This window comes from Lissotriton helveticus, chromosome 9, assembly GCF_964261635.1.
Source record: "Lissotriton helveticus chromosome 9, aLisHel1.1, whole genome shotgun sequence".
Taxonomy (NCBI): Eukaryota; Metazoa; Chordata; class Amphibia; order Caudata; family Salamandridae; genus Lissotriton; species Lissotriton helveticus.
In genome coordinates this window covers 209,672,473-209,816,651 of record NC_136070.1, presented here as the reverse complement: position 1 = coordinate 209,816,651, position 144,179 = coordinate 209,672,473, and positions in this window count along the sequence as shown.

The following is a 144,179-nucleotide window of genomic DNA, read 5'->3' as shown; positions in this document are numbered from 1 at the left end:
AATGGTACATCAAACCTAAGAGGTCAGGAAGGATCTACTATGCCCCCTTATGGTCATTTCCCCCTTCGCTTTGACCTCCTCTTGTCTCTCAATCCTACCGAGAGACAAGATGGCGGCCGCTACGGACTGTTTGGAATGTTGACAGACGCCGGAGAACCAATCAGCTTCGCAAAGCTCCGTAGCGCGAAAAGTACGCGAAGCGGAGCGCTGTTGCAGATATATATCTTTTTTTGAACGTTAATTTCTCAAAATCCACTGGAGCACATATATTGAGATCTAGCAAAGGCACATCGGGCTACCAGTCCCTACAATTTTGCCAACTTTCGTGCAAATCCATTCAGCTGTTCGATTATTATTATTTTTATTTTTTTTTGCCCCGCGGGGCCCTTTTAAAACCTCCACATCAAACCTAGGGGGTGAGCGACAATGTACTATGCCCCCTTATGGTCATTTGCCCCTTCGCTTCGGCCTCCTCTTGTCTCTCGATCCTACCGAGAGACAAGATGGCGGCCGCTACGGACTGTTTGGAATGTTGACAGACGCCGGAGAACCAATCAGCTTCGCTTCACAAAGCTCCGTTGCGCGACAAGTACGCGTCCTGGGCCGCTGCCCGGTCCGCTGTTACAGATATATATCTTTTTTTAAACGTTAATTTCTCAAAATCCACTGGAGCACATATACTGAGACCTACAAAAGGCACATCGGGCTACCAGTCCCTACAATTTTGCCAAGTTTCGTGCAAATCCATTCAGCCGTTCGGGCTAAAAGTGAGGCCAACCGCCCTATGGAAATTAACATGGGAAAAACGCGTTTTGGGACCCCCCTTTTTTCTCGGCCCCCCCTTGACGAACCCCCCCAAAATTTTCAGGGGCTGCTCAGAAACAAAATGTGCCATTTTCCTGAAAATTTCAGCCAATTCCGTCCACAAACGCCAAACTTATTAGACATAGAATTTTCAAAAAACCCATAGAGAAAAAATCCTAACTATATATACCTACTGGCGACCGCCAGTAGGTAATATATATATATATATATATATATATATATATATATATATATATATATATATATATATATATATATATATATATATATATATATATATATATATATATATATATATATATATATTACCTACTGGCGGTCGCCAGTAGGTATATATAGTTAGGATTTTTTCCCTATGGGATTTTTGAAAATTCTATGCCTAATAACTTTGGCGTTTGTGGACGGAATTGGCTGAAATTTTCAGGAAAATGGCACATTTTGTTTCTGAGCAGCCCCTGGAAATTTGGGGAGGGTTCGTCAAGGGGGGGCCGAGAAAAAAGGGGGGTCCCAAAACGTGTTTTTAACATTGAGTTTTCCATAGGGCGGTTGGCCTCACTTTTAGCCCGAACGGCTGAATGGATTTGCACGAAACTTGGCAAAATTGTAGGGACTGGTAGCCCGATGTGCCTTTGCTAGGTCTCAATATATGTGCTTCAGTGGATTTTGAGAAATTAACGTTTAAAAAAAGATATATATCTGTAAGCGCGCTCCGGGCAGCGCCCCGGTTCGCGTACCTAACGCGTAACGGAACTTCGCGAAGCGAAGCTGATTGGCTCTCTGGTGTCTGTCAACATTCTAAACAGTCCGGAGCGGCCGCCATCTTGTCTCTCGGTAGGATCGAGAGACAAGATGCGGTGAAAAACGAAGGGGGAAATGAAGGAAAGGGGGCAAGGTAGACCCCTCCTGACCCCCTAGGATTGATGAGGGGGATATTAAAGTGCCCCGCGGGGCAAAAAAAAATTGTTGCGATTTTTCGCCATAGAGGCGCGTCCCGGTACGCGAACCGGGCAGCTAACTGGCAGCGTAACGGGAGTCCGCCATCTTGTGTTTTTGGAGCGTCCGGTTCGCGTACCGGGTAGCGTCCCGGTAAGCGTAACAAGAGAAACAGTAAAAAAAAAATTCATGGAATAGATTATCAAGAAAACTTTGAAAATTGTAGGGACTGTTTGTTTGATGTGCCTTTGCAAGGCCTCAAGATATGTGCACGTGTGGATTTTGTCTAATTAAGGTTAAAAAAAATACATATATCTGTAAGCGTGCTCCGGCGCGCTTACGTTACGGGTTTTGTTTGCGCTGCAGAGCCGATATCTCACGGTTATGCGACGCGTCATGAGGCCTCTCACGTGGCTACGTGATACGTCACGTAATAAAGAATATATTTTACAGATACAGATATTAGCTTTTGAAAAACCATTGAAATTCACTGAAAAAACCATAGGTTATAGACCATATATAGTTAGGAATTAGCATTTACAAAACCTTGAAAATTCACTGAAAAAACCATAGGTTATAGACCATATATAGTTAGGAATTAGCATTTACAAAACCTTATTTTACTCACACAAAACCATTGAAATTCCATATATAGTTAGTTGCACTAACTATATATTTCGCGCACCCGCAATCCACTGCTGATGATGTCACATATCACATCATTCATGACATGGTCAGTGACATCACTGATGACATCACTGATGACATCTCAAATGACATCACTGATGACATCATCCAGTGACTGTGTGTTTCTGTAAAGTTTAAATATGTTTTACATATTGAAGAATGAGTGGATGTATAAGTGTCTGGATGAAGGATTTAGTAGGTGCGTGACTGACTTATGAGTGAGTGAATAAATGTGTCGTACTAAATGCATGGGTTAGTGACTAAACTGTCTGAATGTGTGCATCAGTATGTCTGTTGTGGTGTAAACTGCTGCATGTGTTGATCATTAGCTATACGAGAGGCTATATGTGTTATTGATTGGTTGCCCAAGTATTTGTATGGGAGATTGAGTGTGTGTGGGGGTGGCTGGGAGGTGTGTGACTCTGTGCATAGATGTGTGAGCAGTTGATTCACTAGGTGTATGAGTTCAAAAGTGCATGTGGAAACAGCTACATGGGCGGTTGACTGTGTGCATGAGTGTATTGATGAGTGAATGGATATCTCAATGCTACATGTCATAGTAAGTACATATGTAAAACACAGTACATGTGAGAGTTGGCATATATAAATAACTGTGCATGAGAGCCAGTGAATGTGTGAGTGGCTGTATGGATCATTGTGAACTTGTATCAGGGATTGTATAAGAGAGTAAATATGTGTTAGTATATGTTTGAATAAGTAAGGTGTGTATAACTGTATAGTTGAGGAAATGGAGGTGAGATTGATTCTTTGCATGACTGACTAGGTGTGTGAGTAACTCCATGGATGAGTGACAGTGTGTGAGTGTCTGTATACACTGAGTGTATCTAAGGTTATATTAGAGTCTGAAGAGGTTCATCGTATTAGCACATGAATGATGTCATCAGTGATGTGATCAATGATGTCAAATGAGATGTGATCAGTGATGTCATTTGAGATGTCATCAGTGATGTCATCAGTGATGTCATTTGAGATGTCATCAGTGATGTCATCAGTGATGTCATTTGAGATGTCATCAGTGATGTCATCAGTGATGTCACTGACCATGTCATGAATGATGTGATATGTGACATCATCAGCAGTGGATTGCGGGTGCGCGAAATATATAGTTAGTGCAACTAACTATATATGGAATTTCAATGGTTTTGTGTGAGTAAAATAAGGTTTTGTAAATGCTAATTCCTAACTATATATGGTCTATAACCTATGGTTTTTTCAGTGAATTTTCAAGGTTTTGTAAATGCTAATTCCTAACTATATATGGTCTATAACCTATGGTTTTTTCAGTGAATATATATATATATATATATATATATATATATTCACTGAAAAAACCATAGGTTATAGACCATATATAGTTAGGAATTAGCATTTACAAAACCTTGAAAATTCACTGAAAAAACCATAGGTTATAGACCATATATAGTTAGGAATTAGCATTTAAAAAACCTTATTTTACTCACACAAAACCATTGAAATTCCATATATAGTTAGTTGCACTAACTATATATTGCGCACCCGCAATCCACTGCTGATGATGTCACATATTACATCATTCATGACATGGTCAGTGACATCACTGATGACATCACTGATGACATCTCAAATGACATCACTGATGACATCACTGATGACAACATCCAGTGACTGTATGTTTCTGTAAAGTTAAAATATGTCTTAGATATTGAAGAATGAGTGGATGTATAAGTGTCTGGACGAAGGATTTAGTAGGTGCATGACTGAATGTATGAGTGAGTGATTAAATGTGTCTCACTGAGTGCATGGGTTAGTGACTAAACTGTCTTAATTTGTGCATCATTATGTCTGTTGTTCTGTAAACTGCTGCATGTGTTGATCAGTAGCTATATGAGTAACTATATGGGTTATTGATTGATTGCCCAAGTATTTGCATGGGAGACTGAGTGTGTGTGTGGCTGGATGGGAGGTGTGTGACTCTGTACAGATCAATGTGTACTTGTATCAATGATTGTATAAGAGAGTAAGTATGTGTTAGTATATGGTTGAAAACGTAAGGTGCTCTATGTTTAACTGTATAGAGTAGAAAATGGAAGTGTGATTGATTCTTTACAGGACTGACTAGGTGTGTGAGTAACTCCATGGATGAGTGGCAGAGTGTGAGTGTCTGTATAGGTGTATGAGTGCATATGATTGTGTTGTAAACATGAGTGATTGTATGTATGAATGATTGTATGGGTGAATGAGTGAATGTGTGTGTAGACGTAGGAATCAGTGAGTACGTATGTAGTAACTAGTATTGGTGTGTCAATGGTTTCAAAAATTATACTCTGTTTTTAACACTGGGTGAAACAGAGGTTATATTAAAATGTGAGGAGATGCATTGTATTGTCACATGAATGATATCATCAGTGATGTGATCATTGATGTCAAGTGAGATGTCATCAGTGATGTCATTTGAGATGTCATCAGTGATGTCATCAGTGATGTCACTGACCATGTCATGAATGATGTAATATGTGACATCATCAGCAGTGGATTGCGGGTGCGCAATATATAGTTAGTGCAACTAACTATATATGGAATTTCAATGGTTTTGTGTGAGTAAAATAAGGTTTTTTAAATGCTAATTCCTAACTATATATGGTCTATAACCTATGGTTTTTTCAGTGAATTTTCAAGGTTTTGTAAATGCTAATTCCTAACTATATATGGTCTATAACCTATGGTTTTTTCAGTGAATTTCAATGGTTTTTTAATAGCAAATATCATAAGCTGTCGAATGTCAAGTACGTGGTAAGAATTTTTTTTTTCGTGTTTATGCACACTGATCTGCTTTGATTGCTGCCCCCCACCCCTCATTTCTATTAGGAGTACTCTCTCTTTGCAGATAGTGAAGGGTAGTTAATGCAGCCCTTTCCCCCTTTGTAATCCGTCGTGCCTGCTTCTCTCTCCATTTGATTGATTGTTCTCTTTGGTTCATTCTCTATTTACAAACAAGCACAGAGTCGCAATACTCTGTTTAGTCTTTGCAGATAGCGAAAAATCGTGTAAAAAAACAAAAGGAATCGAGCAAAATCAGTAGGCCACTAATGGGATCTCTTTTGACCTCGCTAAAATAGAAACATTAGGAACAACCTGTTGAAAATAGCAATGCGTATGTATATAAGCGGCGTTCATTTGTGTTCACAGTACCCCTTGTTGATTGTTTCAATCGAGCATTGAATTGTTCGAAGTTAATTCTCTTAACGATCTTCTCTACCTGCAAACGAGGAAGAATAGGAATATTCTATCTCCCTTTGCAGATAGTGAAGGGTAGGTAACGCAAGCCTTTAACACGTCGTACCTATTTCATTCCTCATTGATTGATTGATTGTCCGAACATTGACTGTTTGGGAATTAGTTCTTTTTGGAGGTATTCCCTGTTTGCAAATAAACGTAGGAAAATCTTTGCAAGTAGTGAAAGGGTACGTAATGCGGACCGTTCTCCCCCGTTGTAATCTGTCATGCCTATCTACTCCCCACTGATTGATGCACCTTTTTCACCCGGACCATTTACTAGAGATACGTCATCTGGCCCGACCAGAGAGCACCCCTAGTGAAAAGGACATATGCAATAATAACGAAGTGATCACTGTATCCTGTTAACAGAAACTTTACCATGAAACAACCTGGAAAGAAAAAAATAGGAAAACGAAAATCAGTAGGCCACTGATGAACATGAACTTTTATTAAACAACGAACAAAGAAACGATAACATAACGTAATGATAAAACCTATTAATGTCCTAGAAACAAGAAAACGTTAAAATATGCCAGTGGTGAGAGACCAGAAAAACAGTAAGAGAAACCAAATCACCCCTCGCTGTCCCACCGCCTGCCACGCCAAAAAAATCGATAGACTAGGGAAAATGCAAGTCAGTAGAACATCCACCCCCACTCTGGAAACTTCCAAGGTGGGGCAGGGTTCCGGCTACGCCCAGCCGGGAGCAGCCCATATAAGGCAGGTTCTGCTGCCACGCCTCGGCCAGGAGATCCTAACGTAGGGTGTAGCCGCAGGAGAGGCCGAGACCAGCGGGACCCGGCCAGGGGATTGCCTTTACAACGCTGAACAGTTGCAGGGGGGGGAATGTCTCCTCGACCCTCCCCTCTCTCTCCCAGTCCGGCCGCGGTGGCCCTTGAGAGTTGCAGGTAGTCCCGCCACATGCTCTTCCGGTCCGACCACCAACGGTCGGGGGGCCGAGGCCGACGGGATCCGGCTGCAGCCGATAAACCAAGAAACCCGTTCATGGGGCCAGAGCCAGGGGCGTCCGGCCGACATCCACCGGAAGCCCGGCCCGAAGACGGACGGGACACTTCTTTCTTTTATAATGGCTGCGACAACACTGGAGGGGGATGTCTTGCACATGCCTCCGACCCCCCCTCGTCCTCATCGCCTGGTCCGGCCATAACAAATCTCAAGCGAGACGCCGTGGGGTGCACTGGGAGGGAGAGACGGTGCGAACAGGCCTCTCCCGCCTCCCCAGGTGGAGGCTTCCCAGCTGCACCCTCAGCGCTCCAGGCGGTGGCATCCTAACAACTCCAGTGCTGCACAGTTTCGGAACGACCTAGATAACGGTTCTTCCACTGTGGCCATGCTGCAACGTCTCGCCCGGCAGGGTGGAGCCCGTCCGCTCATGTGACCCCGCGATCGCCGGTAGCTGCCGAAATCTCAAAATGGCGGTCGACCTGGCAAGAGCGGGCCCAACATAAAGAAATGGCCCGGTCACTGGTTGACTCCACCACCGTAGTCCTCCACGACCTTGAAGATTCTAGAGGAGCCGCGGGAGTCTCCGACCCCCGATGGGGAATGACTGCCATGATCGCCCGTGGAGTGACGAAACTGTATCCGCGGGACGTCGGCGCTCCCATGCTGGCGCCAGCCTCACTTTGAATTACTACAATCCTGCAGACCTCACTTCCGGTGAAAGCACAGTGTGACCCGGTAGGAAAAATTATTGCACCCCCTCCCCTTTTTGACTGATAGTTCAAACCACCGATCCTTTCCTTTGCCCTTTTAACGGAACTTTGGACTGCCTCCCCCTCTTTTACATTTTCTAGAGAAAACAAAACATTAACCACTACATTAGCATAGCAGTTGACACCAGAACTGTTTTCAAATTGAAAACCAACAACATCTTCAACAGAATCCTTTTTGTTTCTGCTGTGACCCTGCTACAGCACAGGCATTGTCCCCAGCAGTAATTCTGCAATGCCGGTAAGAATAGCTGTGGTGCCTACTGGACTCACTCACCCCCGCGGCGCCCCACGCCGTTATTTGCTGGGCGGCAACTTGCTAGACATCACTTTCGTGCCATCTAGATTTCAGCGCGTTCTGCTGCCTTGGAACTATTCGCACAACAGACCGCTACTGACAAGAATATTTCATTATTAGTGCTGTCAATTTCAATAAATCTATTGGATAATTAAAAAGAAATTGCCACGGTCTCTTCGTTGTTTAAATGTTTTTACTGTTTTTGTTTTGTTGTATATATTTATATGTTATTAAAGTTTTATATTCCTACTACTTTGTTGGAGTGCTATATATTTTTAATGTGACACATAATTGTAAAAACTTTGATGTACAAAGAGTCATTCCTGGAATCTTCCGCTTCAGGCTCGGTCCTCTCCCCAATCACAATACAGGATGGTTTTCAGATAGTAGGAACGCGTGTGCTGTGACGGATCACATCGGGTGTGGGCCTTGATCTACTATAACTCCTTTGAAGAGGGGTGATTCTTTACAGCTGGGGCCATAAACTACATCTGCAGGGCTAGCTGATAGCCTAGGACCGGCCTGGACATTCGGACACAGAGGAAGAGGAGTGTCAGAGGGTGCGGTAGTGAATAGGGCGAAAGGGAGGTGTCGGGCGGGCACAGAGTGTGATTCTCAGGGAAGAGCAGCGCAGATGGGGGAAGGTTTATTGCCCATGCATAAGACAGAGAGCGGTGGTGACCAGTGCCTGGGGGAGATGCTTACGAGGGTGAGGAGCCATGCTACGAATCGACAGCGTGCAGAGAGTGGGTCTGGTCAAGACATCTAAAATGGCTGCCGTGCACGACAAAAGTGTGGCATTTCAAAAAAGGCAAGATGGCGCAGACAATGTTTTTCAACACTTCCTCATTTCCTTCGAATCGAACGTTAACAGACGTTGGGGCATATTACCAAAGTTAAGCGATATTTATCGCTAACGATGCTTACCAACCAATTTTTTACCACTAAGCATCGTCAGAAATTATCGAAGATAAACCTTACTATTATCAAGGTTTATCGCAAATGCGATAATAAACGGCCGCAATGCATGAATATCGCTAAAAACTCAGCGATATTCATGCATTACCGAGCTAATACTCTTAGCCATGTTATCCACCTCCCATTGGATAACATGGCTAAGAACTGCTCAGGGCAGGTGTTACTTTTTGGAGATATTCGCGCTTAGCGCGAATATCTCCAAAAGTTGGTAATAGGAGATAGATATCTTGCATGTTGTAATGCAAGTTATTGTGGTATATGGAACTCATACCATAATCTCTCAGGAAAGCAGAAACTGATCCTTTTGGGACCGCCTAAAAAGGCCTACGGGGTGAGGAGTACTCTACTTTGCCCCCTTTTCACGTTCCGAACTATTTTATTTTACTCTCTTCTGTAATTACACAAAATACCAGCGATAAGATGCATCGGAGACACACAGTGAGAGAAAGGAGGCCGGAGATGAAGAAGACATGTCAAATACACATTGGAGATAATATAGTGGCAGAAGGGAAGTAAATATGAGTAAACTTACCATGTAACATAAAAATGTTGCACTCTATACTATAAGTCTCATTTTATACTACAATCACTTCGCTACAACCTCATAAATTAAAAATAAAAATAAATAATGTCTCAAACAATTTTTGATTTCTAAATATAAATTTATTCTTCAGAATTTTCTAAATTTGAAACAACTACTAACATGTCCTCATCAGTAATTTCCTCTTCAATCATCTCATCTGGAATCTCCTCATTAAAAGTCTGCAATGATGATTCTTGTAACTCTATGGTCTCCAAACACTCGATAAATTCGCCATCAAGAGATTGATCAAAAAAATCATTCAAGTCATCTCCTCCTTCTGACAATATTTCATTATTGGTGCTGTCAATTTCAATCAATGTAGTGGAATCATTCAAGTCATCTCCTCGTGACAATATTTCATTATTGGTGCTCTCAATTTCAATCAATGTAGTGGAATCATTCAAGTCATCTCCTCCTTGTGACAATATTTCATTATTGGTGCTGTCCATTTCAATCAATCTAATGGAATCATACAAGCCATCTCCTCCTTGTGACAATATTTCATTATTGGTGCTCTCAATTTCAATCAATGTAGTGGAATCATTCAAGTCATCTCCTTGTGACAATATTTCATTCTTGGTGCTGTCCATTTCAATCAATCTAATGGAATCATACAAGTCATGTCCTCCTTGTGACAATATTTCATTATTGGTGCTCTCAATTTCAATCAATGTAGTGGACAATTCAAAAGAAATTGCCACGGTCTCTTCATTGTGAGCCATTTTATTTTGAAATTGCTTGCTGTAAATTGCAGAAAAAAATAATCACTTTCATTTATCGTTTTTAGTAATACATAATATAAAACTAACTTCATCAAGTATTTAGTATAACAGAAGGACAGCAAATAAATAACAGAAAACATTTTTCAAATTATCTTCAAGTGTACAACATAGTTCCCCTTACAAATTAACAACTCACCTTTTTAAAAGTAGCAGAAGTGTTAGTACTGTGTAAATCAAACACCAGAAATTCACCACCAAAAATTCCTCACAAATGTACCTCAGACAGTAGTATCACAAAATGGCTGTGGTTTCCTCTCATTTGACATATATACATAACCAATTAACTTTCATCACACACAAATACAAAACCAAAGTAACATTTTAATTGGTTCTAAATTTCAACACTTTCAAATGTGTTTTCCCCATGCAATTTTCCATAGGACATTTACATACGTCTACAGCCTGAATGGCTGAACGGAATTACACCAAACTTGGCAAAATGGTACATCAAACCTAAGAGGTCAGGAAGGATCTACTATGCCCCCTTATGGTCATTTCCCCCTTCGCTTTGGCCTCCTCTTGTCTCTCAATCCTACCGAGGGACAAGATGGCGGCCGCTACGGACTGTTTGGAATGTTGACAGACGCCGGAGAACCAATCAGCTTCGCAAAGCTCCGTAACGCGAAAAGTACGCGAAGCGGAGCGCTGTTACAGATATATATCTTTTTTTCAACGTTAATTTCTCAAAATCCACTGGAGCACATATATTGAGACCTAGCAAAGGCACATCGGGCTACCAGTCCCTAATATTTTGCCAAGTTTCGTGCAAATCCATTCAGCCGTTCGATTATTATTATTTTGGTTTTTTTTTGCCCCGCGGGGCCCTTTTAAAACCTCCACATCAAACCTAGGGGGTCAGCGAGGATCTACTATGCCCCCTTATAGTTATTTCCCCCTTTGTTTTGACCTCCTCTTGTCTCTCGATCCTACCGAGAGACAAGATGGCGGCCGCTACGGACTGTTTGGAATGTTGACAGACGCCGGAGAACCAATCAGCTTCGCTTCACAAAGCTCCGTTGCGCGAAAAGTCCGCGAACCAGAGCGCTAACCGGTCCGCTGTTACAGATATATATCTTTTTTAAAACGTTAATTTCTCAAAATCCACTGGAGCACATATATTGAGACCTACAAAAGGCACATCGGGCTACCAGTCCCTACAATTTTGCCAAGTTTCGTGCAAATCCATTCAGCCGTTCGGGCTAAAAGTGAGGCCAACCGCCCTATGGAAAACTCAATGTTAAAAACACGTTTTGGGACCCCCCTTTTTTCTCGGCCCCCACTGGACGAACCCCCCCCCCAAATTTTCAAGGGCTGCTCAGAAACAAAATGTGCCATTTTCCTGAAAATTTCAGCCGATTCCGTCCACAAACGCCAAAGTTATTAGACATAGAATTTTCAAAAAACCCATAGAGAAAAAATCCTAACTATATATACCTACTGGCGACCGCCAGTAGGTAATATATATATAATTTAAAAAATGATAATCCGCAGGGTATTGTTAATTTATCGGGTACGATAAATATCCTTCAAATAGCAAGTCACTCATATTAGGACTTTTATTGTCCAATGCAAAGATAACTAAATGTACCTTTGTCATGTAACTTTTTAGAAATGTAACTTAAACATATGAATAATTATTCCTAGAATGCTGTGATGTCCCGGTTGGCATTTTGTCATGGTAAAAATATAATTTCTGAACAGTATAGAAATAACAGGCAGGAAAATGTATTAGTTCCAACATTATTTAATGAAGCTCGAATGTGCATTATGGTTTATAATACTTCGAAGAAGCAATTAAAAGAAGATTTACATTACAAAACATTTGCATCCATGTACCGACTTCTTAATCATTTACTTCATCACTTCTCTCAAGGCAAAAAGATCAAAACAATAGTTTTTCTTTCAGAGTACCGGGGAGTTTGTTTCAGAAAAACTCATTGTCTAATGTAAACCTAAGCACTGGGATCTCAGAGCACAAACAAGGCCACTGCCAGACCGGTGCAGACTGTCTTCATAACACTGTCTGTTCCACTGCTGAAGACGAAGTTGTGCCCTGTAAAGTAGAATTTAACCACAGCTGTGTTCTCTGTCTTTAAATCACGTTACCTACTTGCAGTTGTTGGATAACTCAAATGGAGTAAACGGACTAGGGGGCATATTACCAACCAATAGAGATAATTTTTGTCTCTAACTTGTTTAGAGACAAAAATTAACGCCGCAAATCGGCGATTTTTATCGCAGATAAACTTTGCTATTAGCAAGGTTTATCGCAAATGCGATAAAAAACGGCCGCAATGCATGAATATCGCTGAAAAGTCAGCGATATTCATGCATTATCGAGCAAATGCTCTTAGCCATGTCATCCACCTCCCATTGGATAACATGGCTAAGAACTGCTCCTGGGCAAGTGTTAGCTTTTGGAGATATTCGCGCTTAGCGCGAATATCTCCAAAAGTTGGTAATAGGAGATAGCGATGTTAGCGACTGTTTTCAGTCGCTAACATCTTGGCACGCCCACTTTGCATGTCATTAGTGATAAATATCACTGACATGCAAAGCGGGGCCCAAGATGGTCACTATCTCCTATTAGCTGTCGCTAACTGGTGTTAGCGACAGCTTGGTAATAGGGAGATAATTTTATCTCCGCTTTCTTGGGTTTTAAAGCCAAAAAAGCAGAGATAAAGCCCCTTGATAATATGCCCCTAAGAAACCTAGGGAACTATGGAGCGCAGCATACAATGTATGATGCTAATTTCAGCAAACTTAAAATTCTTGCGTAAAGAAACTCGTTGTTCTTCAGGACTCCGGCTGATGTTTGGGGCAGACTGGAGGGCTGACGACAGGTGGATCGAGGAAGCAATGTGGGCGGAGACCTTCACTGCATACTGCAGACACAAAAATCCCAGAGCAAGAATTGAGCCACCTGAGACACCGGATCATTTGGACTAGGAATCTTCCCAGCGGCGGGAAGCACAATTCCCCAGTTTTCTTTGCCAACGCCCTATCCCCAATAAGTGGGAAATGTAGTAACTTCGGTTGGATTATGCGTGAATACGTTTGTAAATTAATGTTTTTTGTAAATGGGCGACAGACGCCTTCAGTATTGGGGCAATGGGGAATTTCGAACCCGCATCATGAGGTAGTGACGTGAGGGGTGTTGACGGGAATGCAGGCATGCAGCACTAGCAGGCATAAATACATAAAAGGAGGACAGATCCAACATAGAGGGTAGAAGCGGTGCCTGGTTCAAAGAAGCACAAGTAAGGTGCAGCACAACAGGCCTAGCACTTAGGCCTGAATACTGTGGAAAGCCAAAGGGCAGGTCCACAAGATTAAAAGAGGCATCGTACAAAAGTTCCTTTACAGACAAGACACATAACTGATTTTATTACAAGAATTGCATTTAATTGGAAACAAACGTTCCTTCTTGCGTTGTGGTATTTATAAAGTATTGGTCCACTCGGGATTCGCCTGAGGCTATCGTGGTATGGGAATACTAGTGCGCATATGAATATCACTGACCACAACACAAAGATGGACGACAAAAATCCCAGAGCAGGAATTGAGACACCTGAGAAACCGAATCATTTGGACAAGGAAGGTACCATGGTCCTGGGTATGTGCAGTATGAATCTTCCCAGCGGCGGGAAGCAAAAGTCCCCAGTTTTCGATGCCAACACACCATATTCCCAATAAGTGGGAACTGTAGTAACTTCTGTTGGATTCTGCGTGAATACGATTGTAAGTTAATGTTTTTTGTAAATGGGCGACAGACGACTTCAGTGTTGGGGCATTGGGGAGTTCGAACTCGCATCATGAGGTAGTGAGGTGAGGGGTGTTGCCGGCATTGCCGGCATGTAGCATTAAAAGGCTGCTGCACGGCCATACAGGAGGACTGGAATGTAGCTGGGATAGTGGTGATGACATGCTGGGTTCGTCCGGTCTTCAAATAGATGCTCCAGAAAGAAGGGGGAGGTGGATCTTGCAGGAATCTAAATTTGACCTTGGAACCAGACGCAGACAGCGTTCTGAAAACGAACCTGCATGAGAAGGCAGACACTAGACTGAGGGAAAGGGTACTCTAGGTTTTTGAGATCTTTGGAGAGAGGCACAGACCAATGTGAGACAATACTCCTTTATGCCAATGTTGAGGCTTAAGTACTTCCTAGTCCCACAGAATTGGGGAAGTGCAGATACTATAATACAAGTTTTCTACAGAGAGTAATGTCCGATCACTCACTGCTTTGCACCAGACTGCACACTGCGAAGGGGCAGTAGACGTTAGATCCTTGTGATATCAAATATTGGGATACCAGGCAATATTTAAGGGAGACAACAGAGACTTACTTTGCCGAGAATGTAGGATTGTAGAATTGGTACAGTCAGGGGTGATTGTCTGGGAAGCATACCCAACAGTCACTAGGGGCTTTCAATTGCCTCCAGCTCCAGCTGCACTCCGGTCCAGGGGGACTACGGCGCCCAGCCTGCCTGCCTGTCACCGTGGTGCTCGTCCGCCCTTGTCATCAGAAAGCAACAGGAGGTGCTTTAAATCCAGCCGGGGGCTCCCGCAGTGCAGGACCCGCTTTCACTTGCCTCCAGATCCAGCTGCAATCCGGTCCAGGGGGACTACAGTGCCTAGCCTGCCTGCCTGTCACCGTGGCGCTCGGCCGCCCTTGTCATCAGAAAGTGCCAGGAGGCGATTTAAATCATCTGAGCCCGGATGAGTCTGGGCTGGGCCATGCCTCTTGTTTCTGGGGGGAGGGCAAGGTACAGCTAACCCATAAGTAGGTGGAGATAACTAAATCTTTAGTCCTGAAATTAGCACCCCCTATTACCAACTAAGCCACCCCAGCCCCAAACCAAGAGACTTGTCCTAACAGGCTTAACCCAAAAAATCTCAATGTAGAAGACCCCCCTGGGAAAAAAAAACATCTTCCCAGAAACCTGCTACAAGAAACCACCTGCAGGTGGCCTCCCAAGGAACACCTTAGAGAGCACTCCAAAGCCGCACCCGGCTGTGGCAATAGGACCAGCCCCCTGTCAACCAGGTTCTAGCTCTGGGAATAGAGAACAGCTAGTAACCTCAGAAAAAGCCATAGCAGAAGAGATTGCCTTTCCACGCATCAATATCCCCCGGCCTCATCTCCATACATCATTATACTATCAGGGATACCAGAAGTGAGAAAGGGATGTAGGGAGTCTCACTATGAACTTAAAACCAAATGTATTTTTTGGCTGGCTAAACATAGGCAATTTTCATACAAAGACGCTAATTAAATCATTCTCACTCGTAGGGTGGGTTGGATGGGTTGGATGGGTTGGAGACCAAAAGATGTCACCGGGTACTGCGTAGTAATAAACTTTAGAGACTCTCGGAATGTGCAATCCCTCTTAGAGTGTGGTTACCCAAGGGAGAATGGGGCTATAGCCTCCCTCCCTCTGGGATATTATTATCCCCCAGGGTTAAACCCTCACATTATGAGAAGGACTGGTAATAAAAGGGCTGTGAGGACCGAGGATAGACTAGCCCTCAGCCAGAACGGGGCCCAAATTGTTCACCTCTGTACAACATTCCTGTTGCAAACAGATTTAGCCCTCTAGACTCAATCGATTGACTAACCTTCACTGGGCCCCTAGTTCAAAGCTCCAGCTGCGAAGTAGAGAATAAAGTTAATAAATTGCACCTGTATGCCTTACTACACCATGGAGGACCTAGGAAGCACAAGGAAGAAAAAGAGAGAGGATGTGAGGGGAAAGTGAATGACCTGTTATGCACAACCTTGTTACCAACATGTCCGGGCCACCCAATCCCCGACCATCCCTAATACGACTTGAAGTCAAACAATCCTACCACTCCCCCATCGCAAAGAATCCCTTGGCAAGCACAAGTATTAGCGACTAGGGCCATGACCAAGGGGTGCTGGCAAGATGGGGACAAATAACCCACAATGGGCGCACTCAAGTCCCAGAAAGTCACCCTCTACGTATGTAGCAAATAAGATGGACAGAGCTGGTCTGCAACTACTATCCTGGAACATAGCAGGACTCATCTCAAAACTGGGTATACCAGATTGGGGGGCATTTGTTGACCAACACCGGCTATGCATGTTCCAAGAAACTTGGGCCAGGGTGGCAACACATAGACAGGGATATGCATCTTATAGCATTCCAGCTGATAGGGGGGATAGGGGCAGGCCCTTTAGGGGGCTAACTATCTGGGTTGGCGTGCACCTTGGTTGTGAGGTCAAACAGATAGAAACATCATCTCATGACATTCTTTGTATTTTTCTAACTTTCACCCCAAAAACCAGAATTTCCCTGATTAATGTCTATTAACTCCCGATCTTTTATGGCCAAACCTCCAACACCCTCGATATACTGACCACCTTTCTCTTAACAATACCGGACAATTATTGGATTATCTTAGGAGGGGATTTCAATTGCCAATTGAACTACTGAATGGTTTTCCCAAAAGTATCTCAAGTGAGGATTCAGTTTGGGCCATTCCAGAGCCCACCATTCCTCCCATATGGGCCTGGACCCCGTTGAATTTACAGATGCATGCACTTACATTAATCATTCATAAAGGGCATGCAACGACCATTTAACATTGGATAGCCCAGGGAAGTATACATATAATAGACCAGGGCAGGTATCAATCATAGATTACACTCTAGTGGACATTAAATTGTGGCAAAAGGTCTTAGATTTTAAGATCATTCCTCGCCACAAGAGTGACCATAATGCCCTTGAAGTAGATATATCCCCTCCATATGATAGAAGCCCTCCAGGTGGAATGTTACAACCCGCCCCTAGTCTTATTCAAGCCCATGGAGGCAGGAGAATACGATAGGGGGAACTCTAGCAATCACAGACCAAGCTTGCCTCTTTATATCAGAAAATCATCCCCCTACTCACTGTAGCACATCTGCATTCTGGAACAACTGATACCCCAATCTCCCAGACCATAGTATTTGACAACCATCAGGACATGCTATCCACTCTGGCTTCCTCTTTTGTTACAAGTAGAAAGACTAGGTTGATCAGCATTGCACATCATCGTAGGTATAATGAACACTGTAGAACAGCTAAGCTAGAGCTTCTAGCTGCCATCATGGCAAATAATAGACCACAAATTAAGGAAACCAGGGCCACTTACAAAGTAGCCATAGCCAGAGCCAAAAGCAGCTCGGAGTATGAAAAATGGATTAATCTAAGAATCGCGCAGGAACACCACGATAAGTGGTCATTCTGGAATCTGATTAACACCGGAACGACCGAGGGCAAATTAGCGATATTACCGAACATAGGGGAGCAAGTTTAAGTGCCCACTACAAGTCCCTATATAAAATGACAGAGAAAGACATTGATCTGGGGGCAATGACTCCCTACCATCTAAATCCACTCCAAAGAGATACCCCCGTGTTCAACCTTAAGGAGATCACGGAAGCTCTGGGCAAGATTCTCCCAGCAAAAACACCAGGGTTAGATAAGATCCCTGGTGACCTTCTTCGCTCTTATCCCTCCGTTGGGCCCCTTATTTGTGGACTCTGTTTGACGCCATCCTTCAGGGTAAGGCAATCCCTCCAACCTGGGCTGGGGCAGAAATCATACCAATCTATAAAAAGGCCTCCCCGTTGAGCCCTGCAAATTACCGCCCTATTAGCTTAATCAACGTAAGACAGACAATCTATGCATGTGCACTTCTGGCCTGATTACAGGACTGGATAGAAGAACACAATATTCTCACACCTCTCTAACCTGGGTTTAGGGCCAAGATCCCTACTATCAACCACATTTTTAGACAACAGCTCCTGTATGGAAAACTGTGACCATAGAGGGTGGCAGCCTCTATATCATTTTTGTGGACCTAAAATCCGCTTTTTATTTAGTACCGAGGGGTAAATTGTGGTGAATATTAATGGAATTAGGGGCTCCAGACTACTTTTGCCGTGAGATGAAACATCTCCACCAAGGCAACTATGCTCAAATAAGGTATGGCAAAAACGGAGAGCTCTCATCCCCCCTTTCGGTTGAGAAAGGCGTTCGCCAATGCTGCGCCCTGGCCCCAACTCTCTTTTCCCTTTTTATAAATGGTTTAATAGAGTTAAGACATTGATGCCCCCAGGCTAGCGAACTGTAAGATACCTGCACTGATGTTCACGAATGACACCCTCCTACTCTCTAAGTCCCCCATGGGTATACAAAGGGCCATTGACAAATTTAGCGCCTTCTGCAATAAATGGGGGTTTGGAGATCAATCTACAGAATACCAAATATATTGTGTTCAATGCAAAAAAATGCACTCGTCTAAACTCCTGTTTCAATGGGAAGGCTCTAGAGAGGGTGTCAACTTTTGAATACCTCGGGGTTATATTAACCGAGAAAATAGACTGGGGGGCTCTAATAAAAAAAGCCAATCTAAAGTTGGCTCAGGCCTCAGGGGGTATTTTAAAGATATATAACAAATGTTCCCATAAAGTAATAGGCCCTGTGGTTGAACTTTATATGGTCCAGGCTAGGGGAGCCACTGTGTACGGGGCAGAACTATGGGGTCACTGTACCATCACCTCTCTATCATTAACAGAGAATTCCTTAACTAGGAAGATTTTATGAATTCCTGCCAGGTCCCCTCTAACCCCTCTTAGGTTGGATTTGGGGATTAGTCCCATAGCAGATGAAACAGCTTTAAGACCTCTCTTATTCTAGCGACGTCTATGGAGCACCCCAGAGCTTGCCCCTTATAGGGACGAGCTGAGAGAGGTCAAGAGCATGCATGGTGCGGGAAAACTGTCTTGGCTGGTGCACATAAGGAACTCATGTCAGACCTTGGGGAGGGCAAATCTGTGGGCTTCAGCTGAGGACGCTAGTATTGTGACTCCCATAAAGGTTCTCATTGAGAATTATAGAGAGCTAAAACTGATCCAGTTATGGAGGAATTCCCCAGGACATCTAACGCAAATGTTCATGGAAACAAAATTAGAATATCGGCTAGAACCATCATTGGATGATATCCAACCACTCCTTGTAAAGAAGCTATACATCCAGTTCAGACAAGGGACACTTCTGCTTCGATCGTTCACCACCAAGTGGCAGGGCGATTGCAGTCAGGACTGCCCCGTATGTCCGAACGTGGAGAAGACTGAAGTGCATGTATTCTTACTATGCCCTGCTTATAGGAGACCAAGGTCCCGCTGGCTGGTCCAGCTGTGTAGGAACATGTGCCTCAGACATTGCTCTGAGACCTTTAGACTACTAAAGTATGACACCCAAATGCCTATTGTGTTTTTCATTTCATGCTTTCTGTACTTTATGTGGCACATTCGCAGCGCTATTACAAAAAAGGAGTTCACAAGGTTAGAGGCTATTCTATGTCTAATGCCAGCTACAAACATCTTTGAGAATAGGTGTGTTCTTCTCTTCTTCAACTCTGACATTTGTTGCTGTAATTTTTATCCTTTTTCTGTATATAGACAGTTTTTAGAAGTTTATTTTAATATGTTTTACATATTTCAAAGTATGCTGCTAGAAATTGTATATATTGTAGTATTCCTTTTATGTGCTTTTATGGCCATAGTGGCCGAAATAAAGATATTTTGACTGACTGACTGACTAGGGGTTAACTTATATTCATTATGGCTGGTAAACATAGAGACACACTGAAAACCTTAAAATAGATGGAAACTCACCTAACCCAGAAGGAAAGTGAGTATGCACTTAGTGGACCTGACACACCGAATACCCATAGTCAAGGAACAATATGGACAGATACTAAATGATGAAGCCAAGACACTCTATCATGCTAAACAGCATAAGTTATATGAGGTGGGCAAGAAGGCTAGTATATTGCTGGAGTGGCTGGCCGAGAGCGATGAGGGCCAAAGATGGGTTCACAGAATAATAACCCCCATTGAAGAAGTGCTCAAGTCTGCATCAAATACTGTACAAACCTTTGCAAAGCATTTGGATTGAATATATATATCCCAGAAATGGGTGTATAGAGGCAGAGGTGTGGGAATTTATTAGGGATATCTTTACCCCCAGTCTAAAAAGGGAGTTAGGCAGAGGTTAGCTGATCAGTTGGAAAGGATGGAACTAGAAAAGGCCCTAGGAAAAATTAAGTTGGGAAAAACACCAGGTCACAAAGAACTCCCACCCACATTTATTAGTAGCTAGAGTGGAATACTCAGTGGGCCACTCCTTCAAATGTTTGAAGATGCCTGGAAGCATGAATGTTTTCCACATCATATCAGGATGGAAAATATCTCCCTTATTCATAAAACAGGAAATTGACAGAGGACTGTGCCTCTTATAGATCCATTTCGTTACTTAAAATAGAAGCCAAAATATTGGGAAATACGCTGCTCAATTGTTTCCTATGGGTCATCCAAAAATTGATCGCAGCAGATCAATCTGACTTAATGCCTCACAGATCCACCCAACATAGTCTTAGACGCCTATATGGGGTCATAGCTAAAAGAGACGTGGTATAAAAACCCTTAATTATCTAATCTCTTGAAGCCGAGAAGGCATTCAACTCTCTTGAATGGCCCACCTTGATGGTAGTTTTGTGGAAAATTAGCCTCAGCCCGGAATTTCAAGAGTGGATTCAAGGGGAAACAACCTTTACAACGCAGTCATTACATCACATTACCTTTACATAGCAGTCATTACGTCGCCACATCCTTTACATAGGATGTCATTACAATGCAGCCATTACATCGCATGTCATTACATCGCACATCATTACAACGCATACCAATACAACGCATAGTACCCTTACACTATCCAACACATATCCTACTGTTGCACTCATTGGAGTTAGAATAGTTTTTTTAACCCCTAGACTATCCAACACTTACCCTACTGTTGCACTCACTGGAGTTAGAATAGTAATTTTTACCCCTACACTATCCAACACTTACCCTACTGTTGCACTTACTGGTGTTAGAATAGTAATTATTACCCCTATACTATCCAACGCTTACCTTAAATGCGATGTAATGGTATGCATTGTAATGGTATGCATTGTAAAGGTATAATGCGATGTAATGGAATGCGTTGTAAATGTAGTTTCTGAAAATGCGATGTAATGACATGCAATATAAAGTAATGCATTGTAAAGGATGTTGCGATATAAAAACTGCATTCTAAAGGCATGCTTTGTAAATGTATGCATTATAACATCATACATTCGGAATTAAGCACTATATCCCCACATAAAGGCCTGAGTAAGAATAAATGGCACACTATCACTAGAGTTTGGGCTGGTTCGCGGAAGAAGACAGGGGTGCCCATTGGCTTCCCTTCTTTTTGCTCTCATAGTAGAACCCCTTGGGTGTGGGAGACAAAGGGCACCCTTCTTCATGACATTTGAGGGACCCGGGATGAGAGAATGACATCTCCCTATATACACATAATATTCTTTTATATCTGTCAGACCCCTTGAGTCTATTCCTAGAGTCCTGGAAATGCAGAGGATATTCATACAATACTCAGGTGCAAATAATAATTTGCAAAAATCAATAGACTATCCAATTTCTGCATGGGTACCTTCATCAAGTTTGCTATGCCCATTGCTATTGACCATTGTAGGATTCAAATATTTGCGAACTTTCATTACTGAGAACCGTAAAGAATGTATGCACCACAATCTAGGGAGGATCCTTGCTAAATACAAGGCAGACGTGCTAGTGCTATCAGTGATGGGGAAATCAGCATTGTAACATTGCCAAAATGTTTACATATAAAGCAAAACACTCCATAAAAAGACAGCTTGTAGTGTAGTGAAGACAGTAACACAGTCATTACTCTAGAATGGAGACCCCCAAGGATCGCACTTTCTGCCCTCATGAGAAAGCTGTACATGGGGGCATAGCATTCCTGGACATAAAACTATATTATTGGGCAGCACAATTGCAGGCGGTGAAAGACATGGAGCATGGAGAGAATAATGTAGTTTGGGAACTTTAACAATCACTCCTACCTCAACAGTGACTGTGACTGTCATTAAGACCTGGAAAAGGATGGTGAGAGCCAATGGAATGGGAGGATAAATTCTCGTGGGGAACACTTCTCTGGGAATACGACCTCCTAGCCAACCTGGAGACATTCAAGGGGTTTCACTTATGGGATCACCTGGGCATATCTAAAGTGGGTGATATCTGGGGACTCCAGGACATCGTGAAATTTGATGAACTCCAGCATCAATACTAATTGGCAGATTCCCTTTACTATAAATATTTACTGATCCATCATTCTCTGATCAAATATACCACATTATTGCCGAATCTACTTTAGCGAATCACCATTGTAAGACAGTGTGCTGGTGACTCCTTTACACGGATATTTTAATGTCCCAGGTCTATAAAACACTGCTTAGTAACTAGAAGGTCTCCATTGAAGGACTTAGACATACATGGGAGCAGGATTTCCTGGATGATAACTATTAAGGAGAGGCCTGTAAATACCCGATGGAGGTCACAATATGATCTCGCTTTTGCTTGCTATTGTTAGAAATACTCCTTGAAGCTAAGACATCTGCACCAGATGTGTAGGAGGAGTAGGTTAGAAACATAAATGACAAAGAGCGTGTCATCACAGAGGCACGTTGATGCACACACTGTGGGAATTCCTGCAGTCAACACAAACCTGGGCAGGGGATATATTGGACTATAGAGAGAGCTATTGACACAGAATGAGACCAATATTCAAACGCTGCCAAGACACACAATGCTACCTTGCAATATTGCATTTGTTATGGCCTAAAGAGATGGGATCAGGTTATAGGAAAGCACCCATGATGTCACAATGGGTCCAGACAATGAATGGTGTATGTTGCCTAAGGTAGCCCAAAGAAATTCAATAAGATTTGTGGTCTGTGGTAGGAAACTCAAGAACATGATGAAGCCAAATGTCCCACGACCTGTACCGCAAGGAGAAATGCTGAGTTGGTGCGAAGGTACTTCAGCCCAAATTGGCCCCAGAAGAGAGTTGCGGGTGTGCTCGGTGGGTAAATGGGTGGACGTACTGCTCAACCAGTTAGAGGCAGCTGCATATGTATTGCAAAACCTCACATTTGTTTTGTGTATAACCCTTTTTAAGCTTTGGTGGTTGTATTGTCACATATTATATCCATGCAAATGTTAGTATGCTTGTTTCCGGAAAGCAATACAAATTTGTAAAAAAAAATATATATATATATATATATGCCATTCGGGGATTAGCCAATTTCATAGGTCAAAAAATTGCCCTGAGGCCTGGACAGCAGATTAAAAAAAACAGCGATACCATTGAGCAAAAAATTGGATTAACCACTTTTTTTTGTAGATTAAAGTGAAAGTTTATTGAAGAATTAAAGTTGTTGTAAAAAACGTACAGAAAGTTATTTATCAATTCATGAAGGCATGAAAGAATACTTGAAAATACTGTTAACATATAGAAATCATCAAGGCAATAAAAGTGTAACATATAAGATGATATAAAAGCAGTCATAGGTTCATAAATATTGCGAATAGCAGTATATATCCAAAATACACCGTTAAAGGGGTGCAATAGGGATTGACAAAATAATCAGAATTTTATACAAGTAAGCAGTAGGACGTCAGGGAGGCTTGGTAACTTCTTGTACTAAGGGCTGTGGGGAGGAAGCATTTTTTGCTGCTGTATTCAAAACGTGTGTGAGGGGGACCAGAGGTGTAGTCTTGTGGTACCTAGAGAGATGGGGTGGACTAGATCTGTATCTAAGCTGTGATTATGGCATACTGCATACCACCATGCTAGATAGGACAATTTGGAAGTGTGTTTCCAAAGTTTTGAGATATGTTGGAACGCTACAGCCAGTAACAGATCTTTCAGTTTTAGTTCAGCGTGACTTTTCCCCCATTCCGGTTATAGGCTACGCAGAAAAATGTTTGTAAGGGATAAGGGCGCTGCGGTATGAAAGATAAGGATAATCTGGTGCCAGACATGTTCCCAAAATGTAAAGACATGTGTCCATGTAAATAGCATGTGTTTAACATTGACTTCACTTTGGGATCATGTCCAGCATGTTTTAGGATTTGTGTTAAGTATCTTATGGAGGTAAATTGGAGTAAAAAATAACCGATTATATAGAAATAAAAGTGTTTGTGTTGTACTGGCGGCTCTAGAGGATTTCCTAAGTTTTAACCACATTCTGGAGCATATTATCAAGGGGGTTTATCTCCGCTTTTTTGGCTTTAAAAGCCAAGAAAGCGGAGATAAAATTATCTCCCTATTACCTAGCTGTCGCTAACACCAGTTAGAGACAGCTAGTAGGAGATAGCGACCATCTTGGGCCCCACTTTGCATGTCAGTGATATTTATCACTAATGACATGCAAAGTGGGCGTGCCAAGATGTTAGCGACTGGAAACAGTCGCTAACATCGCTATCTCCTATTACCAACTTTTGGAGATATTCACGCTAAGCGCGAATATCTCCAAAAGCTAACACCTGCCCTGAGCAGTTCTTAGCCATGTTATCCAATGGGAGGTGGATAACATGACTAAGAGCATTAGCTCGGTAATGCATGAATATCGCTGACTTTTCAGCGATATTCATGCATTGCGGCTGTTTTTTTATCGCTTTTGCGATAAACCTTGGTAATACCAAGGTTTATCTGCGATAAAAATCGCCCCAGCTCAGCGGTAAATTTTTTACTCTAACCAAGCAATAGCGATAATTATCGCTATTGCTTGGTAATATTCCCCTCTGTTCCTTAGAGTAACAGGCCAGTTTATGTTCAGATCGGATTCCCATGAAAGTTCTATTTTGGTCATATGTCTGTCCTTAGGAGGTTCCATTAGACAAGAATAAATGTGTGAAGCTTTGGGGTTTATGAGCAAGAGACGGTGCCAAGCAAAGAGGGATTTGGATTGTGAAGAGGGTGAGGTTGTATGTTTGGCACATGCCTCATTTAGTATATTCTGCAAGGTCAGAAATTTAGATTTAAAGGGAAAGGTTAAATGATATAGAGTCTGTATTTGTAAGAATTGAATGGGTAAGCCCTGGTCGAAAAAATTGGTGGACCCCAAGTAGACCTTTGTTCCTCCAACTCTTCCATTAGATAGGTTTCCCTTTGATAAGGATCTGTTTATTATGCCAAATTGTGGATTTGAGAAAAGATTCTGAATTGTGTGTAACTAAATGAGGGGCATTAGATAATAATTTACATGATTGCTTAAATATGGGAGTAGAGTGTTTTTGTGGTTTTTAGGTAAAGGAAAGATATTCCTGGAATGAGAAAGAGGTTAAAAAAGAAAGTTCAAGTTCTACTCAAAGAGGCCTATTTTCCGCTTGAGTAGTAATCCACTTTGTTGATTGTCTTAGTTGGAAGGCTTTATGATAATTAGAGAAGTGAGAGCAGTTAACTCCTTCGGATTTTGGTCTTGTTAGTTTCTGTAGCACCATTCTTGATTTTTTACCATTCCATAAAAGGAGGTGAGAATGGAGTGGGTTTGTTTAAAAGAATTGGATGGAATGGATAATGGTATGTTTGAGAAGAGGTAAAGAACTATGGGTGTCAGCATCATCTTGATAGTGTCCAAATGACCCCACCAAGATTGATGTAGAGGATGCCATCTTGTAATTAGTGATTTAAGTTTGGCCAAACATTTATCTATGTTTAGAGAGATGGTTGTTTTAACAGAGGAAGAGAACCATAAGCCAAGATATTTTATATGTTTAGAATTGCAGGTGAAATTAGAAACCTTAAATTCATCTTTGAATGTATATTTGGTTAAGGGTAGTATCTCGCATTTCGCTCTATTTAATATATAGTCTGACACTAGACCGTAATCTTCTACTTCGCCTAAAAAGGCTGTGAGTGAGGATTGTGGTAGGGAAAGAAAAACTAAGACATCATCAGCATACGCTGCTAATTTAATTTGTTGAGGACTTGAGACAAAGCCTGTGATAGATTGATTTTGATGAATTTTTGACAGAAATGGTTCTAAAGCTAAATTAAAAAGAAAAGGAGATAGGAGACAACCTTGACAAACTCATCGTTTGAGAATCAATTAAGGAGAAATTAGACCATTAGCTGAAATTGCTGCTTTGGCTTCTGAGTAAAGTAAGGCAATTAAGGAGGTGATTTTTGGTCCAAACCCGAACCATTTAAGAGTGTGGAATATAAATGGCCAGTAAACCCGATTGAGAGCTATTTCTGTGTCTAACGCGATTACTGCATACGCTGCTAATTTAATTTGTTGAGGACTTGAGACAAAGCCTGTGATAGATTGATTTTGATGAATTTTTGACAGAAATGGTTCTAAAGCTAAATTAAAAAGAAAAGGAGATAAGAGACAACCTTGACAAACTCATCGTTTGAGAATAAATTAAGGAGAAATTAGACCATTAGCTGAAATTGCTGCTTTGGCTTCTGAGTAAAGTAAGGCAATTAAGGAGGTGATTTTTGGTCCAAACCCGAACCACTTAAGAGTGTGGAATATAAATGGCCAGTAAACCCGATTGAGAGCTATTTCTGTGTCTAACGCAATTACTGCTAGTGATTCAGAGTAGTGTGATGATTTGGAGATAATATAAAAAAATAAACGTGTATGATCTGTGATATTGCGGCCTTTGACAAAACCTGATTGTTCCTTACTGATTAATAAGGGAAGATGTGGTTCTAGTCTTTAAGCTAAAGCTTTGGAGAATATTTTATAATCCAGTTTTCGGTATGAGAGGCTTCAGAGAAAGAACCAATAGATTTACAGGATGTGATAAAGGAAGAAACAAGAGTATACAAGTGTGGGAGTAGTAAATGAGCAAAGTGAAATAGAATTCCACTGTGAAACCATCAGGGCCAGGGGCTTTATCTTTTTTAAGGGTTTTTAAAGCATTAAATAATTCTGTTTGTGTGAGGTCAGACTCCAGTGATGTTAAATCCATTTGGCGACTGATGTGTTTTTGAATTGTGGAAAAGTACTGGGAGAGATCTGTATCTGAAGGTGTGTTTTCTGGTGTATACAGAGACTTAAAGAATTTCAGGGTCTTTGAGTTTTGGTAATTGATTATCATCTATAATGAAGTCAATATGAAATTTTTGTTGTTTAATCTTTTAGAAGTTGGCTTGGAATTTGCCTGCTTTGTTTTGGCCCCCATAGTACTTTGCATAGTATTTTAGTAAGTTTAAGGAAACTTGTTTAGTAGTTGCTTCATTGAATGTTACTTTTGCGAGAATGTTTTGACTTGTAAGAATAAAAAAAATGCTCGAGCTTTTTGATTTTATCAAGAAGGGTATTGTGAGTTATGCGGAAAGCTTTGCGTTTGTTCGATACAAATCTAATAATGAAGTCTCTAGCAGTGGCTTTGAAAGTATCCCATACAGTATGAAAGGAGAGGTCTTCCATTAAATTGAAAGAGAAGAAGTCTTGCGAGAAGGAAACAAAAGATGAGTTAAATTTGGGGTCAAGAAGTAAGGAGTTATTAGATGAAATTTTTTTATTGATGTCGAATGGTTCAAAAGATCTAATTGAACCGAAAACAGGGGCATGATCTGAGAAATGTATAGGTCCTATATCAGCAGAGTGTAAGGATTTGTATATGTTTCGTGAGATAAAAATGTGGTCTATTCAGGATTGTGTTTGGTGTGGATGGGATAAAAGGGAGTGTTCTCTTGTGGATGGATTGCAAAGGCGCCATGAGTCTAATACATTTCTCTGTATAATAGTTTGTATGAAAGCTTTGTGTGCTGAATTTGAATTGAAGAGGGCACTGGAATTCCTGTCGATAAACGGATCCATCACTTGATTACAGTCACCTGCAAGGTTAAAGTTGTCTGACGGATATTTGAGTAATAGTTGAGAAATGTGTGTCCAGAAATGTGTGTCACCATTAGTAGGGGCATACATGTTAAGTAAGGATACTGAGGTCTTTCCAAACAAGAAATTTGTGAAAACCCATTTACCTTCAGTGTCAACCTCCTGGGAAACAAGCTGGGCTTTCAATGTTTTACGGCAGAGAGTTATAACCCTGTTTCTTTTACCATCTCCTGGCGAAAAAAAAACCTCACCAACTCAATTTCTTTTGAGTTTTAATGACTCGTTTTCAGTAAGGTGAGTTTCTTGCAAGAATGCAATATTAGCGTCTAACTTTGATGAGTGGAATAGGACTCTCTGTCTTTTAATAGGGGAGTTCAAGCCTCTGACATTCCATAAGATCATTTTTAAGAACATATGTCAATTACGAATAATAAAGACATAAGTGAACTACTAAAACTATGTACATTGTAAACAGTATATTTTCAAAAAAATCACCAATAATCATAATATAAAGGATTAGAAAAAAATGTATATTAAGTAGGAAGATATTGATTGTGAAGACCAATTTAAGAAGAGAGGAATGATAGAATTAAAGAAGAGAGAGAGATAGAAGACACAATATAGGAAGGAGTAATACATATGAGAGAGTTGGATGAGAGAATAGTGGACATATAAATGAGATACAAAAGGACACAAGGAAGGAAGGAAACATTATGCAAAGTAGGTTCTGGGAACCGGAAAGATAGAGAAATAAAAATGATGTGAATACAAAAAGGAAAAATAAGAATAAAGAGACCATACCTACACAGAATTTAAAACAATGAGTGTGGTGTGGAGGGGGTGAGGACACATGGAACGATGGGACGTCCAGACTTCATGAAGTGAGGCGGGGAAGACTCCAGGACGAAATAACATGTAAGATGTACACATCAGACATACTAAAACTGAGCCTGTAAAAAGAAGAAATAATTGGGATTATCAGGTTTTACTACTGGATATTGCAGTAAAAGAAAACATAATGTAAACTTGTAACCGGAAAACTGGAGATATAAATAAAAACATGTTATCCAAAGCGACTCTGTGTAACTGTATCTATATATTTAAATGTAGAGAGAAGAGAAAAGAAAAAAAACATTAGTGATTAAAGCTTTATATAATTAAGTCATATAACAACTTTTCATTTGAAGTGTTTGCTTGTGGTGTCCATTCGGTGTGAAGAGTGAATATCGAAAAAACCTCTTAACTTGGTTGGATCCTCGTAAACTGTGGTATTATTGTTGAAGGTAACTCTGAAAATGCATGGATGAAACAAACCAAATTGAGAGCCAATGGAGCAAAGCGCTGGTCTCATTGCAAGGAATTCTCTGCGCCGGTCTGCTGTGGGTTCTGAGTAGTCTTGTGAGAAGAAGATTTGATGACCTGAGAAGGATATCCATTTCATAAGCCTAGCTGCTTTTAAAAGTTTGAGGAGGTCAGTGTATTCCAAGAAGTGCAGTATGAATCCTCTCGGTTTCCTTGTGCTAGAAGAAGCCGAGTGCATCGGACCAAGTCAATGTGCACGTTGAATATTGAGGGTGGTGCCCTCAGGTAGATGAAGCAGTGTTGGTAAGATCTTTTGGAAAAAATAAATTGAGTGTGGCCCTTCTAAACCCTCCACTATGCCATAAATACAACGTTTTTTCCTCCTATTCCTATTTTTTAGGTTTTCAACCTGTTTTTGTAGAGCTATGACTTGAGAATGAAGAGTCTCTGTTTTAGGATATGATGAGTTCAGCGTCTCAACACTATGTTCAACTTTAATAACTCTTGTAGTTTTTCCCAACCATCTGTTAAGAATTGTATTTTGGTATTTGTCTCCTCAACAAATGGTCTTAAGGCCCGAATTTCCTCTAAAAGAAGGTCAATGGAGACCAATGAGGTCTGCTTTTGCGGAGAAGGAGGATCTTTTTTCAATCTTTTAGAGGTTACTTTAGTAGTTGCCGAAGAGGCAGTAGCTGGAGGTGGAGACGCCATTTTACATGATAAGGTCAGAGGTACTTCATTTGGAGAAATGAAGCGTCTTGATTAGACCAGAGAGGTGTGTTGTAGTCAGCACCAACAGAAATAATTTTTTAATTCTGAACTTCCTTGATTATTAAAATTCAATAGCACCACTGTTAATGCTATAATAATGACAATTTAAAGAAAGAGGCATAAGTTGAATAGTACAGAAATTGTGAAATACACTTAACAGTTAAGTACATATATTTGAAAAGCATGCAAGTGACTCAGTAATTAAAGGCATTCTTTGAATGAAGTTATGAAATAGAGGTCACTTTAAATATGACATGAGCAATAAAACAGAAAGGACATGAAGAACGCTCATTAAATCATAGCCATAAGGGGTGTTGATATAGTAAGTTGAGATTCTGTATAATGCTGTTGTATATAAAGCAAAATACCTTAGTCTCAGTTAATGGAATTTAATGTGGACTCCATATTCTGGCTTGTATTGTGAGTATTTGCCTTTAACCTCGCGTAGGGCACGAAAGCTGTCTCCAGTAGTCAGGGTGAGGCTAAGAACCCGCAAAAATTCAATTGAGGTGCTTGCAATGACTTTTTTTACTTCAAAATTAGCAAGCGGTATTGCCGTCTATGGGGAAACTGGGGGCCGTCAAGAAAACTAGCTGCGCATTACATGCGTGCGTACCTCAGATCACGGCATCCACAAAATGGCAGCTGGCACCTCTGTCTGGTCGCGGAGGAAGAGGGCTCCATACCAACGAGTCTTGACTGAGAGAGTCTCCGAAAATCACTTTTGCGGTTGCAGTAATGTTTCCGACATCCGCTCTCATATAGTGGGGAGCGTATGCCGGGTGTTATCTCCGAAGAATCCCTTTGTCATTCCGCCGTTACTCGCCCGGTCAGGGAAGTGCCGCCATCATCTGTGGGCAACGGCCACGCCCCCAGGGATTGACCACTTTAAATAAGGCACTTTCACATAGTGAGTAACATGATTTTATTTATCAACTTCTACACTCGACAGACACGCTGATTGAAAATCATTTAACAAGTTTCAAATTAGAATTCTGAAATGCTCTGTGCTGATTTATGCTTACCTGAATAGTCATAAGCTTTTTGCCTTCTTGGTGACTATAATGAAACTATGTCAGCTTTGTATTGCTTATGATGCTGATATGATTTTGGTGTTGTAATACAATCGCCTTATCCAGTTATGCTCTTTTCTGCTTATTTTTCTCTTTTGAAAGGAGGTTTCAAACGGAGTTTAGTGAAGGCAGATTCATCACTTGGGTTTTAAATACTGGGGTTTATATTTCCAGAGGACGAATGCCAAAGGAGTTCTACTGGTCAAATAAAAACAGCAACTAAAAGCAGTAGCAATGGTGGACACCAATAACCACTATATGTACTCAATAGAATCCATCTGTACCTCTTGAACTGGAATTTACTCCGTGGATAGAATCTGCACTCTGGAATAGATAACATAAACCCACAAAATAAATGGTTCCATTCAATGTGCAGCTTATTTTCTTATACTTATATACCATAGCTCAAGCCAAACAAAATGCAATGTTTGGTAACATTTAATGTGCATTTATAAATAAATGATTCAGTATCTCCTAGGTACTGTTGCCCAAAGAGAGTCGTGGTGAGCTTCATTATTTGGGAGCCAGATGAACTACACTGCAAACCACTACAAACACTCAATTTATAAACCTTACCAAGACCGACTGAATCATACATGGAACAGTCATATCCCAATTTTACTGTTTAGGACCGCAATACAACCACCTTGAAGGAGATAAAAACACACACCACAACATAAAAACGTGCGAAGAACTCATTTGCAATGAAGGAAGCAGGGATAAGTACGGCCAAGCCCGCGACACACACGGCAGGTGGGAATAAGCACAAGAAAAGCCTGAAAAATGACACACTCCAAACAGAAAACAACAGATAAGTACAATGGAGGCAACCCGAGCCAGCATACAACCCCGCAAGTCCCATTGGCAACAAAACATTGCACATGGCAGGCCATCCTGGACAAGGTGAATGCAGCCTGAGAGCGGAGGTGGACAATGGAAGAAAACCAGAACATTAGGAATGATGCGAAATGCACAAACAATCAGAAACACAACAACAACAAGAAGGCAGCAATACCACAACAGCGCCACACCAGGAGCTGGATGACATGGAGGAAATTGTGTCAACCACATCAGTCTTGAGACAGTGGCAGGACTTGGGTACCGGAAACTGCCCAAAACAACAGACACAACTGCAACAGGGAGAGGAACCAGTATGGACCGGGGGGATGGAGGGAGATGTGCACAATGGCACACATGCACAATTAAGCACAGCACAACTGCAGACAAACCATGCCCAAGAGTAACAACACCAGCCATGAGTACACGTGACACAACCCAGCAACATCACACCACTGAACATGCACAGAAGTGAAAACCACACTGCTTGAAAGGAAGAAAGGTGAGCCAAATCACAGCTGAAGGACATCTCACACACAATGCAGCTCACACACATAGGAAGCAGAGCACCCCAACGTCGAACACAATGTGGCACAAACACCAACATTTGCACAACCGAACACAGGACACAAGTGCACCCGCCTAATGCCCGTAAACAGCCATACAGATCTGGCTAAGCACGAAACAGGGAAATGACAATATACAAGTACAAACCCACATTCCTGATGGGGTAGCAATGCACGTATGGCAGGGAGCCAGAGAGTCTGTGACACGCACATTGGCACACAAATCAAGACACAACCCAGTTAGAGACAAGTGAAAGAGCAGAAAACTTAATCAACAAGTGCGTGTCAGTATGGCCAAGAGAAGTGCCACGATATGCAGACCAATGCAGCAGCATGTCTGAATGAGGAACATAGGAAAGCACCCATTGCCACCTCGAGGGAGTCCATCACCAACACAAGTCAGTGCCAACCCGCGTCAGTTGCCCGCGAATGGATCATGAGTCCAGGCTAATGCAGCCATGTCCACTGTTGACTTAGGACATGTGACAATATCCCCAACATGCAACCAAGCATCGGGACACATGCGATGGGTCACCTACAGATGTGGTGCAGGTACCTTGTCACTCGTCCAAGAAGGCGAGCGCAGCTGCGTAGGCCAACATCTCCAATGAGCGATCATCGTCCACCACATCTGACATGTCGACGTAATCCATCAGCTGACCTGGACAGATGTGCTGACTCCAACCAATGGCTCCAATGTGCACCAAAGCCCAATCGGGTAGTAGCTCAATGTGTTCACTGCACACGAGGACTCGTGCAAACTCCCTGGTCCAATGTCCAACCTGCATGCCAAACATCCATGCATGCCATAAATGGGCATCACGGTGACACTCCTGGTTGTGGGCCAACAGGGGGCGCACACACACGTTGTAATCCAGGTCAACTACCGTTACTTTGGAGAGGCAGACATCCATGGACCACTTGAATATGCACAAGCAACAATGCAACACAGGCTGAACGCAGGTGGCGTCCGAAAGGCGGAAGTTCAGCCGGTAAATGATCTGCAAGATGGGCAATGTGCCCCAGTACATGCAGCAGACGTGCACGTTACAGGTCCAGGTGACTGGATCAGAGCATGTGTCCGGGATGGTCTGCCATTGCATCAGTGGCTCTGCTAGAAGCGGCACTGGCTTGCCCTGTGCCAGTCCTGTGGATGTAATGGCACTGCTCGGTGCAATGAGCAGTGTCTGTGTGCAACGTGTGCAGGACTGGGGTGGGGTGTGAGTATGTGCGAAGGCCATTTTACGCATGGCAACTACGACCAAGGACTACTGAATGTGGGATGTGTACACGTTGGACTCACTCCGGGCAGTGTGCGTCCACTGGCCACTGGGTTGTGGGCATGGCAAGGGCGAATTCCCAATGGAGTTGTATTGTCGTGTCTGGTCGGTTGGCATGTAGTGTGTCATGTTGGATATAGTTGTGCTGTGTGCCCATTGGCCATTGGCAGTGTCGTGAGTTGCATGGCTGTGGACAGCATGTGCGTTTCAGGTGGGTCCGCTGTCTTTGTGTACGCTGCCTCTGTGGTGTTCTGGGTGGAGGGCGCGACTGGTCCTGGGGGTGGTCGCGGGTCTGGGGTGGCTGCGGTGGGTGTTGTGGCCCTCATGGGTATCCGCGGTGCATGGTCATTGTCTCCATGGCATCTGTGGGTCTTTAGGTGTGGCTCTTGGATGGACTCCCTTTTATGCAGCAGGTAGTCATCCTGCTGCATAGGCAGGTGTTAGTTCCCTGCTGCTATCGTGGCTTATTGCCTGTTTTTGTTTCTCATCGCAGATCTGGCAGTTTGTTGTGAAAGTGGTGGTGTGATTTTTTTGTGTGTTTTTGCACGGGAACACTTACTCTGCATCTCATTAGAGTTAGTTGGTGGTGTCCACCATGGAGATAAATTTTGGAGCAGCGAAGATAACAGATCAAAATTCTGTGGTACGATCTTAAAAATATATCTCTTCTTTCCAGTCCTGATATGTGGTCTCCCCAATGGAGAACGTGGCTTTCCTAATTCCAAGATTTTGAAACAACATCATCTTTTCTGTGTGCGGTTCAGTCTGGCCAACCTCTAAACCTTGTCAATTCTCTGATGCCTGCAGCTTTCACCTTAAATCTCAACTAATTTCAGCAACTAAAAGCTTGAGACAACAATATAAAGAAGTATTTAAAAATAATAATATATGTGACAAATTAAATTTGCATAGGTAGGTACATTTTTGATAGGTTAAAAATACATCTTATTTTCAAAGTCCATAAAGAACATTCAAATTTCAAGTATTCTTTCGAAAGCATTTGTCAATTAATCCCTACATAATTTATTTCACTTGACAATATAAACATTGCTTTAAAATGACTGATGGCAAGATAAAGAAGATCATTTATAGTCCATATATAACCCAACCTAGATTTCAAATTGATTGCTAGCTGTTTTTTTTAACTAACACTTTATTCAGAAACATATCAGTTCTCCGCTTTTTACCCACTATTTTGTTTTTTAAAAGCAGCTAAATAAACAATTGATTTGCATATAGCAAGAGAAGAAGCCAGCACATTACATTTTTAACTCAACACTCATCATATACAATGTCCTCAGCACGTATATTACTGAATACTGTATGATGTTAGCTATCCTGGATCACATCAAATATTTACAGTCGTGATTTAGATTTCTATTTGCCTATTGTTGAGAGTTTTTACAGGGCTGAGTGTTAACCGTAGTCCATGGTGAAAGGCCAAGGGAATTATAATAAGAGTCCCCCAGGAATTCCTAAGTCTTTAAGCTGCATTGAGTCACACACATACATCCTATCACAAAAGTACAATGGTATATGTATAATGTTTAATGTAGTATTTGCACACGAATACAAAATACCATGCTTCTATTCAGTTTAAACATTTTCTTAATTTCTACATTTCCTATACAGTATAATACATATGGATATTTAAAATGTTTTAAGAAAAGAAAACTTTCATCAAACCTTATGTCTGTTCTGAGGAGGTGTTAACTTGTGATGTCAAACCATGTCTCCAAATATAAGTAGATAAGGCATTGCATCGAAATCTATGGTTGGATGTATGGGAATGCCCATACACCACCCACAGGATGCCCCCTTAATGCAAAGCAGAGTAAAGTCAGGCATAATGCTACTTTGGAAAAAAGGGGGTTGTGTTGGAAAATAAAGCAAAGTACATTGCACTGGTTTGTGCCACTTTTGGGGACACTACACAGCACAATGTGTGGATAAATCTTGCTCTGGGTGACAAGGATAAATACTTCAGCCTTTTAACCTTTGCAAGTTATGGAAAGGAGACTTCTGAACCTCTAACATACTATCCGAGGTAGAGATGTTTCTCTAAAAGATTTAACTAGCAAAATAAAACACCCCAGGATGATCATTAGTAAAGTTTACTTCCCGCTTTAGTATTTTTTAAGTGAAGATATTTATGACATGAAAAATTCATAAGTTCTGAGAGGTATGAAGAAGGGAAAGAAAAAAAAGGAAAGGAGGTATAGGAAAATAAAGGATAAGAGAGATTATTACAGAAAAAGGCAAATGTTCTGGTCAAGGTCAGAGCAACCACCAGTACAGTTTCCCAAACATGTGAAATGGAGGCTCAGGTTCACCTATCCTAATAGGCTGGACAACACAGACAATTCCTCTGGGACCCAATGCAAGTGGGGGTGGTGCAAGAAGTAAAATAATAAAAGTTATGACAGGGTAATGTTTTGAAAGTTGTCTTAAAAACACCCAAAATGTATTGCTTTAGGATTTTGAGTTTTAAAGTAAACAGTTTGAATAATAACTGAAAAATGTGGCATTAATACATTTCCTCAAGGGGTATAAAGCATCTATTGCAATTATTCAAGAGACCCATCTTTTAGCAAATAGATATAAATTCCTAGAATCTTAGAGATGAGTAGAAGCAGCTCACTGCTCAATGTGTGAGAAAGAGATAGTATTATCAGCAAAAAATAGTGAATTAAGGAAAAGAGGATTCAGCAAAATAAGGCCTTCGGGTGGTTGGTGGCAATTATAATGGTGGAAAGAGAGAATTTCATAATTATTAGCTGATGCAGACCTATAGATGAGCCGATATAAATAGAAAAGCTAATGGTGGAAATGGCTACCTTTCTGGCTCTTAATATTCAGAAACGTAACTTGAATCTATCTTTGGCATTGTTAGATAGACACTCAAAGAAAGATCAGGGATGACATCCCTGTCAAAGGAGACCTACATTGAACCATAGACATTTTAGCCAAAGGCTGTGGGTTAATAGTAGGCTTGGGCAGCAAATTCCGCTCCCCTCACGGAATTTGGGTAATTTCTCGTTCCGCGGAGAACGCAAAATTGCCCAATATTCTGCGTTCCGCGACTTTGCGAAATTTTTTGCTTGTTCGCGGCTCAAAATGCGTGTTCGCGAGAAATTTCCCCCCCAGCACGTAAACAACAATAGCGAACAGGAAAAAAAAATTGCAAACAAGCAATCCTGCATGCTTGCCGAATTTCTTTGTGTTCGCGGAGATTTTTTACAGTTTTGTGGAGATTTGCGTAAGGCGATTCCACGAATTCCGCCCACCCCTAGTTAATAGATATCTGGCACTTTAATATCCTGATGAGGGGTGTGGTACACAAGTATTTGTAAAAATTATAACGGAGCCACTGGGATAGTATCCCAAAATTTGGGTTGTGTAGAGCCTAGTATTCCACCATCAATCTTATAAATCATCACCTGATTCATTTGATAATTTAAGGGACCCTTTCCAAGAAGAAATGTACTTTCCAACTCCAAAATGAGGTCTAATTTATCATTGTTTGCCATAACTAGACTAGTGAACAATTTTAATATAACAATTAGCAAATTGTTAGAAAATAATGAGGGACTTTCACTGTGGGTACCATGGAGTATTCTTTTACACAATTTCTTAGATGTACTTTAATTACTCAGGTTGTAAATTAGAGAATGAACAGTGTGAACTAGAAAAAATAGAATGTGAATAGAATCAGGCATATATTCCAGTCACTAAAGATGCATCCAAGGGAAGATATTTTGAGGTAAATAAATACTGAGAAAAGTTTAAGGGGCAGATGTATGACCCTAAATTGTGGTTGCAAACGGGCAATTGGCCTGTTTGCTACCGCAATTAAAGGCATGGCATGTACAAATCTAATTTTGCGAATTGGTAAACTTTACCAATTTGCAAAATGAGGTTTGTGACTCGCTATTAGGAAGGGGCATGCCAAGGGTGTTCCTTCCTAATAGCGACTTGCATTTGTATGTATGAATTTGCAAAACAATCGCAATTTACCACCTACTTAAAATAGGTGGTAAACCATTCGCAAACAGGAAGGGGTCCCCAGGGGACCCATTCCCCTTTCTGAATCAGTCCGAAAATCTTTTTAAGGGCAGGCAGGGGTCCCCGGGACCACTGCCTGACCTTAAAAAATGAAACTGAAACGTTTCATTTTTCTTTTTTTTAAATGCAACCAGTTTTTCTATAAGGAAAACAGGCAGCATTTAAAAAAAAATGCTTTATTTAAAAGCCGTCACAGACATGGTGGTCTGCTGAACCAAGCAAGCCACCATCCCTGGGAGTGCTAGCCATTCCTAATGGGGTCGCAAAGTGCCCCTGCCTCATGAATATTAATGAGGCATGCATTTTGCGATCCCATTGGGAATTGCAAACAGTGTCTGAGACACTGTAGTACATCCTAATTTGTGAGTCGCAAAGTGTCATTTTCAAATGCGATGCAATTTGCGGGTCGTAAATTGGTAGGTCGTACATCTTGCCCTAAATTTATTAAGGCAGAAATAGAGCTGGTGAAAATGAATATGGTATTCCAGGATTCATATAAAGGATAATAAAATAGTTGAGCAACTTGCCTGAACATTTTTAAGTGGTAATAATCAAAATACTAAAAAAAGAATCAATAATGAATAGACCATTGCAACGAAAAAGGATTCTTGACATTTTATAGGATCTTTCAATTAATTTCTATTTCTTCCACCTTTATCTAAGGAAGACATTAGACCCACCATAAAAACACTTCCTTCCTCTAAGGACCCTGGGACAGATAGTTTTCCTACCACCTGTATCTAAGGAAGACGTTAGACCAAACATAAAACACTTCCTTCCTCTAAGGACCATGGGATCGATGGCTTACCTATTCTGATTCACACAACAATGTAGATAGAGCTGTCTCCTAAATGTGTCAAGGGATGAAATCATAGCACCATTTCAACAAGGTAAAATAATGTCTTTCTTTTAAACCTGTTGTAAGTCCCAAAATATGGGATGTACGATGTTACAACGCGATCAAAATGATCGCGGTACATCACAATGCATCTTTTACAACGCAAGTGCTGTACTTAGGAATAGTAAGATTTACTATTCCAACTCCAGCCTACGTACAGTAGGGAAGGTGTTGGAATAGTAAATCTACTATTCCTTAGTCTAGAGTGCCCTCCAGCGCAAGTCGTGGTAACGACTTGCGTTGTAAAAGATGCGTCGTAATGGCACTGCGGTGTTTTGACCGCGTTGTAAAGGTTGTTTACCAAAATATGTGGTTCACATAGCCAGTTACGTTATTAAACACAGATTATACAATACCTATGAAAATTATTTAATTGAGGGTATATACTATTAATACAGCCAGTCTAACTTTATCAGTGGTCAATTCTACACTTGTAACACACATTACCAATTACAAGCCATTGACTACTGCCACGCTACGGGTGGCAGTAGTCAATACTGCCTGCGGGTCGATGAGTGTCAATGTCCCCTACTGATGACGTTACCAGCATGTTTCCCAGTATCCGGCGGGGAAACAATCGTGTTGGCACTTTTATTTGTGACAGATGGCCTCGGTGACACTGAGCGAAGCAGAGAAGGTTTATATTGCCCATGGAATTCAGGTAAATGTGGTCAGCTATAGCGAATGGGAGAGGCAGCCCGCCTGAACCGGACCTCTGTGTCGAACCCGCATTCCCCGACCTCAAAAGCATGCAAATGCAGCTTAAATTCCCCAATGTTGCCGAATTCTGGAATCGGAACGCTTATAGAATTCGAGGATTTACAGACAGCATCTAAAAACTATCTATTGCCTCTGAATTAAATCCTAACTTTATTGGAGCTTCTACGGGTAAGATGGCAACCACCAGCTACGAACAGCGGAACAAATGAAACACCCTGGGCATCCCGAAGTGCTCCTGACATGAAGCGGACCCAGCGCGATGGCCGGACAGTGTTTATACAGTCACTCGGCAAGAGGGTTCGGGTGCTGCGCCCCCCCCCGACAGGAATCAGACACAAGACACAAGACTGTGTTTGGTGCTGGGCGCAGCGGCGAACTCTGACTCTCTGTGCTGCAGAGGCTTTTAAAGATGGTGAGAGACCAGCGGGCCGCTTCATCCGGTGGGGGCTGCTGAGTGCACAAAACGGCTGTGACTGCCCTACGCCTGTGTATCCTCCCAGCTGTAAGATCCAGGCACACTTTGGGTGATTACGATCGCGCACTCCCACCAGGACCGATTGTGGGTTTGAAAACAGCGTTTCAGCTGGGCTGTTCTGAGCGTGCTGATAAGAGCCCTTCTTATCCAGTAGAAATCGTGACAGTCCCCTGCCAACAGAGGTTTACCGCGACTCCAGGACTAAGAGGATCTTGATTTGGGCTTAAGCCCCGCTGCAGAAAGTATAACTTTTTGGGGTTTGCGGCAGGGATTTATTGAAATGTCTGGTTTAATGAAGACAGTTTGCATAATTGTACTGTGTTGGTCATTTGGCACATCGTTACAGCATTTTCATTGTCCTGACTTTTTGTTCAATTTCTAGACACAATCAAAATGGCTGAGTTCTAAGCAATCCTCTCCAATAATACCCACCGACTGGCACCTATTTTTCTGCTTCTTCTTTCCACTATTACAAATAGAAGAGGTATGGACGCATGACTAAGTGGGTTTGGAAACCGAAAGAGGAATGATCTTTCAATCTATGGGAGCCACCTTGGATAGGGCAACCCATTTTGTGCTTCCTCTTCCACTATTAGTAATAGAAGAGGTACACACGCATATCAAAATGGTTTTTGGAAATAGAAAGTGGAATGATCTATGGTCAGTCCATAGCGGCCATCGTGGATAGGGCAACATTCATCATTATTTCCTGCTTGCGGAACGGTCTATGGAAATAGAAAGAGGAATGGTCTATCCTCTAACTGTGGCAGCTATCTTGGATATGACAACTCACCTCATTCCACCATTCTGGAATAATCGAGAACTCCACTAATGACACTCGTGCATTGACCACTGGTTCCCCTAAAATATTCAGATGTTGCTTCTCCCCTCTACCTTCCTGCCTGTTTTTAGCCTTGTTAGGTATCTCCTATTGGTCCTGATCTAACCTCATTCCTTTTGGTTTATTTTCACTTGATTTCCGGAATATGCGCCCCCCTCCTATTACACTTCTTTGTGCCATCGCTACCCTAGTGGCCCCTTTTTCTACACCCAAATCACCCCCTCACCTCATCTCCTTATCATGGCTTCCATTGGAATTAAGTCTGGAATTAACTGCTTCTAAGTCATTTATCCCTCTAATCTGTCCAAAGCAGCAGCAAAACGGTTCAAGCATAACACCATTGAACAATTTCCAGATTCCCTCTTTGTTGACCAATTCCATAATGGACATCTAGGGAAGATCAAAAATGACTTCATTTTATTCACTCACGACATCCCTTCCTGGTCCTCCAGCTTCATCAATTCCTTCAACGTCTCCTCCTCCTCCTCTTTCCTGCATGGGAAGCTATTAAAAATGTCTCCCTCCACTTGCTTTAATGGCTCTCTCACCATTACACATTATAACAATGGCACTGTCATGATCCAAGCTACAGACTCCTGTGTCTCTCTTTTTGACCACCTCTTTCACTCCCTTCGTCCCACCCCTGCGACTACGATCTCTCTCGATTCTTCTTCTTCTTCTAGCCTGTCTTCTTACTCCCTTTCTCCCACATGACCCCCATACAATACTTCAGACTGCTCTCCCGGGAGTCACAGGTCTATACTTTATCCCCCTTCTCTTGCTCCCTCCCCTCCCATTCTGCCCCCTTCCAAACTTGATCTCCCCGTTACGTTGTCGCCCCTAACTCCCTATTCCTACCCATTTCTCCCTACTTAATCCACCTTTCATTCAACCTGAACTACCGATCAACTCGCCTTGCCCTCCCCCTTCTCCTCATCCCTTTCCGCACTTCCCCTTCCCTCATACCTTCAATTCTGTTCTTGCACCTCCCATCTCTCTATAACCTACACCCCCCTCCTATGCCTCACACCCCTGCCTCCCCTCTTTGTAATTCCATCCTCTTCCCTCCCTCTGACCTTACAGTCCTTACTCCTCTTATGCTTCACAACCCTGTTTCCCCTCTTGGTAATTCCGTCCTCTTCCTTCCCTTTGACCTTACAGTCCCTCACTCCTCCTAAAACTACTATTTAGCCCAACCCCCCCCCCCACTCTGCCTGGTGCCTGCCCCCCTACATTCACCTTTCATAGCCCATTGTACCTAGCCTGCACCCTCTCTCTTCTCCCCATTCCTCTGGCCTTCCATTGACCTCCCTCCCCTCCCTGTACAGCACCTTCTCATTTTACTGTATCCCTGGCCTTCCCTTAATCCCCCTCCTTCCCCTCCACCTCTCGCCCTCCCGTTCTACTTCTCAATTTTCTCCTCCTACTTATGATCTCTAATCTTCACTTCTGCTCATCACCAGTAAAAATATCACTGTAATCCCATTCACTCCTTTCTACCACCATCTTCCCCCACCTTCGACCTTTGCACCCCAACTGTCTCCCTGGTCCCCCACATCCCCCTGTCCTCCTTCGCCTACTCCACTCCCTCTCTTAACCATTGAGCCACACAACACTCCGTGCTCAGCCCACCTCTCCCTGGAAACTAAACTTGATTCTCTCATCTCGTCCCTTTCCCAGCTTGAAATGTCCATTTCACTCTTAAGTGCTAAGATATCCCCCTCCCCTAATAACCTCCCGAGGAGTTCCTTGCTCCCGCGCCCCAATAAAGCCAACCACAGTCTGTCCTCCACAGACATCACCAACTTACTGACTAGCTACAAGACTACCAATGTCAATCCCTCTCCACTCTCCTCTCCTAGCAATTCTACTCAATTCACCATTCAGACCATCTCTTCCCTCAGAACTTACCAGCCTCCCTCTCAAGGGGCACCCTCATTCAAGAATCTAATCCCTATCTCCCTTTACAGCCCAAACACTCCCATCACTAAAACAGTTGCCTCAGAGCTACATTGTATGCTCTACAACTGCAGATCTGCAACCAAACACAAACTGGAAATCTCTGACACTATCACCCACCACAATCTCGACATGCTCTTTCTCACTGAGACCTGGTTTAATGACTCCTCTCACACTTTGTTTTATCTTCTGATACCTACCGACTACTCTATATTCTGAAACAACAGAACAGACAAGATCGGGGGAGGTGTTGCGATTATCTTCAGAAACTCCCTTCAAATTAAAGCCTTTCTCACCATCTTCCTATGCATACAATACAATGCATACAATGCACCCTGCCCATAGGAGAACCTTATGCCTACTTTAGGGGTGACTAACATGTAGAAAAAGTTTAGGTACTGGCAAGTGGGTGCACTTTCCAAGTCGACATGGCAGTCACAGACTGCACACAGGCTCTGCAATGCCAGGCCTGAGCCACACTTTACAAGCTGCTTTTGTGAGTGGCACAACCAGTGCTGTAAGCCCACCAGCAGCATTTGATATACAGGTCCTGGGCACACATGGTGCACTGTACTAGGGTCTGACAAGTAAATCAAATAAGCCAATCATGGAGTCTCTAATCAATCACAACAGTTTACAGTAGGAAACACTTGCACTTTGGCACTGAACAGCAGTGGCAAAGTTTCCAAAGCATCTAGATCAGCAAAAACAGAGCAAAAACATAGGAGGCAACAGCGAAAAAATGGAAGGAAGACCCACGCCAATGGTGCCAGGTCTAACAGTTCCTATGCTAGGGATGCAGCATCCCATGAGGGAAGCCCAGGAAGAGGCCAAAGATAGAGTTATATCCTTTTCCGGGACGTATTATTGCCGATATGCACTCCCCTATCCCTTTGAAGAAAGTGGATTGGCATAAGTTGACTGCGTGTTGTCAGAAAAGGGATGAGAGTGTGTTGGATTTCTTCGCCAGATTCAAAGGGGTGTTTCTCAACTTCAGTGGTCAGGATTTATCACAAGAGGGTGGTGTCCGTTTGTTTGTGAACAGATTTGTCACTAACTTACTCCCTTTGGAAAGTACTTGGATGACATCCTCCCCATCAGTAATATTGAGCAAGGTACAGTACTATGAGCATAGAGAGAATGAGGATAAAGAAAGGTTGGAAAAGAAGTCGAAAGATTTGAAAACAAGGGTGTTAATGCAGCAAGTTGCGAGAGGGAGAGGTAGAGGACGAGGTTCGGGTTTGGGTCCACGGCCACCCCGAACAAACAGGGGTGGTGCTTCAGGTGTTCCCGTGGGACCCAACCAATGTGTGTTCTGTAAAAAGGAGGGACATTGGCGGAATGAGTGTCCGGAATTGTTGCAGAAAGGTGGGGATCTGAGAGGTCAGGGTTTTGGAGGCAGAGGGGGAGGAGGAGGAGGCCGAGGGGGGACGCAGCCAGAGGACGCATCTTACAACAGGCAGAGCGGGAATTATTTTGATGACCCTCGGGGCACACAGTATAATCACGACGACTATGACATGGATGAAGTGCCGGGGTTGTCTCACAGCTAGGAGTGACAAGGGTAGGGAGAGGGACTAGTTCCGGTTCCTGTAGATCAGCGTGGACCGTATGTTACTGCAGATTTACAAGGTACCTCTGAGAAATTTCTAGTCGACACAGTGGCTATGAATAGCTCTGTTTCCCGTTCACTGGTCTCGGGGGCAGCTCTGTCTGGCCAAAACAATGTTTCAGTGGATTTCTCAGGTGTCCCCCTTTTTAGCCCCATTTCCAAGCCCCTTGCTTTGACTATTGGCCCCTTTTTGTTGACTCACGATTCCTACTGACGTCCAATTGTGGGGAGAACATACTAGGACTGGATCTGTTTAAAAGATTGCATGCAACAATTTACTGTTCCCCAAACAGTGTTTACATGACTGTTGGCCCGCAAGTTGCCTAAGCTAAGCAATGCTTCGCAAAGGATGATCCCCTCCCTCCCGAGTTCCGAGATGTGCCACGCACATTATGGGCTACATGAGATACAGATGTGGGGTTGCTTTAGATCCCACCAGTCTCTATACAGATAAAGGAGAATTCCAGGCTGCCCCAAATTCCCCAGTACAAGATATCCCAGGCAGGAGAGAAGGCCTTGCTGCAAATAATACAGGAATTTATTAAGGGAGGTGTGATTGAAGAGACAGCAGCAAATGTGTGCAACAGCCCTATCCTCCCTATTCTTAAAAAGGCACCATTGGACTATTCTGACGCCCACCTTGATGTTTACCATTTTGTTATTAACCTCTCTCAATTGTGGTTCCCCTATATCCTGTGGTCCCTGATATTACCACGATCCTGACAATTATGTGGACACACTTTTGAACAAGACAAATACGCAGCATTTCGCCAGTGCGCGTCACACTGGACATGAGCTAACTTTATTTGCTCATCACATTACCATCAAAAGATGCGCTACCTGGAACCCAGCCACATTACTACCCCTCCCTTCAGAAAAAAAGGACAATGATGTCCATGATTGCTTATTCCGGCCCGAAGAGGAAACTAAGGGACGGGTAGACCTGACTTATGTTCCCTTATCTGACCCTCAAGGGGGACTATATCTCAATGGCTCTTGTTTCAAATTGTGAGATGGCACTACCACTGCAGCCTATGCGATCACTACACTATACACTGTAGTTGAGGTATTGCACATTCCATACCAGTCAGCCCAAGCAGCAGAGTTAGTCACCCTTCTGAGAGCTTGTGAGTTGAGTGAGGGACTGTTTGTTCATGTTTACACTGACAGCCAGTATGCCTTCGTGGTGGCCCATAATTTTGGACACCTCTAGGCAGAGAGAGGGGTTCTGACATCCCATGGGCAAAGGATACAGCATGGTCCCCTGATACTTAGGTTGTTGTTAGCATTGACACTTCCAGACAGGTTGGCTATAATCAAGTGCCGTGCACACAAGGTTGTTGTGGATGATGTTAAAAGGGGTAATGCCTTTGCTGACCAAACAGCTAAGGAGACAGCTCGATAATAACTGAATAAAATGTTTGAGGCAGGTCCTGCGAGATGGGTTCCAGGCAATGAGATTATTGAGGATACAGGGAAAGTGGAAAGGAAATACAAAGAGAGGCGACTGTACACAACTGGAAATGTAGGAGGAGAGGACAGGACGTTTAGATGAGGATGGGTGCTGGACTGATTTATCAGAGAAGCAGAGATGGCTGTTGCCAAATGCATTCGCATCCCCGTAGTCACCATGGCTCATGGCCCAGCGCACATTAGTGCCAAAGGGATATGTAACCTCTTAGACCCAGTATGGCAGAACGAGAATATCCCTAATGTTGCCGCACATTTGGTAAAGCATTGTATTATTTGCCTAAAGCACAATCCTGGGAAGGGCACCCCTACACCTGCTGGTAACTTTGCACCCCCTTCCTTCCCTTTTGAGGTCTCCAAATGGATTTCATTGAGATGGAATGAGTGAATAACCTAAAATATGAACTAGTGGTAGTTTGCGCATTCAGTAAGTGGATCCAGGCCTACCCAACCAAAGAGAATACAGCCATGGCAATGGCAAAGGCACTTTAAAACGAGTACTTCCCATGCTACAGATTGCCACTCATGATCTGGAGTGACAATGGGAGCCATTTAAATGCCAAAGTCATTGATGTGGTGTGCAAGGGCTTACAAATCATGCAGAAATTCCATGCAGCAAACCACCCTAATTAGAAGGCCTTGTTGAGAAGTACAATGGGATTCTCAAGCTGAAGATATGCAAAAATTCATGAAAGCGCAGGATTGAAATAGCCAGATGCTTTGCCCTTAGCATTGTTGTCCACAAGGGTGACAGCGCATTGTAGGACTGGGCTGTCACCCTATGAAGTCGTCTTTGGGCGCCCTAAAACTATCTGGTGGGGCCCAAGACCCAAATGTCTCTCTGAGATAGAGTACTCTCTGTTGTTAGACTATTTGTGCCAATTGTCTAAAGACCTTTGTTTTGTTCACCAACAGGTACACTCCACTCTGCAACCTGTACCAGAGGGGTCCAAACATCAACTACAGCCCTGGGATTATATAATGGTGCAACATTTTCAGTGCAAGACCTGTCTGGAGCCGAGGTGGAAGGGGCCAGCCCAGGTGTTGTTGGCCACCTGCACCGCCATCAAGTTGGAAGGCCGGAAGAATTGGTTGCACGCCTCCCACGTTAAGAGGGTGCCCCTCCCGCTTCCCCACAATGCCTGGGTGCAAGACGGGATTGCCGACCAGGAAGGTGAGCTGTTCCCCACTTAGTTCCTTTCTCTGACGCCCGGCTAAGAGAGGAGCAGACAGACAAGGAGAGTGACGAGGACTTATTCAAGGCAACCCCCCCCCTAAGATAAGGGCCACCCAGACGCTCCGACTCCTGGGATACAACAACCTAAGTCCCAATCCCCAGCTAAATCTGAGTTCTTACCTCTATTTGTTAATGAAGAGGATCCTGGGCATACCAGGTACAATCTGTGGCCCGAGGGAAGGACAGTGCACCAGCAGGGCAATTCAGGAATTAGGGTAGGACTTGAGCCTAGGGTGAAAGCGCTATGCCTTTGGTGCCTGTTTTAGATTAGAGAACACTGGTGCACTGCCCTAGGACACTGAACAGGATCACTGAGGGTATTTGCCCAGGAGGGAGGTTGCCCTATCCTGAAAGAATTCTACTGTCACAAGTGTATGAGTATCAGGTGCTAAACGTTACTATTCCCACTCCAGTGAGTGCAACAGTAGAGAAAGTTTTGTATAGCGGAGATATATATATTAAAATTCCCACTCCAACAAGTGTAACAGTAGGGAAAGTGTTGGATAGTGGAGGGGTAAAAATTACTATTTCCACTCCAACAAGTGTAACAGTAGGGAAATTGTTGGATAGTGTAGGGGTAACATGTACTATTCCTACTCCAGTGAGTGCAACAGGAGGGAAAGTCTGTGATAGCAGGTGGGTAAAAATTACTATTCCCACTTCAGTGAGTGCAACAGTAGGGAAAGTGTTGGATAGCGGAGATGTAAAAATGTATATTCCCACTCTAACAAGTGTAACAGTAGGAAAAGTGTTAGATAGCGGGTGGATAACATTTACTATTCCCACTCCAACGAGGGTAACAGTAGCGAAAATGTTGGATAGCGGATGGGTAACAACTACTATTTCCACTCTAGTAATTGCAACAGTAGGAAAAGTGATGGATAGCGGGAGGGGAATAATTTACTATTCCCACTCCAGCAAATGCAACAGTAGGAAAGCGGAGGGGAATAATTTAGTATTCCCACTCCTGCAAAATAATTAACAATAATTAAGAAATAATTAATTGGTCAAAAATAATTTACCTCCCACCATATTCCCCTATAAACAACACCACCAATATTGTAAAATAATACACAATTAACAACATTAATTAACAATTAATTAATTATCAGTAATAAACAAGCAATTTATAAACCTTCAAAAATAAATTATATCACACAATTAACACTATAAAATAACTTTTAATAAATATTATATAAAAAAAGTATTACAATTAAATTACTTCCTACTCTACTCCCCTCTCAACTCACAACTCACTCCTAAAAAATTTACACAATTAACATATTTACCAATTCATTATTAATAATTAATATCCAATTTGTAACTAATTAATAACATTTAATAACACAATTAATAATATAAAATATTAACAACATACATTTTAATTAATACAATTATCAATTAATTAATTACAATTACATTACATCCCACCCTACTCCCCTATCAACCTACAACCCACTCCTAAAAAAATTCACAATTAACATATTTACCAATTAATTATTAATAATTAATATCCAATTATTAACTAAGTAATAACATGTGTTAACCCAATTAACAATGTAGAATATTAACTACATAAATATTAAGTATTAAAATTAATAATTAATTAATTATAACTAAATTACTTCCCATCGTACTCCCCTATGAAACCACAACCCTCTCCTAAAACCATTACACAAATAACATATTTATCAATGAATTATTAATAACCAATTACAAATTAATTATTAACAAATTAATTAACACAATTAACAACATAAATATTAGCTACACAAATATTTATTAATACAATTATGAATTAATTAGTATGAATTAAATTACTTCCACCCTATTCCCCTATCAACCCACAATCCCCTACGGAACGAAAACACAATATTTATTTTTATTAATAACTTCTAAAAAATTAATAATTCATATATTATAATTAAATTACTTCCCACCCTATTCCCCTATAAACCCACAACCCGCTACAGAACTAAAGAACTACAGAACTCAAATACGCAAAATTTAATTTACATAAATTAATTACTTGTAAAAAATTCAAACACACATTAGAAAACTAAGCTATACTTTTAACACATATACTAACATCCAGAACACCAATATTTATTCGATATTATAAACAACAATATTTTAACTTACGATATTACTAGCTTCGATATTAAATAAAACAATATTTCTTACCTGCATGTCGATATTCTTGTTGATGTTAATCTTGCAGGTCGATATTCTGTTACATCGAAATGTAAACATCGATATTATGGCATATCAATATTTAAAACTCGATATTATGTCTGCATACCTTGGAGTTCTGATAGTGCACCCATCTGGCAAGTGGTAGCTCATCTCTCTGTACCTCCTTTGTTCATGCCCGGTTCAAGCCGGTAACCTTCCATTAGAGGCGTGGACGTAATCTCCAGAAGGGTTTTTCATGTATCAGCGTGCCCTGGGGCATCAGTCACCCTCGGTAGACATCTTATGGTGAAAGCCTGACTGGGCTCCTCTGCAGAGTATATAACTAATAAAGTAAGTTTGTATTCTCTACTGTCTGACCAACTCTTCATTCTTGGGAAGGCATAGCAGGAGGTTGTAAACCACCCGCGTGGCCCTAAAGGGTCCCGTCCTTCACACTCCAAAAGTAGATTTTGTCTTTTTCGTCTCTAACTTTTTAGGAGCTAATGGGCCCTTCTTTTAAAACACAACCGGATTCTTTGTGCTGTCTCGTATTGGTAATTACCCTACTTACTCCTACAAACACTGTTTTTGCCCATTTATTTACGTCATCTAATTAAAGCTTGCGTAATTAATTCCAGGTGCTTTCGTCCCCGCTTCATGCTTTGCCCATGGTCCTGATGAAGACCCCACAATAAGGCTGAAGTCACCTTTATGATTACAGAGGTCAAAACGTCTACATATTGTGTTTTGTATCAAACATAGGTGACAGAGATTCTGTATCTGTACCTACTATGTTATGTTTTGTTTTATATGTAGTTGCCAAGTAATAGGTGGGATAGGTACTACAATCCTTTGATGAATGTACAACACAATGCCTTCCCCCTTTACACCATCATGCAATCCTTCCTAAACACTCACCCCCTTTCCCTTCCTCTTGAGCACCAAGTTTATGACTCTAATTCGTACATTTATTGTATTATCTTTTCGATTCATTCTTACTTTCTCTATGTTTGTGATGAAAATTAAATCACAATTATTCAGTGATTTCTTGTGGTGAAGTCTAAATTGTTGTTTTTATGCATGCTTGAATCTTTCTCTTTCAAGTTGGAATGGAATTGAATTCCACTGTGACCATCCCTTTGATGTACCATATAATTACCTGGTTCCAGTGATCTCACGGGTCACCCCATTTACATATAGCTCATCTGCATTCTAAGCACTCATCTGCTGTCATCTGCATTCTGATGGGTCTTCCTGGGAAGGGATGAATGGGGGTGACACACTTCAATGGGTAGTGTCTTGTCCAAACACAAATCACTGATTTACCCCTAAGTCTTAGCCTGGCAGATATGGCTGAGCTGAAATAGATCCATGTGCATTTCAGGGAGATCTCTTAAGTCACCCCCTACATCAAAGGTACTTTTGGGTCTCTGACCCCCTAAAACCAGACATTTCTGGAAGATGAACTGAACCTCTGTCAGAAGGACTGCTGTGCTGCTTTAAGTACTCAACTGGACTGCTTTTATGGAATGACTGCATTTCTGCTTGTTGCCCTGCTAATCCCTGACTCTGCTGGAAGTACTCTGCCTTCTTTCGAAGTGATCTTCAAGGGCTTTTTGGTTTACCTTCTGATTTTTGAAGTCTCGGGACACAAAAGACTTCCTATAATTCTGCTGGTACTGCTGGACTCTACTTTCTGTGAGTCAAATCATTTTGTGAGGTGCCCCCTACACGCGCTGGGCCTCAGAAGTGTTTTCTGCAGTTGTTTTCATAAAAAACAACTCATGCATAGACAGAGGCTGCCCGATGACAGAGGCTGCCCAGCCTGCGCAGCTCAGCAATGATGCTCTACATGGAGCTACATTCACTTCAACTGACCCCTTAGAGCGGCTTGACAACAATGCACTAGACTCTCGAATCTAACAAAAGCTCCATCCAAGGTGTTCTTTCAGCAGGACCTGTCTGGGTCCTTTAGCTGGCCTGTCATCAATTGCGGTCGCCTGAAGTTTGAATTTGCACCGGTCCTTCATTACCTCAAGTAACCTTTTGACCCCTACTGGCCTCTAAGCACCATTTTTGCATTTTATCTTTAACAATTACTATTTAGATCTAATTCTGCTCAGATAAATATTCTCTAGTTTTCTAAACCTGTATGGAATCTTTTTGTGGTGTTTCCATAGTGTTACTGTGTGGGTGTGGGGGTATGTGCTGCACAAACACTTGACACATTGCCTCTTTAGATGAGCCTGACTGCTCAGTGTCAAACTACCAGAGGGAGAGCACAGGTTGTCTTTTTGCCTATTTAGCTTACACTGACTAGAGTGGTGATTCATGCTTTGCCTGGGGCACACTTCATTCAACCAGGAATCTAATTTCTAACAGCCACTTTTTGTGTGATCACCACTATTTCTTTCTAACAGGTATTGCTGTTTTTTTAACTCTCACATTGGCACTGCTGTCCGGGCACCAGGGTATGGCCTCTGACCAAAACAATTCTGATGTCTGCACGCCAACACATCCCTTTGAAGTTATGGTGGAAGGAATAAGGTAACTGTGTCAGTTGGGGGAGGGTCAGGAGCTCCCAGGGACGGTCTTTTAAAAGAACACTTGAAGTCCACATGTTGAAATGTCCAAGAATGCAGGATTGAGACAAGGGTGGTGTGAATATATAGCAACCTAGGATTCAGTAAAGTTGCCTACCTTGCTGAATTTCCCACCTCCACTTAAAAGCCCCTACACAAGGGAGAAATATTTGAGAAGACATTGCATCTCAATCTGCAATGCTGGAATAAGGCCAGCTGGGTGGAAGAAGATGGATGAATCGCATCAAGGATGTACTTTGGGACTCCAAAATATCAGCTGACAACCAAAGACTAGGACGGATCTTTCTAAGGCCAGCACTGCCTCCTAAAGTTATGAGGAACAGTTGGGGGAATGGACGTGCAGAAGAACCATGAAGATTTCCTCTGGGACTTATGTGGACTAGACCCTGATTCAATTGCTGACACACAGGTGCCCTCACTCACAGATGACAAAAGCCACAGAGCCTGCTGAGAGTAGCAGAAAGGATGTTCTGCTTTTTAGCTTTGGAACATTCTCCCAAGCAGGAGAAAGCATAATGATCCCAGGCAGAAGACAAGTCTGGTGAAGGGAACCTTAGAAATCAAGCTCCCCAATGAAAAGCACATTTAGGGGCCAGGAGGTCTGAAGAAAATGCTCCAGGTGGCTAGAGTTGGCCATCAGGGGCACAATAAGAAAAAGACAATGAGAATTAGCCCTGCAGGCTGGAAAAACAGATCTGGAAAGCTCAAGCCCCTAGCCTGACCAGTTGGAGAAAGCAGGTTCTAATGCTTCATGACAATATTTTCCACATTTCCCTAGGGAGAGCCAAGCCTCCAAAGGATGACACAACCTTTTTGTTTGAGCCTAAATCCGATTTTTACAGCCAGCAAGATAGACTAGTGCAGCTATGTCACTGAGTTCACATGAACGGACTACTCAATTATCTACTTCACCATCACAGCAGCCCACAGCACTGCCACAAGCCACCCAGCAAGCCACACAGCAGCTGGGACAAAGTATCAGAAAGCCAGAAGACCAACACCCTTAAGACCTCCCACCTGGACATCACAACCAACCTTGACCAAAAGGTCAGGAATTGCACCACATGGATCACCAACTGTGCTGAAAAATCGCCCCCATCAAACTCAAGTGATCCGCCAAACTTACCAGCTAGTACACCTTGGAACTGAGAACCAAGAAATGTAACTGTGATCAACTAGAAAGGAAATGGTGCACCAGCAAGGAACCCACAGACCGCATCACTTTCAACACAATGCTCATCCACAACGACTGACTTCTGAAAGAGACGTAAAGGGATTCCCTAGTTGACTGCATTGAGCCAGCTCCAACCACTTTAAAGAGCTCTTTATCATTGTCAGTGACTACCCAACCTCCTCAGCAACCAACTTATTTTATCAACCCCTCTGCAGAAGTTTGCAACACCCTGGCAGACTTCTTCCATAAAAATATCTCCACCATCTACAAACACTTCGAACCCCAACTCACTACCTCTGACCACCTGAGTCTCTTCACTCCAATGGAAGCAACCCCCAATTCACTCAATCACTGCCTTGGACCAGGTCACTGCTCAAAGCACTTCAGTCATCATGTACTCCATCTACTCAGAAGCACCAACAGACCCCTGCCCCCACTACATGTGCAACCTAAGAAATAGGGTAATCAACAAGCAGCTCACAGCCATCTTCAATACATTCATCAGCTCGTCCACCTTCCCAGAGAAATGGAAACACACTGAATTCAAATTCCTCCTCAAGAAACCATCGGCAGACACTAATGTCCTCAAGAAGTAGCAGCCCATCTTCCTGCCCCCCTTTCCCATCAAAGTCCTCAAAAAGGCCAATAACCGCTAACTCACAAATACTTGGAAAACGATGATCTGCTTGACTCACCCCAATCCAGATTCTGCAGAAACCACTGCAACGAAAATGCCTTGATTGCAGCCATTGAAGACATCAGGACCCTCCTAGACCAGGAGAAGCAGCTGTCCTGATCCTTCTTGACCTCTTAGCAGCTTTCAACACCAAGCCTCACCACACCCTTATCAACAGGCTTCGTCAGGTCAGAATCCATGAGGGTGCCCTTGATAGGATAACTTCCTTTTTTACAGGAAGAGCACAGCCTTTCATCCATAACCTCAGAACCCACGAACATCATCTGTGGCGTCCCTTAACGTTAATCCGTCAGACGAACACTGCTCAATGCCTCTGGGCAATATCATCGGAGCCCATGTACTGAACATCATCTCCCATGCAGATGACACCGAGCTTGTCCTCTGGCTTTTGAAAGACCCAGCCACCACAATGCTAAGTGCTGCCAGTGCATGCAGACTGGATGCAAAACAACTGACTCAAACACAACACAGACAAAACAGAATCTCTGATCCACAAAAACAACACCTCCCCATGGAATGACTCCGGGTGGCTTACTGAACTGGCGCCATCCCCCACTCCCACATACCACGCCTGAAACCTCTGCATCATCCTAGACAGCAAACTCACTATAAAAAACTAGATTAACGTACTCTCCTGCACCTACTTCCTCACTCTTCGCATGCTCTGAAAGATCTTCAAATGGCTCCTAGTCTCCACCAGATGCACATCTCTAAAGCTCTAATCACTATCCACTTGGACCACAGCAGCATACTCTATATTGCAATTACCTCACACTTCCTCAAGAGACTGCGAGCCATACAAAAGTCGGCGGTCAGACTCATCCTTGACGTCCTCAAATGGACCCACTTCACCCCTCACCCAAAAAACCTCCCTGGCTCCCCATCCACAAGAGATGCCAAATAATTATTCTGACCCAGGTCAACGAAGCCTGGCACAATCAAGGACCAGCATACATCAACCACCGCCTGAGCTTCCACCAATCCTCCGGAGACCTGTGGTCTGCCTCCCTCTCCATGGCTCACACCTCCCGCATCTGCAAAAGCAACAGTGGAGTACACTCCTTCTCCAACCTTTCCCCGAAGTCTTTAAATAGCTTCCCCCTCTGGACCTCTCCCTCGCTTCCGGAATTCAGAAGGGGACTTAGGACTTGGTTATTCAACTGATTACACCTGAGCAGCTTGGCTGTCAGTGCCAGGATTCCCCCGTGGGTAAATAGCAGTGCTTTGCAAATCCTGAATGATTGAAATCTACAATAAATAGTACTAAATGCTAATACTAACCCCAGTGATTGCAATGGTGGTTGATAACATGGTTCTGCTTTAACTAATGTAGTGACATGCAGATAAAGCCAGCAGGACTGCCTTTTTAAGAATGACCACCTCTTTTTTCTTATACAGTCGTACTTAAATCATTCTTGACGCTTCTTCCCCTGGGAACAGTCCAGCCTGAACTCCCAAGCCAGGTCCTTCCTGGCAAAGCCTCATATTTTGTGATGTCGCTATGTGCGCCCTAAGTGACTAAGGGTATGCCCAGACGTGGGTTCCGTTTTTGCTACACCACTGGATTCAAGCTAGCAAGGCTGATGAGGAGTGATACCCAGAAACCGGTCCCAGAATGCTTGTTTTCAGTCCAGGGAGGTTCTAGTTTGGTGGTTCGGCTCTGGACTGTTCCCTTGGGGAGCAGGATCAGGACTGATTTGCATATGTCTGGGTCCAAACTGGGGTGAAGTGGTGAGCTAAATAACAATGGATTAAACCAAGATCTGTGACAAGGGATGAGTGTGTGAAAAGTTTCAACACCCAGTCCATCATTGAATTTTGTGGTGTTTCTTCAGTTTTTACACCTGCAGGTGCACCTGTCAAAATAGCACCTTTTGACAGGAAGAGAACTTCTAAATATTAAATACGTCACCCCAAAGTAGGCCTTATAGCCCACAAAGTAAGATACATAGGGCCCGATGTAGGTAATCTCGATTTACCTACTCTTAAATACCGAATCATACCGATTCGGTATTTAAGAGTAGGTAAATGGGATGTAGGTAATTTCTATTTTTAAATTACCGAAGCGGTAAGATTCGGTAATTACCGAATCGGTATTTACCGATTCGGTAATTGCCATTCATTCCTATTGGCCTGGAGGCCCATAGGAATGAATGTCAATTACCGAATCGGTAAATACCGATTCAGTAATTGGGGGAAACATTGAAGGGTGGCAGGGTGTCACTTTGGCACCCTGTTGCACCCCTCAATCGTGTATGGGTGCACATGTTGCAGACATACATGCCCAAAGGGCATGTATGTCTGCAACATGGCAGTGTTTGAAAAGCAAAAAAAATGCTTTTTCAAGGCTTTTCATTATTTACCACCAACTTCTAGTTGGTGGTAAATAACGAATTCTTAAATCCCTGTAGCACTGATTACAGTGCTACCTACATTTCATAATACAGATTTGGTAATTTCACAGAATCGGTAATTTTACCGAATCTGTAAAATTACCGAATCTGTATTTTAGGTGGCCCTACATCTCATTTTCCAAATACCGGTCGGTAGCGGCCGAAATTACCGAATTTCGGCCGTTACCGACCGGTATTTGCCTACCTACATCGGGCCCCTAGCATTTAAAAGTGGTAGTTATAAGAATGTATTATTTGCAGGTACCCACAGTGTCTAGGCTTCAAAAGCTATTATCACTGGGGCTGTAGCTGTCCAATAATAAAAACAAAATATTCGGATAAAATTACAACTGTGAATCTCCGGTTTGGGACAAGCTTTTAATAAATATTTAGGAAAATGAGTTATAAAAAGTTAGACTTAGCTTGATGATTCATTGGGCTAATTTGCATTAGCCTGCTGGAATATGACCTTGCTAATAATTCTCCAGAATGAGGTATAAAACTGTGCTCAAACTTTACAGCTCACCGCACCCACTGACTACTTTAAACTAACAAGAGTAGCACTTCACTCATAGCTCATCACCATGGACCTGCAACGACGGGAAGAAGACTAGACCTGCTGTTTTAGACCTATGTGGAGGCCTGATAGGCTGGACCTGGTCCCACTTAAACTGGGGACCAAGAAGTGGACTTCAAGGGTCACCTGGCTGTCCACCTGTGTGCCTACAGGACAACAACAATCTCCTAGCAGCCATTTTTCTGAAGTGCCTAGCTGACCGGTAGCAACTGGAACTGAACATTTACACTGATGGCAACCTGTGCTGGAGAGAACTATGCCCCATAAGTGCTGTGCCTGGGGGTTCTGGGAGTCTTACAACTGACCCAGAGGATCTGCCCCAGAAACTCTGAAAAGTTGGGATTTCAAAGAGGTTTGGACTTCAGGGACTTCGGAACAGTCAGGGGGACCTTGCAGCACTAGAAGATTTTGAGCATCAAAGAAGAGATTAAGCATGAAGGTAGAACTCTAGATGGGGTTATGGTGTGAAAGATATACAATAAGAGTGATTAAAAAGGAGCACTCCTTATTGAAATGATCTTAATATTAACAATATTGTACCAGGCGTGCTGAGGAGGCACGCACACTGTCCCTATGTGCCTGAGATTAATTCAAGGGATTTCAAGTGTCACCACTTGGCCTCTGCGCACTGTTGCCTAAAAAAAGATTTAGCGAAATCTAGTGATAAATAATAATACTACGCTTTTTTTGCTATATCAGTTGTCTGTATTCGCCATTACAGAATGTTCACATCATAAAAAACATTTACTTTCTAGTGTATTTACATCACAAAACATTTCTTTGAAAACATGAGTTACATATGTATCAAAGTGACAACATTCTTTTGTTGAACCGCCCAATGCATTTCAGGCCCAAACGGCCCTTCTTCAGGGGCTGATCTGTAAACAAAAAGTAAATAAAACATTCTCTCATATTCATAGAACCCAAGTACAGGTAAAGCAATCGATGATACTGTACATAAGATGTTATATTAGATGCACTTACTACATAAAATATGATGATATAGTGTTAAAAAGATTGGGTGTTAAACTAGATTTTGATAAATCTTTTTTTAGGCAACAGTGCATAGAGTTCCAAGTGGTGACACTTGAAATCCCGTGAAAGATAAACACCCAACAAGAGGCATTTAGTGGCCACAAAATTATTATTTTTGTGCTCCTAGATGTTTCCACCTAAACCAATTAATTCACCTGGACCTTGTACTTCAGCTATCCAATTTTGAGAGACTTCGCTAGATACAGCCTGCAGCCTTGCTCTGCAGTAGGATTCTGACTTCCATGTCAGAGATTAATCAATACAGAAAGATCTTTGACAAGCAAGGCCTGCTTGGGTTACCCAGCCTCTGCTCTATCTCAGTAAGTCTACAATTGTGCCTAGGTCATGGTCAACCACGGATAGTGATTTATGATTGGCACTTTCTTGGTGCTTTTTGCCTTAATTGTTTACAAATTTATATTTCAGATTCCCCTTATTAGATTTTTGGTTTCATTTTACTCATTTAACATGTTTCTATATTAATGTGTAGTGGAATTGTTAATGTGACGTGTTTTTACTTTTTAGCTGTTTTGTAAGTTTCTTAAGTTTCACAAATCTTCTCCTTGCCACAGCTATAGTGGGTTAAGCTCAGGTTTAAATTTTCGAAACTCTTTTACACCTTAACAAGTTTGTATCCTTATTTTAGTGGTAGATTCCCATCCACCCCAATTAATAATACACTTAGTTATATAACACGTATACATTGGTACAGCTGTCTTGGAACAATGCTTGGGAGAATGCAAACGTTTGCTTCCTGACACTTACGCCTGAACGCAGCACCAGCGTCCTTTATGGCACTGCTGCACTGGTGATGTACCACCCGCCATTGTAAACTTTGTGGTGTCTGAAATGCCAACCACCGTCACGGCGATCTTCCTGCTGGGACCACAGCAGTCTACAATGTTGGTGTTACATTAACAAATACATTCAGGTCCACGGTGCACCTGCTGAGCATTTTATAACTGCACACTCATACTTACGGGCTCCCAGTGGTGGTTAACAAACAGTGGTTACCCAATGGCAGTAGACCGCTGTGGGACACGGGAAAAAAACACAAAAACAGTGATCAATTAATGGATTTAAAAATGACACAGCTGATGTGCTTTGGCAAGTGGGCACTATAAAACAAACCTCATTCTCGACCAGCATCCTTTGCTTCCCAACTGCATTCCACAATACTGAAAGCCCTTTTCTCAGCTACCCATTTTCAACTTCTTATTTAGCACTCTCCACCACCTGTATTTTTCATTTTGCACCTTTTTTCCTTGTTTGTTTTTCCTTTCATATAATCACTCATATTTATTTTCCTATTCATACCTGGCATATAACACCCATTCTTCACTGAACATGCGTTTACAGACACAGTGGATTACATCATTGTAGTAGAGCACCAATTTTCAGTAGGAACACTGAAATATGGGACAGGATAGTCAACTGAGGTAATGCTGTTGGTACAACCTTGTGCAGACAGGCTGACATTAGGAGGAGGTGGACGGAACTCAGGTTGAGGGTGCATACCAGATACAACAACCACCATCTGGAGGCTCAGAGAACTGGTGGTTGCCCTCCCAGCACTTGATTACAATTCCTTCCCTGGGAGGAGAAGGTCTTGGCCATTCTGCATTCTGATGGCGCAACAGGAATAGCTGGGGGAGTGGACCCTGGTAAGTTATACTTCAATAACTGGTAGAATATCCCCTTTGCTCCCAAAGCTGCTTTTGCTATTGAGTTCTCTATCTACTTTCCCAACATGCAATACTCAAAGTATCTGAGATGTTGGCTTGTCTGTGTCAATGTGTTTTGTTGCATACAGGAACACATGTATCCAACTCCGTGACATGCCACATGCTGCTATGCTGTCTGTAAGTGCAATATCATAAAAAATATCAATCCAGGACCCATGATATGTGTGACTATTTAAAAGTATGGTCCATCCCAAATGCATGTTGCCAACAGGTATGGTATAATAACTGTTTGTCAAATTTTGGTAAAGTGAGATTGAGATGATTACAACTACCATGAGGCCCTGTCTCTCCAACTGTAACCAAGATGCTGGATTCCTTTTGCCACTTCTCACTTGTCTCCCGTTTTACAACTGATCTTCATTCACCAATCTGCTTGCCATTTGTCAAGTCATGCTAAAGTGAGATTGAGGTGACTACAACAAGACCCTGTGACTGTAATTGTAACCAAGATGCTAGAATCCTTTTGCCTCGTCTCACTTGTCTGCCATGTCACAAATCATGTTAATTTATCATGCAGATTACCATTTGTCAAGTCTTGGCAAGTTCACATAGCAATCACTACAACTAGCATTAGGTCCTCTCACGCCAGCTCTAACTAAGATGCTAGACTCATTTTGCCCCTTCTCTCTTGTTACAACTGATCTTCAATCATCATGGACTGTGCAATGTAGAGAAAATCCTGCACGCATATATACGTCTGAATACTTTGCTTGATGGTGTCCTGATCTAATCAACTGAAACTATTGATGGCATGAATGACACTCTAACAATGGTATAACCCTAATATACGTAAGCCATGAAGGAAGCTTAGCTGATTAACAGTGGCAGGTGATTCCTTGACTCTGCACGTCTCACATGATGAACAATGCTACATTCGGAGATGTCATGTCTATCCCTAATGTCAAAATGCCACATATCTGCACCGCTAATTAGCTAATGAAATCTACTACATCTATTGAATGCCTTCAAATGTCTAGTAAACAACTTAAACTCCACACAAATAGGTGTCCATACTAATCTCTACGTATTTCATTCCATTCTAGGTTCATATTTACTTTGACACAAACAATGTGGATGTAGATACCTCACTTCCACCATTAACAATGTTCTTTATTTCTCAACAGGTTCATCCCCCACTGTACCTGCACCGAGGCTGGAACCCAAACAGAGTTATTCTCCATACCAGGGCAATACCCTAAATGATGACAATGCTCCTGAAGAGGTGGAGGTGAAGTATGGTCCTGGCCCATCTAGTGAACCTGGGCAGACACCACCAAAAGTAGGGCTTGCTGTGCCCCCAACAACGCCTCCTACCACAGCTGCAACAGCACAGCCAAACACTGAATCATCAACCTGTTCACCTAGCATAGTCAGTACTATTCTGTACACCAATTCCTGGTTTCTGAGCCAGCTATCACCACCCCAGTCACAGAGGAACTAGTGCCCAGTGGGAGAGTGCAGTCTGTGCAAAGGCCACTGGCCTGTGGGGGTTGGCATATTGGGAGGGTAACTGTAGGCCTGCAGAGTGAGCCCACTGGGGACGCCGACACCCATAATGCCATCCCCAAGTCCTTGGAGTCTACTATGACTCTCAAAGTGTCATGGGCCAGGTATTGACTGAAATCAGGGAAATTAAGCAGCTGCAGACAGACACATACCAGGAGGTTGCCGGCATACTTGCCTAGGTGGCCGCACCCACACCAAAGTTTCCTGGCTGAAGACGGCTGATAGCCAGAAACCGGTCCTAGGATCCTAGACTGATTTGCATATGGCCATGTTTGAACTGGGGTGGCTTGGTGAGAAAAATAACGATGGATTAAACCCAGATCTATGACTGGGGGTGAATGGTTTGCCATTGTGCAACATTCCGTCCATCATCTTGTGTGTTTTGCTGTTCATCCTATGTGGGAAGGGTATGCCCAGACGTGGGTCCCGTGCTCAATACGCCACTGGAGTCAAGCTATCCTGGCTGAAGATGGCTGATAGCCAGAAACCGGTCCTAGGATGCTTGATTCCGGTCCAGGGAAGACATGGCCTGGCAGTTCGGGCTGGACTGTTCCCATGAGGCACAGGGTCAAGACTGATTTGCATATGGCCATGTCTGAACTGGGGTGGCTTGGTGAGCAAAATAACGATGGATTAAACCCAGATCTATGACTGGGGGTGAATGTTTTGCCATTGTGCAACATTCCATCCATCATCTTGTGTGTTGTGCTGTCCCTTTACTCACACAGTTCTGTTGACACTTTTCTAATAGTGCTGTTTCCACTGTACAGGCATATTGCACATCTAAGCTGTGAACAGTGTAGATAGTGGGTTACTTGTAAATCATCTGCATGGCTACAATATTCCCTATCACACAACACATACAATGGAATGTTGATTATTATCGCTGTTACAGTGCCACATATAGCAAATAGGGTTTCCTGTTATGGCCTTATCAGGATGCTGTGCAAACTATGGTACTTGCCTCTATGGACCATATGCATCAATGTAATGGGCCTGGCTGTAAGGTGTCTGGACAGTCATTCACATGTAGTTTACCCTTCAGAAGGTAAACATGGTGTGTTGTTTGTCGCATTCCACACAGGATGGGTCTGTCTACATGATGTTAGTGGGATGCCTCAGTCAGTATATGACATGATGACGGTTGTGGTTAATCATCAGATGACCAATAGTGTATATCCATGCTTTACTTTTGCTTAGTGTGTGACATGGACACATGTAATATGTTGATTCTTGATGAAGGCTTGTGCTAGATGTCAACGTAATGTGTATCAAGATGACAGTTATCCTCAACTTCCAGTAAAAAACAGTTTCTACATCTATTGCATCCATAGACGGCCATTTGGAGAGCCATCGCCCGGACGGTGCCCACCCGGGGGATCTTCAGCAGGTATAGTGCTAACTGCAGAAAGATGTGGGAAGACCTACAGTGCTGGACCCCAAAGATCATGGAGGTCCAGCTGGGGAAGTCCTCCCTACGTGGAAGAAGCGCACACAGGACCCGACCCCACCAATGGCCTGCATACTGGAGGTGGCCTACCCCACCTTAATGGACAGTTGAGGGTGCAACAGCAGCAAAATGGGGGGAGACCGGGCCAGAGTGATACATATCATATTGCCACCTTTAAGTGTAACAGACAAGATGAGTCATTGTTAGTGTAAGTGTGGTAGTACGTTGCATGTTTCCATGCTGTGGCTATTGTCTTTCTGACCTGGAACACAGCAGAGTCCTGTCCACATCCAATTCTCTTCTTTTGAGCAGATACTTGGCTGAGCGAAATGAGTGATCATCTCATGTTCGCTATAAATATGGGTGATAATTGTTCCCATAGGCAACTTGTCTTGCTTGTGTGAGGAGTTATGTACCCTCAATACTGTCTCTCATTTGATGGTGTCCCTGTTGCATGTGAATAGACATAAAACTCACAGTACATGCAGTGACTGTACAACAGTTTTCATTGGTAAGTACTGGTTATAAGGTGAAATGAGAGTGCAAACATCATCTGCGCCGTCAGCATTAGTGTCTACACGTTGGCCAGTGTGCCTTTGTCGATTGATGTGTCATCTGCAATAGTGTCTCAATACACTCATTCACTGACTGGTGACATGCATGAGGGAGTAAGATGTAGAACAGTGTGTATCATGTGAGTGTCTACACTCATCCTTTCAAGGTAATCTGAGTATGCAATACAAAAGAGTGGTGTGATGAGCCTGCCCATTGGAACTCTAGTGATCCCACATCTTCATGTCATAGATGTTCAGGGATACCCAAAACCTTCAATGGTGTATTGGCTTGTGGATATACAATCTATGACTGGTGTCATCACCTTTACATAACCAGGATTGTGGATGTTCATATGGCTATATGGAGTGTTGTGCTGTGTGAATTCAGAGTATCTCTCTCCGAAATTTTTGGAACTCAATGTTTTAATGGACCTTTAGCTGCTAAATGTGATACATTGCAAAACTATATGTGTCCAGCTTTCATTTGACTTTTCAGTTCTTGGACATACAATGTAATTTGGAGTCCAAAGTTTCATCAGTGTGAAATGACCATTTGCATGTGACATGATGTCTGTCACAACAGTCATTGATGGTATGTAGAAAGAAAAACCTTTTTAATGGTTCACTGATGCACCTGGTCCTTAAACCAACAAAGAAGAGATTGGCACGGAAGCTGGAATATCAAAATAACAAATTTATTAACCTCACATGAGGGAAACTGCGTCAATACAGTACCCTTAGGCCACTGTATGAGACAGTCTAAAGAGTACAGACCAAGGGCCTTTTATGGCCAGTTTATTGCTGAGTTAGCATGACGACTCAAAAAGAGGCAGTACAAGTGTGAACACAAATAGTTATTATACATATAAGGACTAACAGAAAATACTTAGACAATAAAGTAGGAGGAGTAACAGAGTTGCTGACATCAGTTAAAAGTATCCTGACAGTTATACACTAAAAGCAGGTGCATTCTACCAGCTAGGCCTTTCTGAGCATGTGCAGTGCTCTCGCTCAGTACTGAAGGAGTTAACTGTAACTGATGACTTAAGCAGAATAAAAGTGCAGGCAATAGTGAAGAGGGAGAAAGCACATTGCGAGCACATGGCTAACTATAATGGCTGCCAAAAGGCAAAATGGCTTCCGCTGATGCTAACAGCCATTTCAGCTAGTTTCCACAGGTACATTGGTGTTGAAGTTCACCTTTATGACATCAAGATGTGTTATGAGTGATAGTTGAATTTCTTTTTACTGTAGGCCTTGTGTGACCATTGTGTAAATCTCACACTTGGATCAATCCTATTTGGTTACATCTTATTACAATGTTATACAACAAGTGCCAAAGTACGCAAGTTGATCAGTTATCCTAGTATGGAAGTAATGATGGAGTGTAGACAATTCCGTCAATGCATTTGGGCCTATCTGTAGTTATGACATGAGTGGAACCAACTGTTTGCTGATTATTTAGCATGCATGCATGTGCTCATGCACAATTTGAAGGCTATGGATTGAAGCATGAAGGTGGTGTGGTATGTGGACTTTTTTAATGTTTTCTGATGATTTTTGATGGTCAGGTGTGGAAGCAGAGTTACAGTAAATCCATGTTGCACGTCATTTCCGAGACATCTTGGGTGAGCAGAGGAGGAGGCGCCAACGTTACTGGAGACACAGCTAGTCACACTGTTTCCAGAAGTAAGACATCAGATTGAGAGGGACCCAGTGACCCGGATGATGTGAGGAGTGCCCTGGAGGACAGAATCTCAAGCTCGCCATCATCTGAGTCATCCTCTGGTGGACACTCCTGAGTGTTGGCAGACCCAACAGGACTAGTTCCACTTTCATCATTGTCCGCCAACCCCAGTTCCATCACCATCCTCCCTGTTGTCCCCCGCAAGTTGGCCATTCCTGTTCCCCTAAGAGGGGAGTGATCCCCTTTGCCCCAGGCACCTCAGCCCATGACCCTGTTAGCCCCCCTGCCCTGAGGGAGGAGACTATTGACTCACTGATGAGCATCTCTGTGGGTCAGACTGCAGTCCTGAATGCCATCCATTGACATGGCAGACAAGTGAGTATGGGCAAAAGGAGTCTAGCATCTTGGTAAGAGTTGGAGTAAGAGGGCCTAGTGGTAGTTGTAGTCACTTAAATCTCACTTTGCCAACACTTAAGCAATGGTAAGCTGCATGAACAGTGACCATCAGTAGTAACATGGCAGACAAGTGATTAAGGGCAAAATATATGTGCAACAGAGTTTTATTTATTTATTTATTTATTTTATTTGCAGGTTTATAAAGCGCTAGAATAAACTCCCGAAGGAGTATCTCTGCGCTCAAAGACAACAGAAGCAAGAACCAGGATAATAACAATAATAATACAAGACCAGAACTCATATTTAACTGATATTTGACTACCTCGTAACCTAACTAATTAGACCTGAAACATAAACATTTTCAGTTGTTTTCTAAAAGCAAAAGCAAGTTTAGTACTTTCACTGTATATACATTTGCAAACATGTCCATGTGTGTACAGTGTGCCTATGCAGTACCAGTGTTTTGGCCTAGGTGTGCATCCCACATATGTATTTTAGATTATTCCTACGAAACAATTCCAGACAAGGTCCCTGCAAATGGGTAAATTACTTAGGGATCCCAACTCCTTTGCCTGGTCCATGGCAGTGCATTGTTTTGAAGAAGAGTCTATGGAAACTGGTAGATCTATGACTTACCTCATAATTTGTTTGCATTGGGGTGGGTTTTGGACATCATTGAGCAGTTCCAGCAGCAGCAAGACATGTCAGATGAGCTCCATGATGACAGAAGACTTGTAGAGGTGAGTTTCTACCTTATACTCCTCACTTTCCTCCATCTCAGATGTGTTGGTTAGACCCCAATGGTCACGCCGGCTGTAAAGCACCTCATATAGTTGGGTCAGTGGTTTCATTGGTGGTCGAAGCCTCCCTCAGCCTCAGAGTTGGCTGGTGTGTCCGTGGTTCGCAGACAGAGTTTGCAAAGGCAATCTAACCATCTCGTAATATGACTGTCAAACGGCTGAGCTCACAGCGTTTGGACCGCAACTGCAGGTACGACGGTACATGGACCGCCAAACTTGTAATAATCTCAATTACATCATCAGTCCTCGTATTCAATTGTGTACAGAATCTGATATTGGTCATGCATCACTGATCATGTTATTGTGCTGCAGCTTCATATGAGGGGCCAGAATCAACCTACTTACTGTTTGTGCTACCAGTCTCAATGGTGGGTGTGGTTATTTGCTGTCCTTTACTCTCCAGACTCAATACCTGAGGTAGATATTTATTGACTTTATGCCCAATGAATGACAACTCTAAATGTATTAGTATATGTGTTACTGTTGGAATTGACCACCTTTTTTGTGGTATACCTACAGTCTTTTGCCTGAACTGCTTTTGCTGGCTTTAAAACTCTGCACTTTACCCCTGTTAACCAGGGGTAAAATGTCTGTACTCCCCCATTAAATGTGAACAAATTAGTGTAAGATAAAAGGAATATTAAACTTAATTTTAAGTCGCTAGTACATGGTACTTAAAGTGCACCTCGGGCCTTTAGGTGAAATGCCAATATCGACCAGAGGCACACATTGTAACACCCCATTGCAATGAAAGGTCAAACATGGCTGCAGACCACCCATGTGTAGAACAGTCATGCAGGTATTAACTGCAAATGTCACTAGTCAAAATAAATGGTTTTTGACAGGCCCAAATCCTTCTTTTAACCCTTGGCTGCGGCGGTAAATCCGCCGCGGCACTGGGGGGGGAGGGGGGCGCGCGGCGCTGCCATGCTGGTGACGGAACCACTCCGCCACCAGCCACGGGTGTGCTGTGCTTGTGACGGAGAGGTTCCGTCACTGCACCGCCTGCCGAATAGAATGCTCAGCGCAGGCGCCGAATTCATGCCGCACAGGCGCGGCGGCCGGGCCGTGATGGAACCACTCCATCATTAGCACATCCCACCCGTGGGTGGTGACGTAGTGGTTCCGTCACCAGCATCCAAGGGGTTAAATATTAATAATCCACCCCTAAGTAGGCCAGCTCACTGCCTGCTATTACGGAAGGGAATCGAAGTTGCTGAGTAATTTTTCAACTAGACCGAAACAGGTCTTTTTATCCAACCTGCGTTCCATCGATGTCAGCTTTCAAACCTATGTTTGTCCTGGTCCTGTGCAAGCAGATGACTGCAGTTGGAGCGTAATGGTTTTTGTAGCTAGTATTGTCTTTGAAATTAAAAAAATCATAGCTTGGGTACTACTGATTGGATTTTGATGATTTCGGTGTCTTTTTATTACTTAAAGTTTACTAACTTTACTTTATTTGTCAAAATTGGCTTCGGATTTGTCTTGTGCTGTGTTTTAAATTTATTTCTGTTTGAGTACTCTATAAATATTTCACACATTCCCTCAAACGTAAGCCTCTCTGCTATGCGACATAGCAACTAGGAGGTTGAGCTCAGGTTATCTTAGTGACTTTTAGGGTTCATGAGCATTATGGCTGGAAGTTGGGATTAATGAGTGTAAAATACTGGTGAATTTCTTCATGAATACATGAGTACAGTGTAGAAAGGTGGTTTATTAGTAGGTCCAGGTAGGTACATCCAGCAAGTAATAACACCACAATCATAAATAAGGTCCAGTCAAGTTCCCAATAAACTAATCCTTGCTCAACCCTTGGTAGCCTGGCTGTGAGCAGACAGGCTTAACTTAGGAAACGGGTGTGTAAATCAATTAAACCACCAATACAGTTAATAAGTAAGACACAACACAAACTAAAAAACCAACACCAATTTAGAACCATAGGAAAATGTTTTTATGTTTACAATGACACCAAAATGAGAAAACTCCAATGTAGGGAACAGGAGATATGAATAAAAGATAAAATGTAAAACTAGCATTTCTAAGCAAATAGAACTCAAAGGGTTAAAAAAGGTTACACTGAACTGGGACAAAGTCAATAGTTCAGGCCACTTGCGATGTAACCCTTTTACACGTTTCTACAGAATTGTTTCTTGCTGCAGGCTGAGAAGCTCTCATTTGGCTCTTGGGGTCTGAGACTATATTCCCACAATGCACCTGTTCATCCAAGTAAAATCCAGATTAAGCTTGTCTACTGGAGATGTCCTTGTTGTTGGTGTTGCAGGTAAACTTTCCAGCAACGCTTTTCTACCTGTTGTTGATCAGGGAGTCCACACCTTATCCTTTAAGATAAGCAAAGTTAATTTGTTGCGATGCCTTGTGAGCTTAGTAGGTGCAGTCCTTCTGAGTGCAGTCCTCTTTTGTGCAGTCCAATGATCCATCAGGGCAGTTCTTCCTCTCCAGTTGTTTCTTTTGAGCCTTTGAGGATCCACAACACCAAGGGTCCAGAAGCTCTGATTTGCCTCTTGGAGGATTAGGACTAAAGTTCATAAAATGCACCTGGTCAAACCCATTAAAATCCAGGTGAAGCTGGTCAATCGGGCTTGGTTTAATGGAGTTGATACAGGTGACTATTTCAAGCTCTTTTGTATCAGTTGCTTTCAGGGAGTCCACTCCTTAATCCTTTTGAAGCCAGGCAAAGTCCTCTTCTGTGAAGCCCAAAGTGTGTAGCAGGTGCAGGCGGTATGAGTGCAGTCCTCTTGTGGTGCATACTAGGAGATCAGCAGGACAGTCCTTCTTGGTTTCCCCAGGCAGGGATTTGAGTTGCCGGGCCGCTCTCCCATATTTTCCCAGGTTTTTTGGCTGGCATGAAGGGGGTTACCCCTGACAAATGGGTGCAGGATGCCACCCTCTATGATGATACTACTTCCCCTGACATATGGCTTTTTCTTGTCCCAGTAAGCACTGTTCCACAAAAATTAGAATGGAGGAAATCTCACCTCGAGCTTCAGATCTGGCTAAATCCTTCCCCTACACTCCCCTTCCAGCCCCTGTCCAAATTAAATTATAGATCTTCCTATCTGGTTGGGGTGCAGGAAGTAGGGGTGGTCCTGGTTCCTGTCCTCACTGTCTTTCTCCCTTTGAAGACCAGCTAACCAGCACCCTTCCTGTCCTGGTATCTGCTGCTGCCAATCTCCTCCCACCTGATGTCTCTTTTGTCAGGATCTGAGGTGCACGGTATGGCGCCTGCCTAATACAGTAGGACTACGAGTCCCATGTCTCTTTGCGGCATGGAGGAGGGGGTCTATAAAACTATCGTCAACCCGGAAGTCGGGTTGTATCGGATTCTGTTACCAGTTTCTTGCGGAGCAGCTGCCCGCAAGTTCGCCGTGATCTGTGGTGCGTCACAGTTCTCTGCTGAAGACACAGACACCATTTTGTTTTGATACCGGAGTCGTGCAGTGAGCGCGGTTCCCCGCGCTTGGATTTGATTGAGCGCATCCGCTTATGCACTCTGAGTGATCTGTGGTGCTTCGCCGCTGGCTTCCGCGAAGACACAGACACTCGCAGAACTGTTTATGCTTTCGACGGCGGAGTAAGGAGTGGTTTTGATTTGCTTCCGCACGCAGAAGGAGCATCTGCATTTCCGAACAAGGGAGCTTCCTCAACTTTGGCCCTTTGTGGAACGTTCATACGACCCGGAACCCAGAGGTACTGTAGACTCCATTGCGGGGAGGGAACGTCAAGGTGTCCAGTGAGTCCCTTGTCCAGTGATTCTTTTTGTTTGCTTCCTTTTGACTCATTTGTACTTGCCTAAGGGCTCTGATGCTATTTACCGAGGATTTCATTCGGGCGTTTCTGTGATGCAACAGAAAGGTGTTCTGATCCAGGACTGGGTATAGTCTTGCGGAAGTGTTCTTTTCGTTGGTGGGGAGACTGACCATTACCTCAAGGTTTTCCCTGAAGTGTGCAGGGTAGGTAGAGAGAAATAACAGAAAGGAGAAGGGAAAGGAATAGGAAGTGGCATGAATGTGTGACCTGTGTTTGTGTCTTTACAGGCTCTGCCACAAGTGGTTCAACACTAGAGAAGCCTTACGGTGTCCCTCATAAACGTCACATCCCGGTGTTCTCAGCATGGTGTGTGGACTTTCCTAAGGGAGAATATAGAGGGGGGTAGAGGTGGCCTGGCCCCTATTAACGGGTTGTCCTTTGTTTTTCAGATTGCCTTTACCTGACCAGCATCATCCCGGCCCCTCCTTTTTTCCCTCGCCTGATCACCTCTAAGCTCTGGGTATTATCTGAACCGAGCTTGGGGAGGTCTGGAGATGGACCCCATTAAGCATCACCCGGATCCCGAAGAGCATTGTGAATTCCTGACAGAATCCGATACCCACGAATTTTGCTCTTCCTGGTCTGGGTGATCCTTCAGTATGGCAACGATGGATGATGTTTTACAGGCCCTAGTGTTAGTCCAGCAGGAGTTAGCTGCTTCAAAAGCAGAAACCGCGGCATTAAGGGAGAAGGTGGACAGGCAGGCACGCAACCCTTTCGATGCCTCCTCTTCCTCTTCTCAGATAAACGTGACGGTACCTCCTCCCATTCCTTTGGCTTCACCGGAGAGGTATTCAGGGGACCCACTCAAAATACAGACCTTTCTCATGCAGATTGCATTACACTTTTCGTGTAGGCCCGCCTCCTTCCCTAACAATCTATCGAGAGTCGCTTTTGCGATTTCTTATCTCACAGGGGACGCAGCGGATTGGGCCGTTCCACTGGTTCGTAACGTTGATCCTTTACTCTCTGACTCGGAAGAGTTTAGGAAGGAGTTTGAAAGAGTATTTGATCAAAGGGCTACCACCTTCAGTGCCGATAAGGAGCTCTTGGAGCTCAAGCAGGGAAAAAGGGATTTGGTATCTTACATGACGGCCTTTAACCGACTGATAGCAGAAACGGCTTGGCCGGAGGAGAAGAGGATGTCCCTTTACTACCAGGGTTTGTGTGATGAAATGAAGGACGTATTGGCCCAAATAGACCCTCAACCCACTACCTGCATAGATCTGATCAATCTAACTCTGCGGTTAGACCATCGCATGTCAGATCATCATGGGGGTAGTCGAAGGGGGGATAAGCCCTTATTGGTGAAAGAACACGAACAGCGACCTCCAGCTACCCCTTCGAATGTAGGGCCAAAGGCAATTGACATCGGGGCGGTGAGACCACCCTTATCCAGATCAGAAAGAGAGACCCGTCGGGCCCAGGGTCCATGTATGTACTGTGGCAAAAAGGGCCACTATGTCCGGGAATGTCCGGCCAAGCCTAAGAGAAGGAACACTTATTTCCCCGGTAATTAGGTGGCTGTGAGTATGGTGGGGGAAAACCATCCGAGTCCGTCATCTCATGCAGAAAGCGAAAGAGAGGTCCCGGGATCGGTGTGGCAGATCCCGTCTTTGGCCGTACCAGACTTGAAAAATACTGAATCTCACATACTCTTAGATATGCTATTGACCGTCCAGCGCACGACGTATCAGGTCCGGTACATGATAGACTCCGGGTCCATGGGGAATTTCATCGACCAAGGACTGGTAAAGTGGCTGGGGCTGAACCGGGTGCGCAGTGCGAAACCCGAACCCCCCTTGGCAGTGGATGGCACCCCACTGAAATCAGGTCCTATAACCGAGCACACCGAAATGTTGGAATTAGCAATTCCGGGGGACCCTCATGATCATGTGGAAAACCTAGTCCTCAATATCATCGAGGCGCCTCAGTACGAGCTTATATTGGGTATGCCGTGGCTGTGGCGACATAACCCTTCCATTGATTGGAGACAGAAAACCCTTAATTTCCAATCCGAGGAGTGTTTGTCGCACTGCATGAAAGACCATCAGTCTATGGCCTTGACTCTTGCCCTGGTTCATCAAGTGGTCACGGCAGCCGAAAAAGAAGTCATTCTGCCCTCAGAGTACGCTGCATATCAGGATGTGTTTAGCGAGGTTAAAGCAGAGACACTACCACCTCATCGCGAGTATGACTGCAGGATTGATCTGGTGGATGGAGCAGTCACTCCGTCCTGCAGAGTGTATGCATTGTCAGAACCAGAGAATAGACACCTCCGTGAATACCTGGATCATTACTGTGCTATAGGGTTTATCCGACCCTCTCGATCTCCTGCAGCCTCTCCTCTTTTTTTTATCACAAAGGCCAATGGAGACTTGAGGACCTGTATTGACTATCGCGTCTTGAATAAGAATACGGTGAGGAACCGATATCCACTTCCGCTCATCCCTGTGCTGTTGGATCAGGTTAGAGAAGCTACCATCTACACTCGCCTCGATCTTCGAGGGGCTTATAACCTGGTACGCATATGCAAAGGAGATGAGTGGAAGACAGCGTTCAAGACGCGTTACGGATTGTACGAATACCTGGTAATGCCGTTCGGGCTGTGTAACGCCCTGGCGGCATTCCAGTATTTTTTAAATGATGTTCTGAAAGAGTATCTGGACCCCATAGCGGTCATGTACATCGATGATATTCTCATTTATTCCGCTTCCCCCGCACAACACTCCAGACATGTGTGTATGATCCTGCAACGATTGCATGAGAACCACTTGTATTGCAAGCTAAGCAAGTGCGAGTTTAGCGTGCAACAGGTGGAATTTCTAGGGGTGATCTTGAGTCCCCAGGGGTTCAGGATGGCTGAAAGGAAAGTGGCAGCGGTGCAGGAGTGGCCTATCCCCAGGAACGTGCGCGAGGTTCAGTGTTTCCTTGGGTTCGCCAACTATTACAGGTGTTTCATCTCACACTTCTCACAGTTGGCGGCCCCTATAACCAGGCTGTTGAGGAAAGGGGTTCCTTTTGTTTGGACTCCTGAATCCACGGAAGCTTTTGTTCAACTAAAGGAGGCCTTCTGTTCAGCACCAATATTACATCATCCCCAGGTCAATATCCCTTTCGTTGTTGAAGCCAACGCCTCGGACGTGGCAATAGGCGCGGTCCTGTCACAAAGGGAAAAGGAGACAGGACAGTTGAACCCCGTGGCCTTCCTGTCCAAAAAGTTGAACCAAGCGGAGATCAATTATACCGTGGCGGAGAAAGAACTTCTGGCTGGAGACATTACTTGTGGGGGGCTCTACATCCCGTGACGGTATATACGGATCACCGCAATCTGCAGTACATGAAAACCGCCAGACACCTGACACAGAGACAGATGCGATGGACCTTGTTCTTTGCAGAATACAACTTTGTAATAACCTTCCGCCCTGGCTCTGACAACCGTAAAGTAGATTCATTATCAAGACAGAGCGAAGAAGGCGCTCCACGGGTAAACGCTCCCGGGGCTATCGTGTCACCTGAGAAGGTCCTGTGTGTTGTCGCCGTGGACGACTTTATAGAACAAGTAAAAAACCATTGCTCTTTAGACCAGTGGCAGGAATGGGTTAAGAAGGACAACCAACGCACTCTTCAACATGGCATACCCTTATGCGGCAACCGTCTGTTTTTGCCACGACATAAGGTCAGACAGAAGGCATTCAACTGGTGCCACAATGCTGTGTTAGCTGGACATCCAGGCTATAAAAAGACTCTTGTGTCATTGCAACAATCTTTTTGGTGGGAGAACATGGCGAAAGATGTGAAGACATGGGTTTCCCAATGTGATACTTGTGCTCGGGCCAAGGGAGATACCTGTAGAGCAAAGGGGGTTTTGCTGCCGTTACCCACTCCATCCAGCCCTTGGCAGATCGTTAGTCTCGATTTCGTGGTGGGATTACCTATGGATCAAGGGTGCAATGCAATTCTAGTGGTGGTGGATAGTCTAACCAAAGCAGGACATTTCCTTCTGTGCAAAAATCTGCCTACCGCTGCCCAGACAGCTCAAATGTTACTCCAACAGGTGGTCCGGTTGCATGGCCTTCCCAAAGTCATTATCTCGGACAGAGGGCCACAGTTTGTTGCACGATTTCTGGAAGGCGTGGTGCGCGGCACTGCAGGTGGAAGTGGCCTTGTCCACGAGTTTCCATCCGCAGACCGATGGCCAAACCGAGAGACTAAACCAGACTCTTAAAAAGTTCTTGAGATGCTATTGGAATCCTGGGTGTCGTTGTTGTGGCTGGCGGAACTGACGTATAACAACTCCTGGCATAGCTCCATCAAAGAAACCCCCTTCAGGGCTAACACAGGGTACAATGCCAAGACGTTGCCCCTGACTAGGCCAAGCGAAGTCATGAATCATCCGTCGGTCCGTGCCAGGGTTGAGGACTTACTGAAGGTGCACAAGTGGATACAGACGGAACTGGTTTGGGCCAAACTCACCTACAAGAAGTGGGCGGACGTCCATCAACAGGTGGGGCCTCAGTACAAGGTGGGGGACCGGGTGTGGTTGTCCACCAAGAACATCAGGTTCCGGTACCGTAGCATTTTTCATCATTGCTTCATCGGTCCGTATCCGGTTCTCCGACAAGTGAATCTGGTGGCGTAGGAGTTGAAACTGCCTGCATCTCTACGGATCCATCCGGTCTTCCACTGTAGCCTTCTGAAATCGGCGGCTGGACGGCGGCGTTTGGCTACCCCTCCGGTGTTACGGGATGGCCAGTTGGAGTATGAAGTTCGAAGGATCGTGGATTCTCGGTATCGGCGGGGACGACTGTGGTACCTCGTGTCCTGGAAGGGGTATACCTCGGAAGATGACTCTTGGGAACCCTGCACGGGGGTTCATGCTCCAAAAGCTGTGCGTCTGTTCCATGCCCGCAATCCGGGGAAGCCTCGTTCTGGAAGGCGCCTGGGAGGGGGATGTACTGTCAGGATCTGAGGTGCACGGTATGGCGCCTGCCTAATACAGTAGGACTACGAGTCCCATGTCTCTTTGCGGCATGGAGGAGGGGTCTATAAAACTATTGTCAACCCGGAAGTCGGGTTGTATCGGATTCTGGAACCAGTTTCTTGTGGAGCGGGTGCCCGCAAGTTCGCCGTGATCTGTGGTGCTTCGCAGTTCTCTGCTGAAGACACAGACACCGTTTTGTTTTGATCCCGGAGTCGTGCGGTGAGCACGGTTCCCCGCGCTTGGATTTGATTGAGCGCATCCGCTAATGCCCTCTGAGTGATCTGTGGTGCTTTGCCGCTGGCTTCCGCGAAGACACAGACACTCGCGGAACCGTTTTTGCTTTCGACGGCGGAGTAAGGAGTGGTTTTGATTTGCTTCCGCACGCAGAAGGAGCATCTGCATTTCCGAACAAGGGAAGTGGCATGAATGTGTGACCTGTGTTTGTGTCTTTACAGGCACTGCCACAAGTGGTTCAACACTAGAGAAGCCTTACGGTGTCCCTCATAAACGTCACATCCCGGTGTTCTCAGCAAGGTGTGTGGACTATCCTAAGGGAGAATATAGAGGGGGGAGAGGTAGCCTGGCCCCTATTAACGGGTTGTCCTTTGTCTTTCAGATTGCCTTTACCCGACCAGCATCATCCCGGCCCCTCCTTTTTTCCCTCGCTTGATCACCTCTAAGCTCTGGCTATTATCTGAACCGAGCTTGGGGAGGTCTGGAGGTGGACCCCATTAAGCATCACCCGGATCCCGAAAAGCATCGTGAATTCCTGACATCTTTTGTCTCTTCACAGACCACTTCGCACCTCATTAGGGTAGCTTGGCTCGACCTGTCAAAGGCTGGCCAATCAGAAGAGGCTAAAATTGCAAAAAACACAGTTGATGGACAGAATGTAGAACAATGTCATACATTCACCCCAGTACAAGGATATGGGACTAAATCCCTCGGTTTTTTTGCACTCCACACCACCCTGGGTTAGACACTGGCTATATGCAAATCAGCTCTGACCTTGTGCCTCATGGGAACAGTCCAGTCCAAACTACCAAGCCATGTCTTTCCCAGACCAGAATCAAGCATCCAAGGACCGGTTTCTGGCTATCAGCCTTCATCAGCCTGGATAGCTTGACTCCAGTGGTGTGGAGAGCCTGGGACTCACGTCTGAGCTTACCCAGCCCACTCGGGGTGAACATTGCAAAAAACACAGTTGATGGGCAGAATGTAGAATAATGTCATACATTCACCCCAGTACAAGGATCTGGGCCTAAATCCATTTGCACTCCACACCACCCTGGGTTAGACACTGGGGTGAATGTATGACATTGTTCTGCATTCTGTCCATCACCTGTTGTTTTTGCAATTGTCACCCCGAGTGGGATGGGTATGCTCAGACGTGAGTCCCATGCTCTCCATGCCACTGGAATCAAGCTATCCAGGCTGATGAGGGCTGAAAGCCCGAAACCGGTCCTTGGATGCTTGTTTCCAGTCCAGGGAGGACCTGGCTTGGCAGTTCGGGCTGGACTGTTCCCATGGGGCACAGGGTCAAGACTGATTTGCATATGGCTGGGTTCAAACTGGAATGTCATGGTGAGCAAAAAAACGATGGATTTAGGCCCAGATCTCTGTTCTGGGGTGAATGTATGACATTGTTCTGCATTCTGTCCATCACCTGTTGTTTTTGCAACAGTCAGAAGAGGCTGCCACACAGCTGAATTGGGTAACTTTAGGAAAGCAGTTCTATTACTTATTTCCTCCAATAGTTATAATAATTCCAACCTTGACCGGTTGTTGGGTTCATTGCGACTATTCATTTCGTCCTTTGAATTATTATTTTAGCTCACTCCGGTCAAAAGATAGACGTTATTATTGTTAATGTAGCCTCCCAATGTTTGACTATGGAGATAATGCACTACAATAGGTAAAAACGAAGTTCACAGTTTTTCCATTACCAGGGGAATTACAATGTCTTGTCCTTGATTATTACTACAATGCAGCCTACCCTTGGGGCACCTAGGGTAGACCTTAGGGATGACATATGTAAAAATAAGGTAGTTTAAGACATTGGAAGTACCTTTAATTCCAAAGTCGAATGTGGACATATTTTCATTTTAAAAGCAGCCAGTAAGCCAGGGCTGGCTTTTACAAGACAGCAGGTACCACAGCAGTGCACAATTAAGTGCATTAAATCTACTTGGCCTTTAACTCTACATGCCCTACCATATACTATGGACTTACATGTAGGTTGACAGTACCAGTTGCAATTACACTAAATTAACATGTAACTTTTAAACAGAGCCATGGGCCTGGTTAGCAGAGCCCAGGCACATTCAGAGTCCAAAAACCAGCACTGAGTAGTCATAATTGGAGCAAAAAGTGGAGAGAGAATGCAAAAACCCATGATTTCTCAAATATAGAAGTTGCCATTCTCCAGCCACACCAGAAATCAACAATAAATCCATTTTAAAATTTCCAAATTGAACACTGGTGAACGTAGGATGTGCCTTTCACCATTAACGAGTGAACACAATAGTGGTTTTGAAAGGATCCTCTCTAAGCCCTGATGAGCACCACTGACCTGTTTTCAGGCATGACTGTAGGCATAAACACGTTGGCTCTGTAGTAGAAGGCAGGGGCATTGTAACCAATATTCTCCAACATATTATTTTAGCGGCACCTACTAATAACGGTATATCCTTTAGGCTTACCTTTTAAAATAATCTGGATCCTAACCTTATCCAGTTATAAGCTTTATTTAGAGCTCCCTGTTCAGTGAGGCAGAGTTTGCCCTAGTTGTATCATTTTATCAGGCTGGGACGAGGTTGCTGATGATGAAGCATGCCACTAAACGTGGGTGAGCTTCCTTTCCTACAAGGTTGGCTTACTAGCATGTCCTCGGGGTAGATTGAATGACCAAATAGATAATTTCTCCATTTTCCAAAACACATTTAGTGTTCTTTTACTTTAAGTATTCAAACTGCCAAGGAATGTGGTTATTATTTGAGGTGGGTACTCACCCCCCAACAAAGATCCCCCCATCCTCCCCAATTTATTTTACAGTGACAACACTCCCTGAAAAAAAACAAAAAATTATAGCAAACTAAAAAATCTAACAGACTCAAATCTGGTTGTTGTGCAGTGTTTTGAGAGCATTTTCAGCTTTTCTCTAAAAACACTTGGCTCCTCTTTGCCCAGTCATTAAGCTGCAGCTCACAATCACTGGTAAATCTCCCTTTCCTAATGGCTCCTGCTTAGGATTGCCTCAGACATTTAGTCACCATCAACTCTTCTATTGGGTTAACACCTTCTCCATCCATCTGGTCCCGTCAGTGGATATTCCTGAATAGGTCCCTCTTTAGTCGGATAGGAAGCAGAGGATGTCTCAAGCCTCCAATACCGTGTCCCTTACAATGATCTAACTAAAATCAATTCCAATAGGATAAATAAAGACGGAAACCAAGACCAATTGGAAAAAACTCAACTATTTAAAAGTAATTGTCCCTGCAATCCAAAATGATAAAACGAAACTATATTGTCTAATATGAAATTGCTCGCTCTCTTTTCCTTTCGGATCAGTGTTAGATCAGCCTAATCTGCTGAACAGACCAGTGATTACGCAAAATGTACTACTTGCATTCCATACTAAATTCAAATCAGATGGTTTTAAAGGACCACAAACTCCTAATTTTAGTTTTGTGTATTTTTTATAAGGCCAAAAGTAATTCTATATAAACACACCTCAATATCGGAGTAGATAGGTACATAAAAATCAATACAGAGGTACATAAAAACCAATACAGGGCCGAATCTATGAATATAATTCATTCAGCACAAAAGGCATAATATGATGAACTCCAAATTCAAAATGGAAGAAAGAATAGAAGCTGAATCCAATTCTCAATGCATTAGAGAAGAAACAGTGGTATCTTTCCCTACTCTGCTCTACTTGTAAATCCTACCTATTTCCGGGAAATCCTATCTCAAAGGTGTCAGCATGTGTTGACTTCCTAAGAAGTACTCATGTTAAATGGGTCTGATAACCTAAAGCTATGGAGATCCTTCAAAGATGCTCCTTCTCCTCCTAAATAAGCGGAAGTCTCTTAAATCTGTCCCTGCGCATCATACAAAAAGACAATGTTCGACCCACAATACGTCACAAGGTAAACTTTTCCGTTGCAACATCTTTCAGTAAGTTTCCACAGAAGCTTTAATTAAATTGGATTTCTCTTCCAGTGGCCTTGATTTTCAGATAGGCCAGACACGAAAGGCGTCCTCCCTTTTCGCTTTCCAGCCTTCTTCAAAGACATTCCGATATCTCCTTAATCTAAGAATAACAAGGTCAAATTCCTGCACCTGCAGTAGGATGAGAACATACTGTCTTCCAATACAAAAAGGATTAATTTAATTATAATTCTTGAGCAACCAAGGAGAAACGAAACTCCAAACAACTTGCAGTTTCGGCCTATAATGCAGGCAACTGAAACTTAACACAAATTACATTGCACAAATAATATTTCATCCTGCAAATTATACGTATAGGAATTATATGTTTCTTTTAAAAGATACAAAGTCCTACTTAAATGTGTACACTACATTTCAATGCTAATATACTTTTGAATAAATGCATCGTAATAATCATGAAACACTGCAAACGACAAAAATACACGTGAGTGCGTTTAGACCATGAGCATAGTGCGCCCATACAATTTAGAATGCTGTAAGCGCTCTATCACCAGCATTCAATCATAGTGAGGTTTGCCATACTCCAATCTTAACTTGTTTCAAGTGGGAAAAAAGTAGGATTATTTTTTGACTGCTGGTACTACGCTATATCTAAAAATTGAAAACTACCCCATTCAAAGTATTCAAAATAACCTGACATTGGAAACGCTCAGAAAAGCTCAATCACCATCTAATATATAGGTGATTAAGAGGCAGAACAAGTCAAGTAATCCAAAGAAAGGCTAGTTAGAAAATCTCTTTATTAATCATGCATTTTCACCGTGTAAGGCAGTTATTCTTCCTGGCTGATTACCAAAAATACACCTGCAAGGGCAACACTTTTTACACCACTGTTAAACTAAAAAATGTGGTTAACTTTCACAAACAAAGAGACTTTGCACTTGTAGAGATAATTAAGGGTTTTGCTGGAGGGAATGGCAGACTTTGAAAGTGACAGCATTAAGAATGGGAAGGAATTCAGATATAGCTAATGGGATTATTCACACAATGCAATTCAGAGAGCGTTTAAAAGGAATATTGGACATATGATCTTAGCTTCACACATAACATAGCTGTAACAGACATTTTTATACGTTGGTGTATTTTATGGACTAATAAGTGTAACAAATAGTATTTAACAGTGACAGAAATACATCCTCACAATTAACAGAACGCTTGATCTGATAGGATTAATATAAAATTGAGTATGAGGGGTTTAAAATGTATTGGGCCCGATTCACAAAGGTAAATTGAGACGAAAGTCTAACTTTACAACTGTCGATATTCACAAAGGGCCTTTACGAGTACTAAAGTTAACCTTTTTTCTCAGTTTAACTTAAGTTTTGGTCTCAGTTAGACTTAAGACCAAAAAACTTAAGTTAAACTCAGACAAAAGTCTTACTTTACTACTCGTAAATGCCCTTTGTTAATACCGAGAGAAGTAAACTTAGGGGCAGATTCACAAGCTCCTTGCACCACTATTGCGTCACTTTTAACATGGGAAAAGTGACGCAAAAGTGGAGCAAGGTGCTTGTAAATCTGCCCCTTAGACTTTCGTCTCAGTTTACCTTTGTGAATCAGGCTCATGGTGTTTACTTTGACAAAATCGCATCTGTTGTTTGAGACAAACACATTCAACAGGTTTAAACATACAACAGTAACAGTCCATACTCAATCTTGAACGGAATTAGTAACAACTAATAAATAGTGCTGACGAATCGAAAATATAAGAAACACTTTGGGGCCTTTGCCAAACTGGCCCTAACTCTGCCAATAATCCTTCCCTCCTTAAACCTACAGATGCTGTCATTTTGATGGTCTGGGGTGTTAGGTTTGACCTTGATTAGAAGTAAACGCAGACTAACATGGACATTTGTAGTTTGTAGTAACTCCCACATGTTTTAATCATTTCCAGTCGGTGTGAGAAAGACCTTCATGCATTGTTCCAACGGATTGTATAGGGTAATTCCCGGTACCCTGCTCCATTGTGAAAAAATGGGTACGCCTTAAATCACCTATAAGTTCCTCATGGCTTGAGATTATATTTACAAATTTGTGTTTTAGGGTGCAGAAGAACCCACTTAAACACATGATTTTAAACTTATTCTATGCATTGTTCTTTGTCTCTCTTTTACCTTACAGCACGGCAATTCTACTTGTCACACTAAATTATCATAATGGGTTGCACTGACTCAAAGCAGAGCCGAGCGCTGTTTTAACTGGCCTGCAGTTTGTGAGGTGAATTTATTTAACTTACATTTTCTCTGAACTAGAACTTGATTGCTAGACAGTACGGCTCGAAAACAGTGTGGAAGGTTTGCCTCTTTCTGCTCTTTCTGCTGCTCAGCAGTGCTGTCCAATATAATGCACTTATTCAGATAATTATCAGATTAAACTGCAGTCGCATAAAACCAGCAACTCTGACCTTTTCTAAGCCAGCACAGCCTATCGTGATACTAACCCTGGGGTGATATTATGAAGAGCTGCGGTGACTCAGCATAGAGCCGAGCACCTATTTTTTGTGTCTGATGTTTCTAAAGTAAGTTGATGTACCTCAACACGTCTCCGAATTAATACACACATTGCAGACACAAGTAGGAAACAGGGAGCAGAGATTCTCTGTCTCTATTTCCAACTTTTACTGTGTAAAGTTCATACATTAAATTAGACAATTTCCGATTTATATGTATGACCACAACTGCCCAAAGTCCTGCAAAGTCCCAAACACAAAGAGGCTGTCAGTTTAAGTTGTAGCTCGAGAGCCTTCCAATGTACAATCTCCGGTAAGGAAAAATTATTCAGCTGCGTCTGCAGACATTGAATTGCACAGGTAGAATTTTAGGATGCTTCCACAATTCCACTTAGGGTGCACACAGTATAGACGGCTCTTAGAATGCCATGTCGGTCTCTCATACAATATTCATGGCCAAAAGGGTATAATTAGATTCAAGACGGGATACATCCATTATATCAGGCCTTGGTTTGTGCATAACTCAAAACACTGACACATTCTCTTTGGCAACCTCCATCTTTTGTTTTGCCTTAACACTTTCCTTCTTGGACTACAGCTCTTTAAACATTTCAGTCTTTCTCTAATCACAAATGTTCTTAATCAACTCCCTTGCATGGTTTCTCAATCACCTCAGCTTTAGCTATTTCAATTCCTTTCCAACTTCTTACTCTGTGTCAAATCGACTCCACATTCATCCGCCACCCTCTCCATTCTCGCATGTGCCTCTTGTGTTACTCTCGCAGCTTCTTAGCTTATGTAGAGCAATTTGATCTCATTGTAATGCCCTAAGAAATCCATCTCTATGTTACCATTTACAATTTTTTCAATCTCAGCTTTCATGTCGTCAACATTAAGCATTTCTGGAGTGTGTCCTATGCTTGATGGGTTAACTGGTAGAGCTGCAATAATCATTAGATCTCCCACCATGGATCTGGTCAAAACATCTCCATGAGGAGGGCTTAGAGTTTGTACCCTGTGCTTTGGTGTGGGATCATGGGAGACACTTGGAATGCTCTGACTTAGTGGAGTGAAGGAAGTGGCCCGCTTAGGGTCACCCGGGTCACTCACAACCACCTCTCAGACTTCCATACCAAATGAAGAGTCGGTCAGACAGTATAGAATACAAACCAATATATATTTATTCAGATACACTCGAGCAGAGCCCGGTCTGCCCAGTCTCTTAGGAATGCTGCAGAGGGAATGACATAAGAAAACATGGAGATACATTGTGTACAATTCAGAACCAATGAAGGCACGCCCATAATGGAATTTCCCAAGCAGATGCAGCTAAACAAAGAAGAACAGTAGGATAGGTTTCGGCTCTGAGGCTGGGCACACACTATCTCCTACCTACGGTCACTCTGTCTTTTCCACGCTACTAGACTAGTGGGAGAAGGCCTCCATCTAGTGGGAAAAGTATGCACTAAAAAGAACAGTGTATTCATTAGCAAAGCAAGGCCCAATCTTGGAGAAACAAAACTTACTACAGGCCGTTTCATGAAAAACCAAGGATTATTTTCGATCATGGTTCAAAATGGTGGGCAAACATAAAATGGCGCAGCAAATGCTAACTGACACAGAATAATGCACAGGCGGTGCACAGTCAAAATATCGATTCCAAATTATCGACCAACATTAATATCGAGTTACAAATATCGAAGGTGAAGAATATCGAGGTCAAGAATATCGTTGGACAGAATATCGACCCTAAGGTAAGTAATATTGATTTTTTTTATATCGATGTAAGTAATATCGAAGTTAGTAATATCGATATCAATTATATCGATGTTACTAATTTCGATGTTACTGATATCGATATTTGTTTGTTATGTATTTTATTATGTACTTTATATGTATGTGTTATATGTTTTTTGTTAAGTTTTTTATTTCTTTTAAATTATATGTGTACTATTCTTTATATATTAAAAATGTTATATTTAATTTAATTTTATGTTTTAGTACTGGAGCGGGTTGTGGGTTTATAGGGGAATAGGGTGGGAAGTAATTTAATTATAGTAAATTAATTATTAATTTTTAGTAATTGTAAATTAATTTTAATTCATTTTATCGTTTAAGTTCTGTTGCGGGTTGTGGGTTTATAAGGGAATTGGGTGTGAAGTAATTTAATTGTCATTAAATAATTATTTATTTTTAATTGATATTGATAATTATTTTATTTATAAATAAATATTAATTGGTAATTATTTATTTTAATTGGTAATTAATTTTGTTAATTGGTAATTAAGGTTTGTAATTGGTAATTAAATGTTTTAATTGGTAATTAAGTTTTTTAATTGGTAATTAATTTTTTTACATTGGTAATTGATATTTCTAATTGTTAATTTTTTGTATTAATTGGAAATTCATTTTATTAACTGGTAAATCATTTTTCATTACAAAAAAAATGTTTGTTTACCATTTTTTAATTGTTAATAATTTTTTAATTATTAATATGTGTTTTGTTTTAAAAAATATTTTAGTGTTCAATATTTATTATTTGGTAATTTATATTTCTTAAATAATATGTATTGTTAATTTATTGTTAATTAATTTATTCAATTGTAATTATGTTTTTAGTAATTATTAATGGGTATTTGCAAATGATGTAGAATTATTTTAAAAATATATTTTTTAATATTTTATTTACAACAATATTTAACTTCTACGCTATCCAATGCTTTCCCTACTGTTGCACTCTCTGGAGTTGGAATAGTAATTTTTACCCCTACGCTATCCAACGCTTTCCCTACTGTTGCACTCTCTGGAGTTGGAATAGTAATTTTTACCCCTCGCTATCCAACGTTTTCCCTACTGTTGCACTCTCTGGAGTGGGAATAGTAATTTGTACCCCTACGCTATCCAACGCTTTCCCTACTGTTGCACTCTCTGGAGTTGGAATAGTAATTTTTACCTCTACGCTATCCAACGTTTTCCCTACTGTTGCATTCTCTGGAGTGGGAATAGTAAGTTTTACCCCTATGCTATCCAATGCTTTCCCTATTGTTGCACTCTCTGGAGTTGGAATAGTAATTGTTACCCCTACGCTATCCAACGTTTTCTCTACTGTTGCACTCTCTGGAGTGGGAATAGTAATTTTTACCCCTACGCTATTAACACTTTCCCTACTGTTGCACTCTCTGGAGTTGGAATAGTAATTTATACCCCTACGCTCTCCAACGCTTTCCCTACTGTTGCACTCACTGAAGTGGGAATAGTAATTTTTACCCACCCGCTATCCAACACTTTCCCTACTGTTGTACTCTCTGGAGTTGAAATAGTAATTTTTACCCCTACGCTATCAAATGTTTTCCCTACTGTTGCACTGTTTGGAGTTCGAATAGTAATGTTTACCCTTACGTTATCCAACGTTTTCTCTACTGTTGCACTCTCTGGAGTTGGAATAGTAATTTTTACCCCTATGCTATCCAACGTTTTCCCTACTGTTGCACTGTTTGGAGTGGGAATAGTCATTTTTACCCCTACGCTATCCAACGTTTTCCCTACTGTTGCACTGGTTTGAGTGGGAATAGTAATTTTTACACCCATGCTATACAACGCTTTCCCTACTGTTGCACTCTCTGGAGTTGGAATAGAAAGTTTTACCCCTACGCTATTAACGCTTTCCCTACTGTTGCACTCACTGGAGTTGGAATAGTAATTTTTACCCCTATGCTATCAAATGTTTTGGAACAACAGGAAGGTTTTTAAACAGTTGAAGTTGGGTGCACTGCCAGTTTATACGCATTTATTTCTGCTCCTTAAAAGTCTATGGTGCTTCACGGCGAGTGGACAAACCTAAACCACTCTCTGGAGTAGAGCAAACTACTGCTAATTGCTTTGTGGATTGCCGAAGCACTCACATATGAGTAATCAATGTCCAGTTACAATTTAACAAATTTACAAACACCACGTATGACAGAAGTGACAAGATATCCAAAAGATGAGTGAATCTTGGAGTCTTTAATGAAGATTACAGCCAGCCGACACGTGTTTCATCGCATTCGCGATTCATCAGGGCTGAAACAAACAAATGAGTAGCGTCTAGCATAATCTGTGAGCAAGAAACATTTATATACAGGGCCATAATGTCTGGCCGTTATGTTACATGCACTAAAGCTTCCTCCTGCAGTGGACATATAGTGAGTGCAACATTTCACAATTATTGACTCACTCGTGCTACCACAACATATCCGTGTCGAAATTTTAGTGTATACTACCGACTATACATAATGACGTGCCTATATGTGATGGTGATGGTATTTGGACATGTGCGGTGACGAGATCACCATTGTTTCTCTAAGAAACAAGCAATGACACATGCTCTATATTGATGGCTATAGTGTCCTAATCGTGAACGGCTCTTGCATCATCCATGCTGGTTCTTTAGTGAAAGTCGTGAGAGACAAGTGTCATTTTCAAAAAACATACCTAGAAGGCCGTATCGATGTCAGAAGGTCTATATATATCCAAGAAAAGAAAGAAAAAACCGAAAAATCTCATCACTATCTGCGATTCCGGTAATATTCAGGCAAAAAGTCACCAAATGAGACTGTAAGCCACTACTTGCACGCCAGCTTACCGCTCAGCTGGTGATAATTCCGACCCAGCCGGGCCCGTGACTAATACTACTGGCGGTGGTTCGTCCAGCAGTGATCAATATTTCTGTATCTATAATCAAGTGAAATAATTTATGTTTTATTCATTGTAAGGAAAATTGTCCATTATTTGTAACTCAGATGTCACATGCATTCTCACTGGAGTTCTGGTATTTGTTATTCGAGATTTGATCTTTTACTACTACGTCAAAACATTAGATCCTACGCGCTATCACTGTCTAGCGTGATACGCAGAATTCACCTATTGTTAATCCACTTACATTAATATACAAACTAATGTGCTCGGAGGTGACCCGATATACTTGTTCCGGTTTGAGGTTGTCGATATCAAAAGATATTACTGTTAAAGGAATAACAATGATACATACGTTACTATCTCACACAAGTCATCAAGATGTTATTCATCGTTATACCAGTGTAGATACAAGATTTACCTATTTCCTTTTATTTCACGGATACCTGTTGCGGTTCCAAAATTGTGGAGTGTTTCATGCTAGAGGGGAACGAGTAATGAGATTTCTTAGTTTCAAAGTTATACCACGTATCTGTGAATCTGAAGACCATCGCGCCCCTGACTTACCCGTGTTCGGCGTCCTCTGCGAGTGTGGCGGGTTCACCTCCTTCGCGCTCAGTTCCTGTTTGGACACGTGATTGAGTGCGAAGCGACGTATAAGGGTACTCCCCTATGACGTAATTAATAGACTAGAGCGCGTTCGGTGCTCGTCTATGCCGACCATGTTGCTCGCTCTCTTGTTTGCCTAATTCTTCATGTAGATTAATGATAACGTTATTCATTGCGATCTCTAAAAGGTAGCAAAAGACGAAAAAAAACACGAAAAAACAAAACAATCGCGATAAGTGGATCGCAATGAAAAAAACGAAAAATATGAAAAATATGACCATCACGTATAAGAACAAGAGTGTCCATCAACGCTCACATATGAGAATGCGTATGATCTCTGTGAAAGTTCGAACTTCCCATATTTGTTGACTAACGTCAGTATATACCGTGACATCAGTCTAAAAAATGATTAGAACTGGTGGAGTGCTCACCGTGAATGATACAACTGAATAGATCCGTGAGAAACCCAGTCATACCGTGACTTATTTACTTTCTAACATGTTAACAGTTTACATTTATTATTTCCCTCAGTTATAGCTTAGAGATCTCATAACATTATTTCATTGTACAGGAGAAAAACATCTAAGCATTTGGAGAGATTGAGGTATTGACGAAATCTTACAGGTCTACAGTGAGTTACAGTGTTCTTATATCTTAGAAATAATTCAGATTATGCAGTTCAAGCAGTATCTATTATTAGTCCCCCAGAAAAAATTGCATCTCCTGGTCGTAATTTAATCCTGACTGTACCGATTGCAAACGCATAATCCAAGTTGCCTCAGTGCGTCTTAATTTCAATTCTCGGTTACCACCTCTTATTGCCACTGGTATGGTTTCAATTCCAAAAAATTGTACATTTTTGTTCTGTCGATCTTTTTGGCACGAGGCTACATGCAAAGCCACTGGATATTTAGGGTCACAGTTTACAATCGCTCTTATATGTTCCATCATTCTTTCCTTCAATGGCCTGATCGTGCTACCTACGTAGTGCTTGCCACATTCACATTCAATAATGTAGACAACAAATTTCGTAGTACAATTAATGTTGCTCTTGATAGTATAACAGACGTCATCAGGGCCTGTGAAATTCGTAGTTCCATGTTTGGCCCATTTACACATACTGCAGAACCCGCATTTGTGAAAACCCAGACCTCGTTGTGTCAACCAATTGGTACTCCTCATATCACGGGGTACTGTGGGACTCAACTTGTTTCTCAGTGTGTTACCTCTTCTAAATGAGATCTGTGGCCTCTCTGTGATGTACTTAGTCAATGTTTTTTCGGATTTCAACAGGCTCCAATGTTTAGTCAAGCTTTTTCTTAAGTCCAGATGGAGTGAGTTGAAATCCGTAACCATTCTTATATGCTCTTTATTATCTGAGTTAGACTTTTGTTTAGTGGTGAGAGTGTCTATTCTCCTCACCCTTTTAATTCTTTTTTCAGCTTTCCTAATGGAGTTGTAGGCATAACCCCTTGTAAGGAATCTTTCTTTCATGCTTTCAATGCATCTCCTGAATTCACAGTCCTCACTACAGTTCCTTCTTGCCCGAATAAATTCGCCAAAGGGTATGGCGTTAATCTGGTGTGAGGGGTGTGAGCTCGAAGCATGCAAGATTGCATTGCACGCTGTCGACTTTCTGAACAATCTACTGTGCAGACAGTTGGAAGAGATATAGAACTCAATATCTAAGAACTCTATATTCGTTTTGCTCCACTTCATGGTAAAGTTGATTTTCCATGTATTATCATTCAAGTATTTAAAGAAATTGTGTAAAAGCTCCTCTGAGCCTGCCCAAATGAGGATGCAGTCGTCAATATATCGACCCCAAAAAATTATGGAGTCGATATATTGTGCACCCTTTGTGCCCCAAATCAGATCTGCTTCCAGTGCCCCCATAAAGAGATTAGCAAACGAGGGTGATATTTTAGAGCCCATGGCTACACCTTGTTTCTGTCGGTACCAGTTTTTGTCACACATAAAGAAGTTATTCTTAAGGACCAATTCTATCATTATCGATAGCATCTCGGTATGTTTCCATAGTGTGGCTGATCTGTTATACAGGATTTTGTTAATGGCCTCTAAACCCAGCTGTGTGTCAATGCTGGTGTAAAGGGACACCACGTCTAGTGTTACCAAAAGAAAATCATCTTGCCATTCCATATCTGCTAGTGTACTAAGAATGTGTTTGGAATCCTGTATGTAGGACGGCAAGTTTTTGACTAGCGGACCCAGATACAGATCCGCGTATTCCGCTAGCCTCTCTGTTGGGCCCCCTATGCCCGAAACAATGGGTCTCCCAGGTGGAAATGGGAGTTCCTTGTGAACTTTAGGCAAGGTGTACAGCCATGGATAGGTGGGTCTAAACACTTTCAAATATAAGTATTCCTCCTCGTTTAATAAGCCTGATTGTTTCCACTTTAACAAATGTGAGTTAATTTCTATTGTTAAGGGACCAATGGGGTTATATGTGAGGCGTTCGTAGCATACTTCATTCTGTAATTGTTGACTAATTTCTGATTGGTAATCTATGCGATCCATAATCACTACGTTTCCTCCTTTGTCTGCCTCTCGTATGATGATAGTATTATCGCTCATTAGTGTATTGAGTGCTATCCTTTGTCCCTTACTAAGGTTGTCCTTATATTTGAACATTCTGTCCTTGTGTAGATGGTTCAGTTTGTCGAGATCCTCTACCACCCGCTTATGAAAATTATCTATGGCATTGCCACCAGGTAGTGTAGGGATCCATTTAGATTTGGACTTTAGTCCACTAACAATGCTAAAGTCAGATTCTATATCCAACTCCTCTAGCAGTCTGTCCATCTCTAGAGGAGAATCCTCCATGTCAGTCAATGATAAGAGAAGATGAGTTGCATGTACATCATTTATTGATAGGGATTCAGTGGTGCTAGTAGCAGGTGGGTTGACAGCCCCTCTACCCTTTTTCTCCATACCATAGAAATGCTTTTTCAATTTCAGGTTCCTTATAAATTTAAACAGATCAATTTTCAATTTGCAAATATCCCCCGTTGCAAACGGGTTGAAACTAAGACCTTTACTTAACAAGGAAACCATATCTGGAGTAAGGTTTATTTTAGAGAGGTTGATGACCTGCACATCTCCCGTGTTTGCACCATCTAATTCCTGTTGGTCCCTGATCTCAGCTTCTTTCTGTAATCCTCTGTGTTTCCGTCCCCTGCCCCTCCTGGTTTTGGATCGGATTGGTTTCTTGCTGTAGGGTATCTGTTGCCCTTCCTGATCCGTAAAACCTCTTGAAAAAAAAGGTGGCATGCCTTGTCTGTCTTGGTTGTCTGATTCCCCTCCTGTGGTACTGATGGAATTAAGTGAGGAGTTACTGGAAGAGACAGAGGTGGGTTCCGGACCCTGAGATTTCTTGTACATGTTCTTTGAGCTATTTGGGATCAGGGAATCATATTTTTTATCAAAAGTGAAAATTCGACCACAGGTGTAATCCAACTCATCCCTTCTTAGTTGCCTGGCTTTCCTATTTTTAATTTCTGATTGGTGTTTCAATATGATTTCATCCAGGATGGTGTAATTTTTAACAGTGCTCTCTGGTCTATTTAGATCCTTGATTTCTTGTTCAATGACAGCTATTTCTGCTTGTAATTTGGCCCCCTTGCGTTCCGCACTAACAATTAATATCTCCATCAGGGTAGTGGAATTGATAGAGAGAGATTCTTCCCATTTGATCATGAGATCGGCATCTAGGTCATCGTAGGTGGGAAAGATTTGGCCTCTAAGACCTCTGGGAACGCGTTTTAATCTCAAATACTGTTTGAGGGTCGCGCCATCCCACCATTTTGAATTCTCCATTTTCTTAAGGCGTTCTAATTTAACAAATTTGTCTCTGAGTCCCTCTGTACGAGGGGGATTAGTGCTGGTGGAAGCGCTTTGGGTTGACATCCCTTTCGCTAAATTTTCAAAGAGCTCTTCTGCCATTTTGGTTCTATCCATATTGGTAAAATATGGTGTGATCTAGCAATGTAATACTAGAATAGCCTCACAAGTAGTATAGTTGCGTGGCGGCTACCCTCAACTGAAGGCTAATTGGAACAACAGGAAGGTTTTTAAACAGTTGAAGTTGGGTGCACTGCCAGTTTATACGCATTTATTTCTGCTCCTTAAAAGTCTATGGTGCTTCACGGCGAGTGGACAAACCTAAACCACTCTCTGGAGTAGAGCAAACTACTGCTAATTGCTTTGTGGATTGCCGAAGCACTCACATATGAGTAATCAATGTCCAGTTACAATTTAACAAATTTACAAACACCACGTATGACAGAAGTGACAAGATATCCAAAAGATGAGTGAATCTTGGAGTCTTTAATGAAGATTACAGCCAGCCGACACGGCCAGACATTATGGCCCTGTATATAAATGTTTCTTGCTCACAGATTATGCTAGACGCTACTCATTTGTTTGTTTCAGCCCTGATGAATCGCGAAGGCGATGAAACACGTGTCGGCTGGCTGTAATCTTCATTAAAGACTCCAAGATTCACTCATCTTTTGGATATCTTGTCACTTCTGTCATACGTGGTGTTTGTAAATTTGTTAAATTGTAACTGGACATTGATTACTCATATGTGAGTGCTTCGGCAATCCACAAAGCAATTAGCAGTAGTTTGCTCTACTCCAGAGAGTGGTTTAGGTTTGTCCACTCGCCGTGAAGCACCATAGACTTTTAAGGAGCAGAAATAAATGCGTATAAACTGGCAGTGCACCCAACTTCAACTGTTTAAAAACCTTCCTGTTGTTCCAATTAGCCTTCAGTTGAGGGTAGCCGCCACGCAACTATACTACTTGTGAGGCTATTCTAGTATTACATTGCTAGATCACACCATATTTTACCAATATGGATAGAACCAAAATGGCAGAAGAGCTCTTTGAAAATTTAGCGAAAGGGATGTCAACCCAAAGCGCTTCCACCAGCACTAATCCCCCTCGTACAGAGGGACTCAGAGACAAATTTGTTAAATTAGAACGCCTTAAGAAAATGGAGAATTCAAAATGGTGGGATGGCGCGACCCTCAAACAGTATTTGAGATTAAAACGCGTTCCCAGAGGTCTTAGAGGCCAAATCTTTCCCACCTACGATGACCTAGATGCCGATCTCATGATCAAATGGGAAGAATCTCTCTCTATCAATTCCACTACCCTGATGGAGATATTAATTGTTAGTGCGGAACGCAAGGGGGCCAAATTACAAGCAGAAATAGCTGTCATTGAACAAGAAATCAAGGATCTAAATAGACCAGAGAGCACTGTTAAAAATTACACCATCCTGGATGAAATCATATTGAAACACCAATCAGAAATTAAAAATAGGAAAGCCAGGCAACTAAGAAGGGATGAGTTGGATTACACCTGTGGTCGAATTTTCACTTTTGATAAAAAATATGATTCCCTGATCCCAAATAGCTCAAAGAACATGTACAAGAAATCTCAGGGTCCGGAACCCACCTCTGTCTCTTCCAGTAGCTCCTCACTTAATTCCATCAGTACCACAGGAGGGGAATCAGACAACCAAGACAGACAAGGCATGCCACCTTTTTTTCAAGAGGTTTTACGGATCAGGAAGGGCAACAGATACCCTACAGCAAGAAACCAATCCGATCCAAAACCAGGAGGGGCAGGGGACGGAAACACAGAGGATTACAGAAAGAAGCTGAGATCAGGGACCAACAGGAATTAGATGGTGCAAACACGGGAGATGTGCAGGTCATCAACCTCTCTAAAATAAACCTTACTCCAGATATGGTTTCCTTGTTAAGTAAAGGTCTTAGTTTCAACCCGTTTGCAACGGGGGATATTTGCAAATTGAAAATTGATCTGTTTAAATTTATAAGGAACCTGAAATTGAAAAAGCATTTCTATGGTATGGAGAAAAAGGGTAGAGGGGCTGTCAACCCACCTGCTACTAGCACCACTGAATCCCTATCAATAAATGATGTACATGCAACTCATCTTCTCTTATCATTGACTGACATGGAGGATTCTCCTCTAGAGATGGACAGACTGCTAGAGGAGTTGGATATAGAATCTGACTTTAGCATTGTTAGTGGACTAAAGTCCAAATCTAAATGGATCCCTACACTACCTGGTGGCAATGCCATAGATAATTTTCATAAGCGGGTGGTAGAGGATCTCGACAAACTGAACCATCTACACAAGGACAGAATGTTCAAATATAAGGACAACCTTAGTAAGGGACAAAGGATAGCACTCAATACACTAATGAGCGATAATACTATCATCATACGAGAGGCAGACAAAGGAGGAAACGTAGTGATTATGGATCGCATAGATTACCAATCAGAAATTAGTCAACAATTACAGAATGAAGTATGCTACGAACGCCTCACATATAACCCCATTGGTCCCTTAACAATAGAAATTAACTCACATTTGTTAAAGTGGAAACAATCAGGCTTATTAAACGAGGAGGAATACTTATATTTGAAAGTGTTTAGACCCACCTATCCATGGCTGTACACCTTGCCTAAAGTTCACAAGGAACTCCCATTTCCACCTGGGAGACCCATTGTTTCGGGCATAGGGGGCCCAACAGAGAGGCTAGCGGAATACGCGGATCTGTATCTGGGTCCGCTAGTCAAAAACTTGCCGTCCTACATACAGGATTCCAAACACATTCTTAGTACACTAGCAGATATGGAATGGCAAGATGATTTTCTTTTGGTAACACTAGACGTGGTGTCCCTTTACACCAGCATTGACACACAGCTGGGTTTAGAGGCCATTAACAAAATCCTGTATAACAGATCAGCCACACTATGGAAACATACCGAGATGCTATCGATAATGATAGAATTGGTCCTTAAGAATAACTTCTTTATGTGTGACAAAAACTGGTACCGACAGAAACAAGGTGTAGCCATGGGCTCTAAAATATCACCCTCGTTTGCTAATCTCTTTATGGGGGCACTGGAAGCAGATCTGATTTGGGGCACAAAGGGTGCACAATATATCGACTCCATAATTTTTTTTGGGGTCGATATATTGACGACTGCATCCTCATTTGGGCAGGCTCAGAGGAGCTTTTACACAATTTCTTCAAATACTTGAATGATAATACATGGAAAATCAACTTTACCATGAAGTGGAGCAAAACGAATATAGAGTTCTTAGATATTGAGTTCTATATCTCTTCCAACTGTCTGCACAGTAGATTGTTCAGAAAGTCGACAGCGTGCAATGCAATCTTGCATGCTTCGAGCTCACACCCCTCACACCAGATTAACGCCATACCCTTTGGCGAATTTATTCGGGCAAGAAGGAACTGTAGTGAGGACTGTGAATTCAGGAGATGCATTGAAAGCATGAAAGAAAGATTCCTTACCAGGGGTTATGCCTACAACTCCATTAGGAAAGCTGAAAAAAGAATTAAAAGGGTGAGGAGAATAGACACTCTCACCACTAAACAAAAGTCTAACTCAGATAATAAAGAGCATATAAGAATGGTTACGGATTTCAACTCACTCCATCTGGACTTAAGAAAAAGCTTGACTAAACATTGGAGCCTGTTGAAATCCGAAAAAACATTGACTAAGTACATCACAGAGAGGCCACAGATCTCATTTAGAAGAGGTAACACACTGAGAAACAAGTTGAGTCCCACAGTACCCCGTGATATGAGGAGTACCAATTGGTTGACACAACGAGGTCTGGGTTTTCACAAATGCGGGTTCTGCAGTATGTGTAAATGGGCCAAACATGGAACTACGAATTTCACAGGCCCTGATGACGTCTGTTATACTATCAAGAGCAACATTAATTGTACTACGAAATTTGTTGTCTACATTATTGAATGTGAATGTGGCAAGCACTACGTAGGTAGCACGATCAGGCCATTGAAGGAAAGAATGATGGAACATATAAGAGCGATTGTAAACTGTGACCCTAAATATCCAGTGGCTTTGCATGTAGCCTCGTGCCAAAAAGATCGACAGAACAAAAATGTACAATTTTTTGGAATTGAAACCATACCAGTGGCAATAAGAGGTGGTAACCGAGAATTGAAATTAAGACGCACTGAGGCAACTTGGATTATGCGTTTGCAATCGGTACAGTCAGGATTAAATTACGACCAGGAGATGCAATTTTTTCTGGGGGACTAATAATAGATACTGCTTGAACTGCATAATCTGAATTATTTCTAAGATATAAGAACACTGTAACTCACTGTAGACCTGTAAGATTTCGTCAATACCTCAATCTCTCCAAATGCTTAGATGTTTTTCTCCTGTACAATGAAATAATGTTATGAGATCTCTAAGCTATAACTGAGGGAAATAATAAATGTAAACTGTTAACATGTTAGAAAGTAAATAAGTCACGGTATGACTGGGTTTCTCACGGATCTATTCAGTTGTATCATTCACGGTGAGCACTCCACCAGTTCTAATCATTTTTTAGACTGATGTCACGGTATATACTGACGTTAGTCAACAAATATGGGAAGTTCGAACTTTCACAGAGATCATACGCATTCTCATATGTGAGCGTTGATGGACACTCTTGTTCTTATACGTGATGGTCATATTTTTCATATTTTTCGTTTTTTTCATTGCGATCCACTTATCGCGATTGTTTTGTTTTTTCGTGGTTTTTTTCGTCTTTTGCTACCTTTTAGAGATCGCAATGAATAACGTTATCATTAATCTACATGAAGAATTAGGCAAACAAGAGAGCGAGCAACATGGTCGGCATAGACGAGCACCGAACGCGCTCTAGTCTATTAATTACGTCATAGGGGAGTACCCTTATACGTCGCTTCGCACTCAATCACGTGTCCAAACAGGAACTGAGCGCGAAGGAGGTGAACCCGCCACACTCGCAGAGGACGCCGAACACGGGTAAGTCAGGGGCGCGATGGTCTTCAGATTCACAGATACGTGGTATAACTTTGAAACTAAGAAATCTCATTACTCGTTCCCCTCTAGCATGAAACACTCCACAATTTTGGAACCGCAACAGGTATCCGTGAAATAAAAGGAAATAGGTAAATCTTGTATCTACACTGGTATAACGATGAATAACATCTTGATGACTTGTGTGAGATAGTAACGTATGTATCATTGTTATTCCTTTAACAGTAATATCTTTTGATATCGACAACCTCAAACCGGAACAAGTATATCGGGTCACCTCCGAGCACATTAGTTTGTATATTAATGTAAGTGGATTAACAATAGGTGAATTCTGCGTATCACGCTAGACAGTGATAGCGCGTAGGATCTAATGTTTTGACGTAGTAGTAAAAGATCAAATCTCGAATAACAAATACCAGAACTCCAGTGAGAATGCATGTGACATCTGAGTTACAAATAATGGACAATTTTCCTTACAATGAATAAAACATAAATTATTTCACTTGATTATAGATACAGAAATATTGATCACTGCTGGACGAACCACCGCCAGTAGTATTAGTCACGGGCCCGGCTGGGTCGGAATTATCACCAGCTGAGCGGTAAGCTGGCGTGCAAGTAGTGGCTTACAGTCTCATTTGGTGACTTTTTGCCTGAATATTACCGGAATCGCAGATAGTGATGAGATTTTTCGGTTTTTTCTTTCTTTTCTTGGATATATATAGACCTTCTGACATCGATACGGCCTTCTAGGTATGTTTTTTGAAAATGACACTTGTCTCTCACGACTTTCACTAAAGAACCAGCATGGATGATGCAAGAGCCGTTCACGATTAGGACACTATAGCCATCAATATAGAGCATGTGTCATTGCTTGTTTCTTAGAGAAACAATGGTGATCTCGTCACCGCACATGTCCAAATACCATCACCATCACATATAGGCACGTCATTATGTATAGTCGGTAGTATACACTAAAATTTCGACACGGATATGTTGTGGTAGCACGAGTGAGTCAATAATTGTGAAATGTTGCACTCACTATATGTCCACTGCAGGAGGAAGCTTTAGTGCATGTAACATAACGGCCAGACATTATGGCCCTGTATATAAATGTTTCTTGCTCACAGATTATGCTAGACGCTACTCATTTGTTTGTTTCAGCCCTGATGAATCGCGAAGGCGATGAAACACGTGTCGGCTGGCTGTAATCTTCATTAAAGACTCCAAGATTCACTCATCTTTTGGATATCTTGTCACTTCTGTCATACGTGGTGTTTGTAAATTTGTTAAATTGTAACTGGACATTGATTACTCATATGTGAGTGCTTCGGCAATCCACAAAGCTATCAAATGTTTTCCCTACTGTTGCACTCTCTGGATTTGGAATAGTAATTTTTACCCCTATGCCATCCAATGTTTTCCCTACTGTTGCACTCTCTGGAGTTGGAATAGAATTTTTACGCATAAGCTTATGCAACGGTTGCTCTGCTATTGTGCTGTCTGGAGCCGGAATGGTAATTTTAAGTTCAATGCTATCCAACATTTTTATTAATGTAGTTTTTATTACTTATGGATTTTGAATAGTATTTTTATATATGTAGTTATTTAATTTTTTTGTATAAATATAGATAATGTAGTATATAATTAATTTTAAAAATATTAAAGGGATGTTTAATTTTTTTAATTTATTAAACATAATTCTTTCCTTTTTATTTATGTTTATGTTTTATGTTTGTAAATGTATTTGTAATTTATAATATTTTTTAATAATTTATAAACTATTAAAATATTTATTACAACTTATTGTTAAGTGTGTATATATTATATATTTTCTGTATATGTTTAATTAATGTATTATTATTATTATATATGTATTATTTATTAATTTTAAATATTATTACATAGTTTTAACTATGTTTATTTTATTTATTAGTGTTATTTACTTTATTATACATTTACATTTTTACAGAAAAAAAACAATATTTTTAACATCGATATTTTTAACATCTATATTTTTTTTCAATATTTTTGTACTTACCATGTTGTAGATAGGATGTCGATATTTCTGCCTTCGATATTTCTGCATCGATATTCCTGTAGGTCGATATTTTCAACGTCGATATTTTGTCAGTGATTCGCACAGGCAAAGATAGCGAAAACATTTTCATTCCAACAGACCCTCCTTTTAGCTAACTAAGACGGCGATTAGGATGGCGGGTGGACTTGCGTCCTCCCCCACCCCCGAGGTAGAGGGACCGTCCGCAGGGGCAGCGGCATTCCCTCCATCAGAATTAGGATATGACCGCCAACCTGGCGGTCAAATCCCGAATAGTTACCATTGCGGCGGGTGCTGCTTAAAGCAGCTCCCGCCGCAATGGTAAATATGCATGCTTTGCATTTGCATGCACAAAGCAGCAGGCACCGCCGCTTTGTGCATGCAAATGCAGGGGGGTACAATAGGTACCCCCCATGTGCCCCCCCCACCCCCGACACCTTGGGGGTCCACAAGGGCCCCCCAGAAGCAAATCTCCACATGCTTTTCCACGGCGGAAAATTCGCCGCGGAAAAGCATGTTTGCACACACATTGTACTTTGGCTGGCGGTGTCTTGCAGACACCGCCACCAAATTGCGGTCAACACCCCGCGGATCAGCGGCGGACGGACCTGCCATCCGCCGCTGATCCCACTGCCATCATGATCTGGCGGGGGGTGTTTTCAGGGTCCGTGGCGGTGAATCCGCATCCTGCGGGCCGGCGGTGGCTTCCACCAGCCCAGAGGATGCGGATTCACCGCAATCATAATCAACCCCTATTTTAGGAAATGATCAAAGAAAGTATAACATTTTCGAGGCAAAGGAGCATCAGTATTAGGAGCAGTTCATATATTCCGTATCAGTGATTGAGGCTGCAAGGATAGATGTAGTATAAAAAATACCTTCAACATTCTGCTTCAAATGTTCAATTATCTTTTGCAAAACAATTGCACCATTAGTATCATGAAGTGATATTTTCTGTTTGGGAGTGAGGATATTGAAACAAAAGGAGCCACAAGTTGGAAGACATTGCATGCAGAGCAACATGTAAAGAAGATACCTGCAACTACAGCCAAGAAAGTGAGGATCTTCCAACCTCAGGAAGTTAGCGTGCTCCAAAGCCACCCCAGCAGCGCTCAAGTACCTACTTCTTAGTGTATCTCAGCCGATATTCTATGTAACTTTTGTATAGCTGAATAAACATTGGGAGCGTTATCAGGTAAATAAACATAACAGCTGCTGCCAATGACACGACAGGCCCTCCCCCTATCCAGCACCATCCGCTTTTTTCACAGTTACTAATCTCATAGCCTGGAGCTCAGCAGTGATATTTGTCACTATCCTAGCAGTTGTATTGATAACCCCTTCAAGAACTCTTGTCACCTGATGAACTTGAAGGCTATTAGCATTGGGGCCCAAAAAGGTAGGAGGCCCTTCACAGCATCTCCAAATTGTTTTGCGGTGGTATCTGTCTGATTTATATCCTTTGTGTCAACACCCCTTTGACACAGGTGGGGAATATACTTCTACGTTGCAGCTGATGAGTTTTATGATAATTAGACGGGGCGACATATACAGGGGTGAAGAAGGAAGTAGAGATAACATGTGCCTGACCATCCCCTCGAGAGCCAGACATGAGCTTGCGACCCACAGACAAAGTAGACATTATGGGGTAGGATCAAAGGCGGACTATTAGTCGTACTCAGCTTATAGGTGAAATTACATTTACTCTCCCCCACCTTCTCCCGAGTCCCCTAGACACAAAAAATTATCTGTTGTATTGACCACTGGCACAGGTATCAGTTTATTTTGGGTAATATTTTGACCTCCGAACGATTGAAAGTACTCAGAAGTGTTAAACCATTGGAAACCAGCCATTTCCATGTAAAACCAGCCATTATCCTTTACTGTTTGGTGCAAGACTTTGAGAACTGTGTCCCTTATACTGCTAGACCTGGGGGGTAAACCCTTGATAGAAACGTAAATATTCATTTGCAGTGTGAGAATCAATGGATGTCAAACCCAAAGTAGAAAGTTGATATTGGAAATACACCAGTTGAAATAATTCATACCAACCCTCACAGCTGCCAGTAAACAACAGTGGCATTGACAACAAATTATCGCTCTTATGAGTGACCAAAGGGAGCAACCCACAAATCCAGCAATTAGTTGTATTGGACACTTTAAGAGCATGATGCAACATTTGTATAAATACATTGTCAGTGTAGGACTGCCTATGGCCTTCTTTGTGTGGAGTGGGAAACATCCTTTACATCGCGGTGATTACACCGCAATGCATTTAGAACGCTGCCATTACAATGCAAGGGTTACATCGACTTGCACTGGAGGGCGCTATAACCAAAGGAATAGTGAGATTTACTATTCCAACACCTTCCCGACTGTACGTAGACTGGTGTTGATATAGTAAAGCTTATTATTCCCAAGTCCAGCACCCTTCAGCGCAAGTCGTTGTAACGACTTGCGTTGTAAAAACTGCGATGTTACATACCGCGATCATTTTGATCGCGTTGTAACATCACATATTCTGTGGGGCTAGAGTAACAAAAATGTGTACGGGGGAGTGGCAATAGTACGTAATGTACAGGAAATTTCTCCTCTAGAAACCAAGATAATCCAAATATTGTCACTAGTGCAATCACAACAATTAGTATGCAAAATATTTTACTCTTTGTCAACCAACCCCTCATTGAACGTGGTGGCACAAATGGCTGTTAACCTCAGTAACAGGCCAACCAAAGGGATGCATTATTAATCAAGGAGAGAAATGCAACAAGAATGATAATAAAGGTAAGTGTTACCTATGTCTGTTAGATCCTCACTGGTACAGGTTCCTATTGTTCATCAATACGTTGGCGCTCTTGAGCACCGGAGGTGTAGTTTGCTCTGACCTAAGCTTCTGCTGTCCCAGTCGATCAGGATAAAGTTCCCCAAAGGGATACCTTTTGAGCTATCCTGTCCAATGTACAAAACAGTGCACAAGTCTCACATCACCCTAACTTAATTTCATTGGTACTATAGCAAAGTACACCTGACTTTCACAGTCCATCCCTATCTAATCTGACTTCTTCTTTTGTTCACCGTTCCTCAACTGAGGGCGCAAATTGTACCTACAACCCCAGGCACCATTGGATCAACAAACAGCGACTCCTTAATAGCTCCTATTTCCAAAGGGACCACTGTACTTCATCATTTTCCTCATCTGTTTTGGTCCAGGTCAACCTTGCAAAACTAAAAGTAACACACTGGGATACCGACTCCCTCCTTCTCCCATTCGTCATAGGGCATAGGAAGAGGGACCTTGCAGCAATGACCGGCATGCACCCAGTTCTTCCGGCCAGCAATTTTTACGGCAGCACATGTGGATGAGAGGACCTGTTCCCATCCCTTCCAGTGTCGCTCTAAACTCTTCTTCTGCTGAAAGTTGTGAACCAGCACGAAGTCACCAGGCTGGATATCGTGTCAGGGCCCCTCTGGTGTAGCTGGTAGGGACTCCCAGACCTGCATGTGTATAGAACGCAAGCTTTCAGTTAACTTACAAAGATAGTCTTTTAACAAAGGATACTCAATATCGGAGAACCTACGAGCGCGCAGGACACCCCATACATTTGCCGGGCATCCACACACGACCTTGTACGGTGACAATCCTATCCTAGAATGTGCTGTTGTTCTTATTGACAAAAGTGCTAATGGTAAAGCATATTGCCACTGTACCTCTGTGGTCTCCTGAATTTTTGCCAACTTTAGTTTGAGAGTACCATTGTACTTCTCAACCAAACCTGCTGACTGTGGGTGATTAGCAGCATAAAATATTTGTTTGATACTCAAGCCATCCCAAATTAGCTGTATTACCTTGGCATTAAAATGACTTCTGTTATCACTCCAGATCAAACAGGGCAAACCGAAACAAGGAAATAAGTCCTTCAGTGGTACCTTTGCAGTCTTAAAAGCTTTATTGTCCTAAATGGGATAGCCTTCAACCCATTTTCTGGAAGCACAGACAACCACCAACACATACTTCAAATGATTACACCAGTCTAATTCTATGTAGTCCATCTGGAGGACCTCAAAGGGGAAAGTACGTGGTGAAAAAATACCGGGTGGTGTAGGGATACCTATTCCAGGATTGTGCATCATGCACACCATACAGTACTTCACTAAATGTGCAGATATCTTAGGAATGTTGTCATTCTGCCACATAGGGTGTAACAACTTGCAAATACCTTTAGCGCTGATATGGGCTGGGCCATGGGCCATCGTGACCACAGGAAGAACATAAGCATCTGACAACATCCATCTCTGTTTCCCTGACTTATCAATCCAACATCCCTCATGGCTCAATTGTGCTGTACTTTCTTGCCACATTGCTAATTCTTCTATTGTGGTCTCACTTGGTATCTCATTCACATTCTCAAGAGTATCCTCAAACATGGCAACTTCAGACACCCACCTAGTGGGGCCTGCTACAAACATTCTCTTCATTTTAGTCTGTGCAGTTTCCTTAGCTGTGTGGTCAGCAAAAGCAATACCTGCACCTACACCATCAGTAACTTTCCTATGGGCGCTACACTTCACTATTGCCAACTTCTTAGGAAGTGTCAAAACAGACAAAAGCCTCAATATAAGGTGACCATGTTGGACATTTGCGCCATGGGAAGTAAGGAACCCTCTCTCAGCCCAGAGTCACCCAAAATTGTGCACGACCCCGAAAGCACACTGGCTGTCAGTATAAATATTGACAACCAGTCCATGACTCAATTCACAATCTCGAATAAGGGAGGCTAACTCAGCTACTTGGGCTGACTGATAAGGGACTCGTGATGTCTCTACGATTGTAGGTGGAGAAGCGTGGCTCAGTGGTTAGAGGCGGCAGACCCGGAAGCTGAGATCGACCGTGGACCAGGGTTCGATTCCCCGCCTCGGCGGGTCTCGGGCTCAAAATTCCACGGACTCGACAATTCTCGCTCTGGTGCCTACTCGAATCACGGGGTCACACTCTGCAACTCTGGGCAATAGCTTGCTTAATCTCCACTACGTCCCCTCGCGGCGGGATGCCTGGCTTTCACCTTGTGGACACCCTGCCAGGGTTTCTCACAGGGGAATACCAGGACGGGTTCCCTAAGCAAGCACCAGGATGCCCTTTGGGTGACAGGTTTGCGCTATATAAGTACACCTACATTTACATTTACGCAATGTGGTGATAGCATAAGCAGCAGTTGTAGTACCATCTGGTAATTTGAAACAAGAGCTATCGACATATAGGTCCCCTTGTGGGTCATAGAAGGGAACATCAGTCAAGTCTACCCGTCCTTCGCCTCTTCTTCTTTCCGGTACAATCATGTTTCTCAATTTCATCATTTTCATCATTTTCAGAAGGGAGGGGCAGTAATGTGGCTGGATTCAGAGTGATACATCTTTTGATCGTGATGTGTTTGGCGAACAATGTTAGTTCACAGCCCATCAGACGTACAATGGTGAGGTGCTGTGTCTTAGTCTTATTCAAAAGTGCATCCACAGCATGAGGTACCATGACTGTGAGATCAGTATCTAGCACAGATCCAGCCGATTGTCATATTGAAACAGCTACAGCCGCGACTGCTCTTAGACAGCTTGGGAGAGCTCTTGCGACAGGGTCAAGAACAGCAGAGAAATAAGCACAGGGTCTTTGCTTATCTCCAAATATTTGTGTTAAAACAGAAAGCGCGCAACCGGCCATCTCATGAACGTACAACACAAATGGTTTAGTGTAGTCTGGAGTGCCAAGTACTGGAGTTAAACAAAGCACAGTTATCAATTGCTCGTAAAACTGCTGACATTCAGGCGTCCAAGGTCGGGGAACATGCACATCTTTTAATGTTAGAGCATGCATGGGTTTAATTAGTAGCGAGTAGCTAGGTATCCACTGCTGACAGTAGGAAGTGATACCTATGAAAGCGCGTACATATTTCTGAGTTTTTGGAACAGGCATTTTAACGGTGGTACTAATGCACCCAGGGTTCAATCTCCTACCCTCCTTCGACAGTAGGTGACGTAAATAGGTGACCTCCTGTCAACAATACTGAAATTTGGAAAGGGAAACCTTATGTCCGTGCTTTTCCAAATGCAACAACAATTTAACTGTACTGTCCCTGCAACCTTGTTCTGTGTTAGAAGCGATATGGAGATCATCAACATACTGGAGCAATACATTACCTGTAGCACTTTGTACAGGTGATACATTATATAGGGGTGGTTGTATGCTGAGCAGTTAATCTATAAAGGTGTCCTCATCTGCATGCTCCATTCTCTGTATCTGTCCTACTTTTAGATTTTTCCCTCTCCCCAAGCTTTTCCTTTGTTGTATCTTTGCTCTCTAGCAAATAGTCTCAATTACTTCTTCCCTCCAGTTTTTCTGCTTCTCATCATCCTACTCTCTTATACATGAATGAGCCCTATTGCAGGATATTAATGCAAACTTCTTCCTTTACTTTTCGCTTCCCACCTGCTCCCAGAGATTTAAAGCCTCAAATCCTGTGGGCCTAGGCTGAGGTTTTCAATCATACATCTTTTGACTCATTATTTTTATTCTGGAAATATAGAAAGTCCTATTCAGTATGAACCATAGTTCTTCATCTTTGGATGTGTATTTGTGACATTGGCTAAGCCACATGAACATATGTAACCATTTCTTTTCCTCCATTTCCCTGGCTAATGTGCCTTCTGGCTGAAACTTTTCTTCTCTATTCATATATTTCTCAACTATTGCAATATGTTTGCCTTATTTTAATGGCTTTCAATATGAAAAGGGTATCGTTATAATACACCAAGGGGTCACTGAGTGTCAGCAGGTATTTCATAGCAGCTTTATGAGATCTAATATTCTAGGCAACAAACATAGGTATCAAATCAAAAAGATCTAAAATTCTGATACAATTTACAGAACAATAAGTGCAGTGTGCTTTGTTTACTTTGGCCGTTACAGGATACGTTCATTTTTTGGATTGAGAAGGATAGTGGAGGTATGGAAGAGTGAAAAAGGTTTGCATTTAAATAGTGCTTGTCACCCCTGATGGGGTGTTGAAGTGCTTTTTCGGCGAGGAGCATGCTACTCTGGAACCCATAAAAGATTAGTGGTAAATTATTACAGTAAAATATGAAATTAATTTGAGTGGTAGACATGCTAGTCTGTTACTTGGATTGAAAGGTATAGTGTAGGGATAGAAAAAGGAATGATTTAGAACTTTCTTTTTCTTTTGGAGCTCATAGTAGTAGGAGGAGGCTTGGGATTAGTAACAGGGAGGTGGAGGGGAAGAGTCAGAGGGAAAGGTTTATGAAGGCTTGTTTTTGGGAGATCGGAAAAGTAAAAGAGGTATGAGATGATGCAAGGAGGGGTAGAGTAGGGAAGAATCTACAAAGAGATATTTTGGCAATCATATTAGTGGTATGGGGTTTGGGATGAATGGGAGAGTGGAGGTAGAGGATATATTGATAGAGGTATAGGGTGAGAAATAGAGTAGCGCATTTAAAAGAGTAGTAGAAAGAGGTTTGAGATAAGTCAGAGAGTTGAGGTAGAGGATATACTGAGAGTGGTATACTAAAGTAGTGCATTGGATATGCTGAATTAGAAAAACAATAATACATTTATACATCCATAAGTACATGGAAGATATGTAAATGCATAAAGGAAAGTAGTAGATGTATATTTAAGATGCATTAATTAAACTCCGGCTTTCCAGTGTAGTTGTTTTTTAAATATAATGAATTAATGTATTTGTTTATGTAATTAAATAGTGAATCAATTGTAACTGAATAGTTTGACAAAATATTTACTTATTTATGCAGTCACTTATATGCATGTTATATACATATAATAATGTAACTATCAGTAATATGGACATTCGTTGAACACAACTAATGAATATCTATATATTTTTTTAAAACATAATTATTCTACACATTTATTCAAAGCAATACTCATACCTATGTACATATTTATAGTACAAATAAATGCATATATACAGAGGGCTATGCTGTATATATCTGTTTTTGTATGGTGGTAATGTGGGAAAGAGCAAATTCTTGAGTAGTTTTCTGAAGATATTGTGGTTATCCATGGATCTTATGTTGGAGTGGTAAAGAGTTCCATAGTTTGGTTCCAACCATGTTTTATTTTTTTGTACATTGGGCTTTTGAGGCGAGGTGCCACTCTATAGCGGAGGTTCCTTTGTTGAATGAATTTGATGATTTTATTCCTGATGTAGAGCAGTCCTGTACCATGTATCACTTTGTGGGTGATACAAAGCAGCTTGAACGTGGATCCTCTGGCAGCCGGTTGCCAATGCAGGGCTTTCAAGGCAGTTGACATGTGGTCTTGCAGTTTTACATGTAAGAGTAGTCTGGCAGAATAGTTCTGAGTATGTTGTAGTCTTTTCATGGTCGTTAAAGGTGACCCCTGGTAGAGGCTATTGCTCAATTAAGTTTGGACAGAACAACGGAGATGTTAGCCTGGACCTTATGTGGAAAACCCCAATGGGGGAAGCTTCATTGCAGAGTTTATATAGAAACAACGCTTGATCTTGCTAGTCTGTCCACTTGGGCATTCATTGATAGGTTGGAGTCCATTCTCATTCAGAGATTTCTTACTTCCCTCAATGCTTTAGACGGTGTTCACAGATCATCACGCAACATGGCAAGAGGGTCATAGTGTTTACAATTGCCACATGTGAGTATTTCCATTGTGGAAGCATTCAATTTGAGAGGGCTCCACGACATCCATTGATCCACGACTCTGAACCATCTGAAAATTGGCAGGTTTCCCATGTCTTTGGGGCTTTCCAGTTGAAGGAGTATATACTAGGGGTGGGCGTAGTTCGCGAAGTAGCGCTACATACGCAAAGTGCACTTCACACTACGTGAGCTACGTGTAGCACTACGCGAACTGCGTAGTAGCATGTTCGCACTGTGCAAGATGTCGTTTTCAATGATTGCACAGCGCGGACAAGTCTTATAGTTTGGATGCATTGTATGTATGTGTGTGAATAGCATGAGGTAGAGGCAGTAAATACAAAACAATAAACACAGAGAACAACATTTTGTTAATGGTTATTTCAACCCAGTTCCCTTTGTGTCGGAAGGATTGCTCTCAACTTTGTTTTTTGAGTATATGAAATTAGGCTGCAGTTCTGGCTCTAGTCCCGACCAGTCTTGAACAGGCTCATACAGGCAATTGCCCTTGTCCCCTCGGCCCTTAACCTCGATGCCCAGCCTAGGACACCCTGAGCCCTAAGCTTAAATAGCCCAAGTAATCAAGTGACCCCTTCAGCCAATTGAAAACCTAACCCTAACCAATCACAACACTAGCCCTAAGCCCTGGAACCAATAGGAGAATAGCCTCTTACAGCCCATCACAGCCCTTGTCTTAGCATCTATCAGGCATGAAACCTAAGCCCTATATCCAATAGAAAGCCTAACCCCAGGCGGAGCCCCAACCATAGTCCCAGCAGCCAATCATACAGGATGCTGTAAACCCTACATCCAATAGAAAGCCTAACCTCAGCCCTAGTCCCAGCAGCCAATCTTACAGGAAACCCTAAACCCTACGTCCAATGGAAAGCCCAGCTCCAGGAACCAGTCTGAAACCCAAAACCTATCCATCAATCAGATCACTAGCCCTAAGCACTACATCAATAGAATCACTGATCCAGGAACCAAACAGTACCCTTAACTACCCAGCCAAGGAGAACCCTAACCCTAATCCAATAGAAACACCAAAGGGGGGAAGGCTGAGAATCTGGTTTCAATCACTCACTAAGACAAAATGGGATCTGGGGTGGATCGCTTAATACCCAGGTCTGAGCACAAATATAGGGAAAAACTAGATCGGAAAATCAGTTAGTCATGGGCAATGTGAAAAAAACAGATTTTGGACTGCAAAGCCCAGAATTCAACATGTAAAAAGAAACAGTCACAGGCAAGTAAAAAACAACACAGGTGAAAAATGATGCAATCATGGGCAGGTACAAACCTCACTTTTTAAACTGTAACAACCACAAGCAAAACAGCTGAAAATGACGCAATCACAGGTAGAGGAAATCTGCTCTTTAAATTTCAGGACTGAGACAGCAGACGTCTGGCTTTTTGCCACCTCCTGGTCCTTGGTTCACTGCAATCTTGGGCACAGGGAAACTGCAGCTCACAAAATGGAGGTGAATGTTTTGGGGTTCACCCAACAAGCCCTTAAGGGGCCTGGGCAAGTCTGAGAGGAGGGTTCATGGTTGATTGGGAGCTAGGGAGCCAATCAGCAAGCTTAGGCTCCTGCCCAGGGGGCTGGAAGCTGCTCCTCATTTCAGAATCTCCCAGGAGGCAAACCGGCTCATTCAACACTTAAAGTTCAGCAGGTAATGGGCAAAAAAACTTTGCAATCTAACAATACTGTTTGTACCAAACTTTACTCACTCACCTAGCCAAACAACAATATATCTCAATAGCCATGTTATTCAGATTGACTCTTCTATCAATCTGCTCTCCCCTGTTTTTTTCAGTGAACAGAGCGATGGTCAGACAGCATGCCCCTAACAAGTTGAGTATGTACTGAGGACAACCTTCCTTTTTCCCTAAGTATTATGTGATTGGTCTCTCAGGCTATTTGGTCAGTGTAGAAAGCTGGATCTGTATATATTAGACCAAAGTAAGTTATAGGGTGCACATAGTCCAGTGGATCCCCAGAGGTGTAGAAGAGGCTACATTAGATAATCAGTTACATGTTTATTTGAGGTAGAGTGGACAAGCAGCTAGGCTTATGAGGAGGGTGGTCAAGCATTTATTGTATTCACTCAAAAAAGGACTAATCGTACTCAGAAATGAATCCAGACCAAGTAGGTATGCATATAAAAGGTATGCTTGTGTTTTATTTCTAGAACCAAGCAGGATTAAAACAGGTGTGTGAATATGCTGTCAAATGCACAATTTTACAAGAACTGCAATTGAGGACTTTATTGGAATAGGTACAGGTTTGTATTTGCTTTCAAAACAGGTAAAAATACATTGAAATGACCTTGGATTACTTTTGGATTACATTTTAGCTACATCGACTACTCGGGTGATATGCCTAGAAAATCGCACTATAGAAAACAAAGGTAAGTAGGACAGTTATTTGTTTTAAACACAGTTACTTTTGTTTCATACAAAAACAGGTTAACACAAAATTTTCAGAGGAAAAAAACACAACCTGGGAACCTATGAGAAAAATAATGTTATTGGCTTGTGAGTAAGTAAACAACTGTTTTTAAGAGAGTTAGAAAACTTTGTTGTGGTGTCCTGTCTTTTGACAATTGTGACACCATACATTGTTGGAATCCCAACCTTGGTACCGAGTTTTTGCATGTGAGATGTCTTTGGGCCCACCCTCTTGGAAAGGTTTTTGGGGGTCTACCTAGGACTCCTGATTTGTATCTTTAGGACGCTCACCCTCTATTCCCTGGGGAGGTTTGAAAACCCCTTTCTTTTGGTCACCCCCTGTGGACGTTTTGGTCACCCTAGTCTTGACCCAGTGGTCCACATTCTTTCCCAATTTTTTGGGGAGGAAGTGGACCCAGATCTACCACTTACTTTTCATTAATGCAGTTACTTAAGATGTGTTCCTTCATAAACAAATTATAAAGTCCATCATAATCCTGTACTTTACTTCCAGTCAACTAGCCACCTACTGTTTTTACTGAGTAGTCTACACATTCCACCAAGGACTGACTCTGGGTTTCTAAGCCCCCCTCAATTAAATTCTGTACTCCTCGATTGTCAGGCCAAATCCCTCAATCAGGGTGCCCTTCATGAGTTCATAAAATTCAGCCTCCGCCCCAGTAAGGGTCAGGAGTCTGTCCCCAGACTTACCACTGAACAGTTCCCAAAGGAGTGCCCCCCAGTGAGTCTTCCTCACGTTCCTGGCTAATAAGCCCTCTCACAGGCTGTGAACAATTTGGTGTCTGTGAAATTTCTTTATTTGTTTTTTTACAACCGTAAAGCATGATACTAAAAATTATTACAATACAAGTTAAAACAATTTTCACAAAAAGTACATAATTATATCTGTGTATATGCAGAGTATTCCAACACATTTGTAACCTTATTTACAGGTTCAATGTCCGCTTTTCTTAAAAGTGAGTCAATCAGAATTAAAAGCTTAGCCCCTCAACAAATGTAAATGTTTGATGATCCCCCCGTCCAGCGGGTTATAGTCTGCCTACATGTACGGATATTAAGGTCTTTTAAAATTGGTTTTTAAAAGCGTCCTTCTAGCCTCATTGACTGTAGGACAGACACACATCACATGGCATAAAGATTCATTCTAATATCCACATAGTCGACAATTTGCGTTTTGGTGGTTCCCTTTTCATGTTGGTTTCATGGTCTCCAAACCGATACAGCATGTACCTCTTTTTTAGTGTCAATCTGAAGTGTGCTGCTAGATAAGCTTGCCGTTTAAGTTTTTAAGTTTTACATAAGAATTTATCACAGTCCAAGAGTGTCGACCTTTTGCCACTGTGTTTTTGTCTTCAAGAAAAGATAGTTTCTTTGCGGCACCATTACACACTCTGTTAAACGCCACCCTCTCCATTTTACTGTCCCATTCCTCTTGGATGTTTAGTTCCACCAGAGCTGATCTTAGATGTTCGCCCCATGAGTGCGATGTTTTATTATCAAACTGGGCCTTTATTTCTGTCCAGCATAAGTTGTTCATGGAGCCAGGCTCCGAGGAGTGAAGTTTCCAGCATAGTTTCATGAAAACAGATTGTCTCTGGAGTCTCTGGTTTTGGAGCCCGAATTTCAATCAGATCTGTGCTGGAGACACTGCTTTGGGAAGGTTAAAAACGGCTTTATATACTTTTGTCTGTAGCTCGTTTAAGATTTCAAATTCCCGGCCATGCCAGATTTCTAAACCATATGCAAGTGCTGGAAGTAAATGTGCTGCCATTATTTTCAAAAGATGGCTATATGAAGGGGAACTCAGCTTCGAATGCAGCTGATTGTATGCAAAAGGTAGTGTTTGGGCCTTTGCTCGTATTGCTCTTTTTTGATCAGTAAAGGACATGCATCGCCCTAGGTTAATGCCCAAATACTTATAGGTGCTAACTTCCTCTATTTGTTCACCCTTTGTGAACCACCTGAATTTTTTGGGCCTTGAGCCAGGTAATAGCACCGCCTTTGTTTTTTTGTTGTTTATCTCCAGCCCTTGTTGGCCAAAGTAAGTTGTCAGATGTTTAATGACTCTTTGTAGGCCAATTGGAGTTTGTCACAAGACCACTATGTCATCTGCATATTGCAGATACTATATGCGGCCTTCTGCCAATTTTGGAGGATGGCCATTTATTTTTGACAAATGGATGTACAGGTCAGCAAGATACAGATTAAAAAGGCTTGGGCCCAAGACAAACCGCTATTTCAGACTGTTGTGTATGTCTGTCTTGGATGATAATATACTGCCATCTCCCAGCATTACCCAGGCCCAGGTTTTGCTGTGGAGGGCTACTATAGAGTTAATTAGTTGTTGTGGTACTCCCCATCCTTTCATTTGTGTCCCAAGTCAGTCTCGTGGGACTCTGCCGAAGGCAGATTTTAATTCTGTGTAACATGAAAATAGACCTGATCTCTTCAATATTGCTTATTCCGTAAGGATTGCCAGTGCTGCCAAGTTCATATTTGTGCCCATTCCTGCCTAAAACCAGTTTGATATTTGGGAATTATGCCTTTCACCTCCATCCATTCTTGTAATTGTAATAATATACAGGATGCATAAAGTTTTGCCTCAATGTCCATCAAGGCAATAAGCCTGTAGTTGCTAGGCTCGTTACGACCATCATTCTTGTACATGGGAGTTAAGATCTTTTTTTGAGAGTATGGGTGATTAAATATCGGCGTAAGATAGTTTGCCCAAAAGTCCAGTACATGTTTAAAGAGTGCATTCGGAAAGCCACTTGTCCCTGCTGCTCCCTCCATTTTCAGTTCTTTTATTACTTCTTTTAATTTTTTGTTGTTAGTTCGAGTGTTTGAACCATTATGGTTTGGTTTCTGTGAATTATCTTCAAGTTGTACTTTATCATGAAGGAGTACGATTCTTTCAAGTTGTGCTTTTTCCTGGAAAAGGGAACTGATGACAATTTTTCAATGCTTTTCTGCCTGCAGAGCATCTAGCCCAGGTTCTGAACTCATTGTCGTTTCATTATTAGTTTTGTTGTATACTTTTTGAATGTGTTGTACCCATGTTTTCTTGTTTATTCCTGCTTTTTGGAGCATTCCTGTTCCCTTTGTTAACATGTTTATTAAACCCCCAAATTCACAACTGTTAGGCAGTTTTCTGGCCCAAAGTAATTCCTCCCAGAGGTTTTCCGCGTGTTCCTTTTTTGCCACCCTACACCTCTCCTTGTATTTCGTCCTCATGTCTGTGATTTTGTTTTTTACAGTATTTCCCGCTCTCACAGCAATAGCTGATTTTCTCGCTTCCCTTGTGATTTCCCTTTTCAGGTCGTAGTTCATAGGTTCTAATTTGTGTACCTTGACGTCCCGGGGGTACCGGAAATTTGTTTAATAGAAACTTTCCTAATTTCTCCCAAACATTTTCTAACGATTGGGTACACTGCGACCCACTCCCATTTATGTATTTATGCACAGCGTCCATTTTTTGTGTAATGTTTGTTCCGCGCCATTTTAGACTCCTCAGATTATATGTTACAGGCATTTCTGTTAGGGCTGTTGTTTTCTTTTTCTGAAACAGCTTTGCGTTTAGAGTCAAAACTTGCAGCAGGTGGTCGCTTTCAGGGCGGGATTGTATATAAAATGAGTCAACTGTGTGGTGAATTTATTTGCTCACCATAGTGTAGTCAAGGATTGATTGCATTTCCCGCTCAAGTATGTGATACCAGCTGGTTGATCTTCCTTTGTTATTCTGTTCAGAATCAGTAGACCTAAGGTTTACAAGTTGTTTTTCAAGTCGTTAACCTCCAACTTCTTTTGACTCAGTTTCTTGTTACCTTACTCCCTATTATATTGAAATTAAAGTCACCTGTGATTATCATCTCACAACTTTGATGGCTGATTTCCAGAACCTTTATCAAGTTTATCAGGCATACCAGTTTATCCTTTTTCCATTTTTTGGTGGGGTGGATATATATATTTTAAATCAATAGCTGCCAAGACTTTATGTTTGCAAAGTTGTTATTCTCCAGTTTCACAACCTGAAGCTAATTTTCTCCTGTGTCAAGTTCTTCCGTTTGCCAAACTAGTTTTTCTGTAACATCAGTAGACAGCCCACTGCTTGGGTGCCCATAGTTATGAATTTTTCTGCCATGACATGACATTCAACGTATCCGATAATAGGTTTTGTTGTCAAATTCCACGTTTCTTTTAACAAGATTATGTCAAAGCTTTGTAAAAAGGCTTGTGTCTCTTGGTCGTGGCCCATTTCTCTGAACCCGTGAATGTTCCATGAGCAAATTTTTATTTTATCTACTCTGTTAGCTGTTTCTTTTGTGGACCGTTAAATACATCAGGGTCGTTGTTGACACAGGAATTGAGGAACCAACGACCAATTGTGAGCTTCTACTAACTGTTGTTTTAAACATGTTGGGCTCTGGTTTGATATTTCAGGCATCTTGCTTGGTGAGTCTGTGTTTTTAGGGGTGGTACTTCTAGCCCCCCTTAGGCAAGATGTTGGACGTGACTCGTTTCCTGATGTGTGTGGGGTCACTTTATCAGATAAGTGGGTACGGATATTGTGGGGTTTTCGGATTGGATAGTGATATACCCCATGCTTCAAAGGTTGCTATTGCTGAGAATATCGAAGCTGTTAATTCATTTGAGGACCAGGTTGTGTGGGTCGCATCTATTTCTCATCGTTTTTTCCATTTGCAGGAATTCTACTGTCAAGAGATTTGCTGATGTGATGTTACCCAGCTTTGGGATCCCTGTAAAGAATATCATTATGTATCCCCTGTTTAAAGAGTCCAATCTGCCTTTTGTTAGGGATTCTGGCTCAAAGATCAATTTGTTAGATGACTCTGCTGGCTCACTTTTTCGAATTCCCATTTGATGTAAACTGTTTTGTTCCATTTGAGGTTCGTAGACCTTGTTTCCATTTTGTGCTACTTTGTCAAGGGTGACCCATTCTTTTTTTAATATATTCACGCTTCCATCACCGATTGTTCCTCTTGCTGGGTTTACTGCATTTTGTCTTCTTACCATCCCTACGGGTTCTTGGAAATTAGATGTTGCTGTTGGAAATTTACAGACCCGTCCCTGTTTGTCTTAGATGATTTTTAATTGATTCCGATTTTTCTGATATTGTTAATAACCTGGTGTAGCAGGAAACAGAGGGAGCAAACACGGAGCAAACAGCTTCGACTTTGACTTCAGCAGTCCCGCTCTGCTCGTGGCGTCCAGTGCCCAGCGCGTCCTCCTCTGCGGTTGAAACAAAAATTTGGTGATATCACCACCATCCTCAAATTTAGGGACAGTCCTTTTACTTTTGAGGATTTAGGATTATAAGATACTTCCTTCTCTTTGTTGTTTAAATTGCTGCCACCATTGATAGGTCCTAGGCCCATCTCCGCTCTTTATTTTTCTAGAGCTAGGAGCCCTGTCTCTAGATCTAGTCTTTTTTTGACCAACTTGATAAAAAGTTTTCTTCTTTGATGAAATTGTCTTCACTGCCTTGTACAGAGTTTGCCCTACCTGTAGGACTAAATCCTTTACTCTTTGGTCTGTAGGGGTAGAGTACAAAGTCCTCGTCCTCCCTTAATAGTTGAGGTGGGGGGGTCTAAGATCTCATCATCCTTTCTACGTTCTCTTCTACCACTTCTTAGGAGCTCTTCACCTTCAGCTGTGGGACGGTCCCTTGTATATCCTACCAGGAACTCCAAGAGTTGTGTCCTGATAGGGTTGAACGCAGTTTTTATTTTTTTGGCTTTAGATAGAAGCCTTTACTCTCTAACCTCTAGGTTGGAGTAAGGGGTGAGGTAGAGCTCCTCAGCCATCCTCTCTGGGTTGCTCATTATTTTACTAAAGTGGGGTTCTTTCCAGAAGACCTATACAAAAAGTTCTAAGTACTTTTCCCCTTAACTTCAGTGAGTTATTACGTTTCTAAATAAATACTACTGGGACTTAATCCAAAGCCCTATCAAGAGGTTTAGAAATGTGAAAAATAGTCAATGAAAATACAAAGTCACTGACCCCACTGCTGATCCACCAATGTGGAAAGCTGGCTCTGTATATTCTATACCAAAGTAAGGTACAGTGAGCGCAAAGTCCAGTGGATCCCCAGAAGTATAGCAGAGGCTAAATTAGATAATCACTAACAGCTTTATTCGTGGTAGTGTGTAGAGGACCGAGTTTGCAGAGTCCTACTATGTGGAATTCCGCAAAGTAGAAAAACTCTGCTGCGCTAGGCTGAGTTCCGCATGTAGATGGAGTTGGCTGGCACGCCCATTCATGTTGGGAATGCGGAGTGTGTCCACACACTCCAAAATCACATGTGAATGGCTCTATGTGGTTCTCAAGTGTATTCTTGTATTCTAAATCGCACGTGAACAGCGCCACGCAGTCTGCATGAGTGCGGCCATCTTTTTATTCTGCTCTCTGTTATGGTGATGGGCCTTAATTCTATCAGTCCTTAATTGTTGCAATCTAACTCCTTTATTACTTTTCTACCCCTATTTTTTGTTTTTTATAGTGTGTAAGTACGGGCGAATATGCAAATTTGCGTTCCGCGAATTCGCGCGAAAGCAAATTCGCGATCCGCAAAATCTGCGAATTTGTGCGAACTTGCAATTTTTTGGATTTTGGCGTGTTTGCAGGTTTGTTTTTTCAGCGCGGCTACCGCAAACTTACCCATGCGGTCGTTTTTGGGCGTGACCATCTTGTTCGTGGGAGGAAAACAACTCAGCAAACTCAGAATCAAGGTAAGTCAACGCAGCGCGCGAGAGATTGTATTTTTGAAGCACGAACAAACAAAAAAAATTCACGAACTTGCGAATTGCGGATTGTTTGGCAAATTCGCGTGATTCGCGGAACGCGAAATTGCAAAAAATCCGCAAATTTCGCGAGCGGAACGAATTTTCAGCCCATGCTTAATAGTCTGTGTGTTTTTGTACTAGCCAAAATGACCAAAAACAGTAATTTTCCCTTTAAATTAACAAGAGGGACTTGTGTGCACACCGATAAGCACCCACCATCACAGTGCCAGTTCCATACAGAACTTAACATAATTTAAATCATAAGCACAGGTGCACCACATACACAAACTGTGGAAACTGAATCACAGACTTATTACAAAGAACTGGGAATAATGTCCAATTTTTTAGAAAAACTTCTTTTTATTGTTCCAATGTGTAAGAAAGGACAGCGGACGCGTTTCGTCCCAGATGGGACTTCTTCAGGGCAAGGTGATGTGAGGCCTCTTGGATGATTCGGCAGGTCGTGTGGGAGCAGGCGGCGTGATATTGGATGCTGATAAACACCGTATCGTCCTTATAATGCACGGATATATTTTACTAAAAATGAGTGTAATGCCTCATTTTAGTATTCTCTTGGAAGAAGATTAAATCCCTGATCAGGATGCGAAAGAGACAAGGCTTCAATTTGGGTACAGGGGATCCTAGTTCGTCCCATGGATTGCAATAACTTTAAAGTTCGGAGAAAGCACCGTCGTCTAGGATGTGCCTCTAAGTCCTCGTCTACAAGTATATGGCTCAGATCGGCATTCTGCCTGTAAGCATCTTGCTTTCTTGTCCGTGGCCGACTCACGGAAAGACGGATATTGCGGCCCCGATCTGTCTCCTTCCGTGCCGGGCTCCACTCCTCCAGTACGAATAGCACCTGGTAAGCATCTGTGTGTTTTTGTGTTTGTGTATTGTATGTTTTTGTGTAATTTTGTTTTGTATTTTTGTTACTTTTTGACTTTATTTCCTCTTATTTCCTTATTTCTTTCTTCTTTACTTTCTCTTCCTTTTCCTTTTCATTTCTACCCCACTCAGCGCCATGGCAAAGTGACATCTTCTTGGGAGTGGTGCCACCAGCCAGGTGTGCAGCCCCGGGCAATCTTTGGAGAGGAGGAGGTGGCCAGACTATTTTTTTTGTGAGCACCACCTCACCTCTATGGTAGCAGCAGGTGGCAGGCCTGGTAGTGGCTACCACCTGTGGGAACATCAGCAGCACCGGAGGATGGTGCCTTGGTGTGTCGGGCACACCACCCAGGTTTGGCACACCGCACAGCAGTTCACCCACCTCTGAGTGGACCTTCTGGACCGGGAACAGACCTGCTCATCCTGCTAGGTATCAAGATTCCGGGGATCGATGAGTATTAATAATGTGTTGTGTTTGTGTTGTATCATGCTAAAAAAAATTCTGAATAGCTTGTTGCTTACACTCGGAGGTGAGTTTCAGCTGGTATATTATTGTGTGATCTATTTTCTAGTTTCTGCTAGGCAGGTACTCAGCGTTACCTAATTGCACTTATTAGCTGCTGTCTTTGGCTGATTATTAAGAAGCCATTGCAGACTGTTCTCCTGTCAGTATAGTGAATCAGTGAGTAGCGCGTTCTCTCTGTGACTTGGTTTATGTTGCTCATACAATTCCAGGTTATTTAATTGAATTAAAAGTGATGTAAAGTATGCATCTATGCATTGCAAAAAAAAAGAGACTGAATTGGTTCATCAAGGGTGTTGAGAAATGGGAATATAATCAAAGATCATTCACTGCAATACATTAGTTCCAAATGTAGTTTTTGGTAAGGAAATTTGGAATATGGACTTAACGACAGTCAATAGACTCGAGTCTTAACTACTCGAGTCTTAACTAGTAGTACTATAGGTCATCTGTTTTTGCGAAGTATGAGACTGTATTTGCTTTTCATAAAACATTTTGTGGAGATTATTAAAATGAATTACTAATCTATTTTTATTTATCTTCCTAATTTCTTTCATCAGCACCCAAGGGCAAGAAGAGGGGCATTTCTAAGGGTCTAGGAAAAGCTGGTCAGCCAGCGCCAACCAACAGCGCGGCTGCCAAGGGCTCTGCTGAGCCCAGTAAGCCCTTTTATGATTGTTCTGGACTTATGAGGGTAGAATCTTAGGGAATTGGAATGTTGGTGCTGTCTATCGTGAAGATTCAGATAGCAGGCCCAAGTAAGCTAGTAATATAAATAAAAATCACCCTATATGCTTGTTGAGAAGGTTTTCCTTTTCCTGTTTATGTCTAGCTCTAACACAGTTCAGTTGACAGTCGAGTGGCCATTGTCATCATGAACCACCATTTCCTCCCATTGTAGTGTGCTACAGTCTTGTTAATTTATAGTTACAGTACACCAGCAGTTTCCCATGACAGTGCAGCAACGCTGAAAAAAAAAGTATGAGGTCCCACTTCCATTGCATTTGCTAACCAACACGTCTTTCACAGCCTCAGTCGGCAGTAGGAGTTCCTGCAGGGCTGTGACGTGGGGAGGAGGAGGGGCAGGGTGGGGGTAGTAATGTATGGATTACAGAGTTTAACAGGTAAGTAAACATATAAATAAATAAAACGAATTTCGTTGCACGCACTGCATCGCATTTGGTGATGCAGTGCACCATTGTGGCTTTCTCTAGTCATCAGCTCGAATGCTTGGATTCTTGAGGTTCAGTGGTGAACTATGTGGGTTTCATGTTGAGTCGTCTATCTGAGTTCTGGAGGGGAGTGAGCATGTTGGTGCAGTCGGTGATCCATTGGTGGAGGTCATTGGCTGCCATGTTGGGATTTGTTGTGGTAGGGGAAGGAGTGCGGCTGAGGGAGAGGTGAGGTGCTCTTCAGTGATCTTGCTCCAGTTTCGGCATGAGAGGTGTGGCATAGGCTTGTGTGTGGTAGCTTTCGAGAAGGAGAAGTGGGCGCTGGGGTGGTCCGTCGGGAGAGGTTCTATGATGTGACTGAAGCAAATGTTGTTTCCTCTGGTGAACATGGGATTGAGAGTGGCCCACTGTGTGGGTGGGGTTGGAGATGAGTTGCTTCAGTCCAATGTTGGTGAGGTTCTCTAGGAGGTCAGTGGAGTTGGGGTCGCTGAGGCTGTATAGGTGGAAATTCAGGTCTCTGAGATGTAAATAATTCTTGAGGCGAGGGCGTGGGGCACAATGTAGTCTGCGATGGTGTTGGTGAATGCGTAGCAAGGTCCGGGAGGTCTGCAGGCGAGTGGTCTGTAGAGTGTCATTCTGGGGTTGGCCTGGATCTGGAAATGTATGTATTCCATGGCGGGGGGGCATTATTCGAGAGGGAGGTTGTCTGTCGAGGGGCGCTTTTGTGGACAATGGCAAGACCTCCTCTGGGGCGGATGGGGCGGTCTTTCCTCAGGATCTTGTACCAATCAGAGATGGCAGTTGCCATGTTGGGAGCAGAGCTGGCATTGGTCCAGATCTCTGTGAGGAAGGCAACATCAGGCAAGAGTGTGTTGAGGAGGTCTCAAACTTCTACTGCCTGTCTGTGCAGGGAGCGCATGTTGTGAAGGATGCAGATCAGGAGTGTGGGTGCTCTGGCATCGGGTGGGTTTGCGGAAGCTGTCTCGGTCCAGAGGTGGGTGAAGGTTAAGCAGCAGTTTTGGCAGGAGATTGGGCCTTGGGAGTTGCTCAGCGTTGAGAGTTGGCAATTGTTGTTTCATCCGAGGTTGAGTTTGTGGAGAGTGCTGGATTTATAGTGGCGGGGGGCAGAGGACCAGGGACCATGATGCTGGTCACGGTCGGATCTTGGACAGGGGCTAACAGGCTTGCCTTTGGTGCACCAGCGGTGTGCCAGCAGTGCGGCCCCATAGCTGCCACCATTATGCAGGGGTCAGAGGAAGGAGAGCAGCGGGGAGGCAATAGCGGGAACACACCGGGGGGAGTAGTTGCAGATTCAGGAGCGGCAGGAAACAGCGAGAATGGAGGCAAACAGGGAAAAAATGGAACAAAAGGCAGAATAAAGGCAAAAAATAGAGAAAGGCAGAAAAAGACAGAAAAGATAGGCAACAGGAAAAAAAGAACAGAAGAAGGCTGGCAAACACGAAGCAGACAAGCAAAAGAGCAGGCTCTTCCACTGGACCACCAGAGATGAGGCGCAGGTAGGAGCTTGCGGATAGTGAAGGGCCTCAAATAGCTACCTGGAACGAGAAAAGCACTGGGGGCAGTGCCTCAACAACAGGGCTGACCGAGGAGAGATCAGTGTCTCTCTGTTTCTCTCACCAGGACGTCAGAGGTCTTGCACGTCCTGTCGTGCAGCAGCCACCATTAAGTAGGGGTCGGGGAGGGAGAGCAGCTGGGAGGCATGAGTGGGAACACTCAGCGGGGGAGGGACGGTGGTGGCAGAAGCAGTGGGAAACAAGGCAAACAGGGGGCCAAATGGCAGAAAAAAGGCAAACAATTGAGAAGGACAGAAATGGACAGAAAAGACGGGCAACAGACATAAAGGAACAGAAAATGCTGGGAAACACATAGCAGACCAGCAGAAGAGAAGGCACTTGCACTGGACTGCCAGGGATGATGTGCAGGCCGGAGCCTGCGGGTGGAGGAGTGCCTTGAGCACCTACCTGGAACCTGAAGGCACTGGGGGCAGTGCATCAACGATGGAGCTGTCTGAGCGGAGAGCAGATTCCCTGACTAGGATGTCAGAATGAATGATTGATTATCCGTTGTAGGCAACTAAATGGAAGTAGATAGACTGAGTTAGTGGGCTATATATTTATCAAAAATGTACAAACAATTGACATAACCTGAGTGCTATGTGAGGACACAATGAGAATGCCTGATTGTGCTAAAATAGAAAAATAGCAATACTAGTAAGTTTTGTGTAATGTGGAGCTAGCAGTATTATTTCTGAAATCATTAAGTAATGTAATGCAACAGCCACTGTCTTCCGGGCATTCAATGGGAGAAGATCTAAGAACTTTCTCAATATTTTTATTGTATGAAAACACATACCAGCCACTGCAAGTGCCTGGCTGTGAAAAGATAAGGTTGGATAAGGTTGGATCAAACTTGATTCCTAGATTACATGCTGTGACTGCAGTGATTGGCGGTGGAACTGTGTTGGCCGGCCACCACTGACTGGGTGTGAAGAGATTGGCCTTCCTCAACAGCATGATATATGTTTTCTGGCTGTTACACTTCAGATAGTTAAGTTTCTTCCAGTTCATAACTGCCGTTAGGCAGTGGTGGAATTAATCTGGGTGTTGTCTGCATATGTGATAACTTCTACATCGAAGGAGTCAATTAAGGTAAGCAATGGAGTCGTGTATAAATTAAACAATGTCGGGTTCAGGGAAGAACCCTGAGACACGCCTGCTGAGAGCTGTTTTTCTGAGGATTTGTTGCAGCCAAGGGTCACAATATTCTGTCTATTGTCTAAAAATTATGAGAATCCTCACAATCAGGAGCACAGTCGGGGCAAGATGGTGGACACTCGTATGTCCGTGTAAGGCAGGTTCCTGAAGTTCTCCTGTTTTACCTCCGCCCTGACCTGAGCGTCTACCGCGAAGATACCCTGGTTTTCCTTCGCTGCTCGAATTACAGTCTGTCGCTTCAGAGACTTGTGCCGTCGACAGGGAGGCTGTGTCCGCTCCTTGCTCCTTGTCTTTCTAGCAGCGTTTCCCTCTCGGTGGACGGCGGACGGCAGATGGCGGATGGACTTCTCCCCGCATTGAGGATCGGCTCTGGGAGGCCTCCGCTGTGCGGTTTGCCATGGTTGGTATTGGGATGAGGCTATGCAGAGCCTGCTCCTGCTGTTTGGGCTTGATTTTTTGAAACGCCGGCAGTTCTGTACTTTGGGACCTTGGCGCCTTTTCCCCAGCTTCCCCCCGTCTGTCAGATACAGTGACAGTGTGTCTCCCAACGCCACAAAGATTCAGGGGCATGAGAAACAAACCAGCCACTCTTCTATTTTTTACTGCGTTAAACCAGGTACCTTACTTAAAATTAAAAACGCAACTTGGGGGGAAGCCGCTTACTGGACCAGAGCGCACCTTGGCTACTCCTTGCAAAACCCGGAGCGGATTATTTCATTTTTTTCAATGCGGCCAAAGAACACAGTGGCTAGCTCCGTGCCTAAAGGAGCAACTACTAGGGCGACTGCAGCTGCCAATTCTTCGGGGAAGCCAGTACCTATTGTTGAGAGCACTGGGAGCACGGATGTGCATTCTAGAGCTGAGAAGAGAACAGAACAGGCAAAGAACGGCAACTCTGGCAATGGTGATAATGTTGCTAACTGCCCTCAACACCTAGCGAATTTGGTGGCTTCTTCTCTTTTGGGAGAGTCTCCTCACAGTATCTGTACCCTCCATTAATGAGCCTAATGAGCCCAATGAGTTTACACACGGACCTAAGTTAACAATTCCTTCTATCTTTAACAAAAACAAGAAAAGGCACCAGCAAAGGGAAGATAAAAACGCACCGCCAGTGGAGCAGTCTATTTCCAAGGATAGTAATGCTGTGGGCACTACAATACAATCAGAGGTGGATTCTCTTTGTATTGCCCCTGATTCACTTAGCCTTACCTCGCCCTTTCCTCTCCTATTGTCACTGACTGTAGAATTTTGTCGACAACTGAGGACCCTCCTCTCGAAAAGGAAATTTTGAATGATTTAGACTCTTGCGATTCTGGAGGGAAGTTTTATTCAATGTCTGATGTGTCGGGGGTGTCAGAGGGCGAGGCCGAGGGTGAAGGTGCGGAGATAGACTTAGATTGGGCAGATGATCGTAGCTTGGGCGGCTCCAGCCGCTTGGAGGAAGAGGAAGATGAATATTCCCTAACCTCACCTGGGGGGGACAATACTGTTCTAACTGTTCCAGAAGCTGGTGGTATTCTACCACCTCAGGCTTCTGCTGATATGAATGCTGCTGTTGTGAGTCAAGGACCCTCTTCTGATGATTCAGAGAGCAGTATTGCCCATACCCTCTCCACAATCTACCAGGCGAATATGACACATCGGGAGGAGACGAAGGCGGAGAGTTTGCGCATTCATGGCGCAGTACGGAAATTACAGAACTCAGTCCGCCGCATTGCAAAAACAAATGCCAAACTTTTCACGAGAGTTGCCAAGGCTGAAAATAGAATTTCCACAATAGAGGATGACTTTTCTTCTTGCAAAGCAGAGGTTTCAGCCTTGCATTCATTGCGAGATGACATTAACTGGAAGCTCAACGATATGGAAAATAGGGCAAGGAGAAACAATCTCCGTATTTTGGGAATTCCTGAAGGGGTCGAAGGCCAAAATATTCGTCAATATGTTATAGAACTTTGTACAGAAGCTTTTCCCGAGTTAAAGGAGTGGGAATGGGAGAGGGAGCTTCAAAGAGCTCATAGATTTCCTTTTCAGATCCAGGCAGGCCCGAGGGGAGCTGAGAGTAAACCACGGGCAATTCTTATTTGCCTTAATAATTATTTAGTAAGGGAGCAATTATATGATTTGGCTCGCCCCGATCGCAAGCGTAGGGCAAAAGGCTGTGAATTTTTTGTTCGCCCTGATTACTGTCAGGCGACGGTTTAGGAAAGATGGCACCTCCGTCAACTTATTTTGAATTTCCAAAGTAAAGGGCCACAGGCATTTCTGTTAAACCCTGCTAAGCTGAAGGTTATCTCCAAAGATAAAACAATCTTTTTTACTTCGGAGATTAAGGCAAAGGAGTTTCTTGATACCCTTTAATTTTTAGTCTTTTTTGCCTCTTCATTTTGCAACTTGCTAATCATCTTTGGATCTTTTTCAGCTTTGACTGTATAGGGGGATACTTGGTAGATTAAAAAGGGGTCTTCGTGGGCTCTGTGTCTTTGTTAAATCTCCATTCTGTTTTTTGGCTTTTCTTCTGCATTTTAAAAATAAATACCTGTTGCTGAATGGAGGATTTGTAGCTATTTCAGGGGGGTTGGAGGTTGCAGGAGAGTGTCCAAACCTTTCTTTTCCATCACATGTAGGGACTGTACAGTCCCTTCGCCTCACAGAGGTGGGTTTGCTGGGTTGGTGGGAGGGGAAGTTGCGGGGTATAGGGTTCTCTGGGGTGGTGGGGCGGGGTGAGGGTCGAGGGGCAAGGAACAACAGGTACAGAGGTACGGTATTTTGGAGAGCTGAGAGAGTAATTCATGATTTGAGAATGCAATTAGAATGTTGGTATAATAAATGTTCAGCAATGCTTATTTGTTTTTCTTCTGACAATGGCTAATTTTTCTATTTGTTCATGGAACGTTTGTGGGTTGAATAATAGGAAAAAAAGGGGGGTTATGGCACTGATTTAAAAAAATATGGGGGTACAGCTTCTTTGTGTTCAGGAAACACATATTCTGTGGAATAATAGGGATTCCTTGAAAGATTTGGGTCTCGAAGTGTTGGTATGTACAAGACAGGGATCGACAATAAGAGGGGTAGCGATCCTAAAAAAATAAGTCTGAGGAGAGAGTAAACGAGCTAAAGCCGATCCTTAAAAGATGGGCCATTATTGAATTACGCGTAAATACTCTTACTGTTACTGTATGCTCTATATATGAACCAAATGTAGATGACCCGGAAATGCTTAATGAAATCTGTATAGAGCTTGCTTTGTGGCCCGCCCCGCTTGTGATTTGTGGAGACTTTAATCTCCATTTACCGGGAGACTTCGATATCCATCATAATGGCTGCTACCCTGGTAGAAAGCACAAGGTCTTCAAAGCCACAAAAAGCATTATCAATGAGTTTGGTTTAGTAGATGTTTGGTGGCTTAAAAATCCGCCCCGGTGAGCATTGTCTGGCACGCTTTTAAAGCTGGTGTTCGGGGGGAGACCCTAAGTTTTTCCATAAACAAACAGCATCTTATCCGGGCTAAACAAGACTTTGAATTGGACAAACTGGCTTTGATGCAAACCCTTAATTCCTATCAAGAATATGAGATGAAACTGCGAGACCTAGCAGTTCAAAGAATGAAAATATATGAATGTCCTGCAGAAAAACTAGCCACCCAAATTGCAATCCATCGTGCTGACATGTATGAGGTTGGGGAAAATTCAGGGTGATTATTAGTCACGCGGTTAAGACAGAAAGTAGTGGCTAGGAAAGTAGAAGCCATACAGGATGCTAATGGTGTAAAACAGACTGAGCCGAGAAAATTTTTGGAAACATTTAGAGAATTCTATAGTAATCTCTATATAAATGAGGATTCCCCCCATACTGTAGAGGAGGTAGCCGAGTTTCTTGGTGATCAAGACTTTCCCATTCTTACTAATATCCAGTATGAAGTGCTAGAGTCGGATTTCACGGAACAGGAACTTGAAGTTGCTATCTGCTCTTTAGCCGTGGGAAAAGCAGTCGGTCCTGATGGTATTCCTCTGGAATTCTTTTGAACTTTTTTCTCCATGCTCAAGGACCATCTCCTGGAAGTTTTTCTTATGGCACAAAGAGGTATACCTCCTGCCTCCTGGCAGAAATCAATAATTACAGTATTTTTAAAGAAAGATAAACCCCCTCTACCGCCAGCCTCATACAGACCAATATCTCTTATTAATGCTGATAGCAAGCGTTATTATAACATTTTGGCCACCCGACTTTCTTCTATGATTTCTTCCTTAGTCTCTCATCTACAACATGGATTTTGTCCCGGTCGTGATACTACAGATCACGTACGACGAGTTATTGCCCTAATGTATTGGGCAGAGGTGTCAAAAACAGCTATAGGCGTGACCCTGTTGGATAACGAGAAGGCATTTGACAGGGTCGCTTGGCCATACCTCTGGGAAGTGCTTCGCCTGAAGGGGTTCGGGCCATGAATCCTTCAGGCAATTAAGACCTTGTACTCTGTCCCTAAAGCATCTATACGCTTAGCCGGAATAGAATCAGATCTTTTTCCGATTTTAAGAGGCACACAGCAAGGTTGCCCGTCTTCCCCTTTATTATTTGCATTATATATTGATTTATTGTTGGTTAAATTATTTGAATGCAATCATATTAAATCTGTCAGTGTAGGTGAGGAGGAATATAGCGCACTAGCTTATGCGGACGATATTGTGGTACTAACCACCGACTTGCAGCCTGCTTTAATAGCCGTTGAAGCCTTGGCGAAGCAATTCGGCCACTTTTCGGGATATAAGCTGAACATAAATAAGACTCAGATTCTATATGTCGGGGATAACTCCCCGAGAGGTGTAACTGTCGTACCAGAGGCTACGTATCTCGGCATTAAAATTAATTCGCCAGTCAGCAAGATTCCAGACATTAACTTTAATCCAGTCCTAGATAAAGTTAAATCCACGTTAGAACGCCTCAACTATCTTCACCTATCACTACATGGAAGAGCAAATGTTTTGAAAATGATTGTACTTCCGAAATGTCTTTACTTATTTAGATCTGTCTCATTAGAATTTTCTGTTACCTGTTTTAAAAGACTCTAAAATATTTCCACAAGATTTCTATGGGGCTATAAAAGCAATAGAAGGGCCTATAAAAAGATGGTACTTACCAGATCTAGGGGGGAATTCGGAATTCCATATTTTTTATTTCATTACTGGGCTTCAGTTCTGCAATTTATCTGTCCCCTAGTTGTGGGTGAAAAATGTAAGGTATTATCATGTCATCATCCCTCATTTATAAATTTGCTATAGGAGAAGAGGTTAATGGTTGTTTTCTGAAGATACTCGAACTCGAACCTAGCTATTACAAAAAAAACAAATGTACGGTTCTTATTGCTGCGTTCGGAAACAAATTACGCGGTTTTTAGGGTTACCTCAAATAAATCGATATACTCCTTTTCAGGCAGCAAGAATTTCCCTAATATTTTTCGAGAGTCAATAGCCAGAAACTGTTATCAGCTTGGAATTAATAATTTAGGAGATATGTTTTATGACCTTCAACCACTCTCCTTTATTGAGTTACAACAGAAATTTGATGTACAGCAGAAAGACTTCTTTAAGTTTCTGCAAATTCGATGCTTCTATAGTCACCTGGGTCAATATAATGTACGTTTTAAGGTATTTCCTTTGATAGAGGGGATGGGAAATGGTTTGCCAATTGGTTACTTTTATGCTCAATTAATTTTGATACTTCCAGATGATTTGGAGCAACTCCAGGAGAAATGGAAATGTATTGACGATTGATCTTCACTCCTCGATTCTTTTAGCCAACGATGTTTTGATTTCCGCCAGAATGAGGGCACAACACTATATGGTTTTGTATGTTATGTATTACTCCTCTAAGATAGTCTCCAAATGGAGCTCTGGTGCCGGAACTAGTTGCAGTAGATGTGGCTGTTATGCTGCTGATACGCAACACATGTTTTTATCATGCCCTAAGTTGGCTGATTTATTAGGGTCGATTCAACAGTTTTTGAGAGAAATATTTGACCCCTTAATTTCCATCTCCTGGATCTAAATTAATTGTCCTTACTTTATTTCTAAAATGGGTTTTTTTCTTTTTTTTGCTATTTCATGCTTCTTTCATGCTGATCTCATATCATTATCTATGTTTCAAGTGTTTTATACTGTCTTTGTGAAACAATTGCATTTGATTGTATTGCACATATGCTATTTTTATTGTTTATTGATTTGTTGATTCTTTTTTCTTTTGCTTTTATATATCGATTGTGCTTCTCTGCATATTGTTTGTTCCTTGCATAAAATAAAAAAAATACATCTATATTCACCCTACCCTCAGGGTAAGAGAACAGCTATTCAGTGCTCTACCCTATTAAAAATGGGTTAGATATCCCTAGCTAAATGATACTCTTTATTCTTGCTGGGTATCTACTCCTATTAAAAGCCAACATGTTTCGTTGCCTGTCTTACTTGGTCGGCAACTACTTCAGGGCTGGGGGTTTGTCTTGCCACACACTGCTGTAAATATCCAGTGCTCAAATCTGTAGGGACACAGACATAGGCACACAACATAGAAAATATAAAAAACATAGAGTGACACAAATTATCAAATGCCCAAATTCCAACTGGTTACATAGTTTACCATCTGTTTCATGGACGTTTATGGTTTATCTTTTTGTGGTCACCTGCTGGCATACCTGTGGCCACCCATGTACTGGACTTAACTATGGGCCCTCTTTAATTCCTTGCGGTCACTGTATGTCAACCTGAAACTTGGTGGGCATTCTGTCACTGTTGTATGCATTTGCATGGAATTATAATTAACCGCTGCTTATGGGATTTAGTGCTTGTCTGAGGCTGCAATCATGCCTCTAATGTGCATTACTAGTGGTTCCTCCATGTGGCCCATTAATAAAATACAGTTATAACCCTGGTATTTCAGTTTGGCGTCCCAACCTCGCCTCTTAAATGATCTCTCTGTCAGCATTCACTCACTCGCTTATAATATCAACAATCCTGCCCGGACACTAGCTCAAGTGAAAACAGGGTCGCAGTATCACCGTGCAGCCCCCGCGTGGTCGTCCCCTCTTACCGTCACCTTGGATAGGCTAACGCTCTATCGGGCTCCCGTTCCACTGGGCTGAGCTCGCGGTTTTGTATTTAAAGTGAAGTGGACTCCCTGGGCGTTCTCCGTGCGTGATCACGTGGGTGTGTATGTCACGTGTTGTTTTCTCTACTGGCGGCCATCTTAAAGTGGGCATAACATCGCATCTATTGCTATTCCTGCAGTTATTCATCCTCATTGGCATTGGAAGCTCTACGAAACTGTACACAATTTACCGATATGGCTCCCGCCCTCACAAGTGCCATGATGGGGGCTTGCGGTTTTGTCTTTAAAGTTTACAGTGAAGTGGACGACCCGGGTGTGCTCCTGTGCGTCGTAACGTGCGTGTGTGTGTCACGTGTTGTTGTCTCCACTGGCGGCCATCTTAGAATGGGCAAACCATCGCGTCAAATACTATTCTCACAGTTATTCATCCTCATTGATATTGGAAGTGTTTTAAAACTGCATATATATTATCGGTATGGCTCCCGCCCTCACGAGTGCCATAATGGGAGTGAAGAACTCATTACCTCGAACTCATAATGTATGAATAGCGTGATACGGTGGTGGCCATATTAACATGGGGTTGGTATTGAAAACCCTCATAGCATCCTTTCAGTGATGCCTATTTATGTTATATTATGTTATATTTTTGAAACTCTTTCTATTGTCACACTCATGACATTATGATATTTTTGGATATTATATGTAGCTTGGAGTGATAAAGCAGGGTGATGCCCACTGTTACCCAGTCTGGGAAAGTTTTTGCGACCTACACCTTTGAAAAATGATGAGAACCAATTGAGCGCCTTATTAGTAACACCACATAAACATGAGTCTGTCCTTCAAAATAGCATGGGAGACCGTGTAGAACACCGCCGATAAATCCAACAGAATCAGTACTGCATCTCTGCCTTGATCTAGGGCAAACTTTAATGCTTCCGTAGTATGGAGCAACACTGACTCTGTTGAATGTCCTGGTCTGAAACCCGATTGTTTGGTGTGTAAGATATCTTTTTGGAGGAAATTGTTTGATTGCTTATTAGCCAGCTTCTCCACTATTTTACTCATCCAAGGTAATTGTGATATGGGTCTGAGGTTGGATAAAGTGGTGGGGGTCTGCAATTTTCTTTTTTTGCAGGGGTTTTACCGCTGCAATCTTCCAGCTGTCAGGTAGACAAGCGGATTCAAATGAAGAGTTAATCAGATTGTTTACCATTGGGTTTATAATATCCACGAGTGCATGAAATACTCTTGGGGGCATGGGTCAAATGATTGTTAAAAAAAAATTATACTGTATTGCAAAATTGAGTGTTGCAGCTGCATTCTCCTTGGTAATGTCTACTCTTTGGGGCCTGTCTGCACTGCTCCGGTAGGTAAGCAGGAGTGTTGTTTTGCTCAGCTAGCTTTCGCCTTTCATTCATGAAGGAGAAAAGAAGAAGGCCTGCAGATTGTAAAGAGAAACTGTATTTTAGAGTCAAGGAGGACAGAAGGAAGGTAAGCTTCATGAAGAGTATATAGAGAGACTCAGAGGCAGAGCAAAAAAATCAAGAAGGAGACTCAGTGTTTAACTTTTGCTACAAGTCCAACACACACACACAGAGCAGCATTTCACAAACGCACCTCTCTCTATTCCACATTAGGACTCAGACTCTTGGTTTACCTTTGAAATAACTTCTTGCTTCTAGCTGTTCATGAGGTTCTCCTGCAGCTGCTGCCATGATTACTTCCATGATGCTGCTCCTGACTTCAAGTAACGCTGTCCCTCACCAGTCATCTTCATTATGAATCATAATGACCCAAGCAAGATAGACGTTAAGTGCTCTGCTATTGAAGAACAAATAGGGAAACAGAATTGCAATATTTTGCATAGGTTTCTGTTGTTCTGGTCTTCAAAGAACCAGAAAAACGAGAACACCCCTGCAACTAAATCTGGTTAAGTGTGAAAGGGTTGATCACCTACAGGGAAAAGAAAACGAGCGCCCATCACTCAAGCCCCAAACAATGCAAATCAATAATCATCTCAAGAAATGTCCCATATTACAGTTCAACATACCCTCCCTCACAGTCAGCCACCACATCAACCATCACTCACAATCACGCGATAGTCGTATCACTTATTGGTGCATTGGTTACCTGTTCCACTCCAAGCATGGTGGCATAGGTACATTTTCTCCCCATTAATGCAAGCAACAGATTGGAATTTTGCAGTCTTGTAAATAAAACCATTGCCTGGGGCAGCCATCCTAGAGATGAAACACAGTTGGATCATAGGAGTGGACCATACAGGTTAATTCATTTTTGCTAAGTACGTTTGTAAAGGCCAATCACCTCCAGGGAAACAATTATCTCCCACCCTCAGGGCCCCGCCAAAAATTACAAATCTGATATCTCAGGCAAGTCCCCACATTACAGTTCAACGCCCTACCTCACTGTCTGCCACCATATGAATCATCAATCAACTTAAACCATCACTCACGCAATCAGTGCCCCACCATTGCAATAGTTGAAGTTACCTCTTCCAATTCAAGCCCGAGTAGTTTAGGTATTAGGTATTCAATCGTCTTCGATGCTGGCAACACATTGGAATTTCGTTTTGGCAGGAAATCTTATAAATAATAAATGATTTTATGGGGAAGACCGTCTAGTGCTAAGAGATTCAAAAAGAGATAGGCATCAACCAATAGCCATGCAAGGGGGGCAGGCATTGTCCCCCGTGTCATGAAGGCATTGTGGAGGCTTCTTCGATGCACACTGGCCCATCTGCAATCCGGTAATATATATATGACTAATAAAAATGGTGCAACAGCGTAAATCTGACACAAAAATAATAATGTTCCTCTAGCTAAATTTTTTGTTGTTGATTTTTTTGCAAAGAAAAAACTAAGTTCAACAAAAAAATGTTTTAAAGTTCTATTGGGGCACTGGCATACTTAGGGGCCGATTATGATTGCGGTTTTTCCGCATCCTCCGGGCCGGCGGAAGCCACCACTGCCCCGCAGCTTTTCTGCCGCGGTCGCCTTCCGACCGCGGCAGAAAAGCTCTAACATGGCTGGCGGTGTCTATCAAACACCGCCAGCCATATTAGGATGGTGTCACAGAAATGCTTTTCCGCTGCGGCTTTTCCGCTATGGAAAAGCATACGGACTTTCACTTTGGGGGCCCGTTGCGGGCCCCCTGGGTGAAGGGAGAGTGGGGGGTGCACATGGTTGGTACCTATGGTACCCCCCTTCATTTGCGTGCTCAAAGCAGCAGGCACTGCGCGGTGCCTGCCGCTTTGTGCATGCAAATGCGATGCATGCATTTTTAAGCTTGCGGCGGGTGCAGCTTAAAGCTGCACCCGCCGCAATGTTAAAGATAGAGGATGTGACCGCCACCCTGGCGGTCACATCCTAATATGCTCGGAAGGAACGCCGCAGCCCTTGCAGACGTTCCCTCCTCCTCAGGGGTCGCGGACGGACTCAAGTCCGTCCGCAATCATAATCGGCCCCTTTAGTCTGGGAAGTAGAGTTCATCCTTAAACTCAAGTGGTTCACCCAGAAGTTGGTCAGCTAACACATTTGATTCAACTTCAGACCAATCACCCTCTTCTTCCTAGGCAGCTGTTTCAGGAATGGTGTAATTGTATGGTATCAAACGTTGGTTAATTTTGATCATTGTCAGACTTGCCATGTTTTGAGGTGAGAAACTGGTCTTTCTCACTGTGACAACCACACCACCTGTGCTGAATACATGTTCAGCAGACACCTAGTGACAGGACAAGCTAAATACTTTATTGTCAGCCTGCTGAGCTCTGGCAATTGGCAGATCTCCATACCAATACATCAATGGTTTTTGATCCACATAGGCCACTTTTGGATCATCCAGCTACTCCTTGAACATCATGTGGATGGTAATTGGTGCTGCCACTTGCTCAACCTGTTTTGCCATTGCCTCTGCATTGGACTTGAGCCCTGCCAATTGAAACCAACACAATTCAGAGGTTAGTTCCAGTCCTTCTGTTGCTGTTGTTGCCAGTGTTCTGGGTGATGGTGTTTTCGGCTACTGTGCGACAAGACTATCCTCTCTGGATGTTGAAGGTGGCACCCCAGAACTGCAGGATGGGACTCAAAGTTCCAGCCATCTTCTTCCGAGTCTTCGGCTTGCTCTGTAATCCACATCTTGTATTTTAAATCATCCCCTTCAGAAAAAGGAATTAAAGTAGGCAGAGTGTTTTTGTGCCGTGAATCAAGCAGTGTGGCACAGATGTACTCTTTGGACTTGAGGATGTCATGTTGCAGCCTTATATTAGAAGCCAAGTAAAGGACTAATGTCTCAACTATGCCGGGTGGTGAACTTTGCTCCATTCACGGAGTTTGCAGCGTTTTCTGCACTCCACACTCCGCGGAGCTCTCTGAGTGCAGAAAACTCATCTTTGCGATGTGCAGCGGAGTTTTTTAACCGCTAGTGATAGCGAACAGTAAGTTTGCGAACGGTCCACTTGCGAGCACAAGCTGTTGCTCTGGTAGAATTTCTACCCGAGCTGCAGGAATAGCAGCACAAACTGCAGTTTGCACTGCACTCCATCACGCGCGGAACTTAGTGGAGTTTTTTAGTAACTTCGCAGAGTTCTGCATAGCTAAACTCCGCGAACCAAGCCCAGGCCTAGTCTCAACCAAGGCATATGCTTGTGTGCTTTCATTGACACATGCATGAGCTTACCTTTCATACATCATCTTTACCTGGTCTTGTGGTAGATGTAACAATTTGATAGTTTGGCTAATTATACTGCCCTCCTCCCTAACCTTCCATGTGAAAACCTCAAAAGGGAGTAGCATCTGTGTCAGGCATTTGACTAGACCCTATTTGTCTGCATCCATGGTCATAACTTTCCCAACTGCATCCCTACTCTTTGAATGACATAGTGTTAGATATGTTTGTACTGCTCAAACAGACGTTGGAGCATGTAACACGTGGAGTTACAACGTGTTGGCACCACCTTTATCAGGGCTTTAACTAGTGTGCTATTATTATGCTGAATAATTTGCAGCTGCTTCCGGGCTTTAAAAGAATTGCTGAAATGAATGCAGATTCTTTTGTGGGTGGTCAATATATTGCTGTCTATGTCTTCCTTTTAGAGGAAGTCTTGCATAACCGGGTTGATGCAATGGGCCATTGTTGCATAGCCTCCATCTGACTTGGCCTTGACTATGTTACTGTCATTGTCTGTGGCATCAATTCCAATTCTGATACCTCTAGGTCACAGCCATTCATACACCTTGCTGTTAAATTCCTCCAATGTGTTTACTCCTGTATGTGATTTTCCATCGCTAACATGGCCACTGTTGCATGCCACTGTACGCTCTTAATACTTTCTTCAGGGCCAAGATATCTTTTTCATTACCCCTACAAAGAGATCCAGTGTGCAGTGATGCACATGTGATCAGTCACCTGACAACTGACCCACATGTGTGTCATCAGGTGGATGGTGTGTACAACACTTTGCTACAAAGGTTATCCAACCAACTGCAGCACATAGTGATGTGGTGCCGAAACAGCCACTTTGGCAAAATAAGGCCTACTTGGTGCCTTCCATATTTGGCAGATGGCTTCCACAAATTCTGAGAGTCCCACTCCTTACGCAAAAGGAAAGAAAAAGGAAGGACGTCTTGTGCTAACAGCTTTCCATTGTACCAACTTGCGTTTGGTTTGTTTCACATGTAGGGGCCCTCCTGCATAAACATGGCTGTAATAACAGCCTGGATTTTCTTCTTTTCTTGGGGCACTGACACAGGCATCTTTTGAGAAGTAGATGCTAGTAGTAGACTCAATGTGCATCATAGTGGTAAGGCAGTCACCGTATGCCATGGGGTCCCCATCTCAATCTGAGTCTTATTGTGCCAATGTGAAGTCGCTGAGGTGGGTGAATCTGCTGGTACACTGCTGGTACATTGCTTGGGACAGGGCTTCTGTGCATGAAGATGTTACGCTCTTCTTCCTCATCATCTCCTTCCATCATGGTTGAACTTGTAGCTGATGTTCCCCAGCTCTCCCGGCCACCACAACCATGTTAAGCAAGTTTTTCAAAGTGCTCCTCCTTTGTGTGGTATTTTTTTGTATGGGTCATCTTTGCCTCCAGTACCATAATGTGTACCAGGCTTACCTCAACAAACATTTGTATGACAAATGGTGCATACTTCAGTGTGCTTCCCCTCTTTGCTAACTGTAAAAACGATCCCACACTGTGGAGGAGTACTTTTTTACTGTGCCACTGCAAATGTCTGAAGAAGAATTGGAGGCAGGTGACAGGTTGATTACATCTCTGCTTCTCCTGAGGCAGGGGATGGTGCAAGTCTCAGCTGGGGATTTGCAAATATGGCAGCTGGTGGTAGTGATACCTGTGCCACATCCCTCGGAGCTGGTTGAAGAGCAATGTCAGATTCCTATGTTTCACATTCCACCGAGACTACCTCGTCATCATCCTCAGTTTTATCCCCTTCAATAAATCTAAGTCTTTCTGGAACTTTTCTTTTCCCTTGCCTCTCCTGTTGTCTCCTGGTGTTTGTCGGGGTCCTCTCCAGGTCCCTAACATCATCATCAGAACTGGTGCTTGGAGAAGATGGTGCAGTAGTACCCTTCCTTTTCCTTGCTGAGTATCGGAGAGTCAATGATTCTAAAAGAGGAGGTTCAACATTTTGCTCAGAAGGATGCTCAAACTTCTTTTCTGCTCCAACATCAGACAAACGTGCTATTGCTGGCTGCGGCTGCTGTCCACTTTGATGTGTTTCCTGCAACAATTGTGCACAACTTTGTGAAAGGGACAAAGCCAATTCATTATCACTGCTCGTCGGCGTGAACATGATTGCATCGGCTTCCTCAATGACAGACATAGTCCTGGGCCTAGGTTCGGGGGATGGTGCTGTTGATGCAGGAGTGCTGATCTCAGCTTGCTCGCCAGTGCCGAAGCGGCAGACACAACTTTCCTGAAAAAGTTTGCCAGTGGATGAAAACTGCTTCTTCTCCTCCCCACTAGCCACTTTCTTGGCAGCACCTTTCAATGGGGCCATCTTAAAGCTGTCAGTTGGCAGTGCCACTTAGCTTCACAACACGGTGAAGAGATGATTGTGTCAGTCACGCGTCACATCGTGCACAGGCCTTCTGTCTGGAAGTATTGTGGGTGATGTCTCTTCTCTTGTGCACCTAAAAGTAAACAAGCAAGAAGAACATCAGTGAAACATGGCAACTTAGATCAAAAGTCTAACTTTACTACTACTTCTAAAGTTAGACTTTTGGTCTAAGTTTAGATCTAAAGTCTAACTTAGAACAAAAGTCTAACTTTACTACTACTAAAGTTAGACTTTTGATCTAAGTTAGACTTTTGGTCCAAACTTAGAACAAAAGTCTAACTTTATTAGTAGTAAAGTCAGACTTTACGTCTAAACTTGGACTTTTGGTCTAAGTTTACATTTGTGAATCAGACCCAACACCATTTAATGTGGTGACTTAGCAATTATACAGTCTATGGATTCGTACAACCATACCCACATAAACTTTCATTGTGTGCAGTACACTCAGGAACGTTCAGAAAGAGCAGTAACAACAAAATACAGATGTAACCTTTTGCTTTATGTGCATCACATTGGGATGCGGAAATCAAGGAGGCAATAAATGCTGCCGTGTAGTGCACTCATTTCAGTCATGGGTTGATGCCAGATGTTAGGAAAATGGCAAAAAAAAGTTGGATCAAAAGAAAAAAAAACTTACATAAAAAACGTTACATTAAAAATCAACCACGTTTAAAGATTTTTTTTAAAAAAAAATTGCAATTAAAAAAATTAAAATTAAACTAAAAAATGTGACATGCACAAATTAAAATACATGTTTTATTTGAAAAATATAATACAAAACTAATAATAAAAAAGGAACAATTAAAAAATAAACATTAAAAAAATAAATAAAAATGTAAGATAAGTGAAAATATCTCCAAGCATATCAATTTATTGAACTGCTATCATTGTCAACCATCCATGCAAGCCTATGGCAAAGGGCAACACTGGCTGGATGCACAAGATGGCTGCCAGCAGTCAACAACAACAGAGAAGATATGCATGCCTATAGGTAAAGCAAAGCATACTGGCTGGCTACACAAAATGCCCACCAGCCACATGGTCACAACAACAAGCAAGATGTCAGCAACGGTAAAATTCTGCTGGGTTCCTCAGGAGCTGTACCCTCAGGAAGCCCACCTTCCAGCAGCCTTGACTCAAGCTTAATTGCACTGAGTATCAAAGTGGGTAGACAGAGGGAAGAAGCGAATTTGGGAGGGTACTGTGAGGAGGGAGACCTGGAACGAGACATTGTCCTTGATTAGCTTTCCTTTTGTGCTTAGTAAACTCTTTGACTATATTTAACATGGGTTAAACAATGACAACATAGCTGCAGCAAACAAGAACATGGGGTTTGGGGCTACGCACAATTGCACCTTTCCTTTAGTGATTCCTTTGTCTCAATCTTTAGGTGCAGCGGACCAGAGATTCAGAACCCCTAAACCTCCTAAGACAACTGTGTCTTATTCTCAGAAACAAATATCCATTAGTCCAGCACTCTTCAAAACAGTTGCAATCTATATAACAATGAACATTTCAGTTACAGACACATCTTGCTCAATGAAAATTATGAATCTTCAGTGGAGTTGTTGTTTGTAGTGTATTCTTTATTTTTTTCTTCAAGTTTTTTTCCAATAAAAACAGACCATAGCCGTAGCCAACGTGTTTCGTCCTACAAGGACTTCTTCAGGGCCAGGAGTATAATATTCCTTTGCTCCTAATAGATTAAATGTATTTCCTCTGAAATATATACAAATTAGCACCAGGTTTAACCTCTTTTATTATTTTGATTGGTTTCCTTCTATATCATGAAGCTGGGTGAGTCAAATTAGACAGTCCAAGAAAACTGTTCTTCACTTCAATAGGTATTATAGAGGTCCCAGCCAGCTCCGTGGCATGGCATCCATCGCAGTTTGCAACATAGCTGTGAAAAAAAAGCAGGTTATGCATAGAACAGTCGTTGTGTATGTCTTCTCAGGCTTCACTGGCAATTTTTGTTCCTATAATTCTCAATGATACAATGTTATGGCTAAACAACCAAGTTTCAAAACGAAGAACTCATATAAAGAGTCAATTGGCTTTAGACACAATGTTTTCATAATGATGTGCTTTAACCACTGTTAAATATTACAGTGGTACTTCCAACAACCTTTTTGCAATACATAACACATTGCATATGCTAATGAGGCAGATAAATATTCAAATGTCTAAGGGAGCACTTCATCGCTATGTATCAGAGTCCAAATATGCAAATGTCCAGTAAGCGCATCACAGCGATGCACTGAGTCCAAATATGCAAATGTTCAAAGAGCGCTTCAGCGGGATGTGACCCAATACCAAAGTCATCAGGTATTCAAATCCCCCCACGCATGCTTCAGCGCAATGTGCCCAAAATGCCAGAGTCAACAATATGTAAATGCCCAAAGAGCGCTTCAGTGCGATGTGCCAAGTTGCCAAAATCATCAAACATTTAAATGACCAGAGAGTCCTTCAACGCGATGTATAACAGTGACAAAATCACCAAACATGTAAATGACCAAAGAACACTTCAGTGTGATGTACAAATTGCCAAAGTCGCCAAACATGTAAATGACCATTGAGTGCTTCAGCGTGATATGCAACTTTCTTTCAAAATGCAAAATAACAAAAACAGCAAATAACAAAAACAGCACCTAGTGCCTTTCTTGATGCTGTTGGTTAAGAAAGGAACAATCCTACCTGATTGTAGCCAAGAGAGGATCTACAACCTGGGAAAAGAAAACAGAAGACTCCTTGTTGCAACCAGAATCTTCTTTCAGCAATCGGAGAACAGGAACAGCTGCTGCTCAAGCTCATGGTTCTCAATAACCAGCAATGAGAACTGGGCTCAGAAAGAAGCTTCCAGATTCCGGCTCACAGGTAAACTACTGGAGCTAAGAAAGGACAATAGGCCTTGGTAAGGTAACATCATAGTCTGCAACAAGCATTGGCACAGACAAATGGCAAAGTGACAACAAACAATGGTAAAAACAATAGAAAACAGTAAACAGGTGCCAGACAAGGTGCACCAGAAATCTGACGTGGCAGAATCATGACACAGGAGGCATGGAAAACACAGAACATGTGCAACCATATGATGGACACTGACTATACAAAATGACCCCTGGCCACATGTCATGGGAAACAACAAAGGAAATGGTGGCCCATGGCGAAGACATACACACGCACACACACACTGGCCATACAAAAGATGCATGATAACACAGAGAACACAGCATTAATTCAGCAATGCCAAAAATGAAAATAAACAGGGCTAAAACTGTTTACAACAAGACACATCCTACACAGCCATTACCTCGCTTATACACTGTTTGCAGGAAGAAAGAACATTTGAATTACCACAAAAAAACACATCTTGTATTTTAATCCAATGTCATCCATGACCTCAATGATGTTTCAATTCAACAGATACCACAAAAACAGTTGTTTCATGCACCCATGTATGCTACAGGGCCTACTGCCTGGAAGGCCCATTGGCAGACTAGGCCACAAAGTGATTTAAAACAATATTGCTTATTTATTTTAAAAAAATTGAGTAAATGTAGCAAACTGTGCAACATTTTTACTTCACAAAAGAACAAAAATGAAATGCAATAAAATAACCAGCCCCCTACTAAAACTGCAGGCCTAAGAGGTGGGGTTGACAAAGGTGGGCACATCTCTCTTTTTAACTTGGTTTTCATGCCGATTTTTCCACCCATTGCTGGGGTCAAACCAGTGAGAGCCATTGGCTGGGGGTGGCAAAAGGCAAGGTTTGCTAACAAAGTTGGCGGGCTTTTAAGCTTCCCCTTCGTTGACCTAGCCCATCCTGGAAGCCGAGGCATGACACCTCTGCTCAGGGTGAGCTTTGTTTCTGGACCCAGAGAGTGGAGACCCTCTACCTAGGAGTCTAGAGCTCTGTCTGATGGTGGCAAATGGTGGGTAGCCATTCAGGAACCTCACTGGGGCTGGTCATTTTTCAGGAGGCATCTCTAAGATGCCAAATGAGTGCATTTTACATTAATCACACACTGGCATCAGTGTGGTTTTAATGTGCTGAGAAGTTTGCTACAAATCTCAGGTTTCAGCAAGCCATAATGAAGCTGTGGCATCCGTAATGACCAACTCCCAAACCATATACTCTTAATGGCTTTACTGCACTTACATTGTCTAAGAATGGACTTAGACACTGCTGGGTTACAGTTGGTGCTTATGCAACTGTACCCTCACCTGTGGTGTAGTGCACCATGCTAGAGGGGTGATTTATCTAGGCCCCAGGCAGTGGGTTTCAGACATGGCATACAGAAATGTGTGCCATGTCGACCCTTCACTTTTCTCTGCACCAGAACATGCAGCCTGCAATGCAGTGTTTGGATGTTAAGGTGCAGGGCCCCTAAAGGTGGCACAATAGGTGCTGCAGCCCTTAAAGGCCTTCCCTGGTCACAGTGTACTTGGTACTTATGGTACCTTTTATAATGAGCTTACCTGTGGCCAGAGATGTGCCAATTATGGGTACAAAGGTACCGTTTCAGGAAAGAACAAATGCCCTCGGAACCTGATTGTCAGGGACCCAGGGCACATCAAGTCAAGGGCATCAGAAACCTGGCAAAAAGTGTGAGGTAACTGCAACGGAAACCAACTTTCCTACAGTCAAGGTTTGGCTGGGATGTACAACATCACCCATTTTTAGCTAGTTGGATGTCCTTTTGGTAGGAGTCACTATATGTTGCTACCACTTACACAATACATCATAATACTGTATTTACCATTGTGTAAATAATATGTAATTCTTTTGAAACTTTTTTTATCACTGCCAAGGGAGATGCCGTTCTCTTTCACAGTTAATATATCCAGGGGCAGTTGCATGCTTAATTTAGTAATTTGGATCCAGCTTTACCAGTTTAACTGTAGTTCTTCATATCTTAAGGTGCATGACAGTGTGATGAAGATGAATGATGGCACAATAGTTGTGATGGTAGTTCTTGCATTTTACATTTACCCTCACTCGAGAGCAATATGATTTATTTGCGTTATAATCAGTGGCGGTCAGCACAGGTTAGATTGGTGGGTTGGTGGGGAGGTGGGGCAGGGCAGGGTGGGGGGAACAGACACACTACAGGATAGGTAAAATTAAATAAATAAATAAAACCACTTACCTTGCATTTGCCACCTCGCTGACCCAAAAAATCTCCACAGCCAATGTTACTTCCCCTGAGCACAATAAAGCAACAGGATTTGCATAGGAAGCGACATTCAGGAAATTACTGAATATATGCATGGGTGTGCTGGATAAACATTAGTATTTAACATTAGTGTGATTTAATGAGATATGGTGTATAGTATATGGGGGTGAACAAAAGGATAGTACATTAAACACCTGTACAGTACTGAAAGGTTCTGCCCTTTTAACCCCCTTGAATTTGTTTTCCATTTGTTTCTTTTTTTGTGTTGTAATTCTTTATTGATAATACAACTTTGCAGGAGATGTAAACTACAGAACAGAGTACACTTTTGTGATGGTTGGGAGGAATGCTTGTAGTACTGACAACAACCATACATTATACATCTTTCTTCGTCAATTGTTAGCAGACTGTTAACCCCCAAGGAAAGAGAGCATGGGCATTCAGCAACAAGGGTAGGGAAGGCTCTTTTGACATTGGAGTGGGGTGAGCAAAGAGGTAAGGAGAGAGGGTGTAAGCATGGAGTGGGGGTGTCTCATACCATCATTCTAGTGTGCCCTTGGGGGAGTGGGGCAAAAGGAGGCCCATGCCAGCACACGTGATTGGGGGTGTGAGATGGCATATGCCTATGGCATGGGGGGCCTGTGCATTTCTGAGGGATAGAGCGGGTAATGAGAGGGAGGGGAACAGAGACAGGAGGGAAAGGAGAGTGGGTAAAGGTTAGCACAGGTGGGGAGGAAGAGATGTGGGAGAGACATATGAGCAGGAGCCAGTAGACAGGGAGGGTGAAGAGGTAGGGAGGAGGGGGAGGGTTGAGGGGGCATGAAGAGAGAAAGAGGGGGAACAAAGTAAGGGTGTGGAGCTGAGAGCTCCTAGTGTGCCACCAGGAGGGACCCTTGTGGTCTATGAATATATAAACACCATCATTTGGGGTTTTAGGTTTGTGCTGGTGAAATATTTAGGTATCATCTCGCAGGAAAAAGACACCCACATCATTATGAACACTGCTCACTAATCTTGCAGATTGTAGATTACCTGTTTGTGTCTCCATCTATATCAAGCCAACAGTCCAGTCCTCTTTTGATGGATGTGTGGGGGAATACCATTGGCAGAGGATTCAGTTCTTGGCTGTCGCGGGTGAGTGAGGGGGAATTGCAGGAGCTTGGATGCACCCAGGGTGTTCCCGACTGATGGCACCCTGTATGTATTTTTTGCTTTTGACTACTTGGTTGTTGGACTATATCTGTACGTGAGCCTGACACACTGAGTCTCACTCAGCGTACCATCAAGTAAATGAACTGAGAGAGCTAACAGCCAGAATGCATTTTTTTAGGATCAGGCCTCTAGTTCTCAGCTAGGGTAAGAGGGTCTCTGTCTGGCAACTCTCACACATGAGCACACATCATAATACTGTCCCACACAGCACCGTAATCTTCCTACAGATAACCTGTGCTAAAATGCCCCTTTAGCTATTGGAGCTGACCTTGTGTAGGCCTTATAATGTGAGTGGGCATTCATCGTGTAGGTCAGTAGTGCTTACAGAAAGTCTATCGAGCTTAATTAAAATAGCACATAGTTTTGTAGCTTTCACCAAAATGTAGCAATGGCTGAAGGAGAGAGTAAAATGCCTGTCAGGCAGAAATCATCTCAATCACTTTGCACTTATATTTTGTATTTTTATACTGATATGAAATTTTATCTTAATCTCTATTTATAGCAAACAACATCAGGAAGCATCAGGGTGTGTTTATGTTCCCAGTTGGACTCAAATACGTGTTATCAAGTTGCATCTTTCATATGGATAGCAACTCACATTAGGAAACACATGAGCCCTATGTAATGAATTTTCCAGTTGTGGGTGGCTTATGGATTTGTATAGCTCAGCATTCACCTCTGGATAAAAGCTTTACTTCGATGTTAGATGTGGGGTTTCTTGTTTAGTAGAGGCATTCATCTTGTCCAAGCAGGAACCACCACTCTAATCAGGGTAAGCTAGATACACACTAAAAGATAACTGTGCTTACCCTCTGGTAGCTTGACACAGAGCAGCCAGGCGTATCTAATGAGGCAATGTGTAAGGCATTTGTGCAAAACACTCAAACAGTAACACAATGAATACACCACAAAAAGACTCCACACAGGTTTTGAAAAATAGATACATAAATTCTGAACAATACAAGACAAAAATGACCACAATTCAAGTCAAGTCAAGTCAAGTCATACTTTATTCGATTAATTAAAATAATAAAAGCAATTCCATCACAATTTAAAATACAATACATGTATTAAAAAACATTTTTTTTTAAAACAAATCATTATACTCTATTTACATAGGATACAGATAAAACGTCCCCACATATAAAGGACTACGTTAAAATCACATCTCGGAAACATTTAGCAGGAGTTTATTTTTTTACTTAATGCGCATAGCAGCGACCAAAAAGCTTACAAACTCAAAAATTACCCTGGTATTACTCAGAAGCTGTAAATAGAGGAGTGCAGGCCGAACTTGTGTGAAGCCTGCTTCTCTCAAAATAGGGACCAGGAACTGGTTTCTGCTATCCTCAAAATGGCCACAGAACATAATAAAGTGCATGAGTGACTGTTGGAAAAAATTATCACAGCTATAGGGGATGGATGGGCCAGGTTTCCCCCATACAGAATAGTGCCCCAAGGAGTACTGAATGATATTAAATCTGAATCTTACAAGTAGATTGCGATGGAACGGTCGGGTAACAATTTTCAGGTAGGGTTCTATTAAGGGAGTGGTCAGAAGCATATAATTGGCTCTGACGGCCGGTTTTAGAACCTCCACTGCCTCCCGTTCCTGCTCTGCATGACCCAGAAAATTATCCTTGATCCATCTAACATCGCCCTTCTGTAACAAATTGGGTGAAGAGTATAGGTCAGGACTGCCCAGTTTGCTGAAAGTATCCTTGATATATGCTAACCAATGGATTTTATTTGCTTTATCCAGTGCCATGCAGTCCTTAAGAATAGTGTGATTTAAAGTAATTTCGGAGTTGAGCCAGGTTTTAGCCCAGCAAATCAGTGGCGCAAGTTGTAGCTGATCGCTAATAAAACCAAGACCCAGCTCGGAATGCACTGAGAGTACTGGGGCCGATTGAGGGACCACTAACAGGGATCTGAGGAATTTGTTTTCGACTATCTGGAGTTTACCCTGTGGTAAAATTCCCCACAAGGAAGCGCCATACATTGCTATTGAAAGGCATTTAGACCTGTAAACTGTCAACAGAGCCTCTATGGGGCGCGAGCCCAGGCGTTTGGCAAAGCTCAGTAAAGCTGAAGTTGTTCTGGTGACAGCAATGCCTTTCGCATTTATTTGGGGGCACCAAGTACCCCTTTCATCAAAAATGACGCCCAGGTAGGTGAAGACCGGGACCCTGGAGATCCCCTCTCCATTACACAAAAACTTTTTTATCTTTGCAGCTTTTGGCTGTTTCCCCGCCACCATCACGTGGGATTTTTTGTTGTTTATCTGTAGGTCCAAGGAAGACATGAATTCCCCAAATGCGTCTAGGAGTCTCTGCAGCCCCACCCCCGTGCGGGCCAATAGCACAGCGTCATCCGCGTAGAGGAGTACTGGTACTGCAGAGTCCCCTACACGTGGGATGTCCGGTGTAATTCCCTTCAAAGATGTTTCAAGTGAATTTATGTATAAGATGAATAGGAGGGGCGCCAAGATGCAACCCTCCCTAACACCTCGTTTAGATCTAAAAAACCTGGTAGTTCCACCCTCTTTGTTAGTTCTAATAGAGGCTCGTAAGTCTTGGTGCAAGACCGCTAAAAAATTCACCAGGGAGGGGTCTATCCCTATATCAAAATAGCCCACAGCTTAGCACGGTTGACCAGGTCGAAGGCCGATAACAGGTCCATGAAGGCCATATATAGCAGACCCTCCTTGGCCAGTGTATGTTTACTAATTAACATATGGAGATTAAGGCATTGGTCGAGGGTACACCTTTTAG